Source organism: Ostrea edulis, chromosome 4, assembly GCF_947568905.1.
Source record: "Ostrea edulis chromosome 4, xbOstEdul1.1, whole genome shotgun sequence".
NCBI classification, from domain to species: domain Eukaryota; kingdom Metazoa; phylum Mollusca; class Bivalvia; order Ostreida; family Ostreidae; genus Ostrea; species Ostrea edulis.
The window spans coordinates 30197915-30323872 of record NC_079167.1 but is presented as its reverse complement, the minus strand read 5'-3'; the positions used below and the strand labels follow the sequence as shown (position 1 = coordinate 30323872).

General features: G+C 35.9%; 8 protein-coding genes across 10 annotated transcripts in view; 5 read left to right on the top strand and 3 right to left on the bottom strand.

Moving 5' to 3' along the window:
* Positions 1-3974, bottom strand: part of LOC125668600 (uncharacterized) — a 16654-nt gene extending 12680 nt beyond the window's left edge. The window contains exons 1-5 of the mRNA XM_048902895.2: positions 3777-3974; positions 2998-3046; positions 2819-2889; positions 2356-2503; positions 185-438 (exon numbers count right to left, since the gene is read on the bottom strand). Coding sequence (XP_048758852.2) covers positions 185-438; positions 2356-2503; positions 2819-2889; positions 2998-3028 — 504 coding nt within the window. The 5' untranslated portion in view covers positions 3029-3046; positions 3777-3974. The remainder of the gene's footprint in view (positions 1-184; positions 439-2355; positions 2504-2818; positions 2890-2997; positions 3047-3776) is intronic.
* Positions 3975-10474: 6500 nt separating this feature from the next.
* Positions 10475-25338, bottom strand: LOC125668601 (uncharacterized). 3 transcript variants are annotated; one of them, XM_056161179.1, is made up of 16 exons: positions 25264-25334; positions 24224-24285; positions 24064-24113; positions 23896-23966; positions 23523-23670; positions 17993-18246; positions 17608-17743; positions 15435-15533; positions 13686-13819; positions 13406-13566; positions 13188-13254; positions 12050-12115; positions 11843-11938; positions 11458-11619; positions 11160-11255; positions 10475-10713 (listed from the first exon to the last, which is right to left on the bottom strand). In XM_056161179.1, the coding sequence occupies exons 3-16, from the start codon at positions 24092-24094 to the stop codon at positions 10645-10647; spliced, it is 1590 nt and encodes a 529-aa protein (XP_056017154.1). In that variant the 5' UTR covers positions 24095-24113; positions 24224-24285; positions 25264-25334; the 3' UTR covers positions 10475-10644. The 3 variants fall into 3 exon arrangements, with proteins under 3 accessions (XP_056017154.1, XP_056017153.1, XP_048758853.2); XM_056161178.1 differs by lacking the exon at positions 25264-25334 and adding an exon at positions 24441-25102; XM_048902896.2 differs by lacking the exon at positions 24224-24285 and having other exon boundaries at positions 25264-25338.
* Positions 25339-26506: 1168 nt separating this feature from the next.
* LOC125670942 (soluble calcium-activated nucleotidase 1-like) lies at positions 26507-37122 on the top strand. Its single transcript, XM_048906390.2, has 3 exons — positions 26507-27257; positions 30064-30267; positions 34663-37122. Exons 1-3 carry the CDS (start codon positions 26660-26662, stop codon positions 35031-35033), a joined length of 1173 nt encoding a protein of 390 aa, XP_048762347.1. The 5' UTR covers positions 26507-26659; the 3' UTR covers positions 35034-37122.
* Positions 37123-43762: 6640 nt separating this feature from the next.
* Positions 43763-54383, top strand: LOC125669653 (dnaJ homolog subfamily B member 14-like). The gene is made up of 9 exons (XM_048904341.2): positions 43763-43924; positions 44542-44728; positions 46261-46406; positions 47168-47284; positions 47431-47487; positions 47709-47788; positions 47966-48075; positions 48291-48454; positions 51140-54383. The coding sequence occupies exons 1-9, from the start codon at positions 43792-43794 to the stop codon at positions 51247-51249; spliced, it is 1104 nt and encodes a 367-aa protein (XP_048760298.1). The 5' UTR covers positions 43763-43791; the 3' UTR covers positions 51250-54383.
* LOC125669654 (WD repeat domain phosphoinositide-interacting protein 4-like) lies at positions 54322-72353 on the bottom strand. Its single transcript, XM_048904342.2, has 12 exons — positions 72223-72353; positions 71874-71929; positions 70941-71015; positions 70259-70363; positions 69481-69568; positions 67486-67580; positions 66746-66819; positions 64343-64465; positions 62465-62550; positions 61731-61832; positions 58768-58886; positions 54322-55699 (listed from the first exon to the last, which is right to left on the bottom strand). The coding sequence occupies exons 2-12, from the start codon at positions 71914-71916 to the stop codon at positions 55593-55595; spliced, it is 1017 nt and encodes a 338-aa protein (XP_048760299.1). The 5' UTR covers positions 71917-71929; positions 72223-72353; the 3' UTR covers positions 54322-55592.
* Positions 72354-72367: 14 nt separating this feature from the next.
* Positions 72368-83462, top strand: LOC125670643 (pre-mRNA-splicing factor RBM22-like). The gene is made up of 9 exons (XM_048905938.2): positions 72368-72641; positions 74849-74902; positions 77037-77199; positions 77784-77884; positions 78373-78545; positions 80447-80647; positions 80949-81196; positions 81933-82091; positions 83078-83462. The coding sequence occupies exons 1-9, from the start codon at positions 72588-72590 to the stop codon at positions 83227-83229; spliced, it is 1305 nt and encodes a 434-aa protein (XP_048761895.1). The 5' UTR covers positions 72368-72587; the 3' UTR covers positions 83230-83462.
* Positions 83463-100429: 16967 nt separating this feature from the next.
* On the top strand, positions 100430-101369 carry LOC125668948 (multimerin-2-like). The gene is made up of 2 exons (XM_056161349.1): positions 100430-100880; positions 100963-101369. Exons 1-2 carry the CDS (start codon positions 100430-100432, stop codon positions 101367-101369), a joined length of 858 nt encoding a protein of 285 aa, XP_056017324.1.
* Positions 101370-121033: 19664 nt separating this feature from the next.
* On the top strand, positions 121034-121822 carry LOC130053782 (complement C1q-like protein 4). The gene is made up of 2 exons (XM_056161348.1): positions 121034-121223; positions 121413-121822. Exons 1-2 carry the CDS (start codon positions 121034-121036, stop codon positions 121820-121822), a joined length of 600 nt encoding a protein of 199 aa, XP_056017323.1.
* The last annotated feature ends 4136 nt before the right edge of the window (positions 121823-125958 follow it).

Here is a 125958-nt window from a genome sequence, read left to right as displayed (position 1 = left end):
ACATATATCAAGGTCCCCCGTTTTTGCGCTTGTTGTAAAAAGTCGAAAATATTTTACGGATATTTTTGGACACGCGGACGGAAATTATTTTTTGATAATATTATAATTTGGATTTATTTCAAATAGAAGCGGCGAATCCGACGAACTAGATTACAAATTGGTATGGCCTAAGGTGATATCATACCTCCTTAAACGTTACTGTTCTTGGAAAGCCCAACTCTTCAAATCTCTCTCTGAGCCATGTTTTGAACTTCGCCCCTGTGTACATTCCAAAGGAAGAGTCATTGCAGGAACAGAAGCCACATAGGAGGTTGCACATACCACAGCATGTCAGAAAGCAGGAGCTAATGCGACCCATACAATCTCGGCAACAGGAGCAACAAGAGGCACAGGTACAACAGCAACCTTCAGTACAGCTACACAATCCACAGCAACAATCTCAAATAAAAAGTCAATGATTATTACCTTAAAAAGAAGGGTATGTTTCCTGTCTTGTTCGTGTTTGTGATTCGTATATATAAATATAAAGCGTATATTTCAATAACATCTTTCAGGTAGTTTGAAAACTACAAATATTGATGGAATTAAATTTGTATAACAACAGGGTTATTTTGAGTGAAAATGAATATCTCTAATAGATAGAACGTCATCGATGTACATTGAATTAAAGACCACAGGAAGACATATTTCTTCTCATGTAGAAGCTTTTGAATACATTCTGCCTCACAAGAATACACGCAACAGGTTACCTAGTAAAGGAGCACAATTTGTGCCCATGGGAATACCAACAGTCTTTTGGAAAATCTTATCACTAAATACTACGTAGATATTGTCGGTGAATAACTCCAGAATCTTTTAATACAGATATTTCCTTTTGGTTCGCGAAATATTATTTTCGCATGGATACAATGATGTATTTATTAACATAATTTGTGAAAATAATTACTCCTCAAGTCTTCTAAGTGTAAAAGGTTTTTTTTTTTCGGGAGAACAAACTTTTCACGATTGGCTAGTTTTGCGAAATTACGAATAACTCTCACAAGCAATACAAAATAGAGAGTTAGACAAACACGGACCTCTTGACATACCAGAGGTGGGATCAGGTGCCAAAGAAGAGTAAACATCCCCTGTCGACCGGTCACACCCGCCGTGAGCGATATATCTTGATCAGGTAAACGGAGTAATCCGTTGTCAAAATCAGTGTGCCAAGAACGGCCTAACAATCGGTATGAAACACGTCAGGCAGTATTTGACCCAATGATAGGTTGTAATGACAAATTAGATAATTGTATCGACCATAGAACATGCGATATTCTGACTTTAATCGAGACTGTTGAAACTCCTGTAACATTAATTTGTTTGTCAGGAGCCTAGTAAGGGAACCTGAAGTATACTTGGGATGATCATGGATGGAAGTTCTTCTGTAATACAGATGTAATGACAAACCTTAAAAAGACGATGTTGCTACAAACTTTGTCAATAGGAACCAATAGATATTCCTCATCCTAATCCTTTCATTGCTTGTGGTTTATTAAACACAGAAGAAAATATAATACGTCTTTTTGTTTTAAATATCTAATTCCAGATTTTAATATTCCTCATATACATGTACCTGATATTCATTCCAATTTGTGAACTTCTTGCTTTTCATATTTAGCCCATCTTCAGGAATAATCTGTTTTAAAAAATCGGGGTTTTCTGGGTTTTTTGTTTTTGTTTTTTGGTTGTTTTTTTTTACCTTTTAAAATAAGTGACTTCAACTTATATTTTATTTCATTTTCTGGCGTTTCCAGCCGACATAAAAACCTATACAAATCATTACAAAAATCAGGTATAAGGAATAAGTTATCTATACATTTAAGAAATTACGCCATGCTTTCATGTCCCCCTTAATGTAAACAACATAGACATTTATTCTTTAAATATACATGTACATTGTCATGGCTTTAAATGCCCTTAAGTGTTTCTCACAAGTGTCACTTACGCTGCACCTTAAGAGTGTCAAGTATATAATTCAAATGTTAAAAATCTATGTTCACATGATGATGTATATATATATATATATATATATATATATATATATATATATATATACACTTTAAACGAGACTGTTTACCATTAACTTGTTTATCAGCAGCTTTCCTCGATTTAAACACTGACCAATCGCAGAACAGGCTCTTGCGTATCGAATCAGTTGAGAAATATAAACAATATATGTAGGTGATAATGGAATATTGCTGACTAAATACTAGTATGTGGATAATCAGTTAGAACGATTCCGATGCAAAATTCAGTTTCTAATGAATTTGTTATTTTTAGTTTAAACAAACTCCATGGATATAGCAGTTATGTTACCTTTCAGTAAATAGTCAAAATTGATTTCCAGGTACTTCTTGGTGTCTGCCACTGTACACTCCATCGCTAGAAGGGCAGCGACAATGGATCCGACGCTAGTTCCTGCAAATCTCTTTACATTTTGTAATATCTTAAGCTCTTCTAGAACCTGTATTGAATTCAGTTCCTGAATTAATTAAGCTATTTTCAACACACACACACACACACACACACACACACACAATATATATATATATATATATATATATATATATATATATATAAAACACTTTCCTTAATGGTACTATTTCTTTACTGAAAAATCTTTCTTGATAAAAAACATTGTGAGTCCTTGATAAAAAAAAAAACCATTGTGAGTCCTCAATATCTCGCTTTAAAAGAGAATGATGCTTTTTTTTTCTTCCATTAATTTTGTACCTATAATGCTAGATTATTAGAGATGAGTGGCAAAACTTGTTTTTACCTCAATGACTCCCCCATAAGCCACACCCTTTGCTCCGCCTCCTCCGAACACGAGGTTCTCTATTTCATTCACTAATTAATGCAAAAGACCTGTTTTACAGAGCTGTAACAAAGTTGTTTATTTCAGTAGCATAATCGAATATTTATAACTCTCCCCAAGAAATTTAAAAGTAAACATACCATCGAAATGAGCTGCACCTCCAACTGCCATTACAAAGGCTACACAATTCTGAAAGATTAAGTAAAGAATCTTTGAATGAAATAAGTAAATATAGTCACCTGTAAGGAAGAATTCCATTATCTCAGGTCAGGGTAACTACAAAATCAAAATATAAGACTTTCATAGAGCTCTATAAGAATTGTGTAACAAACTCATTATCATCAAATCATCTCAGGAGTTATGAGATTGAAAACTGTTCATTATCTTTACCTTGTCATCATGATTTTATTTTTGGATAATTTTTTTTTCTAAAACGGATAGTATAAACTCTATATCTCTGTATCGTGGATGTATTATATAAGATAAAGGTTTACGTGCATATTGTAGGTTATTTATTTTACACCAGTATGGTACTTAATATCGCGAAAATACTCATAGACGTCAAATCACAAGAAACAAATTCGCGATTAATCAAGAGTTTTAACAAGCATTTCTGCGAATTGAACGCGAGTAATTTTATTTTACAAGTGCTGTTTTTCACTAAATTACGAGATAGTAAATGTATGTTGTACATTGTATATCAAAGAGTCTACAGTAAATCATCAGGTCAATCTACAAGACATTTTAAGTTTGTACATTTGAAAGTGAAATACTATGCAAAATTGCTTGAGGATATTTGGACCTTAGACACCCCCGCACCAGTAAATGTCTACCTAAGTATTAAGACTAATTTGTTTTGTGGTGAGATTTTTTAAATTACAATTTTTTTTAATGATAAGCATTGCATGGTGATACATACTTGATTTAGATTCTCTATGGGTTGAAATCTCTATACGGAGATGTATTTCCAGTTTTCCTTTAACAAAAAAATCCCGAGGACCACCAGTCTAGTATTCTGTGAACATTTTGTGACCGCTGAGTGTAATGAATCTATCTAATATAGACAATGGGTTTTGTATATCCTGCTTAAGTTTTATTTCATTTTATGGACCCAACAACCATATTTAAATTGAATATTATATCAATAGACTACTTTCCCGAATCGTGACACGTCCCATTACAGTAAGAGAAGTGCATTTAGTATCCATTATATTGTATCTATTGCAGGTACTTGTGCCTAAAAGTGAAATCATTGCCAATATTATCTTACTGTCATAATAAACGACAAAAGTTGATGTTGAAAGAATAGGATTGTATTTCTAAGTATTTATTAAGGATGTCATTTCATGATTCATGAATATAAATACTTCACTTCAACAGAACACTTTGGTAATTATTCTAGTACTGGTATCAACAAGAGATTTAGAACAAGTGTCATCTCGCAACATTGATATTTTATAGATTAATTTTAATAGGCAAAGTTAACGATAAGCATGTAACTACTGTACTCGTGTTTGGGTTCTTGAAATATATAACTTGTTATTATATTAGAATGTTTTTGCTATATAAATGTTAGGTGAATAAATTTGCTATTTCTTCTGGATACCGTTAGCCGTGAAATAGTTTCTCAACTATCTCATCTTAGGGAAATAGCCTCGAAACTATTTACCGGATGCTATATTTCCCCACGTTTTCTTTTCTGCAACGTTAAAGTCTGATAACTTTAATTAGTTAACCACTCGGATCACCTCGGTCGATTCCATCTATGCTAGTGCTGAATGCAAGGTGAAGATAACGAACAGTGATCAATCTCATAACTCCTACAAGCAATACAAAATAGATAGTTGGGCAAACACGGACCCCTGGACACACCAGAGGTGGGATCAGGTGCCTAGGAGGAGTAAGCATCCCCTGTTGACCGGTCACACCCGCCGTGAGCCCCATATCCTGATCAGGTAAACGGAGTTATCCGCAGTCAAAATCAGTGTGCCAAGAACGGCTTAACAATCGATATGAAACACGTCAGACAGCATTTGACCCTATGCGAGGTTGTATTGACGAACTAGATCGTTACAACGACCATAGAATTTGCGAAATGCTGACTTCAATCGAGACTGTTAGTTTTCTTCATTTGTATGTATGACACAAGTAAAGTCTACTTCGGTATAATAAAACACCCATTTACTGACTATTCGGACAATAGCAAGTTTATTGTCCTGCGCCTCGGGAAATAGTTGCAGTCTTGGGGGACAATAAACTTGCTATTGTCCTCATAGCCAGTAAATAGGTGTATACTATTAGGCTGAGTACTGTCCAACGTGTTTTATACCGATTGTTAAGCCGTTCTTTACATACTAATTTTGACTGCGGTTACTCCATTTACCTGATCAAGACACAGGGCTCATGGCAGGTATCAGGGTGTGACAGGGGATGTTACTCCTTCTAGACACTCGATTCTATCTCTGGTGTTTCCAGGGGTCCTTGTTTGCCATATTCGCAGTGTTCCATTCTTTATAGGATTTATGAGATTGAATTCGTTATCTTCACTTTTTTCCAGATAGTTCTTATGCGCCATGGACAGGCCCTTCCTGAACCCTGTTTTGCTATCTAATATCCTCAATGAAATGCGAAGATAATTAATACATCTAGTGATCAATCTCATAATTCCTAAAAGCAATACAAAAGAGAGAGTTGTGCAAACATGGACCCCTGGATATACCAGAGGTGGGATCAGATATCTAGGAGGAGTAATCATCCCCAGTCGACCGGTCACACCCGAGGTGAGACGTATATTTTGATCAAGTAAACGGAGTTGACCGTCATCAAAATCAGTGTACCAAGAACAGCCTAACAATCGGTATGAAACACGTCAGACAGCATTTGACCCGACGATAGATTGTATTGGCAAACTAGAATGTTATAATGGCCATAGAATTTGCGAAATGCTGACTTTAAACGAGACTTTGAAACCCCTGTAACATCAACTGTATGAAAATGAAAAGACAGACTAGACGTGTTTCTGGGACAATCCGTTGGTTTTGTGAGTATTTGGTGTATTCGGTGTATTTGAAACGTACTTATAGATTGTACCATTATAAGTGGTACATTACATACCTGCAATATTGAATTGTATGCAATAGTAAAAGGTAAAGCAAGAAACTACTAAAAGGAGGAGGAGGAAGAGCATGGAAAGTATAGACTAGAGTAGTGTTCAGGAACCGTCTGTCCTCAGCCAGGTGCTTAGTGTACAGACCAGAGTAGTGTTCAGGAACCGTCTGTCCTCAGCCAAGTGCTTAGTGCACAGACCCTTAGTGTACAGACCCTTAATGTATAGACCAGAGTAGTGTTCAGGAACCGCCTGTCCTCAGCGAGGTGCTTAGTGAAGCGAACAATGTATTGTATGAAAATGTTCCCGTGTTTAGTGATAACAGTGACAATATACCGACAATATACCTCTAACTCCAACTCCGAATGATTAATCTGTGGAAAATATAGTTAACAAACTTGACTACAATGTGGAAAAATTGGACGCATTGGATAGTATTATGGAAGCTATTAACAGATTAGATGGAAGAGTTTCGCATATGATGAAGAGGCGGATCAAAACCTTATAAGAGAAATGTCAGATTTTAAGAACACTGTTGAGTTTGTGTCAAAAAAGTTGTGAGTTTGACAGGAAATGTATTTACTTGTCATGTGAATTGTTCACACAGCTTAAACATATCAAACAAAGACAACTACAAGCACTTGAAAAAAGTTCGAGACGATTTGGAAGTTGGACCTAGTCAAGGAGTGGGACTAAAAATTGAGGCAACGAAACCGATAAGTTAAAAGGTTAGATTTGAAGTGTCGATCCATGAAGAACAATTTGATATTCACTGGTCTTGGCGGAGAGACCACTCATGAGGACACTGAAGGAAAACTCCGAGACTTCATATACTGTGAACTCGAGAATGAAAAGAACATAGAATTCGGCAATGTACATAGCTTTGGACGCTATATTAGTGGAAAGGACCGACCTATTGTGCCTGCTTATTGTACCATGACGATTTACTAAACATCTTTAAGAACACCCATAAACTACAAGGAAACCCATACCGCGTACACGAACAGTTCCCCAAGAAAATCGGAGATAGGTGCCGAATGCTGTACCCCATTCAGAAGCGCTTTAGACAAGAAGGACAAAAACGAAACTAGTTCGAGGAAACTCTTTATAATGGAAAATTGCACGAGCCTCAAGATACTGATAATGGTGCACAGCCAGCGAGAAGTTATAGTGACGCTACAAAATCCTCGCCAAATTCTAATTCTGAACCTCCGGTGAGTGAACCTTTGTCGGTCACTTTGTCGGTAAATTGACAAATTCAAACTTTATCTCCATAACCAACGGATACTACTTGATATACATTAATTGAGTGTTGGCTTAACTCTGACGACGCTGTGGAAATTAACGGTTATGATAGCCTTATCCCCCCCAAGAATATTAATAAAAGATGGCAGTATAGTTGAGTATAATACGACACATCTTTCTCCAAATATTTTCGTTGTCGAAAACAGTCATGATAGTATTACATATGTATATGGTGTAGATACTTACTCCTCCTAGGTACCTGACCCCAGCTCTGGTATATCCAGTAATCCTTGTTTGTAGAACTCTCTATTTTGTATTGCTTATCGGGGTTTTGAGATTGATCACTGTTGGTTATCTTCACCTTTTCGAGAGTACGACCACATGGAATTATTTGCTTTCAATCAGGCATTGGACAATACATGACGGAAATGACACAACGAACACTCCATGCTATTAAGAATTTATCAATCGACAAAGAATGAAAAAGTGAAGATAACGAACAGTAATCCATCTCATTATTCCTAAAGGGAATACAAAGTTAACGGTTGGGCAACCGCGGGTACCTGGATATACCAGAGGTGGGATCAGGTGCCTACGAGGAGTAAACATCCTCTGTCGTCCGGTCAAATCCGTCATGAGTATTCTACTTTTACCTCCCGTGGGACACAACGCCGATATTTTCGCATACTGGTAACTCATTTAAATAAATGCACGACCTAACGTGACCTATAGAGGACCAATGGGAATCGGCGTAAATATTCCCGGTACTCAAAGTGTCAGCTGTAATTGCAGCGCCGATGAAGGTGTATGTGCTTTGTTGTGCCACTATCAAAGTTATATAGATAAAAACTCCAGATTTGGCACTCAAAATGGCTGACTATTTTAACTAATACCTCACTTTCACATGTGCTCCCCCCCCCCCTTTCGGAAATCCTGGATCCGCCTCTGGTATGTTTATTTTCATCACTGCTTCATGGCACGTGAATAAAATCAGTCATGTATACTACAATTTAAAAATCAGATGCAAATTTGAATTAAGATATGGTCTTACAATCCCGTTCACATGTCATTTTGTAATTAGCGAAGGTGAGACATCAATTGTGTTTACACGAGAGAAGTGTGTAAAGATCAAAGGTCACACTTACTAGCTCAAATTGTGCCGACTTCACAACTGGAACAAATTACGGCAGTACTTAATACGTAAGTAAGTTTAACCAATAGAAACCAATGAAATACCCAGTCTGCAAAAAAAAACCCCACATTGCTCCCGTATGGTGGAACTACGAACTCGTGCTGAACATGTAGACCTGTACATAAACTCGTACGCAGTACGATAGTAAACGCTTTGTAACACAGGCTTTTTCCTCCCATGTCTTTATAGACACAAATACACCCTCCGCTTCAATAATGCAGATAAAGCATCTCGCTGAAAGTTTTGTAACTTGTCCAACTTAAACGTAGTCAAAATCTTGGCTTCAAAAGCATGTTTTTCTATGCTATCGAGGACTGGAAATAAGGGTTAGTTTTCATTGGTTGAATATCGCAATAAGGAATGGTAAAGTGACCAATCGCATATAGAAGCCGAGGCACACCTTCCAGCGAAAATACTGGCCTTGCATGCCACGGTAGGTAACGAGACCGGTGAAACCCCTGCACTATCAATTTGTTAGTAGCTGCCTTGATTTAAAAACTGATCATACGCAGAAGAAGCTCTTGTGTATCTAATCAGTTGAGATATACCATATGCAAGTTATGATGGAATATTGGTACATAAAAATGGGAAGTTGACGATGGAGAAGCTGATGTCATAAACTTGAGTTCTTAGTTTGTCGTTAACATTTATGTCCAATAAAATATCTAAGCACGTATAAGATGTAGAAGACTGTGTGGTTTCTTTTATTTCGAGTTCACTGGAATATATCGAATCGACAGATGGATGAAAATGATTATTGTTGATAGATTAAATGTTGATGTATCTAAATGTCGAGTTGGAGGCCACAGCACGAGATTTTCCTTCTCATGTAAAAACATTTGAATACATTCTGCCTCGTAAGAATATGAAAACAGATCAGCTAATAAAGAGTACAACTCGTGCCCATGGGAATTCCAAAAAACTGCTAGCAGACCTTATCACCAAAGACTACGAATATACTGTGTGCAGAATCAGAGTTGTGTTTTTTGAATGTCTGGTGACTATATATGAATATTTCCCTTTTCCATTCTTTTTTAAGCAACTTTCTATGATTTAAAAAAGGTCTAGTCTTTAATTTATCGTAAGGAATGGTTGTGTTGAGATGTCGTACGTGTTGATGTTAATTTACAGTTATCGGGTATTTTGACTTATCTAGAATTTGGATTTGATTTACACCACTTCTGATATATGTTGTGACAAAATACGTTTTAAGTTACTCTTTCACCAATGTTATTATTTTCGTAATGAGCTTGGTAGAACATTTACTGGATCAATTAATGTATCTATGTTTGGTGGTTGTTTTAATGAAGTTTAGAAATCCAGTATAAGTACGATAACTCGTATTCATTCGTCCTATTGACTGGGATATCAAATGTGTTTAAAACTGAAGCATGATTTTCAAGAAATTTCATCTTTTGGAAGGGCAGTTGGAATTCTAAGTAGGATTACCAAAATGAGGAATTAATGTCAAGTTCGTTTAAAATACAGTTGTAATAATATGTTATGATAATGAGCCTTACAAAGGCAATGCTGTTACACGTTTTGTCAGCTGGAAACAAAACATATTCCTCATGTAACCTATCTAATTCTTTCATCACTTTTTGGGTTGGGTTTATCACTTTTGAGATGGTACGCATCTTTATTTTGATGTGTTTAATGCGAGATTTTGATATTCTTCTTGTAATTTAATACATTCTGACAATGTATCAATTCCTCTTTCATATTTAGCTCATCGTCTTGTATAATCCTCGACAGAATTCATAATAGAGAAGAAGTTCTGTCGCCAATTGAAAGACGGAGGTTTTCTATATTTAGGACCTTTTTGAATAAGTGATTTGTATGATAGTAATTTTCTCTATATCATAAACAAGCCAGTCAGCAGGCCACTTTCACTACTTAGGTCACTTGCGAGATAACCGTTCCCATTTCGTGGAGGAGGTATGGGAACTCTTTTCGTCATTGTCCGAAACCTGATGTCGCCATTTTTTTCAACATCAATACATGATACACGCAGCTTGGATATTCAGTAAATAGGAAGTGGCATTTGGGGAAACAAATTCTAAAACAAGTCAAAATGATTTAGTTCAGTTTATGTTCCAATTAAAATGTGATGAGTATAAAGACTTAATCAACATAAATTAAGTGAATATTACCAATGAATGATACAAGTAAGTAAATATACAATATATATATATACTATATATTGTAAAACAATGTCAACATTTATGTGCAAGCAATATGGCTCTATCCTGTTTCCGCCGGAAAAAGATAATCATATGTTTTCAAGAATTCGATGACAGCATTTCTTCCACACTGAAAATAGGAAAATAAATAGATATTGTGAAAGTACCGCAATCAGTTAATTTCGTTTGTAGCACGCAAATTAGTTAGCAGAGCAACATACTATAATCTTTAACAATATACAAATGTAGTAATAATAACACTTTAACTTCAATACTAATATAACTAAAAGCGTATTACTAAAGTAATGGGTTAAATTATGAGGAATTGATGTCAGAGTAGTTCAAATAAGCGTAACCTGCAACAAGTTCTGTTACATATGCAGAAAATAAATGGTTTCTCATAAAATTGTTCGCCCGAAAACGTTGTGTTTTTAAAATCAAAACAAAAAGTGTAGTTTGAATGACAATGTGGCAATTGTAGGTAGTTTACGCCAAATGTATTATACCTTTATAACATCATTTGATATGAACTTCGTTCCTCAAATATATGATAGAAGTTTTGAAAGTATACAATACTTGTATCAATAAAGTTTTGTCATCTTCCTCCATGTCGAAGTCGAGAGCCGTGATGTATTTTGTATTTATTCCGACCGTCCTCGGGATGTCCTTTTCCTGTGGTATAAACACCATTCATGAAATATTTTGAAAAGAGTTAAGGAGAACATTCCTTAATAATGTAACTCCCGTAAATTGTAAATACGACGCTAATCATTTACACAATCAACATGTATCTCAAACCCCTGACCTTTGAAGTAATTATACATGGTCATCGTAAACGTATTATGCAGATGAGCTAAATGTTCCTAGACAATACCGTTACATGGATTCTGCTGGAATTGGTGACCATTGTACTGGTTAAGGAGCCGAGGAATTCTGTCCCTGAACCACATGGATTGTAAGAAAAGCCACTGTACCACTGATCTATGCTGTATCCGGTTGCCGTAGTGATGAATCGACTAATATCCGAATATTCCAACTACACATATACAAACGGTATCAAATATCGATAAATTTGTTTATTTGGGGGAAAGTAAACATTAAGCACAGATTCACATGCTTTTTTGCAGTCACATGATACCAAAAACAGGAATGCATGTACATAATGTATGTATTATCGTTTTAAGTTGATAACAAATCAGGGATACTTAAGAAAATGACTATTTCATAGCATGTGGTTTCATAGTACGTGAATTTGATACCTTGCCACTAGTCCTCTGAGTTAAGTACATCCATACTAGCGATGGGCTTCTGTCTCCAAATAACGCCACGTAAACGTCTCTTTTAGTTTCTTTAAACTAAATCAGAACATCGTAAATCAAAACTAAGATATCGTTTGAAGACTGAACACTAGACATCGCCTTTAATATAACAACCAATTAAAAAAAAATTGAGAATCCCAAATTCACCTGCTCGAGTTCATCAATGAAGTCTGATACTTCCAATTTCCCTTCCTCGTCCTTGGTTTGTACAAACTTTATTAATAGAAAATAAATAGTAGATACATGGTAATATACATTTTTAACTCAATGCATATGAATGGTAAGAAAAATATACATTTTCACCCTAGCCCCGGAGTTGACTATCAAAACAATGAAATCTTCTCTCCAAGAGAGACGTTCAGGGCACTAACCCCTCAACCTAGGGTGAAGCTTTCTCCGCCTTGTAAGTCATCGAACAAAAGAACTCAGTGCAGCATGAAAATAAAAATCTAGTTATACATAATTTCATATAACTTCTGTTATCATTTTTTTTTATTACTGTTGTTGCTTTGGAAGATCCATCTTTATGCTTATCCAGATGGCGCCCTGTAGGTGCTCCACCACTAGACTATGGCATCCCTTAGTAAATTCAATACCTGATCAAGATATAGGGCTCACGGCGGGTGTGACCGGTCGACAGGGGATGCTTACTCCTTCCAGGCATCTAATCCCACTTCTGGTATGCCCTGGGGGTCCGTGTTTGCCCACCTCTCTATTTTGTATTGCTTATAGGATTTATGAGATTGATCACTGTTCCTTAATTTCAACTTTCATGGATTCATATTGTTCAATGTAAATGTATGAAACTCATAAAGACCGTTCATGGACTCTCTTCCGTGGGGATCCGGGTTAAAATTGGTCCTCAGTACCCCTTCCGTGTCGTAAGAGGCGACTAAATGGGGCGGTACATCGCATAAGACCACAAAAACCAAGACCCCATGTCACCGGAAGTACCGTGGCACGACAAAGATCTCTCACAGGTCAAAGGCCGTAAACACCGAGAATAGACTTCAATTTGCAGCCCTTCAGCGGCAATGGTGGTGTCTCCATAAGAGTGAAAAATTCTCGAGCGCAACATTAATGAATATGTACATGTACCACCAACCAATCTTACATGGCTAATTGAACAGATATACATATCAAATTCTGCTTGGAGAGAAGATTGGTGCAAGAGAGTACAAATTATGACCAGTACGGGAGTGAATAGAGATTGTAGAAAATTTTGAAATATCATAATACGTAGCCTGCTAACTGCATGTTACACATTCACAAATAAGGAATTTACCTGTAGAAATATGGCTAAATCTTTGTCTTTCGTGTTAATGTCAGCTTTGTGCAAGGATAAAAACTTTCTGAAATTAGCATTTCTCATGTTATGTTGACATGTGGATAACTGTGTAAGAAGTACAATTGGCAGATAGCATACATGTACATCGTTCTAGCTAAAATATTTTTAAAAAGGGGTAATGTATGAATACCTGTTTCGAAACTCGTAACACGTACTTTTTAAGCTTGGTCTCCATAGTTCGGAATAGTTCATCTACTTCCTCTTCCTCTGGAACGACAGTAGCACTCGGCTGCTCTGTTATGGTGGGCATGAACTTATTAACACCAACTTTTCCTCTGAACTGTCTTCGAAAGAGTTTACTTTCTTTGTCACCAAACTACAATTGTAAAAGATAAGCGCGAATCTTCAGATATATTATAGACACTGCCACTAGCAAATTTAGAATGACTTCATTATTGCAGAAAACCAAGCAACAAGAACAATCCAGAGTCTCACTAAAACAAATCCCAGTGTCTTGAACACATCACGATCTTCTAATTGAAATCTACTGTTGTATATCTGATGCATTTTTTCAACGTCCGTCAGCTTCCTCAAGAAGGAATGTTCTGGGTTCATTGAAAGCCACCACCCTGTAAAATTTCAAAAGAGTTCATTACGACACTCACGATTTATACTGTAGAGTCATTAAATTTCATGGGGATTTAATTTTCGTGGATTTCCAACAACAACGAAATTTAGAATTTATACAATACTTCAATATCTACAGAAATAGAATCCACGAAATATCATCCCAACGAAACTGTAATATCTTCACGAACTCGAATGATTACACGGTATATCGTAATATGACAAGAAGCTTCAAGTATCTATTAGGACAAGCGATATCTTAACACGACAAACTGTTATATCTAGATTAAAGGGATGTTTATTTCATTTCAGAAAATCATCTCTCTATATTTTTAAAGTTTTTCATACATTCCTTTTGATATATAGAGATTCTATCTAAGAAGTCATTGCTAAAAAGATGCTTGTGAGATTTTTAAAGATGTCTTTTTTTAAAGATTGAAATGTCGTCAAATTTTAATTCCCTAGCTCTTTTCCCCGATGTTTGAAGAATACTACCTACAGTCCGTCATTTCACGTATGTATATTTTCCATAATTCAATTAAATAATTTGAAATTTCTTGCTGTGAACGCATTTGATTTGCTTCATGGTATTTAATGATTTCGCGTTTTTGTTTTTTATCCAAAATAACACGTTTAGATTTCGGTATTTCTGCCATACTCAGATTTCAAAAACAAGACTACAGATTCGAACTCGGATAATTATAATTTACGTGACTTTTATCTACTCCTAACTTTAAGATTAAAGGCGGATAATTGCCATTGATTGGCGATTAGCGGTGGTGATTATAACGGTAATTGACCACATCGTACCCGTTAGTGGAAGGCGGTGTGCGGGAGATGGCGTTATAAAGGGGTTGAGAGAAAAACGGGACTTTGAATTGTTTTGGCGATATGCAGGGGTGGCATCATAACGAGGGGTATTATAGCAGGAGATCACTGTACTTCATTTTCAACATATAATCAACTAATCCCCACCCTTGCCCTTGAACCCCGGGTCATAAATTTCACATTGCTCATTATAACCATGCAAACAGTTTACCTCTTGATTTCCAAGAAAAAAGCAAATTTCTAGAATATTTTCCATTTTCAACATATGTTCAACTAATCCCCACCCTGCAACTTGAACTCAAGAGGTCATACATTTCATACTGATCCTCAAACTCGTACAAAGGGGCGGTAAAGAAAATCAATTATAATTGATAATTCTCATACGTAAAGTTACTGAAGTGGAAAATTTCAAGAGGTGTCACTTTCACTCATAGATAGTTCTTTTACGTGATTTAATTATAGTTAGGCGCTATTTTTCTACATAGTTATCTTTTTTCAGATACGTTGTTCCACAGAAGTTCGTGACCTTAATGAAAGCTGAAGATAACGAACAGTTATCAATCTCAAAGAAATACATAATCTCCTTTCCACGAAGGTTTTCATCAACGTGTAAAGATATTTCTTATTCAATAAAATATACTAGTAGTATTCCTTTACTATGCCTCGGTGAACATCTTATATTTCGATAATTAAAGGTCTTCCAGTACATGCTTTACGTTTATTGCAATATGTTTTTTATTTTGTATCAACGTTCATGTATATGTAGTCAAATATTACAGATATTCTTACCATCAAAACAGAATATTGGGTAATTACACAATACCCCTCCATCCACATACACGCCCTTCCTACCGGTACTATTGATAAACCGAACGTCTTCAAAAACCACTGTACAATAAACCACAAATCTTAGCTAATCACAGGTAGTCTAGGAAAAAGCGAAGACAACAAGCAGTAATCAATCTCAAAATTCCTATAATAATACAAAATTAAGAGTAGGGCAAAAAACCCACGGAGCCCTGGGCACATCAGAGGTGGATCAGGTATCTAGGAGTAAGCATCTCCTGTTAACCAGTCTTTCCCACCGTGAGCCCTATATCCTGATCAGGTAAACGGAATAATCCATATTCAAAATTAATATATGAAAATTTGCCATGAGCAACATATAATCAACTAAGACAAATTGGTATGAAAAACGTCAAGCAGCATTCGACCTAATGACAGTTTGTGGCGTCGGTGCCCGAGTGGTTAGGCCGTCAGACTCTCGACCAAAAGGTCGTGGGTTCGAGTCCTGGCCGCGGCAGGGCTGACTTTGTGTCCTTGGAAAAGGCACTTTACATGAATTTCCTCACTCCACCCAAGTGTAAAAGGGGTACCTGGCTATAGACAGTGAAAGATATTGTTAGAATGCTAGTGCTATAGCGCTTGTAATGGCAGCTTGCACTGTATGCTTCCTTGGAGGCTGAGAAAGTTCTAGATTGATATAAGGTCTGCCGGGGTAATAATGTACATTAAATGTACATTACATTTGTAAAGCACCTTTGAGCGTACATAGTGTATGAAAAGGGTGCTGTAAAAATATGTTATTATTATATTGTTGAATAAGATCGTTATAATGACAATAGAATTTGCAAATGCTGATTTTAAAGGAGACTAAAGAAACCCTTATAGCATCAACTTATTTGACAGTAGCCTTTCTCGATTTTAAAATTTGATCATACGCAGAATATCCTCTTGCAAATTAGTTGAGAGAAATAAACACCATATCGTGAGAAGAAAAAATATGTTGCTGTGGCCTCCAATTACAGAATCTTGATGTTTTATCTGTTGCTGTGGCCTCCAATTACAGAATCTTGATGTTTTATCTGTTGTAAAATTCACTTTGGGAAAAACACTTTTAACACTCTAAAATCCACTTTATACATTCCCATGGGCACGAATTGTGCTCCTTTGTTAGGTGACCTGTTTCTATATTCATATGAAGCAGAATTTATTCAAAAACTTCTACGTGAAAAGAAAAAATATCTCGCTGTGGCCTTCAATTCGACATTTCGATATATCGATATCGATATATCGATGACGTTTTGTCTACTAACAATAATAACTTTCATTCGTATGTCGATTCGATATATCCCCGTGAGCTCAAAATAAAACACACCACAGAGTCGTCCACTTCTGCTTCATATTTAGATATTTTATTGAAAGTAGACATTAACAGCAAACTGATAACTCAACTGTATGACAAACGGGTTGATTTCAGCTTCTCCATCGTCAACTTCCCATATTTATGTAGCAACATTCCCTTATCACCTGCATATGATGTTTATATCTCTCAACTGATTCGATACGCAAGGGCTTGTTCTGCGTATAGTCAGTTTTTAAATACTGACAAATAAGTTGATAGCACAGGGTTTCAATAGTCTCGATTAACGTCAGCATTTCGCAAATTCTGTGGTCGTTATAACGATCTAGTTTGCCAATATAACCTATCATTGGGTCAAATGTTGTCTGACGTGTTTCATATCGATTGTTAGATCGTTCTTGGTACACTGATTTTGACTACGGATAACTCCATTTACCTGATCAGGATATAGGGCTCACGGCGGGTGTGACCGGTCGTCAAGGGATGCTTACTCCTCCTAGGCACCTGATCCCTCCTCTGGTGTGCCCAGGGGTCCATGTTTGCCCAACTATCCATTTTGTATTCCTTATGGGAGTTATGAAATTGATCGCTGTTCACTATATTTGCCTTTCATCCAGGTAATAATCTTTTTTTTTTTTAATTTGTTCTGACTTTTTTCATTGGAAATAAAATTATGGGAATAAGCAAAAAGAATAGAAATACAAAACATTTGCAGCGTTTACATTTTGGACTTGTCGTTTGAAGAGATCAATTCTCTTCAATTGTTTACTTAATTCAATAAAAATGATATAAATCTATTATATTTTTTTCTACTAATACCTAGCATGGACATGGACATTCGGACAGCCTGTCTGATCTCCAGGTCCGGTGTAGTCTTGACGTGACAATATTCCTCCATCTGTGTACTGATGTTGGTCACAACTATACACAGCTCCTTACTGTTTGTTTCATACAACTAAGGCATTGTGTAAAACATTCTTTATTTTCATGGTGAAAGTAATCCAAAACAAAATATAAATTGATAGAAAATATATATTTTGTACCCAGTAAGAATTTCTATTATAAAACAAGATTTGAATAAAATTGTATTGTTCTATTATAATTAGGAGGAAACATTTGGAACTCTGTTGACATGGAAGTTGAAATAATGAGGAAACAGTAGATTTTCTGGATGACTTCACATTGAGCCAAGATCACAACATACCTCCTTAAATGTAACTGTTCGTGGAAAGCCTAGCCCTTCAAATGTCTCTCCGAGCCACGTTTCGAACGTTATCCCAGTGTGCATTCCAATGGAAGAGTCATAGCCGGAACAAAAGCCACATAAGAGGTTGCAGAGACCACAACATGTCAGAAAGCATGAGCTAATGTGACCCATGCAACCTCGGCAACATGAGCAACAAGAGGCACTGGTGCAACAACAATCTTCGTTACAGCTATACAATCCACAGCAACAATCTCAAATAAAAAAAGTCAATGATTATTACCTTAAAATGCTTTATGTTTCCTGTCTTGTTCGTGTCTGTGATTATATGTAGCTACAGCGTGGATTAAATTTTGGGTTCAATGAACAGTACATATTGTGAAAGACAAAGTAGGGGTCGTTGGCGGAGGCTTATGTTTTCAGAATTGAAGGTCCAATTATAAATGAGCTGGACTTTTGTTGATGTTGGAGTGCATAAACACTTAAGACATTTGAAGTAAAAATGTAGAAATGTGAAGTTATTTTTACTTTTTATCATTGTTGTACATTTTTACTTTTAAGGTACCTCCATTATCATATGATCTCGCATTAGTATGAGTTTAAAGTAGAAAAGCTGTATTAATTTCCACTTGATATGATTTAATTTAAAGAATAATATTAAAAATGTTTATACAATTTAATGATGTCAGACATATAAACACAAGTATAATTCAACGATAGAAATCGCTCATTTTCGTTAAACAGCGTAATAACAAAACATAAGAATTCGTTGAAAATAGAAAAATTTAATTTTGACAGTTTATAAAAGCTGCTAGTTTATAAATATATATAAATCAACTGTGGATATAAGGAAAATTATACAAGAGAAAGTACCATCATATTAGTTATCGCCCTTGATAACATTTTTAGATATACATGTAGATATGTAATTGATTATCAATGGAATAGAAACTTTTTCAGCAGCAGATAGTTTACCAATTTTGTTATTGTAACTAGTAAATGAAATTCCTATAGAAGAAAATATACTTCTATCATGCACAAAGTTTAATAAAGACTTTGCAAAAATCTATGATGTAAAAATGAGGATAAAGCTGCCTTAAAATACCAAATCTGGCATGTCCTCCATTGAAGTTTTAAATATTTGAGGAGTTCCATTCCCTATATTGACTTTGCCTGCTTGCTATGATTGTTTTGGGTAACATAGAAGTACAATGGTAAGACAGAAGAGGGTTTGCAAAGCAAATTGCTCCGTATAATTCAAATAAAACTATCTGTAAAATGCAAAGAGGCCACTCAACCTCAAAGATATTGACTAACTCTAAAGTGTTCTTATATATTTATGCATATATTCATTTAAAACTACATAAATCGTTTGCTATGGTCCTCAACTCAATATTTAGATACATCGACGACGTTTTACATGTTAAAATTCCTCATTTTCATTCATATGTCAATTCAATATATCCCATTGAACTCGAAATAAAAGACACTACAGAGTCTTCCATGTCTGCTTTATATTTTGATATTTCATTGAACATACGTGTCAACGGCAAACTAACAACAGAACTTTATGACAAACGGGATTACTTCAGTTTCCTAATCGTCAACTTCCCATATCTGCATGATGCTGATAATGTGTCTCTCAATACGCCAGTTTCGATATACGAACTCTTCTGTGTAGGAGGTGAATTTAGTGGAACTTTGAATGTCTAAAGTGGGACAGAGTGGACCTACAGTCAACGAGGAAGATGATGAAATGTATTAAAAGCGGCTTCTCTTTGAATACGTAAATGTGGGAAATACAAAATAGCGTCGAAATAAATGTTTTACTAAAGTGGAAACATAAAAATAATGTCATATTTGCAAGTAATATCTTAGATATGGTACTTTTGACCAGCAAAATAACGTAAAATGATAACAATTTTATGTATTTAATTACTCCATAAATACTTATCACTTACTTAGTTTGTGTATCAGTTGAATTCGGGGGATCAAACAGCGTATGAGAGACTTACTGAGTACATTCACTTACACAGTGATGCATATCTGTCCCACTCCCGCGTGTAAACAAATTGTTTCGCGTCTCACTATGTACGAGAGTTCGCCAAAGGAAAATAACTCGGACGTATCTCGAAACCGGCGTATTTATTCGATACGCGAGAGTATCTTCTGCGTATGATCAATTCTTATTCCTGATACTAGTAATATTGAAAAATAAATATTAAATAAGAATCATATATAAGACTCACGGCGGGTTTGGTCGACAGGGGATGGTTACTCCTCCTAGGCACCTGATCCCACCTCTGGTATGTCCAGGAGTCCGTGTTTGCCGTACTCTTGATTTTGTACTCTTTATGAGATTGATCACTGTTCGATATCTTCACATCTTTATGCTACTACATCAAATGCCATGAAAAAGGTGACAACAACAGTGATCAATCTCATAAATTCTAGAAAGAATACAAAATTAATAGTAGGGCAAACACTTACCCCTGGACACCCCGGAAGTGAGATCAATTGTCTAGGAGATATTAGGAAACATCCTCTGTTGACCGGTCATACCTGCCGTGAAATCAATATCTTGATCAGGTAAAGTGAGTAATCCGAAGTCAAAATCAGTGTGTAAAGAATGGTCTAACAATCAATTAACAAAATATATATACATATTGGTTTCATTGCAAAATCACAAAATAATGTAAGAAAACCCTCAATATGCATGTATGTTGAAATATCAATAACAACATAATGCTAAAATTAGAACTCTAGTGTCGTTTCAGCATTGAGACAAATATCTGGTATTAACATCAAAACGCTCAAATTGTTCTTGTATTAACATCAAAACACTCAGATTGTTTCGATTTTCAACGTTGCCTGAATGTGGAAAAATTATCATTAGTTCAAAGTTATAAATACATGCATATGGTTTCCACGTTGAATGTGTTTTGCCATATCAACGCTGTTAGTTCAAAGTTGTATCAACATCAACATATGGTAGTTCAACGATTCAATCTTATTTCCAACGTTGATACGTATATATTGGTGTGAGACTGCTCGAGTAGGAGTATTTGTATAAGCAATTTCTTTGAAACATTTATTTATCGGTGGTCTAAAGGTACAGCGTTCACCCCGCATTGTGAAAGGTTGGGGTTCGAATCCCGGCCGCGACAGACCTAAGTCGTTAAAACATGTACATACAGTTCCATCGCCAAACGCTCGGCATCAGGTGTGAATATCACGGGTCCTCAGAGATGTCCAAAGAACCCTCACTGCCCAGGGGCCGTAAGTGCCGAACATAGGCCTAAATTTGAAGCCCCTCTGACACCAGTATTGGTGACGTCTCCATATGAGTGAAAAATTCTCGAGAGGGACGCTAAACAAGATACAATCAATCAACAGTTGTCAGATTTCAAATGTAGGATTGTAGTTTTAAGCTGATTACAGATATATAAGACTATTATTTTAAATTGATTATAGATATCAGATTATAGTTTTAAGTTGACTATAAATGTAGGGCAAAATCACTAAGTTGATTATAGTTGTATAACATTATAGATTTGTGTTGATTATGAACGGAATAATAGACATTTAAGGGAAATTAAAAATTGTAGTTTTAAGCTGATTATCGATTTTAAATTCATATATTCATTATAGACTAAACTTTGATTGATAAAGATGTATGGAAAATATGAAGATAAAGAACGGTGACCAACCCATAAAGAATTTTAAAAATCGTGAACAGATCAAACACGTAACACGGGACACATCAAAGGTGGAGTAAGCATCCTTGTTGAATAGTCACATACACGTGTATAGAACGACATAATAATTGAGATGAACGTGTCACACAGCATTTGACCTAAATGATGAAAGGTGAAGATAAAGAACAGTGATCAATCTCATAACTCCTATAAGCAATATAAAATAGAGAGTTGGACAAACACGGACCCCTGGACATACCCGAGGTGGGATCAGGTGCTTAGGAGGAGTAAACACCTCAGGGCTGTCGACTGGTCACGATCGTCGTTAGCCCTACGTCTTGATCAGATAAACAAGTAATTCGTAGTCAAAATCAATATCAAGAATATGCTATAACAGAATTTGCGAAATGCTGACATTAAACGAGACTGTTGAAACCCTCATAACATCATATATAGTATATCTTGGTTTAAGAGATCGTATACATAATGAACATGATGAAACATAAACACCATGTGCAGACGATAATGGAATATTGCTACACAAATACGGCAGGTTGACAGTGGAGAAGTTGGAGTCATCTCGTTTGTAATAAATGTGAGTTGTTAGTTTGCCGTTAACATCTAAGTTCAATAAACATCCAAATATGAAGAAGGTATGGAAGACTATGTGGTGTCTTTTATTTCATGTTCACGGGATAATATATGTAATTGACACATGAAAGAAATTGATATTGTTATTATATATATATATATATATATTATGTCGGATATATATATAAGATCGTCGGTATATGGAAATGTCGAGTTGAAGGCCACAGCAAGAGAAGTCATCTTCTTATGTAAAGGTTTTAAATAACTTTGCCACATTTGGTACCGTATAAGTTTTACATTATGACCCCTGGGTCGAGGCCTCTGCTGGTGGACTGTTAGTCCCCGAGGGTCTCTACAGCCCAGTAGATAAGTACTTCGTTACTAGCTTGAAAATACGGATGTATATTTCATTGCTGTTATAAAATTTAGAAATTCATTTCAAAATTGAGGATTATCTTCCTCACGCATAGCTCTTATCCTTAGACGAATTTGATTCCACTTTTTTGGCATACTGTTTTTCCCTATAATAGCTTTAAAACTTCATTGTTATGTCGGATTTCAAACATTTCGGTTGAACATCACTGAAGAGACATTTTCGAAATGCGCATCTGGTGCATCAAAATTGATACCGTATAAGTTTTACATACAGTGTAGGATTAGCTAATAAAGGGAACTCCAAAATACTGTTGAAAGACCTGGCCTGGAGGTTATAAAACTTTTACCGTACTCATACTCAAACTCAGCTATGTTTGTTTTGAGTACAACTCTGAACAAGCTCCAAGAATACTCGAAAAATCTTCGAGCATGTTCTTCATTTGAGCAAGAGAATAATTTTGTAAAAGTTTTATAACCTTCATTTTTGAGTACATGTATGTGTTGGATTTAGAACACGGAGTTTGAGTTTGAGTATGAAAATGTGCTCATAAAAGTTTCATAACGACAATAGTTTTAAGTTGAATATTGATGTAAGATATATACTTATGTTGATTATGAATAAATGATTATATGATTGATTGATGAGTGGATTGTATATTGATTTAGGCTTGTTTATAGATGTAAGAGCTGCGTCCGCTGATTTCCCTACATGTATTTATCACGGTGTGTTGCAGAAAAAAATGTAAAATTGTTTTTCTTTATTTGGTATGAAATTAGATCCTTTTTAACAATTAGATTTTTATCATCAATTTACAAAAATCGCTATTTAAATGAAGGAAACTCCATAAATCCAGAAGTAAAGTTACCTCGCAATAAATAGTCAAAATTAATCTTCAGATATTTTCCAACATGCGAGACTGGACACTTCATCGCTAGGAGCGCTGCAACGATGGCCCCGACACTAGTTCCAGCAAATCTCTTCACATTAGCCAATATTTCAACTTCCTCCAGGACCTGTTTAATATTAATCATGTTATCTCTAAAATGTATAGATAGTAAAATAACCAGTTTTTTTTTATATTGGTATTATCTATTTATTGCAAAACCTTTCTAGATCGAGAATGTGTGAGTCCTTTACATATAACTCTTTTCAATTGACAAAATTTTGCCTTTATTTCTTATAATACTAGTGCTAGACTTTAAACTTTTAAATCTGATTGAGAAAATGTTGTGTTTTACCCCAATGACTCCCCCATAAGCCACACCCTTTGCTCCGCCTCCTCCGAACACCAGGTTCTCTACTTTATTAACTAAATGCAAAATATGTGTTTTACAATACTTAGCTCGACACACACACACACACACACACATATATATATATACCATGTAACTTTAAAACAAACATACCATCGAAAACACCTGTATCCCCAGCTGCCATTGGTTTGACCGAGAGTGTCCTAAATAAAATTTGAATTTAAGAATTATTATGACATTTGTGACTTTGTTTCTTTACAAAACGCATATCAAATTTCTTAGCCTTTGTCACGCATTTGATGACAAAACGTACCTGATTTCAGACTCTTTTTAAGTTTCTGAAATCTGTATATCCAAATCAATCGCCGGCTCGCCCTAAAGACAAATTCTGAGGACGATTAAAGCACAATCACTCGACGTTTTAAATATGTATATTAAAAAGTTGTCTTCCTATAAACAAAATATTCACAGTGAATATTTTGTTTACAGGAAGGCAATCGTGCACACTCCTATTCACATTGTGTACCCACCAAGTATATCGTACATACTGTTTCTGGTCACATCCTTCCTATGTTAATTTGAATGGACGGACCTAGCAGTCATATTTTCACTGAGTATTGATATATTACTTCCTTGAGTCAGGTTATGTCCCATTGTAGTACTTAAGAAATGCGCATTTAGTAAACAATTACATGTAGCCGTTTTACCGGTAGCGAATTGGTTTGTTGTTATGCCGTGCACTCAACCTATATGGTCGAAGTTCCAAATGTTTTTGGTTGTTGTTTAATGTGTATTTCTATGCTTTTCAAATAAGTGGCACCAAATTCCGAAAATATGTATGGTAATTTCGAGTATGCTTTTGGAGCTTGCTCAGAGTTGTACTCAAAACAAACATTGCTGAGTTTGAGTAGTCCTATTCATGAGTATACGGTAGAAGCTTTATAACCTCCAAGTCTGGTTTCCCTTCTCGTAATTGTTGACGCCATATGTTATGGTAGTATCGGTATATATTGTCTCCATTTCATTATTTAACTTCAGTTCTCCTATTCCCGTGGGGGAATTATTATAGGTATCTATAGGGTTAGAATAGGTCCTCAGTACCCCATGCTTGTTGTAAGAGGCGACTAAATGGGACGGTCCTTTGGATGAGACCGCAAAAACCGAGTTCCCGTGTCACGTCAGATGTAGCACGTTAAAGATCCCTCCCTCGGAGTCCCTGCTCAAAGGCTGTAAGCGCCGAGCATAGGCTAAATTTTGCAGCCCTTCACCGGCAATGTCGACGTCTCCATATAAATGAGTGAAACATTCTGGAGAGGGACGTTAAACAACATACTATCAATCAGTTTTACTTACTTGTCTACGTAAATCCCTATCTTCGTATTCGATATATCTAGTTCATGAAACCGGAAAAGAATTGTCTTTTATTTTCAAACGTATTTCATTACAAAACTTTTCATTGGTTACTTCTAAATTTATTATCAAATCATAATACAGCTTACTTCTACTTTCATTCTTTTGTCAAGAACGGTATGAAACTTAAGTCAGACCTTGCAACAAGGTAAACATCAGAAGTTACCTCACCCTCTTTTTCCCTTACGAAATGTTGATCATTATTTCTTTATTTTTCGTATTTAGTTGTATTTTTCGCTTACGTTGCATCCAATCCCCGGGATTATTATTGTGTTATTTGTATTTATCATACGATTGTTCAACTTTATTTTAAAACATTGTTTATCTATTTCTCATTTAATTACTAGTCTCACGCTAGGCGGAGTCAAACTTACCTGGAAAATATCTAAATGGTTTTAAAAACACTTGATATAAAACGCCTAAAAATAAAAATTATAAACACAACGCGAAGTTAAAAAAAAAAATCAAATGAAAAGCATACATTTCAATAGTAGTGGCTGAATACCCAACTACTACAATGTATGTATTGTATATGTGGATCTCCTTCCGAAATCAAAATGATAATTACTTCCTGGGCTCTTCCAACGTCCCACTGATTTCATATGAACGGAAAAGGATATTAAATTGATAAATAATATTTTTAAAAGTGAACATACAAGCCCCTTTACGATGGAGCTAGACAGGGGGAGGGGTGTCTTCCTCCTTCCTCTTGCCCCCTATTCTTGCTCTCCCCTCCTTTTTTGTTGTTGTTGTCCTTTCCTTCCCCTCCCTCTTACCCTGTCCGTAGTACTTAGGTCATAAATATTTGCTGTCCTTGTGAATTTCCCTCTACCCCCCCCCCCCCCCCCCCCCCCGTGTACGTTGCACCTTGCAGTCAATCAACATTTAAACATAATCTCAAGTTTAAGCTCTACTGACATCATAATATTAATTAAATTATTTATAGCAAACTGACATTAATAACTAAAGAAAACCCGCAATTATGTTTGTAAAAAATGTCATTGATTTGATAAAAAGGACAAAATATGAATAGGCCTATCGAAAAATTAGGAGAGAGAGAGAGAGAGAGAGAGAGAGAGAGAGAGAGAGAGAGAGAGAGAGAGAGAGAGAGAGAGAGAACACCCAATCTGATTAAGATCAGATCATATGATCCGCTCACATAGAAATCCGATTGGAGATATCCGGAAATATATTTGTCTGCTGTATCGAGCTCTAAAATTACATAATGTTATTCAGTGCGGGGCTGACATTGTTGTATTATGGCAGACGAAATACGAAGGGATATGGCCACGTCAGATCGAAATGTTACCGAATCAGGATTTGTACCTAATTAAAGACGATGTCTTCCGTTTATCCAACAACAGTGCACGAGTGGATGAACGCCATACGTCGTCCAACGCCGTATCGTGTCGGCAATGCCCGTCTTCACTTGAAAACACGAACTCTGGCGTACTCGGTTATGTTCCTATCGGCAGCATTCATTCTGATTTTATTCATGTTTCCATCACGTAGAGTTCCTAGAATGACCTGTAGGGACGAAGGTATTCACAGTGAAACAAACTTCGATTACACCTACCCACTTTCACCTCCAATTAGAATCGGGGATGGTTATCAGTTTAAGATTGGACTGATCGCAGATTTGGATCAAAACTCCAAGAGTGACAAGAAAAAGAACACCTGGATTAGTTATTTATATGAAGGAAACTTGACGATCTCACATTCACACGATTATGCAGACTTTCGGATGGAGGAGAGCGCTCATTTACTCAAGTCCACGCTATCACAAGGGGGGAGGGGAATGGAATTGTCAGAACTTCTGGTGTTTGATGGAAATTTGTGTGCTGTGGATGACAGGACAGGAGTTGTGTATCACATTTTCAACAGGAAAATGATTCCTTGGGTTGTTTTAGCCGATGGAGATGGAAATAGTCCCAAAGGTGATGGAGTTGAAACAAATTCAAAATTATGGAATGTTGTATTAAACTGGTGAGGTGTCCAAGGGCAGAACTCCTCTCTAGTCCATAATCCTCATCTCCTGTGATATTTAGCATATTTTTTTCCCATTGTTTATAGGTTAATTAATGAATATCACATATGGGAAACATGCTTTCTGGGGTCTCTGCTTAGTGAAGGAGACCAACTTTTAGAGGTCTGCCTCAGTGTATAGACCGTGAGCAGGCTTGTTTCTCAATATTCAGTCAAAAACCTTCTCATTACATACGTTTTGAATTCTATGTATTCTTAATTCTAAATGTGCACATTCTGGCAGACAAAGTGTTTACATCTATCATTATTTGTAAACAGATGTGACATCACAATGAAAACAGGACCCAGGCATTTACATTGTGGGCTTTAATGGCATAGTAAAAGCCTGGGTCTTCATACTCAAAAAAATAATCTATATTAATTATATTTAAATTGCATCCTGTTTATAAAATCATCTACTAGGTTTCCATTGAACCCTGTATAACTGCCAAGATGTGCTTTCCAGTTTCCATTGAACCCTGTATAACTGCCAAGATGTCCTTTCCAGATATTGTTACCAGAGGATCTATTAGAAATGCACTTACCTGTGAATCCATTGATATCACCATTCTTAAATTATATGTCCCATGAATATAACAGAATGAGTGACATTGTATCAAATGCCTGATTATTCCACTTGATCTTCATAATTTTTTTGAAAACACCAGACTATGTAAAGGGCTCTCGATTCTCCAGAATTGAGGCTGATAGATGCTCCCATTCTCAATTTGAAAAAAGTCACATTAGCCCAAAGTGTGATTTTTCTCAGTCACTTAATTCTGTTAAGATCAATTTCCAAGTGTTCTAAAGATCTACTTCATCATGTTCATGGTAATTTCTTTCAGATAATGTTCATTTAGGTTTGCTTTCATTTATTACTTAGTAATGTAGCGGTTAGTCGGGTTTGATCGCCGGTGGCCAGTTAGCTCAGTTGGTAGAGCACCTGACAAGAGATTCAGGGGGCCTGGGTTCGAATCCCAGTCTGGTCCATTGCATTTTCTCCCTTCCTGTTACATTTGGTGCTGTAGACCAGCCCCTAGAACTGACAGGTGAAAGCCTGTCAGGGGATCAAGATCCTGGGTTGATGTCTTCAGGAGGGAGCTCAAGAAGTGTAGCGGTCGGTTGGGTTCGATCACCGGCCAGATAGCTCAGTTGGTAGAGCACCTGACTAGAGATTCAGGTGGCTCAAGTTCGAATCCTGATCGGTCCGTTGCATTTTTCTCCCTTCCTACATTTGGTGCAGTTGACCACCTCTAGACTTGCAGGTGAAAGTCCTGCCAGAGGCAATAAAAATCTGGGTTGTGTCTTCAAGGGCAAAGACATTCAAGGAGGGAGAAATGTAGTAGTCAGACGGGTTCAATCGCTGGTGCCCAGTTAGCTCAGTTGATGGAGCACCTGACTAGAGATTTAGGGGACCCGGGTTTGAATCCTGATCTGGTCTGTTGCATTTTCTTCTTCCTGTTATAGTAATTTGTATGAAATCTTAGCCTTAAACAAAACTTTGCATTTTGTACATTGAAACCATATATGTGCCCCCAACATATATATACATGTAACATGCTGAAGCAGTTTGTCATTCATACCTAGACATTCTACTAACTAGGATTCTGAAAACAATCATACCTAGACATTTCGTGGGTTTTTTTTTCAAACTAAGTTTCTTAAATTCATGACATTTTTATCAATTTTGCCTATAAAATTTATAGGCAAAATCAAAATGAAGTTTTAATATTGCAGATAATGAACATGAGGAATGGCGATGTGTACATGTATACAAAATTACCATGGTTTCAGTTTCAAATTAATCATAGAATTCTCATTACAAACCTGTACATGTATAAGATTCACACGATGAGTAATACATCAGTTTTTATACTACAGAAGAAACATACACATGTAAATATAATACAATTTAATACAATGTAAATAACTGAAACTATAGTTATAGTACATAATGGGATTCAATGTGAAAAAGTACATATTTTCGTGAGTGAATTTGAACCCTGCTATTTGAGTTCAATTCAGTTGCATGGTACTTTTATTTTAAAAAAAGTAGAATCTATCAACATGTCTAACTTTACTATCTACAATATATATGTGTAGTGAAGAAGAGTTTGCCTTTGAGTAGGTAGATTTCATATTTCCTATGAAAGTTGGTGGTGGATCCATGCAGAAATTTCTGAAAATACTCAGTTTGTCAAAATAAGACATATACACATTTAATGTTTTTAGACATGCATTGTATTTCTATAAAAAATGGATCAAATTTGTGAAGGGGGAGGGTGGCTGACTTGCAGGTGCCGGGTCTGCAACTTAACATGCTTAAAGGTCGTGTATGAAATGAATTAATATATTGCATATAAGTGACCATTGATGGAAGCAGGGATCTTGATCTCTCTCCATATGATATTTTATGAAACTGTAAAACGATGAATAATAAAAATAATAAACAGTAACAACTTTGAACTGCACATACAATACAATGGAATTTGGTCATTATTAACTTTGAACTCTATCAGCAGCCGATGTCAAAAGCTGTCAAATACAGCATACATGTAACAGTTTGAATTTTTTAAAAAATGATTGTGCTAAGAACTGCCAAAGTTCTACTTTATGCATCATTGATATAATTATAAATTCGAAATTTTACAAAACAATTTATAAAGAAAAACACCTGTTGAATGTAAATATTGATAGATGTATGTGTACATATTTTAGGATTTAAGAGTGAGTGGGCCACAGTGAAGAACAACAGGATGTACGTGGGAGGTTTAGGCAAGGAGTGGACAACTGTTGATGGTGTAGTGGAGAACCTGAATCCCCAATGGGTCAAGTCTATTGGTCCAAGGGGAGATGTACGGCATGAGGATTGGCATCTGTACTACAACAAAATGAAAGAGGCAGCAGGCATCAAATTTCCAGGTCTGTTAAACTTTATGTAAAAGTCCATTATATTTATCATCTCAAATTTACAAGATCATAGAATGTGTTGCATCAATATTTAAGCTGCAAAATAATTTAATTTTGTACTGTCATGTGTTTCATGGACTGAGAAAAATAAGCATGTTTATTGGGACTTGATTTTATGGTTGAAGAGCTTTTATTGTTTATTCACTGTGTTAAGTGTGTTCATGAGGAATTCCGATACCTCGAAAATGATATACAATTATTGTCATTTTTGAGGTGTCTGTTCGTAGAGGATTTGAATTCATTGCCAAATCTTGAAAACAGCAAGAAACAAACTCCCATGGAAAGTGATGTTGCAGTATATAAGTATATATTCGTTTGAGCATAAGTGTTAAGTATAAGCATTCAGACTGGTTCTTACTAATGACCTTCACTTCTACTAAGTGGCCTTGGTTCAGGTTCGTGATATATACACAACCTTTATGGAAACCCACAGTCGGTCAGTCACATTTCTTTTACCTTCCATGGGACACAACACCGTTATGTGTCTCGACTTCTTTATGCAATTGGTCGCATTACCATTCCTTATTGGGATATTCAACCAATGAAAAAAAACCTATTTTCAGTGTTTGGGAGCATAGAAAAACATGGCTTTCAAAGCGAAAATTTTGACTACATTTAAGTTGGACAAGTTACAAAGCTTTCAGCAAGATGCTTTACAACTTCTTTTTCAGTCTGTTTTGAAATTAATTTTATTCAAAATATAAACATACTTAACAACTTATCTCTTTCCTCCTTCATCTGATCCACTTTCGTGACCATTGACTTGTTGAGTTTTCATACCCAATTTAATTTATTTGTACAAAAGCTGCACGCAAATGATGCATGTGTTGGGTGAAAGTTTAGAGCATAGCTGTACTGTTCAAGTGTAGTTTTTGATGATAGAGCCCTGTAACCCCAATCTTTGATATCAACAAAACACACACACTTTCGCCATTACTGCTGGTGCTTAGAGTTCCGGTAATACTTACAGTGATTACCATTGGTCCTCGATAGGTCATGTAAGGTCATGCATTTTAATGAGTTACTTGAAAATTGTGTCTCATGGAAGGTAAAAGAAGTGCAACAGACCATGGGTTTCCTACGATGATGCCAAGTATGCATCTCATTTCGAAGTTATAACCTGGAGAATTATTCAGTCATTCAAGCTAAGTTTGTACCTATTGCTTTAAACTTTTAATGGATCTATGGAAAGTTTCCATAGATGACAATATGCTTTAATAGGGTTTGTCACATACATGTAGATTTCCCCTAATTTTTGTTAAAGGGACTGATTCACGATTTTCCTCCAAATTTTGTTTTTCACTTTAAATGATCAAAATCTACAGTCTAATATGTTTAGAAGGTTTCACAAAAAAACTAAGGTTATTCATCATGACAGAAGCTCATTATCGAGAATTTATTATTTGTTTTGAAAACAAAGATTGAGGTTTGTTATTGTTTTAATACGGGGTTTTCAAAATAAATGGATATTGATCCAAGTTTATTATATATATCACATCTCAAGCATACTTTAGGTAAAATGTGTCATTTAAAAGTTAAAATTTGTGATTGTACAAAATGAAGATACTTTAAATTACCAAATTAACGTTTCACTGGTTTGTTTGTTTACATAAAAAGACTTGAGTCTTTGTTTACATAACACTGAATCAAAGATTAATATTGCTCTTATCCTTGCATTCAGGCAGTCAAAATTTTGGTTGTCAACATCAAATGAGCTATAATTTTAATTTTTAACATCAAAAAAGAAAATCATTTCTTTCGAAAAACGTGAACCAGTCCCTTTAAACGATCAGGCTCCCTATCAAATGGAAGGTCTTCAAGTTTTTTATCTTGGGTTAAAATATGGTTGTGGCTTGTCAGTTTGGTTTAGTGGAGAAATGAATCTGTTCTTGAAATCCCCCAAAACTGAAAAGTGAGGCTTGATTAAGGAATTTCCTAAGCAATCTGAAAGAGACACACCTAATTAATGTAACTCATTTCCTTATTTCATTCAAAAGGTAATTTGAAATGGTAAATGGTTTTTAGCTCACCTGAGCCGAAGGCTCAAGTGAGCTTTTCTGATCAAAATTGTCCGTTGTCTATCGGCGTTGGCGGTGTAGTTGTCGGCGGCGGCGTTGGAGTCGTTGTAAACTTTTTACATTTTAATCTTCTCCTCAAGAACCAATAGGCCATTTATAACCAAACTTGGCCAAAAGCATCCTTGGGTAAAGGGCTTTCAAGTTTGTTCAAATGAAGGGCCATGCCCCCTTCAAAGGGGAGATAATCACAAAAATGCAAAAATAGGTTGGGGTCATTTAAAAATCTTCTCAAGAACCACTGGACCAGAGGAGCTGAAAATTTCATGAAAGCTTCCTGACATAGTGCAGATTCAAGTTTGTTCAAATCATGGCCCCCGGGGTAGATTGGGGCCACAATAGAGAATCAAGTTTTACTTAGAAATATATAGGGAAAATCTTTAAAAATCATCTTCTCAAAAACTAATGAGCCAGAAGAGCTGAGATTTACATGAAAGCTTCCTGACATAGTGCATATTCAAGTTTGTTCAAATCATGGCCCTCAGGGGTAGTTTGGGGCCACAATAGGGGATCAAAGTTGTACATGGGAAATTGGGAATGAACAGAAAAAACCTTTAAAAATCATCCTCTCAAGAATCAATGGGCCAGAGGAGCCGAGATTTACATAGTGCAGATTCAAGTTTGTAAAAATCATGGTCTCCAGGGGTAGGTTGGGGCCACAATACAGACTAAGGTTTTACATGCAAATATATATGGAAAGTCTTCAGATATAGGCCAAGGTAACTCAGGTGAGTGATGTGGCCCTTGGGCCTCTTGTTATTTTTTACAAAGGCTGTTCGATATGTAATGTGTATTGTACCACAGCGCGATAACGCTTTGCACGATTTCGTGGATGATGATACTCTTGAATAGCTCTATTCAATACCTTTCCAACGGTATAAACATGAGCCTTCAGCTCCACCTAGTTTTAAACTTATAGTCATTTCAATAGAGCCAGTCGGTGATTTGAACATATTTTATTGTCTAGATGTTATAACAAAAGGATTGAGCACAAGTTCTTAAAACTTGAATTCCCTCTCCTATCATTAACCACTGTTGTAAAAATGGTTGGGAAACCGGTTGAGAATATTGAAGAAATTAGAGCTTATATAAAAGTTCGCACATTCGGTAATGCAAATATTTACTGAATTGGGGGAATTATGGGTTTGATAAGGTATCTTATGAGACAGTTCGTAGGCGGAGAAAGAATTTTTTTTACTGGCACAGAGTCCATCAAAGCTGCAACAAAATCTGGCTGACCTGTGACAGTAACAGGCAAGGCAAATGCCTCAAAAGTCAGGGAAATAATTGAAAGTGATGGCAGATACACGATTTGTGATGTTGCCAAAGCTGTTGGCAAATCGCTATCGCGGGTGCATTTCATTTCAAAGCCTATTTTGAAAGTACGAAAGATTTCTGCCTGATGGATACTGCATATATTGACAGATGACCAAAAGTGGGTACAAGTACAAACCGCTAAGCAATTGCTCCAAATTTTACCTAAATTCAATCAAAGACAATTTAAAAACATTGTTTCTGGTGACGAAACATGGGTTCACTATTTCGAACCAGTAAGAAAAATTGGAAACAAAATATGGCTAATTAAACACGGTAGAAGGCCTGTAGTTGCCAAAAGAACCATAAGCACAAAGAAGGTTCTTTACTGCATATTCTTCTCATGTGATGGTATAGCCGTACAAATTTCGGTGCTGAAGGGCAAAAGTGTTACAGGTCGGTATTACCGAAATGTTATACTAAAAATGCTCAAGAAATATTATCATAAACGATGCCCTGTGTCAGGATTTAGGCATGTTCGTCTACTTCATGATAATGCTCCATCACATACATCTGAGCTTGTAAAGCAATTTTTGAAGTCGAAGAAGGTTACCGTCTTGCCACATCCACCATACTCTCCAGATCTAGCCCCATGCGACTTTTTCCTTTTTTCAAAACTTAAAAATTCTTATCTGGTCGTCGTTAAAGTCCCAACAAGCCATCAGTCAGTGCCTCAGAGGTCTACCTAAAGCAGCGTACCATAACACATTTCAAAAATGGATTCAGAGATTGAGATTATGTTTTTCAAACCGTGGAGAATACTTTGAAGGGATGTAATGTACATTTCACTATTTAAGTCGATTGCTTTTGAGATATCCTACAATACATTTTAATGCACTACTTTCTTGTATAACTGATTCTAAAAAATAATTAGTAGAATTATGAAATTTATGAGATGACTCAGGTCAGCATTGTGGGCTGTAGGGCATTTAAATTATTATTTTAAATCTTCGTTTAGGGTACATAATCCACGAATCAGGAGCATGGAGTGAAATTCATCAACGGTGGTTTTTCCTTCCAAGAAGAGCCAGTCACTTTCGATATGATGATAATGAAGATGAAAGGAGATCTACAGACTTAATGTTCATTGCTAATGAAGGTTTTACAGACATAGAAGTGACACATATTGGGGAGCTTAGTAAAACCAGAGGCTTTTCTTCATTTAAATTCATTCCAGAGACTAATGACCAAGTTATTGTGGCCCTCAAATCAGAAGAAGTAGCGGGTAAAATTGCTAGTTATTTAACAGTTTTTAAAATTGATGGAAAAATTTTGCTAAGAGAAAGATATATAGGAAATGTAAAATATGAGGGTATAGAATTCATATGATAGATATACATTTAGATACATGTATATATATAATAATGATATACAAAAAATATACAAGTTCTAGTGCTTTCTTTGTATGAGATGTATTGTAATTAATGACTAATCTATTACCTTTTGATTGAAGAGTTTGATATTTACATATAAGACAGTTGTGTTTTACCTGATTTTGATTTTTTTTCTTTTTAATACATGGATGAGTCTTTCAATGTGTATTGTATACCAAGAAATATCTTGACGTTTGTACACATATATCTATGACATTTTCATTAATCTTTTAAGTGCCTTTATGCAAGATGTCTCATATGTTACAATAAATCCAGTTGATGTTCTGATCATGTAAAATGATTGTAATTGTACGACGGATGTCAGTTTAATCATCCTCCTTGTATCTCATCACCGACATTATTTTTTTTTTTTATCATCTAGATTCTATAAATGCAATATGTATGCAAACTATGATTATCTGAATGGTGTTTTGAATTTTGTACCACAGCATTAAAGTATGAAAGACTAGCAACATACTGTATATATGTAGAAAAAGTGACATTTCTGTTTCAGTGTTTAGTGCTAACTGTAAATTATGATGATGCCACATACTTGCTTAAAGGAACATGGACACGATTTTTGGTACAAAAAAATTACTTTGATATTTGATTAATAATATGATGGTGTTTGATCCGTGCAAAATAAAGTGAAAACTTAACTTTAGAAAATTGACGCAACGATGTAATTATGACATCTAAACTTGTCATTTTCAAAACAATGCAGAGCCCTATTTATGTTTACATGTCACGTGACTCAAGTATCAGTTGATAGCTTCAGTGAAAGAAAGCTTACATTACGTAAATTTTTGGTTCTATTTTATTTATGCTTGCTCGCTGAATTTATTTATCATTAACGTCAAAATGTTAAGTGTTTTGATGTACTTTTGGTGTTCTTATCTCCAAATGTGGATTCCTGGTTATGACAAGCATGTTGACAAACACAATTTGGGAAGTTGGATTTTATGTCAATACAAAATGTATCCTGTGTAAAAATATTTTTAATCCATTTTTTCATAAAAGTTCTTTATTTCTGTAACAAAATACTGTCAATTCTAATCTATCAAAAATCATGTCCCTGCCCCTTTACAGGACTATACATGGTATAGAACTAAAGCGACTAACAATCATATTGGATGTACAGAAAAGCATGGTTATAGTGAACACACTTATAATGAATTCATGCTTACAGCAAAGTGATTTTCATTCCCTGTAATTTCAAAACATACAGGTATTATGAACTTTCTGTATATATTTGATCTACGTTTATAATGAATCAAAAGCACACGTCCCCAGCACTTTGCGATATGTGATGTTTGTAGAATTCTTGGCAATCTTAAGATATGGTATTTTAAATAATCAACTTTGCCTGGACATTTGAAATTTTGATGAAGAAGTGCACACATTCACATCATTTTCTTTTCTATAAATACAGAGCGACTTTATGAAGGGGATTCATGTTTATTAATTTGTGTCTTTCAAAGATACAACATTTGTAGAAATATCAATTGTTCTGTGATTTGAAATAGAAAATAATGCACTTAAAATGATGTGTTGGGCAAAAAAAAAAAAAAAAAAGAGAAGAAAAATAGAAATCTACAATAGATGATAAAGTACTTCTGTGAATTCTTGTTTCAAATTACTAGAATTAATGCAAAATTGATGACAAATATGTTTCAAGATGGCTTTGTTACACGAAAATTAATGAGTGAAAAATGTATTTTGAATTTTCACAAATTAAAGGGCTAATGATTTCATATTGTCTAAATTGATTATTGTGTGCAGTCATTCAAATCATTTGTGATGCATTATTTGATTCTGTTTGTATATATGGAGGGTAAAGGTTGAAGAGGAGTATATGGGGACCAGTTAGGGGTAAACACTAGTTGTTTAATATAGTATAGACTTGGCAAATTCCAGGACAACAGCTTGCTGTTAATTGATATTCTAAATATGAAATGACAAATTCAGACCAGATAAATTGTTGTGAAATCCTTTCCAAATTGTATGCATGCAGCAAAATGTCTATTAAAAGTCTTGAAATGTGACTTTCTTCCTGTTTTATACTATATTGTATTTGGTATACAGTCACTGAGAACATATGTGACCAGTCATGAGATATTTCTTGGGTCCTGACAGAGGACCAGTGGTTGTTGACCTGTTGGCAGAGTTCTGACCTCACCCTGCTCTCGAGAACTCCATCAGTATTCTGAGTAAACATCTGCCAATTCTGTATGCCAACAAACGTCTGTTAGTCTTTAAAGAAGCCCCTATTGCATCCTTCAGTGTTGCAGAAACCTTTAGGCCGGGACATGGTAGTAATTAATACCGGCAATAATTACTGGGTAACCCTATACCAAACGGAGGGTTCATATCCGGGTAACCCTGTGTCAAACGGTTCAAGCCCAGTATTCCGATAGTCCGACGATCCGGTATTCCGATAGTCCGACGGTCCAATATTCCGACAAGTTGACCATCACCAAAAATTTTAATTAGTAGAGTTAAAATTTATTCATATCAGGCATTATTTTATGGAAATTACCAGAAACTGCCAAAATCGGCACGGCCTGATTATAAATCAGACAATCAATTTCTGACCAAAATCATTAAAGTGTGAAGTAAATCAGAGAAACCCAGTATTTATGGAAATCAAAACTGCTAACTGATGAAGTACAAGCAAAATATGTAGTAAATGACCATTGAAGAGAAATTCAACAATTTTTTTTTACACGGACGGACAAACATCAAGCTTTAAACCGGATTGCTTTGAAACCTAGCCAAAACACAACTTTTAAAAAAAATAATTATTGCCTTTCAATCAAAACAAAATGAATGTTACAATGAGCTTTCGCGTACAGAAAGTAAAATTAAAAAAAAGAACTTGTTCACATTAATGGTCTGATTTGGCAAAAATACCATTCATTCATACAATAATAATACTTGCAATAACCATGTTTGTTGGCCAAAAAAAAAAAAAAAAAAGGGAAAGAAAAGGGGGGAAAAAAGAAAGCAAAATGCAAAGAGCAAACACAGGAAAAACAGAGCCCCGGTGTCGTGATCCAGGTGAGTCAAGACCTTATAAGAAGTGTCTTAATTGTAGAAGAAGTTGTAACGATAAGGCGTGAAATATGCCCCAATTAAAAAAATATATTACAAATGAAGTATATTATGCTGTTAAATATCCCCTCTAAAACAAAATTGGAATAAAACTCAAAATATCACTAAGTAACCGATAGTGATTGTAAATTACAGTGCCATGCCATTAAATGGCGTCCGTTACGAAGAAAATGTTTACACTAGTTTATATCAAAGTTATTTTTAGGAAATGCAGCCGAGAAATAACATGTTTATTCCACTCCTAGTAAATTTATAATGTTTATAGCATAAATATAAGGATAATGTCAGCTAACACTGTAAATATTTGTATGTTTATAAGACTTTTACTGACCCCCTTTTTCGGTTTTCCGCTGTAGGACATCATTCTCCCCATTATTGCCAGACCCAACTTATCAGAATGCCTGTTACTCAAACACATACCTGTGGTATAAGCTGATGTTTGAAAGATAGGAGGAATGTTGTTTTAAAACGACTTTCCATTTCTCTGATTTCTTAGTAAAAATGAGAATTATAACCAAATTTCCCCTTATTATGCAATTTTTTGCAATATAATTAACAGATACCAATGACTAACAAATTGATCATTTATAACATTATACAAATATTGCTGTTTTTGAGGTAAATACAGTGATTAAGCATGTGAAATTGACACGTAGGGCGAGGTATAATCTGATAAGTCATTTGTTAGTGAGTTATGAATACGCATCGTTGTTGTTTGTATGTTTGTAAACGTCGATTAATTTTACATCTGACTCCGAGGTGTGACATATGAATATGATGGGACATATTCCAAAAGGATTCTTGCATAAAAAAGGGCAGGGCATTGAATCTTGACAAGAAAAAAAAATGTTGGAGACTTTGAATTGTTAGACTATTTTTTGGGGGGGGGGGGGGCATACTATTGTCCCTCCCTCTTGAAAGTGAAGATGTACCCCACCCCCTCCCCTAACTACGCCCCAGGGACCATTACTTGTCATCATTCCCGCGTATATATAGGTTAGAATCACCCCTAATGACAGGGACGGATCCAGACAATTTTAAAAGGAGAGTGTGACTTGTAGCTTTTCCGTCTCCCAAGGGGGGGGGGGGGGCTACCATTTTTATTAAAAATGTTCAACCAAAGGAGGGTGGGTAGGGTGCAGTCACCCTATCTTGATCCACCACTGTAGTTCCTATTCCCGTTTTCAATTTCTTAAGAGCAGATTGACCAGTTTCGACTAAACTTGGCATAAATCATCCTTTTGTAAAGAGGTTTACCAATGTTAATGTTGTTTTTGTTTAATGCAAGACTACAGGTTAAAAATTAATGAGAAAATCTATGATCATCTTCTTGGGTACCGTTTAATTGTACAGATTCAAGTTTGTTCATATCATGAACAATGTTTTAAATAGTTAATATTCGTATGTCTTTATATTCTGCACATTCACCGTGATTTTCAGTTTGTGTTTTGAACACTCTTTGAACAATAATGAAGTATTCAGTGTAGTTGTAGCTTCTGTCTTCAGGTTTGAGGTATTTAATGTTGATATCGGTGTTAGTAACTTTTGACTATAGTAAGGATGCAGGTATATAAATATACTTAGATTAAAGACATATTACACTCTTAGTTTGACCATGGATTGTATGCAGGCCCGCTGAAATTTATGGAGCGCCAAATTAACATAAACTCAAATAATTAAAGATGCGCACTTCTATTCAATTATTGCTCTCATCAATTGAATTAATGCGCGCATCAATTGAAGTAATAAGAGCAATAATTCATTTAATGCGCGCATTAATTCAATTATTGCTCTCTTCAATTCATTCAATTGATGAGAGCATCAATTGAATTGATGAGAGCAATAATAGATTTGATGCGTGCATTAATTCAGTTATTGCTCTCTTCAATTCAATTGATGATAGCATCAATTTCGTAGAAATATTGCTCGCAATAATTAATTTAGAGCTCGGTATAAATAATTTGATGATCTCTTTAATTCAATTGAAGATATCTTTAATTATTATGTTCCCCAAACAAAGTTTGGGAACATATTGTTTTTACTCTGTTTCTTATTATTATTATTATTATTATTCTTTTTCTCCGGTACTTTTTTGTCCGGTAGTGTTCTCAGAAACTACAAAAGGGATCGATATGAAACTTTCCAGGATGATAGTATAGCGTTTGTAGATGTGCATAGTGATAGTCATTTTGTTTGCACGTGCATGCACGCGCGCGCACGTGCATTGCAATTTTGGTACAAAAAATGGAAAATCAGAATATTGAAGGAAGCGATATAAAACCTAAATAGGATGATAGTATATCATTTGTACATATGAAAAATAATAGTTATTTTGCCAGCACGCATGCGCGTGCACGCGCATTACAAAATTTGTACGCTAACTTTGGAATCAGTCTAACTTTTTTGTTGTTCATTGAAATGGCTTGAAATTCATATCATAGGTAGATATTGAGACCCTTAACTGATTTACATAGTCAAAATTACCAATTTGCACGCGCATGCACGTGCGCTTCATTTTGATTGGATAATGCTAAAACGTTTGTAACTATCTTATTTATGAAGCGAATGAGATGATATTCACAGCATATGTAGACAATATGTGTATCTATATGTTGGTGGAACAAAAAATGCCAACGCACACGCGCATGCGCGTGCAACGTTTTTTAAAAGTTCAATTTTTAAAGGACGATAACGTTTTTGTTTTTCATCAAATTCTATTCATATTAGGGGTTTAGATGTATCTTGGTACTCCTTACAAATTGCTGTGGTTAGAATTACTGCTCATCACGTGCATGCACGTGTGCTGATTTCTGATTGGACGATTTTAAAATCGCTATAACTTCCTTATATTTGGTGGAAACGTTATGAAATTCATACTGTGGGTATATGATACAAATGCCTGTTGAACGACATCAACAAAAATTCGGAATCATACACGCGTGCGCGTGTATGCACGTGCAACGCTTTCTTTCATTTCTTGGTACTGAAATGACCATATTGAACGTACTACATGTAATTAAAGGCTAAAATAAAATGATTTTTTCCTATAGATTCACAAGGACATCACTTTTTAATTGGGGGAGGTTTGGGGAACATCTGTAACGGTCCCCGTTACAATTAGAACTAGTTTACAATGCTTTTGTATAAGGAATTAATGTGCGCATCAATTCTTTTAAAGAGAGCAACAATTCAATTAAAAAAATCATTAATTCAATTGTGGATATATGTTGAATTGAAGATATCTTTAATTATATAGTTGCTCTCTCTAAAAGAATTATTGCCGATCTCTTCAAACGAATTAAAGGACACATCTCGTGTTTTCAAAGTATACAGAATTATATGCATTTTGTCTTCCTTATGCTTATAGAAATTAATTGTAATAGTTTGTTCACTGAAGTATTGCGATAATTAGCCACAATATGGATTTAAATCTAAGCCCCGATTTCAAAATGCCTAGTTAATTAGATAGGTAGTCACGTGGTACAGTGACGTCATATGCGACCTTCGTCGATCAACTTGTTGTAATAGTAGTGTTAGATATTTTTTAAAACTCGGGTTTTAGGGGCCTAATTTATTTACCATGGATAACATTTATTTCGATGTTGACAAATTTCCCGAGTCTTATATCTTTTAGCCACCAGTGCTTACAAATAGCGACCCAAATGTAGCGAGGAAAGCGAGTATGAAATCTGCATAAATTTGCGAGTAAATAATGTTTACATGGGATCACTGTCTAAACACTATTTGGTAATGCCATTTCTGTAAACAACTGTAATTAGCGTTGTTGCTTTTCTAAAATAAACAGAGCAATTATTATTAAATTTATTTTTGGAGAAGTTAGATAGGCCTAAATTATAATACGATTACGTACATGTAGCATTGACAACTAGGCCTACCGTCACGGGTGCATTTCGGGAAAAAAATATATAATAAAAATGATCAAAGTTATTGTGAAAATCACAATATTTTTAAATTATTTTATTCAAGCTCAATTTTATTAATCATTATTTTTTGTTATCTACACATTGTTACTTAGGAAGTGGGAGCGCGGCGTGCTGTTGTTGTAAACACGTACGCGTTCCTTTAAAAAAAATGAAAGCATTATAATTCAATTCAAAGTTGGGAAATATCATATTTTATTATTTATAATTGAAAGTTCTATTATCTTTTATCTTTAAATTTCTTTTTTAAAACTACCAGTTGGTAGACACTGCTAGCAAAGTTCTGCCTATATGGTGTTACAAGGTGAAGGTCAGTTGGTGCGAGTGTGTATTGAATTTGAGAGCAGAACGGAAAGCATATGCGGTAGGCCTATATGTAACAGTGCGAAGCTTCGATAGAACCATTTTCTCGCAGTTTATATACGTCTTTGTCCAAGAGCTTGTTTGAAAAAGTATAGGGACAAATTCTACTGGTTTTTTTTTATGGCAAAGTCGTTGTGTCAACAAAAAATACTCACGTCTTGTCCCTCATACCTTCCTTCGAAAATTGAAAAAAACACAGTCCAAATCATCTCTACTGACAGCAAGTACACCCTTAAACGGCACACAACACCCCAATGCAGTGTTATTTACAAGCCGTTAATGTGATAATTGTTTGTTTGTCAATTAAATCTAATCTGTTTATGAAATGGCTAACAAATGTTTTCAAATCTTCTCGCTCGAGGTCGCATATGACGTCACAGATAATGGCGCGTAAAATATCGAAGAAAATATGCGTATCGCAAGATTTGAATTTCATCGCAATCAAACTTGAAAACTACGCAAACTGTTTCTTTTAAAACACATGTAAATTAGTTTTAGGCATGAAATGAATTAATTTTGCTGAAAAAATTAAAAAGTTTAAAAACACGAGATGTGTCCTTTAAAGATATCATTAATTCAATTGAAGAGAGCAATAAGTGAATTAATGCGCGCATTAAATCAATTATTGCTCTCATCAAATGAATTATAATGCACGCATCAATTCAATTATTGCTCTCATCAATTGATTTAATGCGCGCATTATATCAATTATTGCTCTCTTAAATTGAATTGTAGCGCGTAAATTGAATTGTAGCGCACATCAATTCAATTGTTGATATCATTAATTCATTTGAAGAGATTCTTAATTCAATTAAAGCGCGCATCAATTCAGCTGAAGAATTAATGCTATCATCAATTCAATTAATGTGCGCAATAATTCAGAATTGAAGATATCATTGATTATTTGAAGAGATCTTTAATTAAATTGTTGCGCACATTAAATGAATTGATGATATCTTCAAATAATCGAAGATATCTTCAATTATTTGAGTTAATATTAATTTGGCGCTCCATAGAAATTGGCTTTACTTAGCATGGCCAAGGATGCTTATAGAAGCTCAAAGCTGGCGTAAAGTCGAGTAGACTTGTACAAGCAAGTTCCCATGACTTTATTATGTATATATTTTTTTAGATTTGATTTTAGAAATTGACATGGGCAGGTATCCCTGCTGCGTGCTATCCACTTGCTAGCTTGTAGTTGTATCATCGTCATGGGTGCACAGAGAATTCCGGGATTTAAAGTGCCTATCGGAAAATATTCAGATTTACATTGGAAGTTTCCGGTGTCATATCAAAATGGAAGGCAATCGAGATGAAAGTGAGCGGTGTTATCATCTCGCAAAGAAGTATTTATCACTCGGAGACCTTGAAAAAACAAAGAAATTTCTTAATAAAGCTGAGCGTTTATATCCAACACAAAAGGCAAAAGGTATGATTTTTCTGAATCACAGAAATTTCGAACTGTCAATGTGGGATACGTCAGCATAACCCGATTTCATTGATATTTTCGTTAACTTTGTTGATCATTTCAAATACAGTGTGTGACAACCGGTCTACTCCCATTTCAAATTCTATAGACCTGATTGATTAACTTTAGACCAACAACAGTATTGTACTCTTCGTAATTTCATTTACTTTCATAACTTGAGACATAATTTTGAATGTGCATTTAGATCGTTTACTCGTTGGTGATATTTTCTAAGACGGTAGACCTAATTCATATAGGTAGTGGGTACAAATAATAATTGAACTATAGAATGTAAAAAATGTGTAACAAACTTAAAGACTGCACTTTTATTCACTCTTAGTAGATACTGAGACAAATTTGTCTTGAAATATTCATTTCATTATAGACTGGACAAATTTTCTATAATAGATTTTGCCTATTGGTCTACCGTTAATTTTGCACACTGCAAGCAAATTACTGATAAATTCCTTTGTTTTCTTGCATGTATATATGTTATGTGTTGTCCGATAGAAATGCATGCTGCATTGAAACAGAAAGACACTATGTGTTATAAATTATGTGACATATGATAATTTCAGATTTGTTAGACAGACTTGAGTCAATGTCCGATAATGATTGCAAGCAGGAGGACAAAGAAAACAGAGAACCTCAGAACGATGGAGTTCGACACAGACGAGGAAGCTTCGGAAGGGATTCAGCCAAGGGCCAGACAGAAGAGACAGGTGTCAAAGACTACACCGATGAACAGTTGACCTTGGTTCGCAGGTTCGTGTAAAATGTCTCTTGTAAATCTTCCTAAACTTCTCTTTCCTTTGGGAAGTTTTGAATAGGATTATCATGATTATGATGCATTCATAGCTAAATAGTTTGTGTACTTTGTGCTTTTGGTGTCATTTTTATGATTATTTTTTTTCACTTAAATTATGTCATAACGATGATAATGGTGCCAAATATTATTGAATACTACAACTTCCCTGAATAACAGCTATAAATTTCATGAGACATGCTAGAACGACCATCTTATCCTACAACTTACTGATATGCAAATTAAGTTTGGAATGGAGTATAATTATATATGTATTATATGTTAAAATATCACACTGGGTAATGTTGTAGTTTGTCAAGGTTCACAAGGGTTAAGTGCCATTAAATTAAAGTTTGACCTGTATAAGGGATAAAAACAATGTTACTGCTAAGAAAAAGTTTATAGAGACAAAAGTGCAAAGTAGATTGTTTGATTTGAATACAAAGTAGAGTATCTTCAGACATGGAAATGTCTAAGAGTCATCTGTTAAATGTGATGAATTTGTGCATTGTGATATATGTAAATCAGAATTTTCTATGAAGCACAGAGTTTGGTTCTAAACATCTCTTTCAGAGAAAAATATGTCAAGAAAACAGTACACATGCTAAAGACTTTTTGTGACAGGAGTCAGTCTATGCGAAAGACATCGAACCATCGGACCTGACCTATGTGCAGTGCCTCAGGTCCGATGCATAATTTTTTACACCGAACCGGAATGTCCGATGTTTCAGTGTCCGGTTTTGAGCTTTACTATTTTGATGCGGAGTCATTTAGATGTTTGTTATAATTAAAAAATAGCACACAAATCCAAATACGTAAATGAATGTGATTAAAACCGCATGGACCATCTAAAGTATCATACGGGAGGGATCCCTGGTATAGTATTACTAGTATAATAAATAAGATTTCCTTGGTTTTGCATTTTCATGTGTTTCACTTTTTTACATTAGGTTTTTCTGTCTGACAAAATTTGGCTCGGTCCGGTGTGTTCATTGATTACACAGGACCGAATGTCCTGTGTGGTCCAAAAAACTTTCGCATAGACTGCAGGAGAGTCTGATGAAGTTTGTAATGAAAGCACTTGTTACCATGCAGTGTTGTGCAAAAATTCTGAACCAACATTACAGAATATTTATAGAAGGAGTCTTACTAGTATAATAGGCCTCTCTAGAACTGTGACTGATGAACATGATGAAACAAGTGATTTGCTGGAAAGTTGTTCATGCATTAGATGACCATATACATGATATATGCATAGCAAACTATTATGAAACATAAATTCAAAAAGTGCTGTTTAAATCCCTTTATTTTACTTAGATGTAGTTGGCAAAGCAATTTGCAATATATATTTGTAAATTACACCAATCCATCCAAAATTACCCCAGCCTGGTCTCAATATTGCACCATCTCACTGAAAGGATGAAAAGATATAAATTTATAAACCTTTAAAGCTGAGGAAAAAGTTTAGAATATGAAAACTTTTTCTTTTTAGAATTAAAAAGTGCAAGGATTATTATGAAATTCTTGGAGTTGAGAAAACTGCAACAGAAATAGAACTTAAAAAGGCTTACAGAAAATTAGCGTTACAGATGCATCCAGACAAAAATAAGGCACCTGGTGCAACAGAAGCATTCAAAGGTAAATAAACTCTGCTCTCATTTTAGAAATAGAGTTTAACATTGCTTGTAAATTTTTGATTTAATACCTGTAGTGCATATTTATGTATTAACAAAATTACAAAACAAATCTGGGTTAGGAATGTATTGTTTATTTCTGTCATTAATATCTGCTGGTCTGTGTCAGCTGTTTGTATGGCTTCACTCAGTTGATTTGACCAAGGGTTTTCAAGTAAATTTACATGAGATCAATGTGCCCTCTCCTTTATTACAAAATTTACCTTTGACCTCTAGACAAAGTGTACAGTTTAACTACATTTCTGTTACATTATATTTTCTTCAATATGCAGTTTTTAAACTGACTTCACTGTGAGTCCTCATAGAGGCTACTTGAATGCGTTTTCTTTTGACCATTATCTTCAGATATAAAATCTAAATGTACTATTTTGCATAAAAAGCAAGCTTTTAATTTATGTTTAGCTTGGTTTCTGTCAAGCTATTTGAGTGCTATGATTACTATTTTTCTAACTTACACCTGACAGCTTTACTTGACAGAATTATTCAGAAAATTAGTTTTATGTGTTGATGTCAATTTTCAGTTTGACTTTTGACATCTATTACAGTTTTCAACTTAGTGCACAGACAGACCCCTGTAAAACTCACTGAATGTGTTTATAACCTGTTGTGTTGGATTTTAGACATGCTATATATGGATAGTAAGACTCCATTGAGGTAGTTGTGAGGAGGATCTGATTTTATCATGTCTTTGAATGTTTGCATTAGCAATTGGAAACGCCTTTGCGGTATTGAGTGATGAAGGAAAGCGGAAGAAATATGATACGTTTGGTCCTGAAATGGAAACCAACCACAGACAAAGTGCATACAGAAATGAATTTGAAGGTCTGTACATTCTGTTTTCGTGTGCATTAAGATTTCTATTTGTTTGACGAGTTTTCCTGCGTGTAAGATGTACATACATATCCTTAGTGACTTTTTAAATTTTATCCAATGAACAGAAATTATATTACGTATACATTTTTTTGTAGCTGACATTTCTCCCGAGGAGTTGTTCAACATGTTCTTTGGAGGAGGGTTCCCCTCTTGTAAGTAGATATATGTAAAATACAAACATACAGAACGTATTCAGTCAGTTTCCTAGGAAATTTCTCATTTACTGTACGTTATTAAAATTCATTTTGTTATAAAGCACTTTGTGTCAGAAATATGCATTGATAAAAACTCACATATATAATTAAATTGAAAGAAAGGGGAGAAAATATTTATATTGTAAATATGCTTTTCATGAAGTGGTCTTTTTTTGCAGCAAATGTGTACACACACCACCACACACACAGAACTCGACAACATCGTCATTTTCACAGAAGTGAAAATGTGTCCACTGATGTAAGTAATCTCGGACAGGAATTTGGATTCTAATAAGACTCTGAATAGTCCTCCTGCATAACTGGTACACAAACGTAAAGGATGCAGGAACAGATCGAGAAATTTGATTTCTTACTGAACAATTTAAGTAGTAATTAGTAATGCATGTAGTAATTAAAACTGGTGACTTTGTTGCAGTCTGGCTTCACGTTATTGCTGCAGCTGTCCCCCATCCTCCTCCTAGTCTTTCTCTCGCTGTTGTCCAGTTGGTTCATTAACGATCCTGTATATAGCCTTCACAGATCGGGGTACGTACATGTGGATACGTGTTATAGAAATTAATTTTGTCTCACGGAAATTATGAAGTCCATGAGAACAAACATCCCCCCCAACAAAAACAAATTATATAAAAGGTTTATGATGCTTTAATTTTATGATCAAGAAAGAATAAGCATGAAGAACTATGTTTTATTTTTACAAACTGCAGGTTTGCTTAAGAATCTAGAATTATTTTTTTTTACAGCAAATATGATACAGAGAGAACTACATCAAATTTACGAGTGAAATATTATGTGAGGAATGACTTTAAAGTGGATTTCAAAGGTGATTTAAGGAGGATAGAAAGAAACGTAGAGGAGGAATATATTTCTAACCTCAGGCAAAATTGTTGGAGAGAGAGAAGTTATAGTAAGTAACACAACACTAGAACGTTCCTCTAATTCCTGTAGAGACATTGATCCAGCACAGTGTAGAGGTTCAATATAATACATGTAAACATACATGTAAAATGGAGTATCCAAGTTTGGGATACTATCTGGAAATATGAGACACATGTACGTTTTGGATTTACACTATGACTATAAACATGAGCAACAACAACTTGTAAATGCTGAAATTGATAAAAGCAACTATCCACAGGACCTGGTATTGTAGGTCATTGGTAAATTCAATGCACTGTTCATCAGAGCAGCTGATGTTATCACTACATGTGTACTTATTTTTGTGCATTGAAAATTTGGTGCAGTTGGAATTCATTGACTGTTTGGCGTAATCATATTTTAGCACTTGTTCTGTGTTTGATAATGGATAAATTAATATTTTCTTATCTGTGCACAACCATAAATTCGTACTTTTGTTTCACTGCTAAAATTTGTTGAAGGAAACCATTGTATCATAATCTATTTTAATATTTCTTCATATAATATTATGATGCATTCAAAATATATTTTTTCCTACTATACACAATCATTGTTTTGACCATAGATTTTGTCAAAGATATCTCAAGCAGCATATACCAAAAAATTTAGAGGTTGTAAATAAATTTCAAACCCAGATGAATTTCACCACTGTTTTGAGTTTTTAGTTCAAAAGATTTTCATTGTCTTTCTGTCTTGGGTGGGGGCATCACATCAGTTTGCCCAGTTACAAAACTCACTGGCATTAGTCCCTATTACTCCCACCCCTTTATTTGTTTTGTATATATGTATTTTCAAAATGTGTTAGGAATTATAACTAAATTTGTAATTTTCTCTTTTCTTTCTTTTTATGCCCGTCAGAGATTAAATATTGGAGGGCATTTTATTTTATTTTTGTCCTGTCTGTCATTCTTTCCAAAACTGTAACCTTCTTAGTAACATTTGATGAAAGTTAAGAAATTAATATTTAGCATCATCTAACGATAAGTATATATATATGAGAATTTTTATGCCCCTGAGATCGAAGATCGGGGGGCATATTGTTTTTGTCCTGTCTGTAATTCTGTCTGAAACTTTAACCTTGCTAATAACTTTTGAACAGTAAGTGATAGAGCTTTGATAATTCACATGAGTATTCCTAATGAAAAGACCTTTCCATGGGTACCAATATTTTTTACCCTGCGACCTTGGAGCTTGCTCTAGTTTTTGAAAACTTTAACCTTGCTAGTAAATTTTGAACAGTAAGAGCTAGAGCTTTTATATTTAACATGAGTATTCCTTGTGACAAGACCTTTCCGTGGGTACCAACATTTTTTACCCTGTGACTTTGGAGTTTGACCTACTTTTTGAGAATTTTAACCTTATAACTTTTGAACAGTAAGTGATAGAGCTTTGATATTTAAAATGAGTATTCCCTGGGACAGGACCTTTCCGTTGGTACTAAATCTTTTGACCTTGACATTTGACCTACTTTTAAAAAAAATTGACATTGGTCATAACTTCTAAATGGTAAATATTAGAGCTTTCAAATTGTACATGAGCATTTCTTGTGACAAGATCTTTCTACTGGTACCAAGATATTTGTCCTTGTGACCTTGGTCATCTTCGGAATTGGTCATTATCGGGGGCATTTGTGTTTTACAAACACATCTTGTGCTATTTTCTTTCATCGAACTCTTCACTCTCAACCATTTTCAACTTTTTATCATTACAAATAGTCAGTTTCAGGAGCATTTGGTTGTTTAAACCTATCTAACAAATCTTGTTTGTCACTATTTTGCAATGATTTAGCACTCATGTCAAATTCAAAGTTTCTTGAAATCATGACACAACTCGGGACAAGGTGAATCTGCACCAATGGTAACTCCATGTTATACCTACCTACCTATCCTCTTCGAGCCATGGTCGGCTCATAAGGCTTGAACTCCATGTTATGAATTAGATTTAATATTGGGGGGAAATTTTGTTACAGAGCAAGTAAGGTTCATTTTGGATAAATTCAGTCAACATTTTCAAGGGCACAAATTTAACAAGTCATCTCATGTTGTGATGAGCCAATCAAAAGCTTTTATTGCAGTTGACTGTTTGAGCTTCTTGTTGAATTTCACATCAGTATGTTAATTTAATGTGCCCCCCCCCCCCCCCCCCCCCCTCTCTCTCTGATTTAAGAAGGGGGAATTTTTTGGACTGTTGTCTGGTTGTCAGCTACAGTAGCTGGATTAAATGACTTATACAAGTTAAGAGATTTGATATTTGCAGCTGAATTGAAATGTCCAGGTTTATTACAGGTTAAGGTCAAAGGTCTAATTGACTATCATAGTAGTCAAAGTAGGGACTCAATCAGTCTTGTTAAGGTCAGATTCTTTGATCTGTTCACCTAGTTTGTTACACAAGGTTTAAGCATTGAAAATTTGAATAGATGAAGAACTTGATTAGATTGACATGATTGAGGAGAGACTCTTTCACAAACACATCTCATTTAAATTTTTTAAATATTTAGCCAAATACATCACTTGTACAAGTAAAAGTCCATCAAGTGAAGTACAAGCATTTATCAAGGCTTGACGTATCTGGGATTTTCCCTATAATTTCAGGTGGTTGTAATATTTGGACAAAAATTTATTCCAGTAGTTTTTCTGTTTTGTTTGATAAAACATTTTTTTTCTTTTAATTGTAGAAGAAAACTTGTTATGGAGAGCAAGGAATCATGCTGATGCCAGGTTATATGAAAGGGCGCAGAACCACCCAACGCCCTCCTGTGACAGGCTTCAGTCTATATATGCATAAGTTATTTATAGCTTTCCGTTGTACGTTTGTGATCTATGGGGGAAGATTGAAGTTTTGTTTTTAGACTGTGTTAGTTATTATAAGGAGCGAGAGGAAACACTTGTCGACTTCTTACCATTGTTTGGGTTCTCTACCTGAAAATTCCTTAAAGTTTCGAAAATCAAGAAATGTGTGTCAGGTAAACCAGTCAACAAGTTCTAGGTCAACTGGCCATAAAACTTTGACAAGCTCACTTTCGATCTCGGTCTCACTTTTATAGAAGAGACATATACATGTATAGTGAGAAAGTGAAACTTGGATCAGAAGTGAGCCCAGTTTAGGTTAATGGCCCTGGAGCCTCATTTGGAATGCTGTGCATTCTGATGTGATTATACCTCCCGCAACAAGTTGTGGGGGGGGTATACTGGAATCGGGTTGTCTGTCCGTAGACGCAATGGTTTCCGGACTCTAAAGCATTATCCTTTCCACCTACCGTCACCATATCATACATATGGACTACCCATGGGATGAAGATGTTCCCTATCGATTTTGGGGTCAAAAGGTCAAAGGTCAAGCGCACTGGACATCGAAGAAGCAATATGGTTTCCGGGCTCTAAAGTGTTATCCTTTCCACCTACAGTCACCATATCATACATATGGACTACCCATGGGATGAAGATGTTCCCTATTGATTTTGGGGTCAAAAGGTCAAAGGTCATGCGCACTGGACATCGAAGTAGCAATATGGTTTCCGGGCTCTAAAGCGTTATCCTTTCCACCTACAGTCACCATATCATACATATGGACTACCCATGGGATGAAGATGTTCCCTATCGATTTTGGGGTCAAAAGGTCACGCGCACTGGACATCGAAGTAGCAATATGGTTCGGTTTGTCATGCCATTTGTTTTTTATACTCAGAAAAGAGGTAGTTTATACCTATTACCAACACCCTTTGGGAGATTGGGGTAAGCGGGGGGTATTCTTAGTGAGCATTGCTCACAGTACCTCTTGTTTTATTTGACGTAAGTTGCCACTTCATACTGTCTCTAGGAGAGAGGCGGAGTAATTATTGTTCATGATGAATATTATCGTTACTGAATATTAATGCGTACATCACATTTTGTGTAAAAATTTTGTCTGCAACTCATAAAACTGTGATGCACAAGAAACGGATGTTTTATGAGGATGTAATGTTCCACTTACACTCTTAGCTCTATGTGTTTTATAAAGTTTGAAAATTTAGTTGAATTTTCTTATAAAATATAGTGATTATAATATATTGCGTGTATGTATGCTGTTGTTTATTTTAAGAAATATGCCAAGAAAAGTGGTAGACATAGATTTAACAATTTTGTTTAAGCTACAACAAAGCAGAAACTTTAAGTAACGTCAAGATGTTCCGCTAGAATTTTTTGCATTCCTTTTATTTCTACCTATTCAGTGCAGGTTGCATTGTACATGTACATTTATTGTCAAGAAATGTCCTTGATTCATAAAACACTGTGCAATCAATTTAAGGATATTGTAAGAATAGATTGAAGTTTGTGTGTACTGAGTGCCAACTGGGGGGGGGGGGGGGGGGGGGGGGGGGGGGGGGGGGGGGGGGGGTGAAAGTGACGAACAAATGATGCAATATTGATGAAACACATTGTACCATGTGAACGTGCGTGTATTTGTCCAAGTAAATTGTAATATGCATATTATATTAATGCTTCAGCATCTTGTGCATAGTAGTGAAAATAGTTTGGGTTTCTTTTTTCTTGTGTACAAAAAGAATCGTAAATTTTTGAAAATACCTCAGGTACACTGTGTAGTTTGGTTTGGATCTGCTGTGCTGAAACCAGTTTGACCCGATTCCATGTAACAAGTAGAATACCAAGAAAGTCCATAGTACTGTATGCTGTCGATCCATGTCTGTTTTAAATTTGTCAAACTTTGAGATGTTCTGGGTTTGTTCCTAACATGTAACACCCCAAATACATGTAACTACTCTTTAAAACCATCATTTAAAGTTGTAAACTACTTAAAGAATAGATTTTTATTCTCCATTCATGTTACAATTCTAAATATAGAACTACTTTGAACATGGTCTCCGGTTGTTGTACATTCATTGAGAAGTTTATAAGTGTATGTTGATACATAAAGTCAAATCTTTACTGTCGGAAGTTTGTTTTTCATATCAAAAACAAAGAAAGAAAATACATGCAGTAATCAAAATATCCCAAGGAAATAAAATGAGTATTTGAAATTTTTTTCATGTGTTACAGAAAACAAACTTATGATTTACATGCAAACTGCAGTGTTTTTGAAACATGTACCCTGCTTATGTTTACGAGAACCTGGTTGTTGCAATTATTTCGTCGTGAAACGGTCCTATAATGTTAAAGATTATCTTGGTCATCAAAATTTGTTGCCGCAAAATAAAGTTGTCACAAATAAATGTTGGTTTACTGTAAATACAGCATATGTAATAAACTTTCCAAACGACAAGGGCGAGGGATGGGCGGTTTTAATGACTGCGTGTTTCGATTGGTCGATACGGATAATTTTGAAACCGGTAAATGTATATATTTCAGACATTCATTTCATTTTGTTGGAGATTTTTGGGTCAGTTAATTGACATACAATTTTTTGCTTTGTTTTACGTTGATTTGAAACAAACTTGACAGGACAGGTTTGATTTATGTGTCGAGATACACACATGGCCGACAGGACAGGTTTGATTTGTGTCGAGATACACACATGGCCGACAGGACAGGTTTGATTTATGTGTCGAGATACACACGTGACCTTCTCTGTCAGTGAGCAACAACCTGTGACCAAACCCGTAGTGATTATATCTGGAATTGTGTAACATTTAATGTGGTGGCCACGGTCTCGCATATATACATACTTTTAAATGTTCATAACTTTGAATGATAGCTTTAATCAGACCAACTGTTGTCGTGTTTTAGTTTAAATTATTTTATTTAATCAGTTGCCAAGTAAGATGTTGTATATATAACACATGAAATAGCATTGAGCATATTTCATACCAGAGGTACATGTGAATTCCTGTATATAGTGATGTAAAACTCAGACAGTTGACAATTGTTGTGTTTATTAAACTTTATTTGTATCACATATTTAAATAAAATCAGATCTCTTCATTACAACGTATTCAGTGCCTTCTTAGCTGTTACTGGTACGTGTACCGAATTTCTCATCCACATTTCTCACAAAGTGTATAGTGCATAATGATTACAATGAAGAATAATTCATATATAAATATATACAATATATGCACAATTCATGTGGAAGTGGAAGGGAATGATGAATAGCAATTGATATATATAGCAAAACCTTTACTGTGTTAATCGTAACAGATTCTACATTATAAAATGCCAACATAAAACAATGGATAACAAATCAACACGAAGTATTCCTGGATGTGTGACTAGAATGTTGATTTCGGTGAATACTAGTGCAGTTATTGATGAACATATTTCAACAACGTTGTACATAATTCTATGAATGAAACAACATGAACAAAAGTGCCATCTATGTTTTAAAGTATGGCTGTCATTAATGGTTTACCTTTATTGCATGAATTGTGTGGGTATTTGACCACTTTTTTGGATACGTAACAAAGTGCAATATATTAATTATCATACACCACAATGATATCAATTCATGGACTCTGGTAAAATTGTTGGTGCATCACTGTGCTTACCAGGAGTGGGGTATCAATACTGACTAGAACGGAATTCACAAAAAAAAAGTTCAGAACTTGCTGAATTAAATGTGGACAATAGCACATCAACAATCAAATGGAGTTGGTCAAAGGCCCGTAACTGCTTAAATTCGGTCTCATGAGTACAAATTTAAGGTCCAAAATTTCGACCTACTGTGCAGTCCTATAGTTAACATGGTAAGTTGATATCTAATGATAGAAAGCTGCAGAATACTTGATGTGTGGAAGATCTTTGACATCTATTGTAGATCCATATCGTACATAAAGATGCATTTTTTTCAAAAAAGTAACACGTAGAAAGGTTCCTTGTCACAGTGTCCTTACATAGTAAGGATGTGAATGGTCATACTTGCTAAATTCAGCTGATCCATGTGAAATTATAAATGCATTTATGATATTTAATATCTACAAATTGTAGGCCATGCCATTAAATATGACATTATACAACAGAAAATAACTTCTGCAGTCTTAGCATTCCAGGTCCATATAAATCTGTTTTTAATGATAAAATTCTTTAACTTCATTATAAATTCACATACATGTCACAACTATGAAATAGACAGATAATGGCATTCCTAAAGATGAATATTTACAAACTCATTTACACCAATTGTTCCCGGTCTCTTGTTCATTCAAAATCGTCTCCAATGTCCAAATATATATCATAAGCCTCTCTATTGCAGTTTCCATCGGTTGTGAACACATACTTGTGGAAGGTTCCATCTACGCACACAGCTGAAATTAAACAAAAGATTACAAATTGTTTAAAAGTTAAAGGTCAAGTACGGTGATTTTCCTAAAACTTGAGTTTTATACAAAAAAATGTCTGTCGCACACTTATGGATTAATTTCCATGGCAATTTTGATAAAAATCACTTGGCGTGAACTACATGGCGCTATCAAACTTTTACCTGAGCGATCGATAAATGTGTTGTCACGTGAGTTATCGCTCGTAGCTTATGACGTCATCTGAGACAACTTTTGATTGCATTGATATAGGGTTTTATAGTGTTTACATAGCAAAGTTCTATATTATGGTACAATGCACTGCTTTGAACTGCAATGTGAAATCAGGACAGGGATTAAGTATGTTTCTTCCCAAAAGACCCTAAATTTCGAAGAATTTGGACACTGAAACTGAAAAGAGACACTGAGATTTGTGACAAGCCACGAGGATCAGTGAGTGACACTTTAATATTCACGAGGATCAGGTTTCCATCAACCCTGACGTATCATCCATTTTGACTCCAAACAAAGTGCAAAGTGATGATTAACTGGGCATCCTACAAAACAAGTGGAGGGATGTATTTTAATTATAAAAAGTTCAACACAAAAAGGGGGATGCAATCCACCCCTCTCTACATCCACCACTGAATGCTTTATGCGACATTGTATTCAATGGGTTTGCGATTGCACATAAAAGTTAATGTCACCCATTACCTAGTTCGAATTGATTTTATTTCTTTTATTAAATGAAACATCTTTCGAATATTGTCGTACTCATACTATATTTATAAGGGACTCGCCATTTCATTCTTCACTATATATATTTTAAAATATAGTAAAAATGGAAATGAATTCAATTTAAAAAGCTATTTTGATAAAACCTTATTTATTGCGAGTTCAGTCCAATTTCCAAAGCTTTTTTTTTCAAGTTCATTATGAAAACAAGTACAAGGTTTTCCTTTTCCTAATATGCTTTTAAGTGAAACATTAATTAATATATCATAAATCATTAAGGCAAAATTTCACACCTCAAAATGCTAGTACAATTCGTTAACTTTGTGCCGTAATATTTCAATTTCACATTTGACGTGTGTTGTGAAGAAATTACATGTACTAATAGGCCTAATTTACAATTTATGATATTGTATCTACATGTAGATGTTTTTCTTTTTAAAAAAAAGGGGGGGGGGGTACAAATAACGTTGTGCACAATAAGTTCTTTTGTCTTTTGTTATTCTTTTTCAAAAAGGCATTTTTCAATTAAATATATATCTTGCTAAACATATTATAATCTGAATCTGGTCAATCTCATACTAGTAAATTCCATTAAAAAAATACAAACGTTATCTAGAGTCAGTCTAGTTAAATACGCTCACAATCGCTACAATACAGTATACGGCGAGTATCTAAAGGTTATCTTTTGATAGAACATTTTTTTCCAATATCATTCCCAATTTTCTATGGACTGGCCCGGTAAATAATTTCTAACTGAGATTCCTATGAGATATTTGTTGAACATAGACATATTACTATCGGATGGTTTCGAAACGGGTGCAGGTACAAACATAAAAGGTTGAATCCCTAAACTCAAGTGTATCTACGGTATTTCACCGTCAATATCCATGGTGTTGATAAAACTGGCAATTTCTCACGATGATATATAGGCGTAAACAACTACAATTGTCTCAGATGACGTCATAAGAAAGGGCGATAATTCCTTCATTCGTTTCTATAAACAACGATTTTGGAATAGGTATTTTGTGCATTTATCTGGATTTTAAAAAAATAATAAACACATCAATAAACTTTTCAAAACGGGTCTTAATGAATTATAAACATTATTTTCAAATCTATTTTTATTACACTTGACCTTTAAAGCATGTTACTCCGTTACACATTTTATAAAGTAACCCTTCTTTTTTTTATTTTTACACATTTTATAAAATAATCCTTCTTTTTTCAAACACAAAGTTCTGAAAGGTATGTGATTTATGAAAAACATAACTGCATCATCTGAGTAGCTCAGTTTATTTATCGCAGGGAAAAAATACTACAGGTTTAAACTGATGGTAATCCACTGTTGCATTGAATGAATGTCCAAGTCATGTGCAACTTCCATGTTACTTCATAGATTCCCTATTATACACGAGTACTTAGTATCACGTGAAATGACTCCTACACTAATCACAAGAAGTGGGCTGTTGATCAAAATATATAAATTTTATAATTTACGAGTGATGCTTCTTGTAAAACTACATGATCATAAATTTCTCATGTTTATTTAGAAATCTAAACGAAATATTTCATGTAGTGATATGCTGCAGGAGATATTTAATATGTAGAAGCATAGCGAGTACATATATTTGTCTAGGCTATCAAACAATGCCCAAAGTAAGACCATCAGGTGGATGACAACAAAAGTTAGTATTAATGAATTATTCATAAATACTTACTAAATTTATATGCAGTTGATGATCTTACTTTGGGCATTGTATCATAGCCTTGACAAATATATGTAGGTACTCCTCAAAATAAAATTTTGCAGACATTAATTAAATATCGCAATTTACTGTCTGCTAAAATACAAATATATATGCTGATTATGATTTAAATGAAAAGCCTTGGCAATCATGTTTTTATATTGATGTCAGTTTAGAGCACAGAACTGGCAGATATAAACAGAATCATACTTCATTATAACCCTAAACTACATGCAATATATATATATATTGGTGTCAGTTTAGAGTACAGGACTGGCAGATACATGTATAAACAGAATCATACTTCATACCCTCAACTACATGCAATATTTATATATTGGTGTCAGTTTAGCTATTAGTACAGGACTGACAGATATAAAACATTCCGTATCATTTTCTGCATGACCAGTCTATGATACACTGAATGTATTATATACTGCATAAGGATTCTGCACCCATATAAGAATACCATTATGTTCCTCCACAAAATAGCTGATATCACAGCCTTGAAATTTTACCGACATTCTATCTGACTTTCTCTATCTGCCAAGAATTCAAACTGTGATGCTGTGAGACCAAAGGCACAAATACAATTACCTATAACAGAATGTCCTGGACCAAAGGCACAAATACAGGCACACTCAGCTGCCACGGTGAAACTAGCCAGGCCCCATTGGGACTCTACATATGTACCGAGGAATCCCATTGTTTTAAACCTGCAAATAGGCAAACAACTCATGGATTGTTCAATTAAATGACTTGAAGATTAGTCTTCAGATAATGTCCATGCCAGGGCAAGATATCATAAATTTGGGTACAGTATTTCATTGGATGACAATCAAATAAGAAAAAGGTCTTTATTGAAATGTGGGGAAAAACTGTTGCATTTGAACCTCGAGATTTTGGAGCCATTTTCCACAGTTCAGGACCATATCCCATTCACCTGAGTGTATACAATGTGACTCATTGCTCCACAATCTGATTTGCATATAGAAGATTTGTGGTACCGACTTTGTTAGAAATGCAGTATTTCAGGGAAAATAAACTGAACTGCTATTTATTCTGCATTTTTTGTAAATGGAAATTTAAGATTGTTTTATATGTACAGATTGTAACTTATCTTGATCAATGGTTTAAACTGGTATCTCAACATCATGAATTAATGATCTCAACTTGCTTTGATCACCTACATGTAGCTGTTTAGACTGGTATAATATACATACTATATCTTTAACATCAAGATATATATGTACTCATGCAGGTACAGATCGATACTTACGTTGATTGTCGGTTGAGACTGATATTTAACGTTGATTGTCGGTTGAGACTGATGTTTAACTTTGATTGTCGGTCGAGACTGGTACTTAAAGGGACTGGTTCACGATTTTTGATAAAAATATTTTTCATTTTTGATGTTACACATTAGAAATATAACTCATTTAATGTTGACAGCCAAAATGTTGACCTTCTGAATGCAAGAATGAAAGCAATATTTTAGCCTTAAATATGTGTTATGCAAACAAAGACTCGAGTCTTTTTATGTAAACAAACAAACAAGTGAAATATTGATTTCGTAATATAATGCATCTTAATTTTGGATAGTCTCAAATTTTAACTTTTAGATGACACATTTTACCCCAAAAATGCTTCAAATGTTAAAGATATAATAAACTTAGATCGATATTCATTTTTTTTTTTTAAATTTCGTAAACAATAGCATACCGCAATCTTTGTTTACAAAACAAAGAATAAACTCTCTAAAATGAGCTTCTGTGATGATGTATAACCTTGATTTTCATGTGAAATCGTTAAAACACATTAGACAGTAGATTTTGATCATTAAAAGTGAAAAACAAAATTTGGGGTAAAATCGTGAATCAGTCCCTTTAACGGTGATTGTCGGTTGAGACTGATATTTAACGTTGATTGTCGGTTGAGACTGATATTTAACGTTGATTGTCGGTTGAGACTGATGTTTAACTTTGATTGTCGGTCGAGACTGGTACTTACGTTGATTGTCGGTTGAGACTGATACTTAATGTTGATTGTGGGTTGAGACTGATATTTAATGTTGATTGTGGGTTGAGAATGATATTTAATGTTGATTGTGGGTTGAGACTGATATTTAATGTTGATTGTGGGTTGAGACTGATATTTAATGTTGATTGTGGGTTGAGACTGATATTTAATGTTGATTGTGGGTTGAGACTGATATTTAATGTTGATTGTGGGTTGAGACTGATATTTAATGTTGATTGTGGGTTGAGACTGATATTTAATGTTGATTGTGGGTTGAGACTGATATTTAATGTTGATTGTCGGTTGAGACTGATATTTAACGTTGATTGTCGGTTGAGACTGATATTTAATGTTGATTGTGGGTTGAGACTGATATTTAATGTTGATTGTGGGTTGAGACTGATATTTAACGTTGATTGTTGGTTGAGACTGGTACTTACGTTGATTGTCGGTTGAGACTGATACTTAACGTTGATTGTCGGTTGAGACTGATATTTAATGTTGATTGTTGGTTGAGACTGGTACTTACGTTAATTGTCGTTTGAGACTGGTACTTACGTTGATTGTCGGTTGAGACTGATATTTAACGTTGATTGTCGGTTGAGACTGATGTTTAACTTTGATTGTCGGTTGAGACTGGTACTTACGTTCATCGCCGGTTGAGACTGATATTTAATGTTGATTGTGGGTTGAGACTGATATTTAACGTTGATTGTCGGTTGAGACTGATACTTAACGTTGATTGTCGGTTGAGACTGATATTTAACGTTGATTGTCGGTTGAGACTGGTACTTACGTTGATCGTCGGTTGAGACTGGTATTTAATGTTGATTGTCGGTTGAGACTGATACTTAACATTGATTGTCGGTTGAGACTGATATTTAATGTTGATTGTTGGTTGAGACTGGTACTTACGTTAATTGTCGTTTGAGACTGGTACTTACGTTGATTGTCGGTTGAGACTGATACTTAACGTTGATTGTCGGTTGAGACTGATGTTTAACTTTGATTGTCGGTTGAGACTGGTACTTACGTTCATCGCCGGTTGAGACTGATATTTAATGTTGATTGTGGGTTGAGACTGATATTTAATGTTGATTGTGGGTTGAGACTGATATTTAATGTTGATTGTGGGTTGAGACTGATATTTAACGTTGATTGTCGGTTGAGACTGATACTTAACGTTGATTGTGGGTTGAGACTGATATTTAACGTTGATTGTCGGTTGAGACTGGTACTTACGTTGATCGTCGGTTGAGACTGGTATTTAATGTTGATTGTCGGTTGAGACTGATATTTAATGTTGATTGTGGGTTGAGACTGATATTTAATGTTGATTGTCGGTTGAGACTGATACTTAACGTTGATTGTCGGTTGAGACTGATATTTAATGTTGATTGTCGGTTGAGACTGATATTTAATGTTGATTGTGGGTTGAGACTGATATTTAATGTTGATTGTGGGTTGAGACTGATACTTAACGTTGATTGTCGGTTGAGACTGATATTTAATGTTGATTGTCGGTTGAGACTGGTACTTACGTTGATCGTCGGTTGAGACTGGTGTCTTTAACAGCAAAGATATGAATGGTTCCTTTGTCACTGGATGCACACAGAAATGAGGAATCATGGCTGAAGGATATACTGCAAAAAAGAATCCACTGATTTTACAATGTATTTCTATTTAGTGCCTATCATCTGATTATCAATTAATTGTATACACTTACTTTATATTTTTCACACAAATAAATGTTTCTATATGTAGGGTGTTCAGACCTGAATAGATCTGTTGTAAATGTACACTGGTAATTGTGTGTAAGGGGTAGAGGGATGAAAATGATGTGTGAATACTTGTGAAGAAGTATGAAAATGTTGATTCAAAGACATGGCTGAATAACAACAGCATGTTTTAACCAATCATTGATCAACAGATTACTTTTAATTTACAAATACTCATTACATATTCAATGAATACAGTAAAACACTGTTACATGTGATGCATGCAGTGAACATGCTAATAATGAAATTGAATTCACACTTATAGTGAAGTTATTTTCATTTCCTATAGATTTAAAACTAATTCATGAGATACATGAGTAACAAATTACGTTTATAACAAATCAAATTTTTCGTCCCCAGCATTCCGGTGTAAATGTGTTTGATCAGTTTTGTTGTAAATTCAGTTCTGTAACTACAAGCTATGCTTACATTATCCATATCATGCTGTCATTAAATCATGCTAGTAATTTTGTTGTATCAAAGCTGTTTTTACTAACCAGTACAGAGTAGCCGGATCCGCTCCTCGTCTCAGTTCCACCACAAGTTTTTTTGTTGTTGTGTCAAACACTCTGATTAGCGTACCCTGGTCAAACAAAATTTGGATTTTCTAAAATTCTTAAATCATGAAATAATTACCCCCCCCCCCCCCCCCCCCCCCAATTTATGAGTTAGGACCTAAAAATAAAAAAAATTAAATAAAAAAAAAAAACAGGAGGCCCATGGGCCACATCGCTCACTTTGCCTCACATTTAAAGATTTTCCATATATATGGCCCAGTGGTTCTTAAGAAGATTTTCAAAGATTTTACCTATGTATTCACATATAAAACCTTGATCCCCTAATGTGGCCCCAACCTACCCCCATGGGACATGGTTTTAACAAACTTGAATCTGCACTATGTAAGGAAGCTTTCATGTAAATTTCAGTTCTTCTGGACCAGTGGTTCTTGTGAAGAGGATTATTAAATGACCCCACCCTATTTTTGCATTTTTGTGATTATCTCCCCTTTGAAGGGGGCATGGCCCTTCATTTGAACAAACTTGAAAGCCCTTCACTCAAGTATGCTTTTGGTAAAGTTTGATTGAAGTTGGCCCAGAGGTTCTGGGGAAGAAGTCGAAAATGTAACGAAAGGCCCTTGCGCCACATCGCTCACCTGAGTCACCTTGGCTCATATCTAAAGATTTTACATACATCTTTGATCCCTATTGTAGCCCCAACCTACCCCCAGGGGCTATGATTTTTACAAACTTGAATCTGCACTATATGTCAGGAAGATTTCATGTGAATGTAAACTTCTTCAACCCAATTCTTCTTGAAAAGATTTTTACAGATTTTCTCTATATTAAGGTATTCCATGTAATAAACAATTTTGAAGGATTTAGATCAACATAAATGTTTATTGTTAAATAATGATGAAAGTGAAGCAGATGAAATTCACATGACTGGTAAATGATTAGAAGCTGACCCTTTTGCACTTAAAACTGTTTGGAAGAGTTGTCTTCCCTTTGTAAAAATAAGAAAAATCTAATTTTCTAAAAATGTGTGTGGTCAATGATTAATTTTATTTTATATTTTCATTAAGAGAAAGTGTTTGTAACTTTCTACCAAGAGATTTGTATGCAAATATAATTTCTTTTTAAAATTTTGTAATAAAACATGCTTTTCCCATATATTTCAATGTTAAATTCTAGGTGAAATAAATCAAGCAGTAAACAAAATTTTGAAAGTTCCTATGGTGGATTATTTTTATTTGATGAACCCTTCAAAATGATATCATGATTACAAAAATTCCACTATCCATTTATTAGATATGAAATATGGTCATTATACATTTAATATCTTAATATGTAAAAACTTTGATCCCCTATGTGGCCCCATCCTAGCCCCGGGGTCCATGATTTTAACAAACTTGAATCTGCATTATGTCAGAAAGCTATGAAGTAAATGTAAACTTTTCTGGCCCAGTGATTCTTCACAAGAAGTTTTTTAATGATTTTCCCTAAATATTATTATGTAAAACTTTGATCCCATATTGTGGTCCCATCCTACCCCCGGGGGCCATGATGTTAACAAACTTGAATCTGTACTATGTTAAGAAGCTCTCATGTAAATCTCAGCTTTTTTGGCCCAGTGTTTCTTGAAAAGAATATTTTTAAAGGTTTTCTCCCTATATATTTGTATGTAAAACTTTGAGTTTACTCAGGTGACCTAAATATCTCTCATAGCTTTCTAACTGAAAATTTCCTTATTTTTCAATTTCTATATTTTTCTACAATCCCCTGACAGAATGGTGTATTTGTATATTCTCCTGACAGAATGGTGTATTTATATATTTCTCTACTTTCCCCTGACAGAATGGTTTATTTGTATATTACCTTCCTGGAGGCAGTGGCCAGTAATGTGCCCTGTTGATTCAATGTGAGGCATGCTAGCTCCCCCTGGTGAGCATTTATTGTTACAGGAGCAGTGGACTGTCCTGGTTGGGTGGTCTCAAGGTCCTGTCAACCAACACACAGAAAAGTTACGACATGTTCAATCTCAACCAACACACAGAAAAGTTATGACATGTTCAATGTCAACCAACACACAGGAAAGTTACGACATGTTCAATGTCAACCAACACACAGGAAAGTTACGACATGTTCAATGTCAGATAATGTGAACTTGATGAAACATTTAAGAAATGAACATCACTTTTGAGCTGTTCATGGTCAGTATGAACGAATTTGGATTTGAGGCAAATTCTGTGAATCGCGCTAGCGATTCACAGAGAATTTGCCTCAAATCCAAATCCGTTCATATTGACCATGAACAGCTCAAAAGTGATGTTTATTTCTTATATTTATATTCATTTACTAAAACACCGTTTGTTTACATTGCTTCTATTTTGTTGCATAAAATGAACTCCTAGCCTCTGTCGCAGTAGTTATTGTGACGTGTACGTCAACACATAGGCATGACGTCACATTTCGTCTCACCCTGCATTTTATCAACATTGCAAGGTGCACTGTATGTTGGAGGTAGGAGACCGTAAGATATTGGGATGATAATCCACGTAAGTTTACAATCTTAATCCAAAGGTGTGACTTGCGAGATCTTCGTAACAGATGTTCTATTTTTTTCAAACCATTACGCTATCTCAGTCGCGTGCTTTAAGCTAGTTCATAATCCGTTCATAGTCAATGTGAACGGATTGTGTCGTGCGCTGAAATTGGTTGGTTCATAGAGGAAAATGTGATTTGCAATACAAATATATAGACATGACGTCACATTTCGTCTCACCCTGCATTTTATCAACATTGCAAGGTGCACTGTATTTTGGAGGTAGGAGACTGCAGTATTGGGATGATAATCCACTTAAGTTTACAATCTTAATCCAAAGGTGTGACTTGCGAGATCTTTGTAACAGATGTTCTATTTTGTTCAAATCATTACGCTCTCTCAGTCGCGTGCTTTAAGAAAGTTCATAATCCGTTCATAGTCAATGTGAATGGATTGTGTCGTGCGCTGAAATTGGTTGGTTCATAGAGGTAAATGCGATTTGTAATATAAATATACTGGTATATACATGTACATTTATGGTGCATCACTGTTATACACCTAGGTAATGTATAATACTAGTATCAATATAACAATTACAAATGTGTCAGTCAAAAGATGTAATGTATATCAATATAATAATCATAATCAGTGGTGGATCCACAGGGGTGAGGGTGGGGGTGGGGTGGGTGTTCCGGGGGTAGAAACACCCCCCTTTGTAAGAAAATTTTGCTAAAAAAATATAAAAACAAAGCATTTTGAGGGTGGGGGACCCCTTGAAAACCAAAATTAATTCCTGGATCCGCCCCTGATAATTTCAGACATGTCAGTCAAGATTCTCCATATTTTCAATGGTAGGAGTACAATGCACTGCTAAATTTAGACATAAACTTTAAGACAGGAACTGTAAAAGCTAGTACATATGTACATCTCAAGTTCATAGGCGTAGCTTGGGTTTGAATATTACCGAGGCAGGGGGTCGGGGGGGGGTGCAACCCCCCAGAAGCTATCGACATTTTAACAACGTAAAAGGTGTTTTTTTTACCGAAGCAGCTGCCTCGGTTGCCTCAATGGAAGCTACGCCACTGCAAGTTTACCATGATTGGTCAATTATCAAGGTCAACAAAGCTGTTATCATTGAAAAAGTTGTCTCACAAAAAATGTGCAAGCTTAATATAAAAACAGTACCTCTTATGAATCAAAAGATATGGCCTATATTTGAATCTTCTAAAAGTAGGTCAAAGGTCAATGTCAACAAATCTGGTATAATTGGAAAGGTCTTCTTACAAGAAATGTACATTTTAAATATAAAAGCAGTATCTCTTACGATTTGAAAGATATGGCTCATATTTGAGTTTTCCAAAACTTTGTCAATGTTAAGGTCATAAAGTCAAAGATTTTGGTGTCAATGTAAAAGTCTTGTCACAAGAAATACACACACCAAATATGATAGCTCTACTACTTATGGTGTAAAAGACATGACCAAGGTTAAAGTTTTTTGTCACAGACAGATGGACAGGCCAAAAACCATATAGACCTGAATCTTCAATTTCATGGCATACAAATTTTTTCTCTCCATTATTGAAAATACGTCACGAAGGGATGAATTGCAATGCTGCATGCCGGCATACTTTTAATGAAGCACGTTCATGCTTCATGAAGCATGCTTAACATGAAATGTCACAGTGCATGCCCTCAATGAAATTCATTTCTTAAATAACCAGTAACTAAGAACTTACAGCTATCTGAACACTGCCACATTTCTGTCCAGGAAAAGCTATCACTTGTCCAAATGGGCTGACATCACACAGTCCTAGACAAAGGTCAAAATCATAAATACAGGTACATGTATGTCAACTTTGATGCATAATTGCATATATATTCATTTTCACATAGCAATGTCTATTACCTAGAACCCAGTACATGTATATCAGTACCATGTTTAATTTAATATGCATCACTAGAGTATTAACACCACATCTCAATGACTTTGAGTACATCAAATATTTTGTAACATCAGTATAGAAAGTCTTTGAAATACAGCAGTGGATGATAATGTTATAAAGAAATAGGTGTTTTCTCTATATATTTCAAATCACAGTTTTAAAAGTCCTTCTTAGACTAGTTTCAACATTTCTCATCCAATTCACTTCCAAGTTGGCAAGCTGAGGAAGATTTCATCAAAGACTCACTTATAAGATACAAAGTTGGGGTTTAAGAATTTTCATGATTTTAATTAAATGTGAGCTTGAATTTTGATGTCACACTTTGTTATAATCATTTTGTAAATTAGTGACATGAAATTTCACTCTGGTAAGTCACCATTTACTAATTTAATACTTAAAACAAGAGTTTAGTAACAATTGTTCCAAACTACATCTTAAATTATGAATTTAAAAGTTTTCAAGATTTGATATTCGATAAAATAGTTACCCGTGATGCAAATATAGCCAACATTCTCCTGACAACAGGCACTCACCTTTTGGATTATCCCTCGTATCAAATGAGTGCAACAAAGTTGGATTATTTGGAAAACTAAACACATGGATTTGATTTCTCAGCACCACGATTAATCTGAGAATGAAAAGAAAACAAGATGAGTTTGTGAAACACAAATGCCCTTGATAATGGCTGATTCCAATGATGGCCAAGGTCACAAGGACAAATATCTTGGTACCAGTAGAAAGATCTTGTCACAAGAATTGCTCAAGTGCAATCTGAAAGCTCTAATATTTACCATTTAGAAGTTATGACCAATTGTCAATTTATTAAAAGTAGGTCAAATGCCAAGGTCAAAAGATCTGGTACCCACGGAAAGGTCTTGTCACAAGGAATACTCATGTGAAATATCAAAGCTCTAGCACTTACTGTTCAAAAGTTATTAGCAAGGTTAAAGTTTTCAAAAAGTAGGTCAAACTCCAAGGTCAAGGTCACAGGGTAAAAAATTTTGCTACCCATGGAATTACGGAGTTATTAGCAAGGTTAAAGTTTCAGACAGAATTCCAGAATGACAGACAGGACAAAAACAATATGTCTCCCGATCTTCGATCTCAGGGGCATAAAAAAAAACCCCACAATAGATTATGAATTCATGATCTCATCATAGTTCTGAATAATTTAAAAGGTGTTGCATGTTTATCATGTCAAGACTAGTGCATCTTCAAACTGTGAAAACTGAACAATGCTGGTTTCTTGTGACAAAATGTCTGATCATAAACAACCATTATGTCAAAAATAGGCTTCTACTGTCTAATGCCTGGGATAAATACATTTAACTTTATTTTTACAGATGATTTGTTTTATAACTCTCTGAGCATCAGCAACTTCCATGCTAAGTATGATTTTACAGATTTTCCTATGTCTTGCCATCTTGGAAGTTATGAACCGAACAAATATGCTTTAATTAGTTTACCTGAGCTCAATATAATTAAAATTAGATCTTTGACATCTGCTATCATCTCATAGCTATGGTGGATATTGAAGATCTGATTTCGATCCAACTGACCAGAGGTGATAGCTCAAGTAACCTTTTCTCATCACAAACCTTACATCAAATAATTATCTATCTATCTGTTACTTCAAGTTTTTCACATTTTTTACTTCTATCAAACCAGTAAGCCATTTTGAACCAAACCTGCCACAAAGTATCTTTGAGCTAAAGAAAACACAGTCTGTTCAAATGAAGGGTTGTGTCACTTTCTAAGTTAAAATAGGGTGGGGTGTTTGTAAGAATTTTTTTTGGCTCAAGAAGTGTTCAACCAGTAGTGTCAAAATTATTATTGAATATTTGAATTTGTTTTCAGAAATGTAATGCACATTAAGTATATGAACGAAATACAGCTGCACCCTACTGTCTGAACCTCTGACCCAAGAACCATTCACTGCAGAGAACTCCAGGCCAGGCAGCAATCACAAAATTTACTATTCTGGTTCATCTTTCAGTTATCTCATACATCTTAAATTTGGTGAAGATAGGCCCAATAGTTTTGGAGAAATAATTGTTCAAATGTTTCATAAAGAACAAGCAAAGTGACTGTGACCTAATATACCATCATCTCATTCAACAGAACAGATAGTGCTTGTATCCTCTCTCCTACAGGTTTTCTGTCTCATACAATGCACTTCGTTTGGAGAGACAATAGTTTGAGACTATGTCATAAACAAAGAATCAATCTATGTCAGAAACAAAGAATTAATCTATAAACAGAATGTAAACCCATTAAATCTGAAACAAGATGTGTTTGTGAAACACTGATGCCCCCATACAACAGCAAAATAATATTGGTACCAAAAGAAAGGTCTTGTCACATGGAATACACATGTGAAATATGAAAGCCCCATCACTGTCCAATCCATCCATTCAAAAGTTATGGTCAAGGTTAAAGTTTTTGCAGACAAACAGATATACAGAGAGAACAAAAAATATATGCCCTGATTATCCAATTATGGGGATATAAAAATATGATTTTCCTACCTGTCATACTTGAGTTTTATTGACACAACTGGTTGGTTAAAGGAAACATCCATTATAACCTTCTTTGCACTATCATCCCAAATCAAAACTGTAAAATAATAAAGACACATAAAAACCTGCCAATTACTGTAATTAATTTTTTCATCAAACACAGCAACTTAAAGGGAAAACAAAATTCAGCTATTTAGCCAAGAATAGGAAACAAATTACAGATAAACAATTTGAAATTAAAGGGATTGATTCACGATTTTCCTCCTTTGTTTTTAACTTTAAATGATCAAAATCTACAGTGACACTGTCTAATATGTTTAGAAGGTTTCACACAAAAATTAAGGTTATTTATTAGGACAGAAGCTCATTATAGAGAGTTTATTATTTGTTTTGAAAACAAAGATTGAGGTGTGTTATTGTTTACGGGGTCTTCAAAATTAATGGGCATTGATCCAAGTTTATTATATATATCACATCTCAAGTATACTTTAGGTAAAATGTGTTATTTAAAAGTTAGAATTTGAGATTGTACAAATTTAAATGAAGATGCTTTAAATTACAAAATTAACGTTTCACTGGTTTGTTTACATAAAAAGACCCGAGTCTTTGTTTACATAACAAAGAATCAAAGTTACAATATTGCTCTTATCCTTGCATAATTCAAACAGTCCAAATTTTGGTTGTCAACATTAAATGAGCTATATTTTTAATTTTTAACATCAAAATTGAAAAACATTTGTTTTGAAAAACATGAACCAGTCCCTTTAAAGTCAAAGAAATGCCTGACCTGCTTTCTCGTCAAATTTTGGTGAAGATCCACCTCCCATCATAGCTAAAATGTTGGAGCGAAACAACATCTCTGCAGATGCCACACTCCCCACGACATCTTGTCCTGTTAGAAAAACACATTATAAGCATTACAGTGAAATTTATACCAGTGAAACAGAGCCCCAGATATAACATAATAAAATGTATGTTACATGTATTAATTGAAAGATTTACTGAAAATGTTTACAGGTGAAGAACAAGAAAACGAACAACAGAGTAACCGGCAATACAACTTCCCACCCAATCTAATTAAAATTAGATCCTTTGATCCGCTCATGTATAGTGACTTCCCACTACAACAATCATTTGATCTGTGCCTAAATCTCTCTCTCTCTCTCATTATCTTGAATTTTAATTACTTGTTGTGGTGTTTGTTGCTAATCATGATTGCCTTTTTGATAAAATTCACACTCCTTTTATTTCTGACTGTCAAATACACATGCATATAATCTTAACTATTATGGTAACCTACATGCATATTCATATCCTGATTATGTTGATAATTTTCATAGAAGGTAAAATACCGATACAGATCTGAATACATTCAAAGTCTTTAAATATAGCAGTAATTTGTAGTCTCAAAATCCTCCACAACACTTCTAATACCTTGTATGTTTTCAGAAGAAAGCAACAACACTTACCCAATGAAAGCTTCTGAGTTAGTGGCTCTACATTGTAAATCCTCAGTCCTGTTTCTGTCGCACAGGTGAAACAACCTACAGAAAACAAAAACCAATTTAAGACTTAACAAGATGAAAATCTAAATATCTGGATGAAACATTAATAATATTATTTGTGCTTCAATCAAATGTCTTTAAAACATTGATCAGTGGATGGTAGTGGCTAACCAGACTATTATGATATTTGATATTGGATTGATTGCGACTTGTGAATGAAATTACAAAGACATTAAAGATGCAGACTCATCTAGTACCTATATGTCATCATGTTTTTATCCTCTCGCCACTAGGTTCATAAGACAGTCTTGTTAAATCAGATCTATGATCTGCTCTCAATTTGACATGTCCTGATTTTAATAACATTGGTTCCGGGTTTTTTTTAGGGTCTGTAGGGAGCAGAAATAAGGCCCCATTCCCAATGCTAAAAAGCAGGTATTTTTCCCAATTTATGCTTTGAAATTCCCAAACAATGAAAACAAATCAAGCAGGGTAGCCTGCTCGTTCATAAATCTTCTTCACAGGCCCCCAGATTACAATATTTGCTTCAAAATTCTTAAGAAACCCTAATTTTTTGGCCTCTGCTTATTTGAACGAGGTAAGCTTTGACCAAATTGAAAGTCAGAAGGAGCCCAATTATACCTTAAAGCACTCTGAATGAGGGTTTTCCCTATTTCTTTGAATGAAACATTTTTCCCAATTTCAAGCAAATGTCGCTATTTTTCCCAATTGGAAAGTCCCTGGCCCTTGAAATCAAGACCTTAAAATACCCCTGGAATGGTTCATAAGACATCTATCATTATAACGAAAAAACATTATTTCTAGTATCACAGAAAAACATCGCCAATACCTATTCAACAGGAAACAGATTACATAGATCACACCCTCATACTTTACCATGATCCTGGTTGAATCTTAAAGAAATCACGCCTCTTGACATTCCTCGATTTCTCCTGAAATGTAAGTAAAGAAAAACTATAATGTCTGCAATAACAATGTTCTTACATCTCACAATCATTCCAGCCTGACCAACACTCAGATGTAACTTCTTTAAAAAAGCCATTGAAGATATTTCATAATTTTATACATTACTCCAGAAACATAACATGACCATGTATATATGATATATATCTGATTGCTGATTTTCTATGCATGATCTATAAGTATAACAAAGGATACATTTTTTTTCTAACTAAGGAAACATGATTTACACGTCAATTAATGGCGTTTAAAGTAATTGTTTTACCTTGAAAGAAAATATGAAATTAGTTAGGAAGCCATCATCATCCACTCATTCTTATTTGTCGTAACTTTTTTGTTGACATAAACAAAAAGCGAAAGTAGAACTTTGAATGCTTTGTGCTATTCACAAAATTCCCTCTTCTTCAAACGCTTGGGTGATTTTAAATTTGCATCACGATCTGCAAAACAACTCGCCAAAACGAAATTTAATAACTTCATAACGTATGGGATAGCTTTTGATCAACTGATAGATTATTTCACAAAAATGTAATATATTTAAATAATTACATGAAATAGGGTTGGATTCAGTCTAAATAAAGGAAATTAATTTCCTTCGTTTCTAATAAATGTTCTCTCCAATGAATAAAAATGGCGACGTCGAAGGGTGCGAATACGTACAATCGACAAAATTGGGAAGATGCGGTAAGATTCTCATTTATTTTTTGTAACAGATGTTGAACTATGCCTTATTAGACCTCAACATATATTTCTATCCTAATTGTTTAGTCAAAGTAATTATTTTAAGTGTTAAAATTCAAATTGTGAGCTTGCGGGCCCATACATTTCTAAAATGATTTCACATGGACGCGGTGGTGATGTCGCGTCGGATCTTTTTAAATTTAAAATAAGAAAACGGGAAATGATATGAATAACTTTTTTTGAGAAATTACTTTTATTTCAATCAGTCGCATTCTTTCAAATTTGTTATTTCTAACAGTAATTCATAATCATGATGTTAAAAATGCATTGTAGTACATGTAGTCTAATTTCAGCAAGATTTGGCTTCAAGCCGCTTGGCTATGATCATGATGATATTTAGACCAATATGTATGCCGATATAATTGGCAGTCAAAATATCAGCCATATTGAATGATTCTCATTGAGATTACTTGGTAATCCAGACTTTACTGGATTTAGGCACACTGACAATCTTAGTTTTAACCAATAAATAGATGTAATAAATCAAAAAAAAAGACAAAAAACTTTCAATGGATAAATACACCAGGTGTGCAATGACTTTTCAATTTGTGTCCAATTTGATTAAACTCGCCGTAACAAACCTATTCTCTGACACGGTTAAGCTCATAAATGATTTTCCTTCTCATCCATCGCTTCAGAATTCTGTCACGGCATGGTGTTCAGGCCGTAGTTAGAATAATCGAACTGTCTTGGAACATACCCTTTCCACAGTTAGAATGTCTCCCATATACCCGTAGCAGAAAATTACACAATCGCTCCAAAATGATTTTAAAATCACCAAAGAATAAACATGTAAATTTCAAGCTAGAATTCCATACAACTAACCTCATTGATAATCCGTAAGTCCTTAACACTGTAAAAAGATGTATAATAATGTTTTAAACTGAACACTTTGAAATGTCACGTTTCTGGATTCAAATTGACTGCCATTTTACCAGAAACTGTCATCAGAACACACTGCTGTTTTTGAAAATGAATGTTCAATGAAGTACTGCCCGCTACCATATATTGAAAACAGTGAAACTGAAACATACCTTTTGCAAAGAGCTTGAAGACTAAAAGAGTATGATGTGCAGTGAATACAGAATTACCTTGTAGAAATGAAAGACAAACAGGCATATATAATCTCTACAGAGGGAAAGATATGTGTTTTTCAGTGCATTCATCTGATTTACATTGTATTTCCTTCATTCAGGCCCAATAAAAGCAATTTTTATCAAAAGAAAAATATTAAACCTTCAAATGAATTTAATTTGTTGCTGCAATGTTTACTCCTCTTATATTTCTTAATTTACAGCTTTTATTTGAAACTATAAGTTAATTTTCCTGTAAAATAATGGTGTAGTAAAGATCATAGTAGTAACATATTCCATAAAAGGTCATATCTCCATATTTGGGAACTGTTCGCTTACTCAACGACAAGTTCCGGTAAAATGGAAGCTGTACATAGTGAAATTCAAACTCGTAGGTTTTAGTTCTCTTTCTTCTACTCAAATTAAAATGGATTTAAAGGCGAGTCAGTTGTGAAGGTAACCTTCTTGCTTGAATATTAATGAAATGTGACATAATTTTACTGAAACATGTACTGAGTGCAATTTTTATTTTGCTATATTGCAATCTGAGTCCGTAGCTGCGGTAGGATATTATCACTTTAATGATAGAACAATCTATTGAGGCATTTGTGGGAATGTTCAAAATATCGTTAAAGTATATTCGTTGTTGGATTGTTGCAAGGGAGTTTAGACTTCTGAAGCGATGGATGAGACGGAAAATCATTTCTGAACTTAGCTGTGCCGTAGAATAGGTTTGTTCCGGTAAATTTAATGGTAAAATCGGACCCGAATTGAGGAGGGCGTCAAAATATTGTTGCACATTTGTACAGCTGTTTAAGGAAACATAACTCATAGGAAATTTGTTGACAACATGGGAAATGTAAAGAATTTAATAGTCTCTTGAGTATTCATAGTAGTCTTGGTGTAATATTTATGTGATAGAAATAGCAAATTCAGAGAGGTTTCAACAATTGATTGCAACAAAATATTCTAAAATATATTCTTTACGTTTATCAAATTTTTTCCCTACATACATTGTATCAAACTTGAATTTTGTTTTCTTTATGTAGATTTATAAATTAACACATTTTATTTTAGGAATTCCCAATTTTATGTCAAACATGCCTTGGAGACAATCCTTACATTAGAATGGTGAGTATGAGTGAACTACGATCTTTGATGATATGATTTCAGATGGTGCTGCAGTTAGGTAATCAGAGCTCAGTGTAATATCAGGTATAGAATGACCTTCAATTCTCTCTAAGAGTGCAGTCAACAGTTCTCTCTTTAATAGAGTGCAATATTAAACACAAAATTGTCGACAGTTCTCTCTTAAGAGTGCAATTTCAAACACAAAATGGTCAACAGTTCTCTCTTAAGAGTGCAATTTCAAACACAAAATGGTCTTCAACTTTCCACTTTTAAACCTACCAGTTCAGCTTTTTAAATAAATGTCATATACATGTAGGTCTACACATGTGCTTAATTGAAATGTTTAAAGTGATAGACTAATTCTTGGTGTAATTTAATTTTCTTTTAATTTCACAAGAACTGCTAGTAATATACTTTATTTAGTGGTCTAGAAATAGATGTGCAGAGATACAAAATTTTATATTGTTAAAAATCGGAAATGATTTGTCAGACTTTACGCAAAATTACAGTGATCACATATAATGTAAAGAATTAAGATTATAGGAACATGTATGCTTTATTGAAATTCTTTGAGATCATATGATCAGGTGTCAGATGAAATTAAGCTTTTACGCATTCTACAAGGATAGTTACATTTATGTATCATTAAAGTTGTTTCACCATGATATCATCTCCATAAATCTCCAAGTGACTATTAACCATCGTAGAGATGAGGGTCATATTGATGTGTATTCCAATAATACAATATTGGTGACATTGATTCATGTTAAATGATACAAAATGGGATATTGATCGTATTGATTATTAGAGGTGGGACGATCCATCGGTGCACGATGCATCGTGATACTCATCTTGGCGATATACGGATCGATACACATGTCTATTTAATGACATCATAGCGGTTTCAAAAAATATTCGAATGTCACAAGCAGAGCTAGAAATAATTATCTTTATTCGCTGGACACTTGGGCTATGAAGTTATATTTTTACTGGTCAATTGAAAACTTTTACTGTCTGTCGGACCAGTGGAAATGAAAACGACTGGCCCAATTTCCATGATTAGGCCTAGTATCTTGTTTATTCAAACTAATATCAACAGCGGGTTTAAAAAAATCTTAATCTTACTATTCTTATGAATATTTTTCACTTAGAAACTTCAAAAGTAGTCGGTGTCATCTTTACCTTTCTTGTCACTTGAGAAAGTGTAATGTCATCAAATTATGAAAGCACCACAAAAGTAGACAGCTCATTCCGAGGCACTCGCAGCTGAAAATGCATGTTCTTAGATATACTAACTCGGAACTCCTCCTGTGACTTGTACCTTTGTGTGAAGTGTAGAGGAATCGTCTGAGGATTGCTGATTGTATACTCTGCTTAAGATAATTCGTTCTTAGAAACATTTGTGAATTTATCTTGTGTTACTTCATAGTACAACTTAACAAAACATGAATTAACATGCAATAAAAACCTGGACTCATACACATCTAATTTTTACCAGCCCGATCGTTGAGAAATTTTGATAATTATTAAAATTAACTTGCTACAAGGGCACATGTTCTTTACAAATTATTAGCCCAAATCCATAATTTACTGGCCCCGGACCATCAGGCCATCAATTTTTTCAAGCCCTGCACAAGTCAGGTATTTTTAGTCTGCCTAGCAGAAAATGAAAACACAAAAAAAAACATGGTGGACTACATAACATTAACAAAACTGACTGGAAGCAAGTCAGGGGTATTGGAGAGGTTGGGCATGCCAATTTATGAAAGGGAAAACGGTGTAAGAAACATCGAATTTGTGAAGTTTTTGGAGCATTGTGATATTTATTTTATTCTAATCAAGTAACTAGCTGAACCGAGTGATATTTTTTTTTTTTTTTGAACTGAATGAATTTGAAATCCCTTTTTTCTGGATTTTATTGATATGCAAAGTATCGCGATATGTATTGTATCATGTGTCAAGTATCATGATACATATCGGATCAACGAGAAAGAGTATTGTCTCACCCCTTAATGATTATGCAGTAAATACATGCAAATGTAACTTAGAAATGTTTTGAGCAAATTTTAAGACCTTGGAGGGGGTAAACAGTGTTGTCTCTTTAGTATTAGTTTATCAATGACTATGTTTACAGATGAAAGAGAAATATGGAAAAGAATGCAAGATATGTGCCCGCCCCTTCACTGTGTTTAGATGGTGCCCCGGAGCACGCATGAGATTCAAAAAGACAGAGGTGTGTCAAACGTGCTCCAAACTAAAGAATGTTTGTCAGACGTGTTTGTTAGATCTGGAATACGGTGAGTGTAAAGAAACCGCTAAATGTATTATACTTCCTTATCTGTCTCAGACATTGAAGAAACCGCTAAATATATTATACTTCCTTATCTGTCTCAGACATTGAAGAAACCGCTAAATGTATTATACTTCCTTATCTGTCTCAGACATTGAAGAAGCCGCTAAATGTATTATACTTCCTTATCTGTCTCAGACATTGAAGAAACCGCTAAATGTATTATACTTCCTTATCTGTCTCAGACATTGAAGAAACTGCTAAATGTATTATACTTCCTTATCTGTCTCAGACATTGAAGAAACCGCTAAATGTATTATACTTCCTTATCTGTCTCAGACATTTAGGATGCTGTTTCTTAATTAAAAAAAACACATTAAGTTTAGAATTACTCTTCCCATATCAGTAGAATTGTTCTAGAATATTTTGTATGTTGATCTGATTAAAAAATTTCAAATGACGATATTACAGAAAAAATGGATGCAGTACTTTGGATTAGTTTGTGTAAAGCACCATTGTATGTGTAAAATACTAACTACATGCAATCTAATTAAATTTTGTGTATCTCTGATTGTAATTTGCCACATCTAGGATTACCGGTTCAGGTGCGAGATGCTGCATTGAAGGTCCAAGATAGTATGCCAAAGTCTGATGTCAACAAAGAATATTATACTCAAAACATGGAGAGAGAGGTACTCAAAGTCTACTATCTTATATAATTTAATAGAGCTTCATAAACATGTATTAAACTGTGTTATCAACTTGTGTATAAATTTTATACAGAGGACAAAATAACTATCATTGTGATTATTAAAGGAAGGAATATCTAGGTGGTTTGTATTACAGGGGTATGGAAATAATGGGTAATTTGTATTATCAACAAAGCTGATTATGCACACTTCCATCGTTTTTATTTTCCTATAATACAAAGTACTGAGACACTCATTTCATACATTTTGTATCATGTACATTTATGTTTTGTATTATGTACATTTATGTTTTGTATATCCTGTTTAAAAGGTCAGTGAATTTATTGAGAAATAAAAATATATTGAAACAACAAAGATCTATTACAGAAAAAACAACTAGTGAATGTGAATATATACTGATGTCAGGAAATAAAGATTACGTATTGTAGGTGAAATTGACAAAATGAGTGTACCTGTGTATATCCCTGTAGATTGCAAACAATGATGGAACCGCGCCAGGCGGGGCTCTAGGGAAGGCCATGGCTCCTAGTGACATGTTACTCAAGTTAGCCAGAACCACACCCTACTATAAAAGGAACCGTCCCCATATCTGTTCCTTCTGGGTCAAGGGAGAATGTAAAAGAGGGGAGGAGTGTCCGTACAGGTAAGGACCCATATATCAAAAGAGAGAAAAAAATAGGTCCCAGGTTAGGGAAAGGCGGAACTCCTATATCAAAAGAATGAATATAGGTCCCAGGTTAGGGAAAGGCAGGACCCCTATATCAAAAGAATGAAAATAGGTCCCAGGTTAGGGAAAGGCAGGACCCCTATATCAAAAGAAAACAAGATGTGTTTGTGAAACACAAATGCCCCCGATAATGGCCAATTCCGACGATGGCCAAGGTCACAAGGACAAATATCTTGGTATCAGTAGAAAGATCTTGTCACAAGAAATGCTCATGTACAATTTGAAAGCTCTAATATTTACCATTTAGAAGTTATGACCAATGTAAAAAAAAAAATTAAAAGTAGATCAAATGTCAAGGTCTAAAATATCAAAGCTCCACCACTTACAGTTCAAAAGTTATAAGAAAGGTTAAAATTTTCAAAAAGTAGATCAAACTCCAAGGTCACAGGGTCAAAAACGTTGGTACCCACGGAAAGGTCTTGTCATAAGGAATACTCATGTGAAATATCAAAGCTCTATCACTTACTGTTCAAAAGTTATTAGCAAGGTTAAAGTTCTGAAAAGTAAGTCAAACTCCAAGGTCAAGGTCACAGGGTCAAAGTTGTTGTTACCCACGGAGAGGTCTTGTCACAAAGAATACTCATGTGAAATATCAAAGCTCTATCACTTACTGTTCAAAAGTTATTAGCAAGGTTAATGTTTCAGACAGAATGACAGACAGGACAAAAACAATATGCCCCCGATCTTTGATCTCGGGGGCATAAAAAGGTCCCAGGTTAGGGAAAGGCAGGACTCCTATATCAATAGAGAAACAATAGGTCCCAGTTTAGGGAAAGGCAGGACCCCTATATCAATAGTAGAGAAACAATAGGTCCCAGGTTAAGGAAAGGCAGGGCAGTGGCATACAAAATTGATTTGTAAATGAATTTTCCTCATACTTGGTGAAATCTTAGTATAGGGGTCCTTCAGTACAAATATGTCTTAATCATGTGGGGGTTCTTCTTGTGGGCTTGTAAGAATTACCTCCCCTGAAAACTGATAAATGGGGCATTAAACTTTCCGTAAATATCAGTTTGAAATTCACATAGGCTGTAGGAAATGGATGCCCTTTCAATTACCTTTCTGTACTATGATACATGAAAACTTATTGCATAAAATCCTGTTTTTAACTGACTGCATAAAATCCCATTTTTAACTGACTGCATGAAAACCCTGTTTTCATTCTTGTTTTTGACACATTTACTTATTGTGATGAAAAAATATTTCTGATTTTTTTTCTTCAGATCACAAAATATTTTTATGTATTTAAAACATTGTTGGAATATAAAGTATTCAAATCGACCTCAATGTTGAACTAGGGTGACAATTGAAGTTTGTGCTCTGTCACTACTAGACATTGTCTTATCATTATATATATACTTGAATGGTACCTTCAATCCTTATGAATATTCAAAAATTCTAAACAAAAAAACAAAACAAAAAACCAACAAGAAAATCAAGATTTAAAAGCCTTTTCATTTTGACATCATAATGTATGTCACAACTTACTACAACATGCAATGTACTTGAGTAGGCTGTGAATAATGATGGCATAGCTAGTAAAGCAAAGACAGCCACTATTATGACGGGGAGTCTCAGACAGAATATTCCAGTCACATGAGCGATGTCTTGCCTATCCTCGATGTCTGGAAATCAAGAAATATTAAAAGGATAAAATTTGTTTTGTTGGGAACTAGAATAAATTTTGGCTAGATCCCAGTATATCGTCCAACAAGACCTAAATTTTTGTCTATGATTGAACTTGTTGATAAACTCAGAGAAGACTTGTCAGGGAAGATGTTGAGTATGATTATGTTGATTTTGGGAATTTTTCACAGACATGAAAAGCCCACAGATCCAGATGATCCTTTGGCGGATCAGAACATCAAGGATCGATTCTACGGCAGTAACGATCCAGTGGCGGACAAGCTGCTGCAGAGATACACGGACATGCCTAAACTGACTTTACCAGAGGATAAAACGATCACTACTCTGTACATTGGAAACCTGGGGGAGAAAATCGGGGAAAAGGAACTTCGGTTAGCGTTTTGTGCATTGTATAGACAATATTTTTGCAGTTGAGATTTCAACGTGTAATTGGACATCAAACTTCTTAAGAAATTTTTTGAACATGGCATATGTGGTTAGATTGTTGTTTCGACGTGAAAAATGAGAAAGTATTTGACTGTGTAAAGTATGATTCTTTTAAAACGACGTTAAGAAAATTATTAATCTTATTTTACATTTGTGTACATAAACGTTTAACATTTGTGTACATAAATATAAAAAATTCAAAGTGGTTCGTAAGTAGATTGTTTTAATTTAAAATTCGTTATGTAGGGATCACTTTTACCAGTTTGGAGAGATTCGTATGATCAATGTTGTGGCAAAGCAGCAATGTGCGTTTGTCCAGTTCACAACACGATCTGCAGCAGAGGCAGCAGCAGAAAAGTCATTCAATAAATTAATAGTTGGTGGGCGTCGTCTGACTATCAAGTGGGGCAGGTCCCAGGGACAACAGATGGCATTAAAGAAAGATGGGGAGGAGGATGAAAAGGATTTAGAACCTGTACCTGGTCTCCCGGGAGGTAAGACTCCGATCAAGTATCATTCAAGATGCATGTAGGAATTGTTTATGAAATGATAATAATCGTTTAGGGACAAAAACCCACACATTTATGTATAAATTGTACACCAAGAAACAGAATCTCCAAAGTATTTGTGATATCCATTATAGGCTAAAAGGGTGTTGCCTACATATTGTTTGACTAATTCTTTTCCTTGTCAAAATTAAGTGAATGAGAGAGAAATAATTGAATGAGAGAGAAAGAGCGAGAAAGCCACTAGAATTTATATTAATGGAATGTTTTAAAGCTGGCAGCAGCATTTTCCCTTTGAAATGTAAGGTCTTATCTTTGTTTTATTTTGAGACTCAAAATTCCATAATTTACCAACCTAATTAACAAAGTTGTTAAAGGGAAGCCAGTAGAATGTGAAGCCTAAACATGGTGACTATGAATTATTTGATTGCCCTAAACTCCTAAAATTTCCTGCTTGGTGATTCTTGTCTGGGTGTCCATAACAGGATATGCCATGGGGGATTGACCACGAGCTCAGACAAATTACAAAATAACAGGATACACTTCAAGGGATTGACCTCGAACTCAATGTTTTATTTTCTTCGAGTAAAATTTGTTTAAAGCTTCCAAGCTATATTTGATAAAAATGTGTGCATTATACGAGTATATGTTTGAGTGTTAAATCTGAATAATTTTTTACCACTATGTGGTAGATAATCTCATATTATGTTCATTTATATTGTAGCATTGCCAGCACCTCCTGAAGAGATTGCCAATAATTTCTTCAATCTTAGTAACCCACCTCCACCAATGGGCATGCCTCTTAGGCCACCACCCCTTGGTCTACCACCCAGGGGACATCCGATGATGCCCTATGGAATGATTAGGGGACCGCCACCACCAGGTAAAAATATTGATCATGTAACCACACAATGTTTGATTTATATGGGAAACATAGAAAAGATGCACAACAATATCATAGGGTTATTGAACTTATATTGGTGAATATTGGCTGTTAAAATGCACGAGCTTGCGAGTGCATTTTGACAGCCAACGAGTGCCAATATTCACCTATATAAGTTCAATAACCCTTTTATTAAATAGCTAAAGTATTTAGTTGTTAAATTATATCCCTTTTCACTTAAAATACTCCAAAATAGACAAGAATTCATCAATATTGGCATCTAAGGTGAAGGTGTGCAATATCAGCATGCATTTCTTAACTGTTCAATATTTAACCCGTCATTAATACATGAAGCACACTGATTTTGTGAGTGGGGACATCATAATTTATGTACAGTAAAACATTTTGTTTAAGTAAATATCAAATACCAGCTCTGTCAGATTCGGAGGACCGTCGTCTGCCATTTTGGCTTGTTTATGTCGTTACGGTAACGTCAATATTGAACGCTCATACTCGGAATGTTTTCGGCACATACAATTTACACAATGCAAAGTTAGCGTTCAATAAATTCTCAGGATATTGAACGCTAACATTCTCTAGATTTTACGCAGACTTTATAGTAGACTCTTTATTAGCTATATAATAAATAGCAAAACACACTTATATTGAACATGCTTATAATGAATTCATGCTTATAATGGATTCATGCTTATAATGAATTCATGTTATAATGGATTCATGCTTACTGCAAAGTGGTTATCCTATGAAGAAGAATGATAAAAATTTCATTAGATATAATGAAAAGTTGATTATAATGAATGTTTTTTGCTGGCCTTGGAGGTTTCTCATAACCGTGTTTTACTGTACTTGAGTTGAACAATAATTTGATTGTAGGTATTTTGTTTTAAATCCGATCACATGTTCAAATTAATGAAAAAGAAATATCTGAAATATGTATTTACAGTTTGAACATTCCTCATTTTCAGGTGTAAGACTTCCTCCACCACCTCCAGGAATGATGCCCCTCAGACCCCCTCCTGGGCCTCCCAGAATGACCCCTGTAACCTCCATAGCCGTTCACTATCCCTCACAGGATCCAACAAGGATGGGAGCCATACCCTCAGCAGGAAAGACGTGAGGAAAGCTCTCAAAACTGTTTTGAGGGACAAAGAATTTTTAACTTGTAGAGATGAGGCTTATTGTTGTGATCATGATAAAAGACCCGTGTTTTGTGTGAAATCTAAACATGACCTTCAGCAAAGACTGGCAATAGCCTCACACTGGTGAACATCGTCAATATTGTTTCCTGTTATTTCATAGGTGACCAGAATGTGAACAAGATTTATATCAATAAATCATGACAGTCTTCTATTTATTTGTGTTACTTTACTGGCTGCCATAGGGGAGATTAATTTAAATTTTCAAGAGATAAGATATTGTATATGAAGAGGGGCATATTTCTTTGCACCTTCCGTCTGTAGACCACATGTCCGCTCAATTTGTTGAGAACCAAGGGTCAAATTGGGCGTAGTAATATATTGTCCACTCAATATCTCGAGAACCCTTTGCTTGACGGACATCAAACTTGGTACACTGGTACATCTTAAGGAGAAGATGACCCCTATTGATTTTGAAGTCACATGGTCAAAGGTCAAGGGTTTAACTGGACATAGTAATATATTGTCTCCTATATTTAGCCGAGTTGCAACGAAGTTGAACTCGGCTATTGGTTTGGTGATGCGGGCTGGCGGTTGGGCGTCGACAATTGGTTTCCGGATGATAACTCGAAAAGTTTACAATCTAATCAAATGAAACTTTGATATATTGTTGGGTACCAGTAAGGAAGACCCCTATTAATTTTGGAGAACAAAGGTCAAGATCACAGTGACCGAAAATAGAATGAAAATTTCAGAAAAATTTGGTTTCCGGATGATAACTCCGAAAGTTTAAATCCGAATCAAACGATATTGTTATGTACCAGGTAAGGAAGATCCCTATTGATTTTGGAGAAAATAGGTCAAAGGTCAAGGTCACAGTGACCGAAAATAGATTTAAAATTCCAAAACATTTTGGTTTCAGGATAATAACTCGAAAATTTTTAATTTGAATCAAATGAAACTTGGATATATTGTTGGATACCAGCAAAGCAAGGCCCTATTGATTTTGGAGAACAAAGGTCAAGGTCACAGTGACCGAAAATAGATTGAAAACTTCAGACAAATATGGTTTCTGGACAGTAACTCGAAAAGTTTAAAACTGAATCAAATGAAAGTTGGTTGGGCCAATTCAACTTAATTAGTAGATTATCATCCTGGGTCAGCAAAAAGTATGGGGCGGGTGGGAGGATTTTATTTTTTAATTTTTATTTTCTGAGAAAAATATTAAAGACAAACCATTTTTTTTCAACAGATTCACATCATTTAATGCCAGGTGGATATCAATCTATGTTATTTTCACAGACGAATTCTAGGTTAAGTTTTAATTTCAAACAGAAATATACCTAACTTCTTCAAGATTTACGCCTGTAAGAACACGAGAAATTAAGAAAACCATATAGATCTATTTTCTTCACGTGGCTTTTTATGTGCCTAAGTCAAGCTAGCGAACAATAAGCTAGCGACCAATAAGGATTTTTCCTAATATTTATCGCTTAGAAAACGTACGTATAACGAACCCGACAAAAAAGTATTCTCAATATACGGCGCCCAGCGCCTAAACTAGGACTTGTGCCACTCAGGGGACCACAGGGCATTTTAGAGCATTGACCCCTCTAATGGATTCTGACCCCAAAAGGGTAAGTATAGGCACCGATTTGGGGCACGGGGGCGCCAAATATACCCTATCTAACTATATGCGATAGGGGTCTAGGTACGGCGCCTAGCGCCTAAACTAGGACTTGTGCCACTCAGGTGACCACAGGGCATTTTAGGGTATTGACCCCTCTAATAGATTCTGACCCCGAAAGGGTAAGTATAGGCACCGATTTGGGGCACGGGAGCGCCAAATATACCCTATTTTTACTATTTGACTATATGTGATAGGGGTCTAGGTACGGCGCCTAGCGCCTAAACTAGGACTTGTGCCACTCAGGTGACCACAGGGCATTTTAGGGTATTGACCCCTCTAATAGATTCTGACCCCGAAAGGGTAAGTATAGGCACCGATTTGGGGCACGGGAGCGCCAAATATACCCTATTTTTACTATTTGACTATATGTGATAGGGGTCTAGGTACGGCGCCTAGCGCCTAAACTAGGACTTGTGCCACTCAGGTGACCACAGGGCATTTTAGGGAATTGACCCCTCTAATAGATTCTGACCCCGAAAGGGTAAGTATAGGCACCGATTTGGGGCACGGGAGCGCCAAATATACCCTATTTTTACTATTTGACTATATGTGATAGGGGTCTAGGTACGGCGCCTAGCGCCTAAACTAGGACTTGTGCCACTCAGGTGACCACAGGGCATTTTAGGGTATTGACCCCTCTAATAGATTCTGACCCCAAAAGGGTAAGTATAGGCACCGATTTGGGGCACGGGGGCGCCAAATATACCCTATCTAACTATATGCGATAGGGGTCTAGGTACGGCGCCTAGCGCCTAAACTAGGACTTGTGCCACTCAGGTGACCACAGGGCATTTTAGGGTATTGACCCCTCTAATAGATTCTGACCCCGAAAGGGTAAGTATAGGCACCGATTTGGGGCACGGGAGCGCCAAATATACCCTATTTTTACTATTTGACTATATGTGATAGGGGTCTAGGTACGGCGCCTAGCGCCTAAACTAGGACTTGTGCCACTCAGGTGACCACAGGGCATTTTAGGGTATTGACCCCTCTAATAGATTCTGACCCCAAAAGGGTAAGTATAGGCACCGATTTGGGGCACGGGGGCGCCAAATATACCCTATCTAACTATATGCGATAGGGGTCTAGGTACGGCGCCTAGCGCCTAAACTAGGACTTGTGCCACTCAGGTGACCACAGGGCATTTTAGGGTATTGACCCCTCTAATAGATTCTGACCCCGAAAGGGTAAGTATAGGCACCGATTTGGGGCACGGGAGCGCCAAATATACCCTATTTTTACTATTTGACTATATGTGATAGGGGTCTAGGTACGGCGCCTAGCGCCTAAACTAGGACTTGTGCCACTCAGGTGACCACAGGGCATTTTAGGGTATTGACCCCTCTAATAGATTCTGACCCCAAAAGGGTAAGTATAGGCACCGATTTGGGGCACGGGGGCGCCAAATATACCCTATCTAACTATATGCGATAGGGGTCTAGGTACGGCGCCTAGCGCCTAAACTAGGACTTGTGCCACTCAGGTGACCACAGGGCATTTTAGGGTATTGACCCCTCTAATAGATTCTGACCCCGAAAGGGTAAGTATAGGCACCGATTTGGGGCACGGGAGCGCCAAATATACCCTATTTTTACTATTTGACTATATGTGATAGGGGTCTAGGTACGGCGCCTAGCGCCTAAACTAGGACTTGTGCCACTCAGGTGACCACAGGGCATTTTAGGGTATTGACCCCTCTAATAGATTCTGACCCCAAAAGGGTAAGTATAGGCACCGATTTGGGGCACGGGGGCGCCAAATATACCCTATCTAACTATATGCGATAGGGGTCTAGGTACGGCGCCTAGCGCCTAAACTAGGACTTGTGCCACTCAGGTGACCACAGGGCATTTTAGGGTATTGACCCCTCTAATAGATTCTGACCCCGAAAGGGTAAGTATAGGCACCGATTTGGGGCACGGGAGCGCCAAATATACCCTATTTTTACTATTTGACTATATGTGATAGGGGTCTAGGTACGGCGCCTAGCGCCTAAACTAGGACTTGTGCCACTCAGGTGACCACAGGGCATTTTAGGGTATTGACCCCTCTAATAGATTCTGACCCCAAAAGGGTAAGTATAGGCACCGATTTGGGGCACGGGGGCGCCAAATATACCCTATCTAACTATATGCGATAGGGGTCTAGGTACGGCGCCTAGCGCCTAAACTAGGACTTGTGCCACTCAGGTGACCACAGGGCATTTTAGGGTATTGACCCCTCTAATAGATTCTGACCCCGAAAGGGTAAGTATAGGCACCGATTTGGGGCACGGGAGCGCCAAATATACCCTATTTTTACTATTTGACTATATGTGATAGGGGTCTAGGTACGGCGCCTAGCGCCTAAACTAGGACTTGTGCCACTCAGGTGACCACAGGGCATTTTAGGGTATTGACCCCTCTAATAGATTCTGACCCCAAAAGGGTAAGTATAGGCACCGATTTGGGGCACGGGGGCGCCAAATATACCCTATCTAACTATATGCGATAGGGGTCTAGGTACGGCGCCTAGCGCCTAAACTAGGACTTGTGCCACTCAGGTGACCACAGGGCATTTTAGGGTATTGACCCCTCTAATAGATTCTGACCCCGAAAGGGTAAGTATAGGCACCGATTTGGGGCACGGGAGCGCCAAATATACCCTATTTTTACTATTTGACTATATGTGATAGGGGTCTAGGTACGGCGCCTAGCGCCTAAACTAGGACTTGTGCCACTCAGGTGACCACAGGGCATTTTAGGGTATTGACCCCTCTAATAGATTCTGACCCCAAAAGGGTAAGTATAGGCACCGATTTGGGGCACGGGGGCGCCAAATATACCCTATCTAACTATATGCGATAGGGGTCTAGGTACGGCGCCTAGCGCCTAAACTAGGACTTGTGCCACTCAGGTGACCACAGGGCATTTTAGGGTATTGACCCCTCTAATAGATTCTGACCCCGAAAGGGTAAGTATAGGCACCGATTTGGGGCACGGGAGCGCCAAATATACCCTATTTTTACTATTTGACTATATGTGATAGGGGTCTAGGTACGGCGCCTAGCGCCTAAACTAGGACTTGTGCCACTCAGGTGACCACAGGGCATTTTAGGGTATTGACCCCTCTAATAGATTCTGACCCCAAAAGGGTAAGTATAGGCACCGATTTGGGGCACGGGGGCGCCAAATATACCCTATTTTTACTATTTGACTATATGTGATAGGGGTCTAGGTACGGCGCCTAGCGCCTAAACTAGGACTTGTGCCACTCAGGTGACCACAGGGCATTTTAGGGTATTGACCCCTCTAATAGATTCTGACCCCGAAAGGGTAAGTATAGGCACCGATTTGGGGCACGGGAGCGCCAAATATACCCTATTTTTACTATTTGACTATATGCGATAGGGGTCTAGGTACGGCGCCTAGCGCCTAAACTAGGACTTGTGCCACTCAGGTATACTTGACACGTTTCCCAAAATTATTTTATAAATTTTTACACATGTAATATCCCTTCAAATATGAGATATTTTTATTTTTTGAGAAACTTGACCGGGACTATAGTGCGAAACTATACCTTTCACACTGTGCCAAATCTGATGCACATTAATTCGTACGAATATTTGTCGTGTCTCAATGAATACTCGATAGACCAGTGTTTGATGTTTGAAATGAAATAGGCCTTGTTTGAGGACCCACATGGTTGGCGCAGACACGTGTCTTTGTTATGAATTACGTAAAAATCATAAATATTTTCAATCATACAATGAGAGGAAAATTAATCAGGTCTAATAATGTAAAATAAATTTGGATTTTTTCACTAATGCCGTATTAATTCTATGTATCAACACCAAAGTAGTTTTATGCAAAGTACCACGTTTTACAATCACTTTATTAGCATGACCAGGGGTGGATCCAGGAAATGGGGTTAGAAGGCGCAACTTTATGATGGAGGGGTCGGGGGGGGGGGGGGGGCACTTTGAGACCCCCAGTGGGTCCAGGGTTAAGAAGCTCCTAGATTTTACGGATTTTACAGATTTCATTGGGCTTCAAATATGTCTTCTATGTGGAAATTTTTACTATTTTCTGTCATTTTTTATAGAGGGAAATCAACAAAATGACGCAAATTTTAAGGGGTTTTGGGAAAAAATGTAAGTTCTCCCAATAAAAGTAATTTAAAGTAGGGGTCTAGTAGCGTGACGTCATGTCCGGATCGAACTCTGGTATTGGTTCACGTACTATTATTATCAAACGTATTTTTACATTTACCTGGATGTTTTTTAATTTAGTAAAATGAATACAATAACACTCAATCACTTATATTTGAGTAGACTATGGCTCCAATCTTCTTTCCATTTTTTGTCATCTAATTCACACATAAAAGCAGAGGTACATATTTGTTTAATTGATATACAGGGGTATTACATGTTAAAATTATCTGTAAATTAAAAAAAAAATCATGATATGCGATAATGCACTTGTGGAATTAAATAAAACAATTCTGCACTTGTTATATATTTGTTATCTTGTTATATATTTGTTATCTTCTATTATGTGAAAATCATCTTCAAAATGGCTATTTTGGCCAAAAAATGTAAATATAAATTGAGATGCTCTGAGAGAAGAATGAATTACTGCTTCTTTTATCGTTTACATTTTTCTAAACAAGAGACCACGATTTACCTTAAATCCGCCACTTATGACCCCCTCCCCAAAGTACTAGATTGTTATTTCTAAATCACTGGAGGATTTCTATTTCAGAACGGAATTGTTGAAATTCTTGATACTCCATTTGAAAATTTAGCAGAACGTTGTATTCATCATTGCACGGAATTTTGTGACATGTGCACTTCCAGCATATGTAGATATTGATATAAAAATAACAGATTTATATGAAGTACACCTAATTATAAGTAAGTTTTGAAAGATGATGGACATAATGTATTTAGATATGTATTTAGGAATTTCATCGCACAATGTTGTTTTTTTTCCAATGCTGCTGTTCTATGGAGCACCAAATTAACATAAACTCAAATAATTGAAGATATCTTATTCAATTATTGCTCTCTTTAATTGAATTAATGCGCGCATTAAATCAATTATTGCTTTCATCAAATGAATTAATGCGCGCATCAATTGAATTAATAAGAGCAATAATTGAATTCAATTATTGTTCTCTTCAATTCAATTGATGAGGGCATCAATTTAGTAGAAATATTGCTCGCAATAATTAATTTAGAGCTCTATATAAATAATTGAATGATCTCTTTAATTCAATTGAAGATATCTTTAATTATTTACAATGCTTTTGTATAAGGAAGTAATGCGCGCATCAATTCTTTAAAAGAGAGCAACAATTCAATTAAAGAGATCATTAATTCATTTTTGGATATGTTGAGTTGAAGATATCTTTAATTTTATAGTTGCTCTCTCTAAAAGAATTATTGCTCTCTTCAAATGAATTAAAGGTATCATTAATTCGATTGAAGAGAGCAATAATATAATTAATGAACACATTAAATCAATTATTGCTCTCATCAAATGAATTAATGCGCGCATCAATTCAATTATTGCTCTCATCAATTGATTTAATGCGCAATATATCAATTATTGCTCTCTTCAATGGAATTGTAGCGCATCAATTGTTGATATCATTAATTCATTTGAAGAGATCATTAATTAAATCAAAGTGCGCATCAATTCAGCTGAAGAATTATTGCTATCATCAATTCAATTAATGCGAGCAATAATTCAGAATTGAAGATATCATTAATTATTTGAAGAGATCTTTAATTATTAATAAATTGTTGCGCGCATCAAATGAATTGATGATATCTTCAAATAATTGAAGATATCTTCCATTATTTCAGTTTATGTTAATATGGCGCTCCATACTGTTCAGACCTATCAATATCAAAAGAGTAGTGTGACTCATGTCATATTAATAAATGTTATATCAGCAAAACTTATACCAGTAAACACGCTCAAAATCAACGTGATTTTCTATAAAGATACTGACACAAATATTTGCAAGGTTTGAAAATTTAGGAAATTGTAAAACATTTATTTCAGTATCAAAACATTATTGTATGTCACTTTGCAATTATTAATAGATAAGTATATTTTAAAAAAAGGAAATGAAAAGTTAACCCGAGGATTCTTAAGAGCTACTTACTCAGACCTACATTTTTGCAGTTACTTCCCTTACAATCTGGTTGTTCGTGTCGTTGGTCATTTTAGTGCTTGTATATATATATATATATATATATATATATATATATTAGTTATAATTCCATCGGACGTTTCGTTTTACAATATATTCTACATGGCAGAAAATTATACAAACAGTCTGATAATCACTTCAGTGTACATTTCAGATATGATAGATTATTTTTGTTGGCTTTCATATGAAACTGGAGAAGGGTCCATTAACCCCTTACGTGGCAGATACGCAATTGTACGCATCTCTGATAGAGTATGTGGAAGATTTATTTAAAGTCTAAAATTAAGGGTTCTCGGGGATGGTCCCCCGAAACACCCCTTCTGCATCTAACCCCCGCCACCTTCGGCGCTTCAGTGAAGAAAATAATGATTGAAGAGTCCACAAAAGGAGTATCCAGACAAGGAAGTGGACCTCTACGACTATCATTTTCCGCCCTCGGTTTGGGGTTGTAGGGGTACCTCCTGGGGCCACCAAACGGTGAGACCACTTAAGACCTCTCTAATAAATGACTATATGGTGTTGGAATAAAACAAAACAGACAAAAGATTAGAGAACAATGAAGTCGAACATATAGAACCTTTAAAAGGGGTCACATAGGCCTCTGAGGGTAAATAATCTCACCTTAAAGTTCCTAGTTTTACTATATGTAGGGTCTTAATGATGGCTAATAACAACTTAATCTTTGAAGAGTCCACAAAAAGATTATGCAGGCAAGAAAGGGGACCCCTCCCCTAGGCTATTATCTTCCACCCTCAGTTTGGGGCTGTAGGGGTACCACCTAGGGCCTACCAGGAGTAGGGCCCCTATTCCGACTTCCCTAATAATTGAATATTGGGCGATTAAAGAATAGAAAGCTGATACACGGGTAGAAAACAACAAAGTCAAACATATAGAACGCTTAAAAGGGTCACATAGGGTATAAAGCACAATTGAGCTCACCTGAAAGTTCCTAATTTTACGTCATGTAGGGTCATAATGAAGGTTAATAACAACTTAATGTTTGAAGGGTCCACTAAAAGGGTATACAGGCCAAAAAAAAGGGACCGCCTGGGGTAACATTTTCCGCCCTCAATTTGGGGCTGTTGGGGTCCCACCATGTGGCTTACGAGTCTCGGTCCATTTTCAGACCTCTTTAATCATTGACTGTGGTGTACTTTATCGACGCCCAACTCCAGGCCATGGACGTATATCTATGGGTGATTGCAAAGTTGTTGTTTCCATGCAGTGCGCTGGTCCGCCGTATAATCCAGGAATTGAAACTTAATTGTACAGATTCTACATGTAGTAACAAAGAAAGAGATCGAAGGGTATATCGAATAATAAAACTGTTGGCATGTATTCTATATACACTGAATTTACATTTGTTTAAAATAAGTAAAGAATTCCCCATAATTCTCAATAAAACCAATTAAATAAGGACTAAGAGGAATACATTCTAAAAAATGAAATATGAACAACCAGAAACTTCTTTAGGTCATAGAGATAATTTCCATAAAAATCATTGAAATAATGTATATTTGGGGCCTCCGTGCCCCAAAACGGTGCCTCTACTTAACCTTTTGAGGTAAATTCCTATTAAAAAGGACAAAGCCCTAAAACACCCTGTGGTCACTTGAGTGGCACAAATCCTACTTTAGGCGCTAGGCGCCATACCAAACCCCTATCGCATATAGTTAGATAGGGTATATTTGGCGCCCCCGTGCCCCAAATCGGTGCCTATACTTACCCTTTTGGGGTCAGAATCTATTAGAGGGGTCAATACCCTAAAATGCCCTGTGGTCACCTGAGTGGCACAAGTCCTAGTTTAGGCGCTAGGTGCCGTATTTATACCCCTATCGCATATAGTCAAATAGTAAAACTAGGGTATATTTGGCGCACCCGTGCCCCAAATCGGTGCCTATACTTACCCTTTTGGGGTCAAATTCCATTAGGGGGGTCAATGCCCTAAAATTCCCTGTGGTCACCTAAGTAGCACAAGTCCTAGTTTAGGCGCTAGGCGCCGTACCAAGACCCCTATCACATATAGTCAAATAGTAAAAATAGGGTATATTTGGCGCTCCCGTGCCCCAAATCGGTGCCTATACTTACCCTTTTGGGGTCAGAATCTATTAGAGGGGTCAATACCCTAAAATGCCCTGTGGTCACCTGAGTGGCACAAGTCCTAGTTTAGGCGCTAGGTGTCGTATTTATACCCCTATCGCATATAGTCAAATAGTAAAACTAGGGTATATTTGGCGCACCCGTGCCCCAAATCGGTGCCTATACTTACCCTTTTGGGGTCAAATTCCATTAGGGGGGTCAATGCCCTAAAATTCCCTGTGGTCAACTAAGTGGCACAAGTTCTAGTTTAGGCGCTAGGCGCCGTACCAAGACCCCTATCACATATAGTCAAATAGTAAAACTAGGGTATATTTGGCGCCCCCGTGCCCTAAATCGGTGCCTATACTTACCCTTTTGGGGTCAGAATCAATTAGAAGGGTCAATGCCCTAAAATGCCCTGTGGTCACCTAAGTGGCACAAGTCCTAGTTTAGGCGCTAGGCGCCGTACCAAGACCCCTATCACATATAGTCAAATAGTAAAACTAGGGTATATTTGGCGCCCCCGTGCCCTAAATCGGTGCCTATACTTACCCTTTTGGGGTCAGATTCCATTAGGGTGTCAATGCCTTAAAATGCCCTGTGGTCACCTAAGTGAAGCGTTGGAGTTCATACCCTTATGTATTTTAAAAAACGATTTTGTTTTCTTTAAATGAAAAAACCCAAACATTAAAAACGTTTTTCTGTGCGCCGTACCTAGACCCCTATCGCATATAGTCAAATAGTAAAAATAGGGTATATTTGGCGCCTCCATGCCCTAAATCGGTGCCTATACTTACCCTTTTGGGGTCAAACTCCATTAGGGGGGTCAATGCCCTAAAATGCCCTGTGGTCACCTAAGTAGCACAAGTCCTAGTTTAGGCGCTAGGCGCCGTATTTAGACCCCTATCGCATATAGTTAGATAGGGTATATTTGGCGCCCCCGTGCCCCAAATCGGTGCCTATACTTACCCTTTTGGGGTCAGAATCTATTAGAGGGGTCAATGCCCTAAAATGCCCTGTGGTTAGCTGAGTGGCACAAGTCCTAGTTTAGGCGCTAGGCGCCCTACCTAGACCCCTATCGCATATAGTCAAATAGTAAAACTAGGGTATATTTGGCGCCCCCGTGCCCCAAATCGGTGCCTATACTTACCCTTTTGGGGTCAGATTCCATTAGGGGGATCAATGCCCTAAAATGCCCTGTGGTCACCTAAGTGGCAAAAGTCCTAGTTTAGGCGCTAGGCGCCGTATATTGAGAGTACTTTTTTGTCGGGTTCGTTATACGTACATTTTCTAAGCGATAAATATTAGGAAAAATCCTTATTGGTCGCTAGCTTATTGTTCGCTAGCTTGACTTTAGTTTTTTATGTTGCTATACCGGAAATGTAAACAAGAACTGTAAATGCCGGAGTCGAACATGAAAATATTCCGGAAATCGCAAGTTTCGCAAATTAAAAAAATTCAGGGCGGGCCAATTTTTGAGGGGCGGGCGGGGATGATAATCTATCAATTAAGTTGAATTGGCCTTATATTGTTGGATAGCAGGTTAGAAAGACCCCCTATTGATTTTGGAGAAAAAAGGTCAAGGTCACAGTCCTGAAAAAAGATTGAAAATTTTAGAAATATCTGGATCTGCATGATAACTCTAAAAGTTTAAATCCAAATCATCACAATTATAAATATGCCACATCATTCCTGACTTTACAATGTATCCCATGCAACTCGGCTCATGCACCCCTGGGTGCATATATTGATTTTTTAAGAATTATTTGCTTAATTGACACCAAACTTGGCACACTGGTACAGCATAAGTAGATGGCCCCTTTAGATTTTTAGGTTACATGGTCAATCCACTCTTGACATAGGAAGATATTGTCTGCTCAGTATTTTGAATTCATGGTACCCCTACTGTAGATTCCTTATTTTACGCGAGTACTTATTATTGCGAAATGACTCGTGGACATCAAATCGCGAGAAAATAAATTCTCGAGTGGTCTGTTGATCAGGTGTTTTTGCATGTATTTTAGCAATATAAAAATATAAGCGAGAAAATTACTCGATAATAAATTCCTTTCGTATATTTAGGAATTTACAGTATCAATTAAATGATGCATGTGTATAACCCTTTTCAATTTTGCACCATGAGGAGCATATATGTTTTACAAACAGCTCTTGCTTAAGTTTGTGTTAAGGAGCTGATCTGTATTCTGAAGTTGACGAGATTGCTTATCGAAAGTAATTTAACAGCAACTTGTATGAAAAATATCTGTTTCATAACTTGCTTTATTAACTGCTGTTATTAGATTGTTAGGTCGTTCTTGGCACACTGATTTTGACTACGGATAACTCTGTTTACCTGATGAAGATATAGGGATCACGGCGGATGTAACCGGTCGACAAAGGATATTTTAAAGTAAATATTCTAAAGTAAAGAAAGTAAATATTTCGCTTTCTTGGTTGAAAAGGCGTGGCAAATAATTTGAAAATTGTATAGGTCTAATCATATTTACCATCGAGGCCTCCTGAGTCGTGAAAAGTTTGTAAAAGCTTGAATCATGTAGCTTTTTCTGCGGGAATCTACTTGTAAACGTTGACGTCAGTGAGACATACTAGTACATTCAGGACAGTGTTTCATCCTCAATCAGTTTGTTGCATATTCGCATTCAGATGTTTTAGTATATCAAATTATTCAACAATTGTATAAAAAATCCAGTTAACTGTTTCGTACACACAGACAGACAGACACACACGAGAGAGAGAGAGAGAGAGAGAGAGAGAGAGAGAGAGAGAGAGAGAGAGAGAGAGAGAGATTTTGAAATTTATGGTCCTACAATCTTGCTAGGGTACATATAATGACTTGCATTATTTGATGCATTGGTTGATTGATGTTTTTCGCCACACTCAACAATTTTTAGCTCACCTGAACCGAAGGTTCAAGTGAGCTTTTCTGATCACATTTTTCCGTCGTCCGTCCGTCTGTCTGTCTGTCCGTTTGTAAACTTTTCACATTTTCGACTTCTTCTCCAGAACCACTGGGCCAATTTCAACCAAACTTGGCCAAAAGCATCCTTGGGTGAACGGCTTTCAAGTTTGTTCAAATGAAGGGCCATGTCCCTTTCAAAGGGGAGATAATCACAAAAATGCAAAAATAGGATGGGGTCATTTAAAAATCTTCTCAAGAACCACTGGACCAGAAGAGCTGAAATTTACCTGAAAGCTTCCTGACATATTGCAGATTCAAGTTTGTTGAAATCATGGCCCCCGAGGGTAGGATGGAGCCACAAGGGGGGGGATCAAAGTTTTACATACAAATATATAGGGAAAAACTTTAAAAATCTTCTCAAGAACCACTAAGCCAGAAAAGCTGAGATTTACATGAAAGCTTCCTGACATAATGCAGATTCAAGTTTGTTGAAATCATGGGCCCCGGGGGTTGGATGGGGCCACAGTAGGGGATCAAAGTTTTACATACAAATATATAGGGAAAAATCTTTAAAAATCTTCTTCTCAAGAACCACTGAGCCAGAAAAGCTGATTTTTACATGAAAACTTTCTGACATAGTGCAGATTCTAGTTTGTTCAAATCATGGCCTCCGGGGGTAGGATGGGGCCACAAGGGGGATCAAAGTTTTACAGACAAATATATAGGGACAACTTTAAAAATCTTCTTCTCAAGAACCACTAAGCCAGAAAAGCTGAGATTTACATGAAAGCTTCCTGACATAATGCAGATTCAAGTTTGTTGAAATCATGGGCCCCGGGGTTTGGATGGGACCACAATAGGGGATCAAAGTTTTACATACAAATATATAGGAAAAATCTTTAAAAATCTTCTCAAGAACCACTAAGCCAGATAAGCTGAGATTTACATGAAAGCTTCCTGACATAATGCAGATTCAAGTTTGTTTAAATCATGGGTCCTGGGGGTTGGATGGGGCCACAATAGGGGATCAAAGTTTTACATACGAATATATAGGAAAAATCTTTAAAAATCTTCTTCTCAAGAACCACTGAGCCAGAAAAGCTGATTTTTACATGAAAACTTTTTGACATAGTGCAGATTCAAGTTTGTTCAAATCATGGCCCCCGGGGGTAGGATGGGGCCACAAGGGGGGATCAAAGTTTTACATACAAATATAAGGAAAATCTTTAAAAATCTTCTTCCCAAGAACCATTGGGCCAAAGAAGTTGACATTTACATGAAAGCTCTCTGACGTAGTGTAGATTCAAGTTTGCAAAAATCGTGGCCTCCAGGGGTAGTTGGGGCCATAATAGGGACTAAGGTTTTACATGCAAATATATATGGAAAGTCTTCAGATATGGGCCAAGGTGACTCAGGTGAGCGATGTTGCCCATGGGCCTCTTTGTTTAGTTATATCGTGGCGCCCAGTTTTTATGGTGGAAGACAGAACCCAGATACAATGTATCTTGGGAAGAGACCACCGACCTTCCGCAAGTAAACTGGGAAACTTTCTCACTTATCGGCGCCACAGGCAATTGCATCGCTTGGGGGTCGAATTTACTATATAAAGATTACTCTTTATATAGTAAATTCGACCCCCAAGCAATGCAATTGCCTGTGATCGGCGCGAGCGGGATTCGAACCTGCGCCGAGCAAAGGTGAGAGTCCGTGTGATATTTGATACATGATCGTTTGTGAAAGTACATTCATAAATTGAAACTGACTATTTTGAATCTTTAGAAATCTTCTTCAGCTCTTAGAGCATCGCGCTCAAAATCACACGGCCTCTCACCTCTGTCGGCGTGGGTTCGAATCCTGCTCGCACCGGTAATTGAGACAGTTTCCCAGTTTACTTTCGGAAGGTCGGTGGTCTCTTCCCAGGTACATTGTAAAAACTGGGCGCCACCAGATAAATACAAAATTGTTGAGTGTGACGGAAAACAGCAAATAATCATAATCTTTAACTATTGCAAACAGTTTGGATTGAACATAGGAATTACAAGTACGTACCCTGTCTGTCTGTCCTTCCATTGTGTCTGGTTCACAACCTGGTAAAGGAGATTCTTGATTGACAATTTATCCTGGTCTTATTCCAAGGACATTTGATGAAGGCCTTTAGTATTAAAAAGGTTAAGAAATATTTTTTCAGGATGGAACTAAGTTATAGAGATACCTGTATTTTAGGAGTTCATGGTAGCCAAACACAAATGTTTTATGACCAAACAAGACTGCCATGACTCCGAGTCAATGAACTTTTACCACATTGAGGTCAATGGTAATTATTTACATTATCAATGCATTTTCCTTCGATATCTTTACCAATTGATTGCCATTTCATCATGAATGCAATGTGCGTATGAATATTATATAAATATAGTTCGTCTATTTTCACAGCTGGAGTTTGGGATAGAAATTAAAGTAAAATGTAAATTTCCTTTTTGAAAATACCCGAGGGCATGAACTGAATGTTTTACGCCGGTATATTTTTCATGAAGGGCTAAAGTGCTTCATGAAGTACGCGGGCGTGAAGCGTTGGAGTTCATACCCTTATGTATTTTAAAAAACGATTTTGTTTTCTTTAAATGAAAAAACCCAAACATTAAAAACGTTTTTCTGTGTCTTAACTGTTAGTACTTCTATCAAGACATTGGTGTATCATATCATAACGTCAGATAAAGGTCACATGATGTCAGCTGAATGTCACGTGGTTAGGATAATCGGCAAATGTGCTAAAATGGGTAATTTTAAAAATAGCGGGTATATAAAAAGTTTGAAATATACATATATATAATCTTCAATTTTGCACAGACTTTGGGAGCGTCTTCCTAAGAATGTTAGCGAAGAATCATCAACTTAAAAAGATTCGGCTGTGGGAAACTCTCAGAAATTGATAAAATCGGACTCTGGGTTGGGATTTTGGAGTGAGAAAGGAAGATTTCCGTAGTGAAAATAATAAGATTGTTATATTCAGACTGGGGGAAGTACTTCGTCTGCTAGAGAGAAAGTCTTCCGGGATGAGAGGGGAATCCTACCCTATATAATCGATTTCTCAATCAAGGTCTAGGTCACATCTTTTGTTTTGCATTGCATTTTGTTTACCCTGGAGCTTAAGTTCTTGCGATGAGGATTCAAATGGGAAAATGTGCTTGAACACTACGGTTTTGGATCGTAAATTCTACCATGCACAACACGAAATAGATCTATATTTATCACACAGTAGTACTATTTCTAGGTTCATAACGCGGGTTCGGAAAATCAATATAAACTCGTAGCACAGGTTAATAATTATGCAAATAACATAGGTCAATCATATGTATTCATGCGCCACGTACACAAATATGACACCCTTGAAGTTGGCGACTCTGTTAAAATTGCAAACACTCGGGAAATATTAATACTGGCAAGTAATTTCATAAATTCGATATGCCATAATCACTCGTTCAAGATCCTCTATATAATCATCACCAGTACATTTATGAATATCTTATACCAGAAAGCTTTGCATACACTATTCTTCAAATAGCATAGAATTTGCTTTAAAACATAGAAATTCATTTCAGGGGACCGTATTAGGGCAATACTATTTTTACAATATTCTTACAATCGTAACTTCTCGGCTATTTCGTTGATCGACTTTATACAACACTTCTGAAGAAAGTGCGATCGTGGTTTTCATTAAACATAGATAGTCACTTGAATATTTTTAGAATTCCTTACACACAAAAATTGCATATTACATTTTACAATATCTGCATTTCACTGACTGAATAAAATATTTCTACTGCGGGCACTAAGTGAAGATAACGACCAGTGACCAATCTCATACATATAACTAATATTAGGCACACAAAATCGAGAATTCGGCAAGTATGGACATACAAGATGTGGGATCAGGTGCCAAGGAGCAGTAAGCATCCCCTGTCGACCGGTCACACCAGCCGTGAGCCCTAGATCTAAATCAGGCAAACGGAGTAATCTCCAGTAAAAATCAGTGTGCCAAGGACTGTCTAACAATCGGTATGAAACACGTCAGAACATTTGGTCCCAAAATAGATTGATTGGTAAACTAGATCGTTATAACGACCATAGGATTTGCGAAATGGTGACCTTAAACGTGATAAATAGAATATAGGTGGGTAACACGACACACAGATAAGACAACAAACTAGTAATCACCGTGGATATCATATCAGTTGTGAAAAGTTTTCCAACTATGGTGATCAGTATGTCATATCTAATTCTTGTTGGAATGTTTTGTTTCCACCTCTCCGCCAATGTGGTGTCCTGCAGACAAGAGGGCGAAAATATTTCCGCTGAATCTACTTTCCAAATCCTGCTGAAAAGAATTGAAGATCAGGACAAAAAAATCGCCGCTATAGAAACAACTGCAAAAGCAGATCGTGAGGACCTGGAACGAAAAAATTCAATCTTGGAAGAAATGATTAAACGATCAGACTTGAGACAAAAGAAATTGGAAAAAACAATAGATGATTTGAAAACGGAAATCTTTGAACTATTAACGGGTAACGTTGACACTGTGAAAACAAGCAACGTAGAAGAGCATAGTGATAAAAAACAAACTGTGACAATTTATGAACGATTACATGACTATGACAAACATAATGATGCGCAGAGTAGACAAGTTGGTGTCCCAGGAAAACGAGAACAGAAAAGAATTCTGACTGGCGGTGTTTCTCCAAGTAAGTTTGTTACTAGGAATCATCTATTAATGACACAACAATTAATTAATTCCTCAATCACGAATCTTGTACTTTCTTTTAGATCATGCCATTGCATTTTACGCATATTTGAGCAAAGGTGAGAGTGTTATTCAACATCATAGTGTAATATTTGATACCGTCATTACAAACGTCGGTGTGGCTTATAATCATCATGATGGCGTTTTTACCGCTCCAACCAATGGCGTCTATGTCTTCAACTGGAACCTGTACAGTTCTTCTCATGGTGACCTCGTGTCCGAGTTGATGGTAAATTCTGCACAAAAGGGCGGCAGACGTTCAGATAGTCTGAGAGTTGAAGAGGACCATAGTTCTAGCGGTACTGTGGTGGTTCAGATCAACCAGGGAGATGTTGTTTACGTCAGGATGCATCCTACAGCTTCGATCGCAGGATTTATCGTAAGCTCTGGAAACTATCAGTCATCTTTCAGTGGCTGGCTGTTGGCATAACGAGACAATTAGAGCAATAAAACAATAAATGCTAGAGTTTATCTGAAACTTCGTCTCAACTCTTGTACATGTCCGAATACAGTCTAGACACACATCTTCAAAACGATACGATATACGGGTAGTACATGATGGCAAGAATATGACTGGTTGGTATCGTCATTGTCCTAGAGGAACAACTGTTCTATCTAATTCTCATCTCGCTTCTGTAATATGGTTTTATACGTCCGTAGTCATGGCGATGTCCGTCAGTCTGTCTGTCAAATATCATGTTTTCCGGACTTTTTTTCCATAACTGATGCATATACAACGTTGAAATTCGGCCACACGTTTTCCCTTAAGAAGCGTAAGAGTGAGTTTGCTTGGATTGGTGCACCGTGACCTACATTAGGGCTAAAGGTAGGTCAGACAGTTTTCCTGACTTTCTTTCGTTAGGGATACAGATCTTGTCCTGAAATTTAATCACAAACTTCCTCTAGGAGGAAAACAAATTCTGTTTGCATTTAAGCTGGATTGATACATGCACCGTGACCTACTTCAAAGGACATCAACAAGCTTTCCCTAAAAGATGATTTTGCTTCTGTATGAAATGTAAGAGGCGTTCTGGGAACCAGGATTCTCTATAGAAAAACGTCGTATTTCAACCACCAATCGGCCCAAGGGTGAAAAAGAAAGTTCATTAACCTTACTGCACTTATACAGGACACAACCAATTATTTTCCAAAACATGATTTGGCTACTATATAAAATATAAAAGGATCTCTTGAAATCAAGGGGGGGGGGGGAGAAGTTATAAAAAAAAACCCTTCCAATGTTTTAACCCGCATATGGCCCCCAGGATGAAAATGAAAATTCCAAAACCTTATTGCACATCTACCGGACACCACCAATCATCTTCCAAAAAAGATGATTTGGCTATTGCGTAAAAGATTAATTGGTTGCTGCTTAAAATTCAAGGACAAAGAAAGTGTAACAGACGGACGGACGGACGAACCCGGGTAGCAACAATATATCCGAACTTTAATTGAAAATTGCAGATATCAAATTTTTTGAAATATGCATATATAATCTTCACATTTTGCACAAAAGTTTAGAGCGTCCTCGTAAGAATATCAGCGAAGAATCATGAACTTTAAAAAATCCAGCTTTGTGAAGCTTTCAGAAGAAATAGGAAAAATCGGATTCGGGATTGGGATTTTAAAGTGAGAAATCCTACTTTAAAGATGAATTTCTGTAGGAAAGATATTAAGATTGTTATAGTCAGACTGGAAGGAATTTCTGCTGAGGCGACAGTATTCCATGATGAGATGGGAGATCGCTTCCTCAATCAATGTGTAGGTTACACCTTTCCAGAAGCTGAAATTTTTTGTATTTTTGTATTAAATTTTGTTAACCTTCGAACCCAAGTTTTATTTCTTTTTTCGTTGGTGATGAGGATTCAAATGGGAAAATGTGCGTGAATACTATTGTTTTGAAACTTAAATTCTGTCATGCACAACACGAAATAGATTTATATATAATGATCACCATTATATTTATAAATATCACATACAGGAAAGCATTGCATACATTATTTGCTTTAAAACATAGAAATTCATTTCAGGCGTTCATATTCGGTCTATACTACTCTTAAAATCGTAATTACTCGACCTTTTCCTTGATCGAACTATACATACAATCGTAACTACTCGACCTTTTCCTTGATCGAACTATACATACAATCGTAACTACTCGATCTTTTCCTTGATCGAACTATACATACAATCGTAACTACTTGGTCATTTTCTTGATCTATCATATACAATGTAGAACATTTCTGATGAAAGTATGAGCGTGGTTCTGATTGACCATAGATAGTCCTAACACACAAGAAAATTATACATCACATTTTACAATATCTGTATTTCACTTATTCAATAAAACATTTCTAGTGCAGAAACTATGACGTTCATGAAAAGTGAGGATAACGAACAGTGACCAATCTTGGGCAAGCACGAACCCCTGGATATACAAGATGTGGTATCAGGTGCCTAGGAGGAGTAAACATCCCCTATCGACCGTTAACACCTACTGCAAGCCCTATATCTTAATCAGGCAAATTGAGTAATCCATAGAACGGCTTCACAATCGGTATGAAACAAGTCAGACATCATTTGACCCAATGTCATGGCAAACTAGATCGTTATAACGACCACAGAATTTGCGAAATGCTGACCTTAAACGTGATAAATAGAATATAGGTGGGTAACACGACACACATATAATACAACCTTCAATATCTTATCAGTTGTGAAAAGTTTTCCAACTACGGTGATCATTAATACGTTGTACTTAATTCTTGTTGCATTATTTGTTTCCATCTCTCGGCCAATGTAGTTACCTGTAAACAAGGGGGCGATATAATTTCAACGGAGTCTACTTTCCAAATTCTGCTGAAAAGAATTGAAAATCAGGACAAATAATCGTCGTTATAGAGAGAAATGCGAAAGACCTGGGAAGAAAAAATTCAATATTGGATATTATAAGACGATCAGATTTGAAACAAAAGAAATTGGAAGAAACAATAGATAATTTGAAAAGGGAAATCTTAGAACTATTAACCAGAAACGTGGAAACTGTTAAAACAAGCAAAATAGAAGAGCATGTTGATACGAAACACACTATGACAATTTCTGAATGATTAAATGACTATGACACACAGAATAATACGGATATTAGACAAGTTCGTGTCTTAAGAAAACCAAAAAGGAAAAGAATTCTTACCGGCAGTGTTTCTCCAAGTAAGTTCGCTACTAGTTATTATATACCAATGACATAGCAATTGATTGATTTCTCAACCACTAATATTTTAATTCCTTGTAGCTCACGCCATTGCACTTTACGCATACATGAGCGAATCTGAGAACACCATACCATGATATTTGATATCGTCATCACCAACGTCGGTGCGGCTTACAATCACATGATGATGTCTTTACTGCTCCAACTGTGTCTTCAGCTGGAACTTGTATAGTTCTTATCATGGGAACCAAGTGTCCGAGTTGATGGTAAACTTCGCACAAAAAGGCGGTAGACGTTCAGATAGCGCGACCGTTACCGAGGGCCATAGTTCTAGTGGTATTGTGGTGGTTCAGATCAACCAGGGAGATGTTGTCTACGTCAAGAAACATCCTACATCCTCTATTGCAGGATTTATAATTAGCTCTGGAAACTATCAGTCATCTTTCAGTGGCTGGCTGTTGGCATAATGAGACAATCAGAGGAATAAAACAATGGATGCTAGAGCTGATCTGATACTTTATCCGAACTCGACTTTTTGGGTTGAAAAATCATATTTTTGAACATAAGAACTCTCATCAAAGGGATGAAGTATCTGAAATTCTAATTCTATTATTTGGGGATTCTTAATTTTGACATGGTGCAACAACTAACCAAAGCATTAGGAAATAATCTGTGGTCGTGGGATAAAAGCCCTGTCATGAAGGAGGTGTGATGGTGGTAAATTTGAACTGACCTTTAGTGAATGAAACTGGCCTTTGTCAGTAAAATACTCTTACAAATAAACTACTATATTAACAATTATATTCATCTATAGTAGAATGCTACATTCTTTAATTTCAAAGTTTGCAACACTATTTAGCAGGGCTGTAGAAGACAGGTCGCAGATATTCAGCATAGTTCATTGCAAATTCGATTTCTTGTTTTCATGCTGTCAAATAACAAAACTAAGGGTACACCAAATTTCAACCAATGAAGCGCAGTTTTGGTGTCATCGTCAGGGGTATGACGAGCACAATCATTATGGGTAAATTAAATGACGTGCAGAAGCGTATCTGACCTTTATCCATCAATATTTAAACAGTATTTTATTGTGAATAACATAATAAGGATTAGGCAGTAGGCAACGTCTATATAAGCCTTCACCTCAATGATGTTATCAAAATTGCATCAATGTATATAGGTCTATATCATGAAAACTCTGAAGACTCATTCGACATTCTAAATCCGAATCAACCAATTAAAATACTCAATAGACTATGGTGAACACCATATAACCAATCAGAAGCTTTATCTTTTAACAAGTGTACAAATCACAGAAATATCGACAAACGTGCCACGCGTATTACAGTACTTGGAGGATCTAAGGTCGGGATTGAGTACACTTTTCTAGTAATAATGACATATTTAGTCTAGAGAAATTAGGTAAGAAAACTGTTTGTGATGATATATCAACAATATTAGGGAGTTGCCTGTTGAGTCAATGTAATTGAAAAGATTGTAGTATATATGCATTATTACGTCCATGCACCTAACCTTGCTTGTGGTGATGCAATAAAGGGATGAAGGACAATTCAGAATATTCTAGAAAATACCAAAGAAATTACAAAGCTTTTCAAATTGTCACCTCGTATAGATGGCATTTTCATAATCACACAAACTCTTTAGGTATACGAGTCCTCTGTCCGACTTGTTCGACAGTAAGAACAGAAGCTCTACACAGCCTAAATGAAATCTATGAGGTCTTGCAAGATGTATGGGATGAGGCACTAGAGTGTATGAAGGGACAATAAATGAGAAGTAGAATTAGAGGTGTGAATCTTTAAATGCAGGCATTTGAGTTTCTTTTTGGCTCTCTTCTTGGTGAAACAATTCCAAAAAAATCTGAACAAACCACTGCAGAAAGAGAATATCACTGCGACTGAAGGTAATACAATGGTGGCTCTGACAATACATACTTTGCAAAAGATGAGAAACATGGAACAGTTTGATCTTTCTAGAAGGTTAAGAAGAATTGACAGTTAATGAGTCACAGCTTTCAAGGCTGTCAAAACGTCTTGACGAAGGTTACAAATCATATCACCCAACATCAGTGGACGAAATACATGTCTATCGGAAACATTATTTTGAGGCCTTAGACTTTGCAGTCAGTTGTATTAGAGACAGGATGGACCAACCAGTTTATGCTCTATATGCCAAGCTAGAGAACCTTTTAATTAAAACAATCAAGTGGTCAGATTTATGAGAATGAGCTGAATTTCGTGTGTAATATCTACAAATCCGACAACGATAGAAGAGATCTTGAAACAAAGCTTGAAAGACTATGAAAACTGACCTGTTTGTTCAGAGTAGGCTTTGGTCAAAATGATCTTAGACTACTTTTGTGTATATGGCTGGGGGGGAAAAGTGCGCTCTATGTAGCCAAATAGCAATTTAAATCCGATTGATTTTGGTCGTCCCTACCAATACTCCAGTGAGAGGTCTTTCAGCAATCTTTGAAGCGTAAAATCCTACCTAAACCAATACAAGCTGCACCGGACGGTAAATAAATTGAAAATAAAAGATTAAATATACTGTAAAAATATATCTGTGATTGAATATATATAACTTCATAAAGTCAAATCTGAAGCAATAAACCCGTTATAAATCAGCAGAATATTTCGATTCATGAATCATTGTCATCCTGTCAGTAATTCCAGTTTGTAATCACTGATGTGCACCGATGTGCATTGAGATCGCCGATGTGCATTGGGATCGAAGGTCACCAGCGAGATACACTGCTGTACTGAGTCCAATTTTACAGCAGATTCATTATCAAAAGTTCATTTGAGTGACACGTTTGTGTGATTTGATTAATTTCTTACATTTATCATACTTAAAATCACTCATGACACGATGTACTATTTTGAATAGAACAAACGAATGGCCGTATATACGATGCTATAGCGGTTTATAGAAAACGCTCAATATAGGTACGCTCTCAAATAATATTCCCTTGCTTTTTTGCTGGATTTGTCTTCAGATGTTGGGGATTATATAAGCTACACCGATATGTACTAATTAGTACTTAATTGGATTGTTGAAAAAATACTGTCATTACATCTTGTATCCAGGATGTCTTGGGGTAGACCGAAGAATCTCATGGTCCTGTACACGTACAAGAAAAAACACCTGACACATTAAATCTAGTTTTTGGAAATAAATTTGTGCACACAAGAGAATATCAGAAATTCCCCTTTGGACAATTTTTAAATAATGGCTTTTAAGAAAATCTATAGTGTCTGAATATATGCGTATGCATGTATTACTTTCAGTCACGACGAACTTTCAGGAGTTGTTTTAAATGTACTTGGTATTCAAAATTAAGAAAGCATTTTTTATTATTTTTAGTGGGGGAAGGGGGCTGTACCCTACTTCGAAAAATCATGCTACTTGCCTGCACACACACACACACACACACACACACACACACACACACACACACACATATATATATATATATATATATATATACATATATATATATATATATATAACCCTTAGGATGTTGTTTTTTATAATACCTTAAACACAAAAAACTGCACGCCACATTTTACAATATCTGCATATTACTGATCGAATAGAATATTTCCAGCGATGACACTGACCTTCGTTTGACATAGGTGGGCAACAATACACGGAGATAACACGAAGAACTAGGAAACACCGTGAATATCTTAATTATCAGTTTTGAAAAAAATTCCAACTATGGTTATCGATATGCCATATCTATTTCTTTTTGGATTTTTATTGTTTCCAACTCTCGGCCAATGTGGTGTCCTGCAAACAAGAGGGCGAAAATAATAGTATTCCCACCGAATCTATTTTCCAAATTCTGCTAAAAAGAATTGAAGATCAGGACAAAAAAATCGCCGCTATAGAAACAAATGCAAAAGACCTGGAAAGAAAAAATTCAGTCTCGGAAGAAATAATTAAACGATCAAACCTGAGACAAAAGTATTGGAAGAAACAATAAATGATTTGAAAACAGAAATCTTAGAACTATTAGCCGGAAACGTGGACACTGTTAAAACAAGCAACGTCGAAGAGCATGTTGATAAAAAGAAAACTGTGACAATTTCTGAACGATTGAATGACTATGGCACACAGAATGATACGGAGATTAGACAAGTTGGCGTTCCAGGTACACCAAAACAGAAAAGAGCAGTGCTGACCGGCGGTGTTTCTCCAAGTAAGTTCGCTACTATTTATCAGTCATCTTTTAGTGGCTGGCTGTTGGTATAAGACAATTAGAGGAATTAATCATTGCATAGTGTTGGTGCATGGTGTTGGCATATGAAGCGAGATCATTTTTGTTGTCGACACCGTCTCTACACAGATTTCCAGCAACTCACAACTGTTAATTTTAATGTGAAAATACATTCTGTGCATAGAGAATGTGAGAATGTTATGTGCTTTTTAACAACTTTATAACGTTTTGAAGAAATACCGTATGTTGATATTCTTAAAACAATGTAATTCCAATGCGTCATCTCATTTCTATTCATATGTCGATTCGGTATATGCCATAAAACTCGAAATATAATACATCACAGAACACTACATCAGAATCATACTTTGATATCTTATTGATAATAGATGTTAACGGCAAGCTAACAACTCAGTATTATGACAAACAGGATGACTCCAGTTTCTGCATCGTCAACTTCCCATATCTATGTAGCAATATTCCATTATCACCTATATGTCGTGTTCATGTCTCTCAACTAATTCGATACGTAGGAGCTTGTACTCCGTATGATCATTTTTGATTCGAAGCAGGATACGGAAAAATAAGTTAACGTTACAGGGGTTTCAACAGTCTCGTTGAATGTAACAATTTCTCAAATTTTATGGTCGTTTTAACGATCTAGTATACCAAAACAACCTGTGTTTTTTTCAAAGTTTGTCCGACATTTTTCATATTAATTGATAGACCGTTCTTTAAACACTTATTTTGACTACAGATTACTCTGTTTACCTGTTTAAGATATAGGGCTTACGGCGGGTGTAACCGATCGACAAAGGATGCTTACTCCTACTAGGTACCTGATCCCAACTTTGGTATGTCTAGAGGTCGGTGTTTGCCGTATTCTTAATTTTGTATTCTGTATAGGATTTATGAGAATGATCACTGGTCATTATCTTTCCCTATCATTACGTTTAAAGAAATATATATATATATATATATATATATATATATATATATATATATATAGTGTGTGCATGAATACACTATGCAAGCAAATTAAGTAGTTTTGGACGTGGTCGCAGGCGATGTTTTCATTGACTTCGTAAGCTAAGCTTTTTATTAAACCTATGACGCGTACGTGTGTATAAATAAATTAACTTCAAAAATAAATAAATTCGTAAACATGAAACAAATAGCGCTATGATATTTTTAGGTAAATATTCTAAAGTAAAGAAAGTAAATATTTCGCTTTCTTTGGTTGAAAACACGTGGCAAATAATTTGAAAATTGTATAGGTCTATTCATATTCCTCATCGAATCCTAGTCAAAAGTTTGTATGAATCTTGTAACTTTTTCAGCGGGAATCTACTTGTAAACGTTGGCGTCGGTGAGAGGTACTAGTACATCCAGGACAATGTTTCATCCTCAATCAGTTTGTTGTATATTCGCATTCAAGTGTTATACAATATTAAATTATTCAACAATTGTATAAACAACCCAGTGAACTGTTTCGTACACACATAGACACAGACAGACAGACACAGACAAAAACACACACACAAAGAATGAGAGAGAGAGAGAGAGAGAGAGAGAGAGAGAGAGAGAGAGATTGAGATTTTGAAATTTATGGTCCTACATTCTTGCTAGGTTTTAATGCATTCTTTGATACATGGTCATTTGTAAAAGTACATTCAAATACATGTAAATTAAAACTGACAATTTTAAATCTTTAGAAATCTTCTTCAGCTCTTGCAAACAATTTCGATTGAAAATAGGAATTACCAGTACGTACCCTGTCTGTCTGTCCTTCCATTGTGTCTGGTTCACAACCTTGTAAAGGAAATTGTTGATTGACAATTTATCCTGGTCCTATTCCAAGGACATTTGATGAAGGCCAATGTCTTGAGTATTAAAAAGGTTAAGAAATATTTACTCAGGATGGAACCGGGTTGTAGAGATACATGTACCTGTATTTTAGGAGTTCATTCATGGTAGCCAAACATAAAAAGTTTTTATGACCAAACAAGCGTGCCATGATTCCGAGTCAATGAACTTTGACCACTTTGAGGTCAATGGCGAATATTTACAATTTCAATGAATTTTCCTTCGATATTTTTACCAATTGATAGCCATTGCCACATGAATACAATGTGCGTATGAATATTTGATAAATATAGTTTGTCTATTTTCACAGCTGTAGTTTGGGATAGAAATGAAAGTAAAATGTAAATTTCCCTTTTGAAAATACCCGAGGGCATGAACTGAACGCTTTACGCCGGTATACTTTCATGAAGCGCTAAAGTGCTTCATGGAGTACGCGGGCGTGAAGCGTTGGAGTTCATACCCTCATGTATTTTTAACATTTTTACCTTTTTCTGTGTCTTAACTGTTAGTACTTCTATCAAGACATTGGTGTATCAAAACGTCAGATAAAGGTCACATGATGTCAGCTGAATGTCACGTGGTTAGGATAATTGGTAAATGTGCTAGAAATATTCCTGGAGCCCAATAATTTAAACGTCAAGTAAAATAGATATCGGTAATTCGGTTATACAACATCGTGCTCATAATAACGGGTCATTGAAAACCGGCATGTAAAATCTAACAGTAATACATCAGATTGCTTAGACAGTTGAAGAGCATATTGTGATCCTGGATAGTGGTCAGCTGGCCATGGTCAAGGTTGCTGATGAAAAGTACGTGAGAAGAAAAAAATATCTTCCTCTGGCCTTCAATTCGACCTTTAGATATATTGACGATGTGTTATCTATATAATGACAATAATGATTTTCATTCATATGTCAATTCAATATATCCCCATGAACTCGAAATAAAAGACACTACAGAATCGTCCACTTCTGCTTCATACTTAGATATTTTATTGAAAGTAGACATTAACGATAAACTAACAACTCAACTATATGACAAACGGGATGATTTCAATTTCTCAATCGTCAACTTCCCATATTTATGTAGCAATATTCCATTATCACCTGTATATGGTGTTTACATTTCTGATTCGATACGCAAGAGCTTGTTCTGCGTATGATTAGTTTTTAAATCGAAGCAGGCTACTGACAAACAAGTTAATGGTGCAGGGGTTGCAACAATCTCGTTGAAAATCTGCATTTAGCAAATTTTATGGTCGTTATAACGATCTAGTTTGCCAGTACAACCTATCATTGGGTGAAATGCTGTCTGACGTGTTTCATGCCAATTGTTAGGTCGTTCTTGGCACACTGATTTTGACCACGGATAACTCTGTTTACCCGATCAAGATATAGGGCTCCCGGAGGGTGTGACCTGATCCCACCTCTGGTATATCTAGGGGTCAGTGTTTTCCAAGCTCTATATTTTGTATTGCTTGTGGGAGTTATGAGATTGATCACTGTGCGTTATCTTCATCTTGCATACACTAGAATGTTCAATTATTATTTAATTACGACTTATAACACACGATGAAAATTTAGATTTTGCTCTTCTAAATACAAACTCCCAGTCAAGCTGGACAGATATCTTGCACGTGAGTGAAAATAAAACCCGAATTATTTCAAAATAATAAGTGCACTCATTCTTTACCTCTATTTGTGTCCCAATTCATTTTTGCAATCACGTGTTTGTAACAAGTTGCAAGTCCGCTCCCCCGTTGATTATATTTTGATTATTTTTGAGAAAATGGTCAGTTTAAGATATTTAGGGGTCTTCATCCACCATTTTGGTAGAAAATGATTAAATTCTGGTCGCACCACATTGATCTTTTTATCAGTCCGTTTCTGTGTAATTACCAAATATGGTGTATCAACATTTGATTAGGAAAATCTCAACTTATGATGTAGGCTGCGTAAAAAAACCCAACTCATTGTTTGCTTCAGAAACAGAGTCGTATCCAAAAACGTAATTTTGTTTACTCCCATTTAACCCCAAGGATGAAAATGAAAATTTTGAAAACTTAATGCACATCTACAGGACACCACCAATCATCTTCCAAAAGATAATTTGGCTACTGCGTAAATTGCAAGAAGATTTTTGGAAATCAGTTGTTGGTAAGAAAACGCCGTTTTGTACCCCATTTGGTCCCCAGATTGACAATGAAAATTTCAAACCTTATTGCACTCCACAGGACATGGTATTGCGTAAAATGTATGGGAATATTTGGGAACCAGGTTTGTTATCTCCAAACGAATTCTCACTAGGAAGAAAAAAGGAAGTTTCAAGGACGGTCAGACATCTTGATCAGAAACCTATATGAACTTAATACATAACAGAACAAGTTCTTGATTTAGTTCCTTTATAGAATTTTTCATGAACATTTGTTGCCTTCTGAGAGGGATATTAGGAGCACCAATATCATTACCACCACAATGCAAAACCAAAATTTTTGGTTGTCCATGAACTAACAATAAATTGTCTAAAGTTGACTTAAATCTTTTCAACGCATACCAGAAATTCCTTTCCATATAACTTGCAAATCCCCCAAAGAAGAGGCCATTTCTAAACCACATCTTATGGCATATATTGTTCTGCCCTCTTTATGATTGACGAGCCCACAATCCAAACTGTACCTGTAAAATCGACAAGTAAATACATGTGCAACTTAACTATGAGGTAGCCATTTTTGGTCTTATATATGCCTTGTAAGCATTTGGTCTCCACCTGCCTCTTATCTGGATCTCAGACTCCTGCACCCCAGACATTAGAAAATGTGTTGCAGCTCCTATGCGAAATGAATGTGATTTGAAAGTGGTTGTATCTACGTCAAGAAACCAGAGAGCTTTATGTAATGTGCTTGAAAACTGAAAAACTGTAATAGGTTGCTTGTTCTGATGACAGAACAAAGGCCCATCCTCCTTGGTTCTAAACTGCAAGTAATTCTCAAAACACCTAAATAAAATTACATTTTCACTGGATTTTTGGACACTGATAACTGACCCATATCCATATTGATCACTTTTTGAAAATTTGAGATATATTTGAAGACTATGTTCTAATATTTGGAGATCCTTGAAAGTAATGACATGATAGCCAGACTTTTTTGATGTAACTGCTACTTCGCTCACCCTTAACATAGCAAAAAATGATAAGGTAAATGCTGCCGAGAATAACCATTGCTCATAGCTTGAATAGCAGACATGCTGTAATGCATTTAAAATCTTGTTCAAGAGATTTAAGGAAATAGGACTTCTAATATCCTTTGTGGGTCTATTTCTCTTGAATCCTGCTAACATTCTTTGCACTATAAATGATTTGACTAGATTGGAATAACCATGAATCTGCAACACATAACTGATTCCAGACAAATATGATTTCACAGTTGAGTAGGACATTTTCTTATGAGATAAATATGCAACAAAATTAAGGATATGATCAATGGTAGGTAGCCATGTTTGTGAGAAATGAAACTGGCATCTGAATCTTTCGAAGGCTTTGATATCATTATCATATGCCTTTAAAGTATTTTTTGATAAGACTGAATCTATCAAGTGCGAAACTTCCCCAATAAAAGGCTCCAAAATTCTGTAGGTACCTGACAAGGATAATAATGAGCTGCTGGATCCAAATACCTGAATCTGTCCCACTGCAAACGAGAAATAGCATAATTCTGGATTAATGAATTCATTAATACTATTTCCTTTCGGAGCCGACAAATTACAAATCATCCTCCATCCACCATTTTTCTTGGGCACTACCCCTATAGGACTGCAGTGTAGACTGCTAATTGGAGGACTACTGGAAGGACCCGCAATTGGACCAAGTTGAATTTCTGTTGCAATCTTAGAAGTAATTTGTTCTTTCATATCTACAGCAGACTTCATATTTTTTTAAATTAAGAACTACCTTGGACCAGTATAATTCAATGAAAACCCCTTTTGAAAACCATCTCTAATTAAATGAGCAATATCCCTATCAGGATAAACTGCAACCAAATCATTCAAAGCTGACAAATTAACTGGTGACCAACCTAAACTCCTTATGTTGCTAGCTGTATTAACGAAAAGGCTTCTGCTTATACTGAACTGGGGCCGTTTTGTGCTGAGCTGAGGGTGTCTGCTGTTGTGGTCTAGCGAAACTTTGCGACTTAGATTGAGCTGCTCTGTCACAATAGACAGAAGGATGGCTTTGGTCACACTTCATGCAAGCATGTAAATATTGACAAGTGCGCCTTGAGCAACTAGCTTTACAATAAAAACATTTGAGTTTTCTTTGATTGCTGTCCAATGGTACAGCTTTTGGGGTAGGTTTGGGACTTTGGAAGTTAACCATATACAGAAGCCAAAGCTCGGTATCAATCGAGTCCCATGCTAATGCAGGATTGCAGGCTTTTTAAAGGCGAAATTGAATATCATAATCTTTCCAACCCGGAGACCGAGTAGCACCAGTTCTAATGGTACTTAAATATTTTAACATGGGCAATGCTTGGCCAGGGTGGCGTTTAAGAAATGTTGCCATAAAAATCAAGTAGGTATCTATCCATTCTGAAATGTTTACAATTTTTTTGACTTTTTGCTTTTGTTTAATTTTAAGCATCCCATCCTCTAACACAATGGATTGATGCTCTGTCTCAGAAGTGGGGTCGGCATGTAATATTTTATCAAAATCAACGAACTCCCCATTCCAATATTTTTCACAAATAGACATGGACAGATGTAGACCAATTTCAGAAGTTACAATGACTAGCGGGTTGGGATAATTATTCAGTACGGTACTTTGTCTTGGTACTTCAGGTAAGCTAACCGTAGCCAAGTTCAGGGTGCTCGCCTCCAGCGTCTGCGCACCGATGGATTCCCGACTTGTGGCTCCGATCGAGGCTGCCACGTGCACATTACTCCCTGAAGATGAAGGTGCCTGGTTTACTTCAGCTTCTGTGAGGGTATCTGCAGCCCGGGATCCTGCGATATAGGACCTTGACCTCGAAGTGGATGCAACCGCGATGGCCTGCGCTGCATCTTTCAAAAGATTTTTTCTCTACTGGATTTTCATGCGACCAACCCGCTGGGAAGTTTCAAGCAAAAAGGGGGAAGCATGTGCAAAGGAATGCTTACGTCATTTTGAAAGATTAAATGTATAATTAAAACCCAGTCCTACAAGCAATAACCTTTCCGAAATACAAGCAATATTGACATGATGAATTAGTTCGAATATTAGTCGATAACTTTGTTTATCTTGAATGGATAAACTTTATTATTCATAGGAAAAAAAACACGTCGATTTCTGACCTCTGTGTTGCCCAAAGGTAAATTTGAAAATTCTTAAATCTAAATTGCACATTTACAGAACAACATCTATAATACTCCGAAACATTAATTGGTTACTGCTTAGAATAAAAGATGAGTTTGAGGAAGAAAATGTGGCAGACAGATGAACCAACAATGGGTAATTTTAAAAATTGTAGGTATATAAAAAGTTTGAAATATACATATAATTATAGTCTCCAATTTTGCGCAAACTTTGGGGGCGTCTTCACAAGGATGTCATCGAAGAATCATCAACCTAAAAAGATTCGGCTGTGGGGAAACTCTCAGAAATAGATAAAAGCGGACTATTGGTTGGGATTTTGAAGTGAGAAAGGAAGATTCCGTAGTGAAAATAATAAGATTGTTATATTCAGACTGGGGGGAAGTGTTTGCTGGAGAGAAAGTCGTCCGAGATGAGCGGGGAATCCTACTCTATAGAATTGGTTTCTCAATCAAGTCTAGGTTACATCTTTCCAGAGGCCGAAATGTGTTGTATTGCATTTTGTTTACCCTGGAGCTTAAGTTTTCTTGTTTCTTTATGGCGATAAGGAACGTAAATTCTGCCATGCACAAGACGGAATAGATCTATATTTATCACATAATAGTACTATTTCTGGGTTCATAACGCGGGTTCGGAAAATCAATATAAACTCGTAGCACAGGTTAATAATTATGCCAATAACATTGGTCAATCATGCAAGGTGAAGATAACGAACAGTGATCAATCTCATAACTTCTACAAGCAATACAAAATAGATAGTTGGGCAAACACGGACCCCTGGACACACCAGAGGTGGGATCAGGTGCCTAGGAGGAGTAAGCATCCCCTGTTGACCGGTCACACCCGCCGTGAGCCCCATATCCTGATCAGGTAAACGGAGTTATCCGCAGTCAAAATCATTGTGCCAAGAACGGCTTAACAATCGGTATGAAACACGTCAGACAGCATTTGACCCAATGCGAGGTTGTATTGACGAACTAGATCGTTATAACGACCATAGAATTTGCGAAATGCTGACTTCAATCGAGACTGTTGAAATTCCTTTACCATCAACTTGTTTGTCAGTAGCTTACCTCGATTTAAAAACTGTCTATACCCAGAACAAGCTCTTGCATATCGAATCAGTTGAGATATATATACACCATATGCAGGTGATAATGGAATATTGCTACATAAATGTGGAAAGTTGACGATGGAGAAGCTGAAATCATCCCGTTTGTCATACAGTTGAGTTGTTAGTTTGCTGTTAATGTCTACTATCAATAAAATATCTAAGTATGAAGCAGAAGTGGACGACTCTGTGGTGTCCTTTATTTCGAGCTCACAGGGATATATCAAATCGACATATGAATGAAAGCTATCATTGTTAATAGACAAAACGTCATCGATATATCTAAAAGTCGAATTGAAGGTCACAGCGAAAGATTTTTTCTTCTCATGTAGAAGTTTTTGAATAAATTCTGCTTCATATGAATATAAAAACAGGTCAGCTAACAAAGGAGCACAATTCGTGCCCATGGAAATTCCAACAGACTGTTGGAAGACCTGATCACCAAAGACCACGAAGATATTGTCAATGAGGAACTCTAGCATATTTTTTATTTCAACTTCAGAGTACTTGTGCGTGGAATCAGAGTGGTGTTTAACAAAGTAAGTTTTTGAATGACTGATCACTAGATATGAATATTTCCGTTTTCCGTTTTTGTTGAAGAAGCAACTGTCTATGATGTCAAAAAGTCTAGTCTTTAATTTATCGTGAGGAATGGTCGTGTATAGTGTTGAAAAGTCATAGGTTTTAATGCTATTGATTTGGGCAAAATTCTGTGATTTCAAGTTTACTAAAAGTTCTTTAGAATTTTTTAGAATCCACATTTGATTAACACCACTTCTGGCATATGTAGTCGCACAGTAAGTTTGAAGTTTCTCCTTCACAGCTGTTAACATTTTCATGAGGAGCAAAGATAGGGGCTTGGTAGAGCACTTACTGGATCCAGCAATGTATCTTTGTCATATGTATTCATGCACCATGTACACAAATATGACATCCTTGAAGTTGGCGACTCTGTTAAAATTGCAAAGACTCGGGAAATATTAATACTGGCAAGTCATTTCATAAATTTCATATGCCACAATCACTCGTGCAAGATCCTCTATATAATCATCACCAGTACATTTATGAATATCTTATATCAGAAAGCTTTGCATACACTATTCTTTACATTGGCTTCCTATTGACAGGCGCAGCCAATACCAAATTATCCTCTACGCATATAAGGTAATTCATAAGATGGCACCAAAATATTTGGAGGAGGTGATCACTGTTTACCAACCAAATCGTTCCCTAAGATCTGAAAATTCACTGACATTAGTTAGACCTAGATGTCGAACCTCCACATATGGAAACAGGCGCTTGGATCTGGTAGCAGCTACACTCTGGATTTTCTACCTGATACCCTCCGAGGTTGTCAGAATTTGAACACTTTTAAAAAACATTTTAAAACACATCTTTTTAGACTTGCATATCATTAGTATTATAGGTGGTTAAATTTTTACGGCTTCTTTATCATCATTTTAACATGACTTTTGCAAGTGTATAGTTGTATATTTATTTCAACTATTGTATTGTATAGCATTTGATTGTACGGCGTGGAACTTTTTTCATGCACATCATGTTTTAGATTTTAGTAATTTTACTTCACATTATTGATGTTTTTCTAGCATTATTTTGATATTATCTGTCTTAATGTTATTATAATTTCCTTTCACTACTTTTATAACATGCTGAATCATTTTTATTGTGTACAGCACTTTAGAGTAGTTATTTATAGTCATATAGGGCGCTATATAAAGAATGCAAAAACTACAGAGGCATTGTACTACTATCAGTAGTTGCAAAAGTGCTAATCGGAATCATCCTAACAAGACTCTTGAAGGCCATAGACGAGAAGCTCAGAGACCAACAAGCAGGCTTCAGAAAAGATCGATCATGCACGGACCAAATAGCAACACTGAGAATAATCATAGAACAATCTCTAGAATGGAACACCTCCCTATTTCTCAACTTTGTAGACTTCGAGAAAGCTTTTGACAGTTTAGATAAAGAAGTTTTATGGAATCTAATGGCACATTATGGAATAACACAAAAGTTCATTAACATCATCAGAAACTCCTATAACAACATGAAATGTAGAGTTATACATGAAGGTCAACTTACAGAAAGTTTTGATGTCAAGACTGGAGTCAAGCAAGGTTGTTTGCTATCTCCTTTTCTCTTCCTCCTGGCAATTGACTTTATCATGAGAGAAACAACTGAAGGGAAAAGCAATGGAATCCAATGGTCAATGTGGCAACAACTGGATGACCTGGATTTTGCTGATGACATTGCCCTCATCTCCAGTACCCAACAACAAATACAAGACAAAACATCTCTCCTAGCAGCAACATCAGTTAAACTAGGATTGAAACCTAATGAAAGCAAGACAAACATTATGAAAATTAATACCAGGTGTAAACAGCCTATCAAAATAAGGGATACCATCCTGGAAGAAGTTGAGGAGTTTACTTACCTAGGAAGCATTGCGAGTGTGAATGGAGGTACTGATGCTGATGTTAAGACCAGAATAAACAAGGCTAGGGTCATCTTCAACATTCTGGGGAAAGTATGGAATGCAAAGAACATCTCGAGAAACACTAAAATCAAGATTTTTAATTCAAATGTAAAGTCTGTGCTTCTGTATGGGGCAGAAACATGGAGAACAACAAATGCCACGATTTCAAAAATTCAAAGATTCATCAATTACTGCCTGCGCAGAATAATGGACATCAGATGGTTTGACAAAGTAAGAAACGAGGATCTTTGGAAAAGAGCAAAGCAGGCCCCCATAGATATCCAAATCAAAAAAAGCAAATGGTCATGGATTGGACACACACTGCGAAAACCACCAAGCAGCATCACAAAACAAGCCCTCAAATGGAACCCCCAAGGAAAAAGAAACAGAGGAAGACCAAGGAGCAGCTGGCACAGAGTTACAGAGGCAGAAGTAAAAGAGCAAGGCTACACCTGGAACTCAGCAGAAAGATTAGCGCCAAACAGAGTCAGATGGAGGGAGTTCGTCAATGGCCTATGGTCCCTAGAGGAGCAAAGGGCTAAGTAAGTAAATAAGTAAGTAAGGGCGCTATATAAATAAATATTATTAGTATTCTTCAAATAGCATAGAATTTGCTTTAAAACATAGAAATTCATTTCAGAGGACCGTATTAGGTCAATACTATTCTTAAAATATTCTTACAATCGTAACTACTCGGTCATTTCCTTGTTAAACTATACATACAATCGTAACTACTCGGCCATGTCCTTGTTGAACTATACATACAATCGTAACTATTCGGCCATTTCCTTGTTGAACTATACATACAATCGTAAGTACTCGGTCATTTCCTTGTTGAACTGTACATACAATCGTAACTACTCGACCATTTCCTTGTTGAACTATACATACAATCGTAATTACTCGGCCATTTCCTTGTTGAACTATACATACAATCGTAACTACTCGGCCATTTCCTAGTCTGGTCCCCCTTCCCACAATTCCGTTCGCGCACTCTCTACATTGTCCTTGTTGAACGATACACACAATCGTAACTACTCGGCCTTTTCCTTGATCGACTTTATACAACACTTCTGAAGAAAGTGCGATAGTGGTTTTTATTAACTATAGATGTCACTAGGATATTTTTAGAATTCCTTACACACAAAAATTGCATATTACATTTACAATATCTGCATTTCACTGACTGAATAAAATATTTCTACTGCGGGGACTGTGATGTACATGAAGTGAAGATAACGACAAATGATCAATCTCATAACTAATATTAGGCATTCATAAACGAGAATTATGCAAGTACGGGCCCCTGGATATACAAGATGTGGGGTCATGTGCCTAGGAGGAGTAAGCATCCACTGTCGACCGGTCACACCCGCCGTGAGCCCTAGATCTCAATCAGGCAAACGGAGTAATCTCCAGTAAAAGTCAATGTGCCAAGGACGGTCTAACAATCGGTATGAAACACGTCAGAACATTTGGCCCAAATATATGTTGCATTGGTAAACTAGGTCGTTATAACGACCATAGGATTTGCGAAATGGTGACCTTAAACGTGATAAATAGAATATAGGTGGGAAACACGACACACAGATAAGACAACAATTAAACTAGTAATCATCGTGGATATCATATAAGTTGTGAAAAGTTTTCCAACTATGGTGATCAGTATGTCATATTTAATTCTTGTTGGAATGTTTTGTTGCCACCTCTCCGCCAATGTGGTGTCCTGCAGACAAGAGGTCGAAAATATTTCCGCCGAATCTACTTTCCAAATTCTGCTGAAAAAAATTGAAGATCAGGACAAAAAAATCGTCGATATGGAAACAACTGCAAAAGCAGATCGTGAGGATCTGGAACGAAAAAATTCAATCTTGGAAGAAATGATTAAACGATCAGACTTGAGACAAAAGAAATTGGAAAAAACAATAGATGATTTAAAAACGGAAATTTTTGAACTATTAACCGATAACGTTGATACTGTGAAAACAAGCAACGTAGAAGAGCATGGTGATAAGAAACAAACTGTGACAAACAGAATGATGCGCGGAGTAGACAAGTTGGTGTCCCAGGAAAACGAGAACAGAAAAGAATTCTGACTGGCGGTGTTTCTCCAAGTAAGTCTGCTACGAGTTATCATATATTAATGACACAAGAATTAATTAATTCCACAATCACGAATATTGTAACTTCTTTTAGATCAGGCCATTGCATTTTACGCATATTTGAGCAAAGGTGAGAGCGCTATTCAACATCATGGTGTAACATTTGATACTGTCATTACCAACGTCGGTGCGGCTTATAATCATCATGATGGCGTTTTTACCGCTCCAACTAATGGCGTATATGTCTTCAACTGGAACCTGTACAGTTCTTATCATGGGGATCTCGTGTCCGAGTTGATGGTAAATTCTGCAAAAAAGGGCGGCAGACGTTCAGATAGTCTGAGAGTTGAAGAGGACCATAGTTCTAGCGGTACTGTGGTGGTTCAGATCAATCAGGGAGATGTTGTTTACGTCAGGATGCATCCTACAGCTTCGATCACAGGATATATCATAAGCAGCTCTGGAAGCTATCAGTCATCTTTCAGTGGCTGGCTATTGGCATAATGAGACATTTAGAGCAATCAAACAATGGATGCTAGAGTTGATCTGATACTTTATCTGAACTCAAATTGTTATTCAAATAATCATATTTTAACACAAAAACTCTCTTGAAATCATAATTTGATTATGGGGCTATTCTTAATTTTTGAAATGATAAAACAAATAATCAAAACCTTGGTAAATAAGGTATGTTTGTGGGGGTAAATCATCAAGCTTGTCCACGTGTGATGATGATGAATTTGAACTGGATTTAGTGAATGAATGTGGAATTTGTAGTTAACTACCCTTATAAATATACTATAACCTAATATAGTTAACTCCTGTGGGGATCCGGGTTAAAATATGTCATCAGCACCCCCTTGCTTGTCGTAAGAGGTGACTAAATGGGGCAGTCCTTTGGATGAGAACGCAAAAACCGAGGTCCCGTGTCGCAGCAGGTGTGGCACGATAAAGACCCCTTCCTGCTCATTGGCCATAAGCGCCGAGCATAGGCCTAAATTTTGCAGTGGTGACGTTTCCATATGAGTTAAATATTCTCGAGGGGGACGTTAAACAATATTCAATCAATCAATACTATAGTTAACCAGTTTTATCTACAGTAGATTATAGTTTATTGTAAGATAGTAGTCTTAGGCTTAAGTATTTTTAAAAATGGAAATTAATTGTTCTTACTTGTTATTATCAATCCATCCCATTGAATATTGCCTACTGAATACTAAGTATGCAAATATACATTGAAGTTCTAATCGAAATTGTCCGTTAATAATTTGGTATGATAATTTTCTCGTAGAAAATATATGTAAACGAGAGAGAGAGAGAGAGAGAGAGAGAGAGAGAGAGAGAGAGAGAGAGAGAGAGAGAGAGAGAGAGAGTTTGCTGCTCAGATGAGCTGCAATAATTAGTTTTATTTTGCTTGACTTGTCAATGAAGTATCAAATATCAAGGATGATAGCTTGTGCGAAGTCTGCCTTAACACATTTTGTTCCGCCTTTCGTATATAGATTCGAGAGAGGAGGTTCTGGAAAGGCACATATCAGACCTGGTTGACACTATCTTCAGTAATTTTATATATGATTTTGTCATCCTCATACTCAACGGAACTTATATTGATATAATTGGTACCGTATAAGTTTTACATACAAAGAATAAAGTTCAACGTAGGTGCTATAGCATGCATACGCACATATCGCTGATTACACCTAAGGTTATTGTCACCACGACAGGCTACATACTATCCATAATCGGTCCCTTTTTACTGATGGTAAAAATAACGATGCTTCCATGTTGAGAAATATTCTTAATACGAATATTGATTACATTAAGGACTGGCTACAAGAAGGGGACTTTTTTATTTTAGACAAGTATTTTACGATGTACTCAATTAACTTGAAAACGAGTTTTGAAACCAGTTGCCAACATCTGAAGCAAATCATTCTAGGCTTGTTACGAAAATGAGTTGTATCATAAAATGTGTAAACGGTAGATTCATTGATTGATTGATTAATGTTTTCCGCCACGCTCAACAAATTTTCAGTTAAATGGTGGCGCCCAGTTTTTATTGGTGGAAGAGAGAACCCAGATACAATGTACCAGGGAAGAGACCACCGACCTTCCCAAAGTAAACTGGGAAACTTTCTCACTTATCGGCGCTAGCGGGATTCGAACTCGCGCCGACAGATGTAAGAGGCCGTGTGATTTTGATCGCGATGCTCTAACCACTCGTCCACGGAGGCTCCGTGTAAACGGTAGAATAGAATTCTGGATATATTTGATAATGTAGTACCAAACTCAGATGTATAGAATATCCAGTTATTTATTAATTGTAGCAACCCATTGTAATTGTTGTCGCCTTCGTTTTCATGTAAATACTAACAAAGACTGTGAAACTGCACAGAAAATGCTTCAGTTGTCTGGTCAGGAGAATTTAGCACAAAATGGCGTGATGTCAGATACTGCTCTGTCACACCGTTCCAAAACATGGATTCCCATTAAAAGTTGTTACATGTACGAGTCCATTCGAGGTTTTACGAAGATGTTAGAGGATGAAGTACGTTAACTGGCGTTTGGAGTGTACCACTCACGTCAAAGTGCATCAAACAACTTCCTACGTTAATAAATTCACATGTGGAAGTAATTCTAATTTTAATCAATCCATAACAGATATTGAACATGTCCGAATACGGTCTAGACATACTCGTACATCTTCAAAACAGTACGATATACGGGTAGAACATGATGGCAAGAATATGACTGGTTGGTATCGTCATTGTTCTAGAGGAACAAGAACTGTTGTATCTTGTTCTCATTTCGCTTCTATGATATGGCTTTTATACGCCCGTTGTCATGGCGCTGTCTCTATGTCCGTCAGTCTGTGCGTCCATTGTCATGTTTTCCGGACTTTTTTCTGTAACGGATGTACAGCGGTGAAATTTGTTCCCAATATCTCCCTTAAAAAATCGTAAGAGTGAGCTTGCATTTCAACTGGATTGGTGCACCATGACCTACTTTAGGGCTAAAAGTAGGTTAAACAGTTTCCTTAGTTTCTTTTGTTAGGGATGCAGATCTTGTCCTGAAATTTAATCACAAACTTCCTCTTGGAGGAAAACAAGTTCTGTTTGCATTTCAGTTGGATTGATACATGCACCATGACCTACTTTAAGGCTAATAGTAGTTCAAAGGTTCTCCAGACTTTTTTGTTACCGATAAGACATTGCCCTGGAATTTGGTCACAAACGTCCTCTTCAGGTTCAGTTTGCATTTCAGCTGGATTGGTGCACTGTGATCTATTTTATGACCTAAAGTAGGCCAAACAGTTTTCTAGTTGTTTTTTTTCGTTATGGATACAGGTATTGCCCTGAAATATCTGATATACTCATAACCGTATACATTGTGTCTGATATTGAGAAAAATAAAACAATTTCGTAGAGTATAATGTATTGAAACATAAAATGGTTTAGGCTTTTCCCCTAGTACTGGAGAATCCTACAGGTATCTAAATGACAAGTACGTAATTTAAGAGTTTATATCTGGATGAAGGTTAGATCTACGTTCCGAGTGTCTGAATACCGCTTCTGTCCAACACCTTCTTTAACAAAAAATAGATGCCGTCAACATAAGCAACATTCTTCATCATAACCAAGTTCAGTCGTGTATTCCAACTTATTTCAAGTTCAAATCCACACCCAGTATTTCCTACAAATATACTTCTATTACATTAAACTTTTCAATTATAAACAAACTTTGCAGTGCCTAGATATAGACCATCCTACATGTTCTTGTTCTTCATCATCTTTCAACTATAGTCCAGTTGGACATGTCATTACTAGTGATGTTGATATAGTTGAAAATGAGGACCTCAAATCACTTATTCTAAAAGGTCCTAAATACAGATAAACTCGGTCTTTCCATTAGCGACAAAACTTCATTTCCATTATGAATTCTGTTGAGGACGATGGGCTAAATATGAAAAAGAACTCGAGACATTGTCAGAATGAATTAAAAGTATAAGAGGAATTTTAAAATCTCGCATAAGACATATGAAAACAAAAGTACATACCATTTATCCTTCTATGTTTAGTAAACCAGAAGTGATAAAAGAATTAGATAGGTTACATGAGGAATATGTTTTGGTTCCAGCTGACAAAGCTTGTAACAACATTTCCTTTGTTTGTAAGGCTCATTACTTCCACCTTTGGTAATTGTACCTATACTCCAACTGCCCTTTCAAAAGACGAATTCTTCAAAACCATGCTTCAGTTTTAGGCACATTTAATATCCCAGTCAATGGATCGGATGAATATGAGTTACCGTACTTATAATGGATTACTAAACTTCATAAAAACCCTTACAAAGATACATTGCGGGATCCAGTAAATGTTCTACGAAGCCCCTGTCTTTGCTCCTCACGAAAATATTAACTGCTGTGAAGGAGAAATTTCATACGTACTGTACTATGTGCGACTACATATGCCAGAAGTGGTGTAAATCAAATGGGGATTCTAAACAAAATTCTATAGAATTTTTTAGTGAACTTGAAATCACAAAATCTTTCTCAAATCAACAAAATCAAAACGTTTGACTTTTCAACTCTTTACACGACCATTCCTCACGATAAATTAAAGGCTAGACTTTTTGACATC

Excerpts from the sequence above, each read along its gene's own strand:
- LOC125668601 (XM_048902896.2), bottom strand. The coding sequence starts at position 24,094 with ATGGCAGCTGGGGATACAGGTGTTTTCGATG. Across the intron at positions 23,671-23,895 it reads CTTATGGGGGAGTCATTGGG|GTCCTGGAGGAAGTTGAAAT; the intron begins GTAAAACACAAC and ends AATATTAAACAG. Across the intron at positions 17,744-17,992 it reads GAACAGTTACATTTAAGGAG|TTGTATGAAACAAACAGTAA; the intron begins GTATGTTGTGAT and ends ACAATGCCTTAG.
- LOC125669653 (XM_048904341.2), top strand. The coding sequence starts at position 43,792 with ATGGAAGGCAATCGAGATGAAAGTGAGCGGTGTTATCATCTCGCAAAG. Across the intron at positions 43,925-44,541 it reads TCCAACACAAAAGGCAAAAG|ATTTGTTAGACAGACTTGAG; the intron begins GTATGATTTTTC and ends TGATAATTTCAG. Across the intron at positions 48,076-48,290 it reads TATAGCCTTCACAGATCGGG|CAAATATGATACAGAGAGAA; the intron begins GTACGTACATGT and ends TTTTTTTTACAG.
- LOC125670643 (XM_048905938.2), top strand. The coding sequence starts at position 72,588 with ATGGCGACGTCGAAGGGTGCGAATACGTACAATCGACAAAATTGGGAA. Across the intron at positions 74,903-77,036 it reads ACAATCCTTACATTAGAATG|ATGAAAGAGAAATATGGAAA; the intron begins GTGAGTATGAGT and ends CTATGTTTACAG. Across the intron at positions 80,648-80,948 it reads ATCGGGGAAAAGGAACTTCG|GGATCACTTTTACCAGTTTG; the intron begins GTTAGCGTTTTG and ends TTCGTTATGTAG.
- LOC130053782 (XM_056161348.1), top strand. The coding sequence starts at position 121,034 with ATGGAAACAACTGCAAAAGCAGATCGTGAGGATCTGGAACGAAAAAAT. Across the intron at positions 121,224-121,412 it reads AAGCAACGTAGAAGAGCATG|ATCAGGCCATTGCATTTTAC; the intron begins GTGATAAGAAAC and ends AACTTCTTTTAG.
- LOC125670942 (XM_048906390.2), top strand. The coding sequence starts at position 26,660 with ATGTCTTCCGTTTATCCAACAACAGTGCACGAGTGGATGAACGCCATA. Across the intron at positions 27,258-30,063 it reads AGATGGAAATAGTCCCAAAG|GATTTAAGAGTGAGTGGGCC; the intron begins GTGATGGAGTTG and ends TACATATTTTAG. Across the intron at positions 30,268-34,662 it reads AGCAGGCATCAAATTTCCAG|GGTACATAATCCACGAATCA; the intron begins GTCTGTTAAACT and ends ATCTTCGTTTAG.
- LOC125669654 (XM_048904342.2), bottom strand. The coding sequence starts at position 71,916 with ATGTCAAGAGGCGTGATTTCTTTAAGATTCAACCAGGATCATG. Across the intron at positions 71,016-71,873 it reads AAGATTCAACCAGGATCATG|GTTGTTTCACCTGTGCGACA; the intron begins GTAAAGTATGAG and ends TGTTTTCTGTAG. Across the intron at positions 61,833-62,464 it reads GATCCGGCTACTCTGTACTG|TATATCCTTCAGCCATGATT; the intron begins GTTAGTAAAAAC and ends TCTTTTTTGCAG.
- LOC125668948 (XM_056161349.1), top strand. The coding sequence starts at position 100,430 with ATGTTTTGTTTCCACCTCTCCGCCAATGTGGTGTCCTGCAGACAAGAG. Across the intron at positions 100,881-100,962 it reads GACTGGCGGTGTTTCTCCAA|ATCATGCCATTGCATTTTAC; the intron begins GTAAGTTTGTTA and ends ACTTTCTTTTAG.